We start from the raw sequence: 144,179 nt of genomic DNA on the forward strand, positions 1-144,179 counted from the left end.
GCTCTCCAGTTAAGTTTTTCATCTATTATTACCCCCAGAAATTTATTTTCACTGACTCTTTCAATATCGGCAGAATTTATTTGAATCTTAGCATTTGTATTTAAACTACTATTTCCAAATAACATAAGTTTAGATTTATTCAGATTTATTCAGTCATATCCTCCAATAAATTCTGCAGATCATCACCAGAGCAAAAAATGTTTGTATTGTCAACAAAGAGAACCATTTTTAATACTTTGGACACTTTACAGATGTCGTTAATGTACAGGTTGAAGAATTTTGGACCTAATACTGACCCTTGGGGTACACCACAAGCAATGTCCATACATAAGGAGCAACCACCATTTAATTTCACAAACTGCTTCCTGTCACGCGAATAACTCCAGACCCAATCTAAAGCTACCCATAGCTCTACACGGGTCACCAGAAATTTGGTAACTGTTTTTCAAAATGTTAAATAGAATATTAGAATTAATATTAGACACTATGAATACCTTAAAACAGTCAAACCTTATCTGTAGTCTACTTATTTCTTCTTAATAAATGAAGATGTGTCCGTTTCCTGTTTCTTCAAACTGTCATATACCGGTGTCCTGTCCAAATATATGTTGAAAAGTGTGTGTGTGTGTGTGTGTGTGACAATTAATTAAAGCTGGGGGTTCTTTGCATGTCACAAAACCATGAGCTCTAATTCAAATGTGGTACGTGCCATCTTATCATTTAGTGGTTCCAGGTGCATCCAAGATTACATCATCAAGAGCAATGCAAACTGCGGGATCAAGTGGTGTCTAGTAGATGGCCAGAGGTGTGTTCTCTGGAGTGACAAATTGTGCTTTTCTATCTGGCAATCCAATAGACAAGTCTGGGGGTTTTCAGGAGTTGGGCTCATCCCTTAGCTCCAGTGAAGGGAACTCTTAATACTTGAGCATACAAAAACATGCCCAAATCTTTGTGGGAACAGTTTGGCCCCTTCTTGTTCCACCATGACTGTGGATGAGTGCACAAAACACAAAGCACGGTCCATAAAGACATGGATGAGCAAGTTTGGTGTGGACAAACTTCACTGGCACAGTCCTGACCTCAACCTGTTAGAACGCCTTTGGGATTTGGGCGGAGACTGCAAGCAAGGCAATTGTCCAAATGGCCTGACTCAAAAACGCACTTCTGGAAGAATGGTTAAAAATATATATATTTAATATATATCTTTCACACTTATTGAAATAAATCAAAAACAAGGATGTCACAGGTTTTTTGTTTGCTTTCCTTTAGTTTCCATGTATATATAATACAGTCAGATTCTCTCGACTTAGCTAAACTCTATTTGTGGATTGTTTTGGAGGTTTACGTTTATCCTGATATCGCAAATGGCAACATGTCCATCACAGCCACAATAGTAATAAATGATTATTCAAATCTGCATTTCATTTAAAGAGTGGAGACCACCGTATGGCTACAACCAACATAATAAAATGTCCAGTGCCCTAGTGAATGCATTTTGCAAAGTGTAAAAATTGGAGTGACATAGTCATGAGCATCAATATAATGCACTGATATTTTTTACATTAACAAATACATCAGTGACCTTGGCCAGAGTTATGGACAAGTCACTCATTTGTCCCCAGACTTTTATTCCTCTACAGAATGCATCAAAAATATTTGTGGAAACTCTTATTCCACCACCATACTGTGTCCCAGTTCAGTAGCATTCCATCCTCACTGTATACAGTGTGGTAAAACTGCTTCCTCTTCCCGAATTGCCTGATAGTTTGCCAGAACTCCTTTGAAACTTAGTGAAAAGTTGTTTCATTCCCTCACCCAGGTGCCCTGTTTAATTTTGATGGTGTCTCATCTCATGTGTCAGGGCTCGAGAGTGCGATCAATTTGGTTGCAAATACAACCAAATTTTTCAATAATGCGACTAAAAAAAATCCTAGATCGCACCGGTGTGACCAGGTGTTCCGAGTAAAAACTCTGAAAGTTTCTGTGTGGTCAACAACAGACACACATGTCTATGTCTATATGTCTATATCAACATGATTTCTATCAATAAAATCATTGCAAAGTTTGGAAATTCCTTTGCTACAAACAAAAAAAAAAAAAAAAAAAAAAAAAAAAAAAACAACAGACACACATTATGCCCATATCATGCTCTAGACCAATCAGAGATAGTCAGGGGCGGGACCCCTCTGACTGGCCGTGGTCCAGAGTCCTTCGTGTGTACTAGTGATGGGAATTCCGGCTCTTTTTAGAAAACCAGCTCTTTCGGCTCCCAACGTCAGGTTGTTTTGTCGCTTTAATTAATTTATTATCAACAACAATATAAAAATATGCACAAAGGAATTACTAATGTAAAAAAAAAAACCATGGTTTTATTTATATATGTTTATACATAAATATATACGGTGGCCTCCAGAGACAAGGCACGTACAAACTCCAAAACAAATACAAATTCTAAACCATGTACAAAGCTACCTAGATCACTTAAATTACACAATTATAATAATAATGGATTGCATTTATATAGCACTTTTCGAGACCCTCAAAGCGCTTTACAATTCCACTATTCATTCACTCACTGGTGGAGGCAAGCTACAGTTGTAGCCACTAGTGATGTGCGAATCGATCCTGAAATATCGATTCTTCCAATACCAATCATTTATGTTCTAGAATCGATTCTCACAAATAAAATATCGATATTTTAGTAATTTAGGGTAAATTTGTAGTTTATCATTAACAGGAACAGTGGAAAGAAACTATAACATTCGGATTGTCTACATTCAAAGGAACTACTTCCTCTTCCGCCTTTCATAGTCATGTGCGAAATACGGCTGTATAAATGTCTCATTTTACAGTGTTTATTTATCGGATAAAATACATTAAATATCACCGTTATTATTAGCCAGACTGGAAACAGCGGGGGTGTCCAAATTCAGAGGCTGCTTCCACCTGAGGACCCGCCCTTCGCGGTCTAAAGAAAGCCGGGTAGTACGTCACGAGCTCCCTCGGTGGAGTGAAACTCAGCCGTCTGCTCCTTGCTATCTAAAATATAACAGGGCGCTGGCGTAAACTTTCGACCATCTCACACTTTCTTTAATTAGTTTTCTGTTTGATGTTTATTCAGCTGTGTGAAAACCTCGGAGGAACCCTCCCGAGGTATTAATAAAGTTAAATTTAATTTAATCTAATCTAATAACTTTAATCTCAGCCAAACCGATTTACTCACGAACAAATAAAACACTGAAAAAGACAAACAATAACATTTTTAAGTTATCAAAGTGACTTATATATCATGTTTAACCCGAGTAGTGAAAGCCTGCGGGGGTTTGAAAACGATGTGTCGGCTCAGATATTTGAAGTTTACACAGCTACATTCTCACCTGAAAATCTGTTAAAAGTTGTTTGTTTTTTTGCGACCCAGAAAGAGAAATAAGAGTAATATTAAAACTAAGTAGCTGCCGCCATTGTTGGAAACTGGAATTGGCTGGGCCATGCTAGGAATTCTGCGATATGGTTTTTCAATTTTGTTGTCCAGGTGGAAATTCGGGAGAATGGTGGCTCCGGGATTCTCCCGGAAAAATCGGGAGGGTTGGCATGTATGGTTGTGGCAACATCACTAACCTTGTCAAACACCAAACATCATTTATTTCTATATGATGAACTCTTCATTATTAAGTGATAAGAACAAGTAATCTGATGTCCTGTAATCATTATGACGCTATAATTTGAGATACAATAAATAAAAATACGTTTTTGTATAAAGTATCGGTATCGGATCAGTATCGTCAATACCACCCTGAATATTACTATATCGGAAAGGAAATCATTGGTATCGCACATCACTAGTAGCCACAGCTGCCCTGGGGCAGCCTGACAGAAGCGAGAATTGAAAGCATATGTGTATTGTTTGTGTATTTATTAGAGATGGCACGATACCACTTTTTTATGTCTGATACCGATATCATAAATTTGGATATCTGCTGATACCGATATGAATCCGATATAGTGTATTTTTTAATCAATAAAACTTTTTTTTATATCTTGCTGCATTTTGTATAAGTTCATACTCAAGTTTAAAACAAACACTAAAGCTATTCTGTTATACCTGTATGCAAAAAATATACTGCACCCAAAATATTTCATAGTTCAGCAAAACTGATCAATCTAATAAACTTAAACCTACTCCATCCTCCATATTCTGGTATTTTAAAGAGTACTTAGCTGAAATATTAAGCAACCTAACTAATAGGGTTGCCAACTCCCAGCAAAAAAAAAAAAATAGGGAACCACCCCCCACCCTCTACCTCATGATGCTTAATCGACGTAATCAACTTTAATTTGATGCAGTGTGAAAAAAAAGGCACCGAAATCAATTAGTTTTCAAGAATAATTAAATAGATTCAACATCTTTCTTCAACAAAATTGCAGACTGCACAGATGGTATCTTCCCAAAGGAAAAAGCAGTATAGCTTACTAGGGTATATATTAGACTTAATAGTTACTATATACAGTAATGGACTTCTATACATTTTACATCAGATTAAAACTTTGGGTGTAAGATTCAGATAATTATTTATTAAAAGCTCGACATTTTAAATGAGAATAAGAAAGAAAAGTACAGTGGGGCAAAAAAGTATTTAGTCAGCCACCGATTGTGCAAGTTCCCCCACTTAAAATGATGACAGAGGTCAGTAATTTGCACCAGAGGTACACTTCAACTGTGAGAGACAGAATGTGAAAAAAAAATCCATGAATTCACATGGTAGGATTTGTAAAGAATTTATTCGTAAATCAGGGTGGAAAATAAGTATTTGGTCACCTCAAACAAGGAAAATCTCTGGCTCTCACAGACCTGTAACATCTTCTGTAAGAAGCTTTTCTGTCCCCCACTCGTTACCTGTATGAATGGCACCTGTTTGAACTCATCATCTGTATAAAAGACACCTGTCCACAGCCTCAAACAGTCAGACTCCAAACTCCGCCATGGCCAAGACCAAAGAGCTTTCGAAGGACACCAGGAAAAGTATTGTAGACCTGCACCAGACTGGGAAGAGTGAATCTACAATAGGCAAGCAGCTTGGTGTGAAAAAATCAACTGTGGGAGCAATCATCAGAAAATGGAAGACATACAAGACCACTGATAATATCCCTCGATCTGGGGCTCCACGCAAGATCTCATCCCGTGGGGTCAAAATGATCATGAGAACGGTGAGCAAAGATCCCAGAACCACACGGGGGGACCTGGTGAATGACCTGCAGAGAGCTGGGACCAAAGTAACAAAGGTCACTATCAGTAACACACTACAACGGCAGGGAATCAAATCCCACAGTGCCAGACGTGTACCGATGCTGAAGCCAGTGCATGTCCAGGCCCGTCTGAAGTTTGCCAGAGAGCACATGGATGATACAGCAGAGGATTGGGAGAATGTCATGTGGTCAGATGAAACCAAAGTAGAACTTTTTGGTATAAACTCAACTCGTCGTGTTTGGAGGAAGAAGAATACTGAGTTGCATCCCAAGAACACCATACCTACTGTGAAGCATGGGGGTGGAAACATCATGCTATGGGGCTGTTTTTCTGCCAAGGGGACAGGACGACTGATCCGTGTTAAGGACAGAATGAATGGGGCCATGTATCGTGAGATTTTGAGCCAAAACCTCCTTCCATCAGTGAGAACTCTGAAGATGAAACGAGGCTGGGTCTTCCAACATGACAATGATCCAAAACACACCGCCCGGGCAACGAAGGAGTGGCTCCGTAAGAAGCATTTGAAAGTCCTGGAGTGGCCTAGCCAGTCTCCAGACCTCAACCCCATAGAAAATCTGTGGCGGGAGTTGAAAGTCCGTGTTGCTCGGCGACAGCCCCAAAACATCACTGCTCTCGAGAAGATCTGCATGGAGGAATGGGCCAAAATACCAGCTACTGTGTGTGCAAACCTGGTAAAGACCTATAGTAAACGTTTGACCTCTGTTATTGCCAACAAAGGTTATGTTACAAAGTATTGAGTTGTATTTTTGTTATTGACCAAATACTTATTTTCCACCCTGATTTACAAATAAATTCTTTACAAATCCTACCATGTGGATTCATGGATTTTTTTTTTCACATTCTGTCTCTCACAGTTGAAGTGTACCTCTGGTGCAAATTACTGACTTCTGTCATCATTTTAAGTGGGGGAACTTGCACAATCGGTGGCTGACTAAATACTTTTTTGCCCCACTGTAGTTATTTACAATATCCAGGGAGTAGAGGGCCCATTAGAGCATAGGTGTCAAACTCTGGCCCGCAGGCCAAATTTGGCCCGCAGCAAATACTTTTTTGCCCCACTGTAGGTTGGACACAGCTCACCCGTGCAGATTCTCCCCTAGTTCTATAGGATGATCTTGGTGTGTCACTGAGGACTTGCCCCACAACTCCCCCTTTTTGAAGTTTTGGTGAGACTGAGCATTGACTTTTTTCCTCTGGGTGATCAGCCGTCTTTGGGGTCGTTCCTCAGTGCCCACACTCGTGGAATTTTGTAAATAAAGTCTGCAACACGGAAAGAGCTGTGATCAAACCATTTATTATTGCGCAGGAGAGCCTGCGCACACACATCAAACATCACAGTTCAAATTCATGCCAGCTCTGCCCTTGGGATGTCTCAGCTCCTATTTTATACCTCCTCCCCACACACAACTCTCTGTATCTTTTAGTTACAACAGGTTTCTTTCCCACAGGCTGTGGCAGAGAGCAACTCCCACTATCGTTTCCCAGGAAGCTCCTGGCACCAGTCATCTTGGGAATTTTGTCCTTCCACACCCTAACAGTTAGCAGATAACATAGCAAAACATCATTAGGCCTATCTAAGCAGTTCTTTACGAAGTCATACTGACACACACACACTCCTAAGCATCTCATCTAAGCAAACAAAGGTTATACCAAATCCTACAGTGATATTCTAAACGCATAAATCTAAATTTAAGGATAATCTAGAATTTTCCCAACAATTGAAAACTTCAAATGTTTAAAAGGTAAAAATTAACTGACAAAATTATTGACAGGAAACATTTTAAGATAGAGAGTGGAACTGTTTTACACCCTGTGTTGCTTCACTTCTCATTTATTAACAACCAAAATCTTTACAAAAACATTCAATTTCAATTCAATTTCCAAATGAAAGCAAACGTAACAAATAATGAATATTGTCCAACATCAAAACAGAATATTAAAGTCTAACTTCACTTGAATACATTCAGTCACGTTACAAGCATTAAGGATTACAGCATCTTAAACATCTACAGTAAGGCCAAAAAAGCAGAAAAAACGTTTTTCATTACAGTAGCTGAGCAATAAAATTTTTTTTTAAAAAACCAACATGCTCACAGCCACTCAAATAATCTTAAAGGGTCATAAAAGCAAAAAGTTTACCATTTCAATTTGCTATGATGACAAAGGTACATTTATTGATTCTGTCTTAAGATTATTATAAGAAAGTAAAATTCATAAAAAAAAATAAAAATAGGCATGAAAACAAAAGGTTATCAAGACTTTAGATGTCTAACAGAGTACTCACCACCTATGTAATAGTAATAATAATAATAATAACTGATACTAAAAGCTAAACAGAATTAAAAATAAGAGTTCAAATCAACTCCATTCCCTCCTCAGAATCTGCTGTATTACCCTGAACACACTGCAACAGCTCCTCAGGTCTGTCTTGCTTTGACCCCACAACAGACGCAATAATGTTTTCTAGGTGTGGATTTCCCTTTGCCTCCTCCTCAACTCTTTCGAACAGATTCTTATTCCCCTCTTTCTTCACATTATCCACGAAGTGTTCAAATATAGTGAGCAGTGGAAAGGAAAACTCAATCACACTCTGTTCAGTCTTTGGAAATCCATAGAAAAATCCACCAGTGTGCAAACCAAACACTTGTCCATATGCATCAAATACTGGGGAACCAGAAGAGCCGTGATACATGAAAGAGTTGTAGGTCACATAGATATTTTCACAAGGGTCATTTTTGATCGCCTGATTGATTGCATAAAGAGTGATGAAGTATTCCTTGATGTCCTCTAAATTTTTATTAACAGCCTCCTCTCGTCCCTCTTTCACAATGATACACGTAGGATCCATTTTTTTCACTCCTTCTCCTGGGTGTCCAACAACACAGGCTGCACCATCTAAAGGTACAGGTCCAAATCTCTTGAGGAGCCCTTGTGGAACCTCAAGTTTGTTTGGTTTGAGCTCAAGTATGGCATAATCTAACTTATCGTTGCCAACAAACACCTTGGCATTAATCTTGTTCTTGTCAGAGTCTTGTTTTTCAAAGTTAAAGACAGCAGTAATGTTTACACGTTCATGCCAATTAGGTAATTTTGAATCAACCCAGTATTTGAATAAGTGGGCATTTGTCAAGACAAAGTTGTCAAATAGCACAAAGCCTGTGCCCTGCATTATGAAGGGATCATTTATGGGTACCTCTAAGAGACAAACTGACTCGCTCAGTTCAAGCAGCAACCTGACTTGGTGAATTTCACTAAAAGACTGTTGGATCTTTCCAAAGTTTTCCTTCCTCAGTGTTTTCTGGAAAGAATTTTCAGGGAATCTACTTTCCATCCATTTTTTCAGACGTGGAAACTGCTTACGCAGTAGCTTATAAACCTCCTTAGAGTCAATGCTGCAGCCTGTTTCTTTTGCTGCTGTTGTTATACTGATTTCCTTCTGCTGTGCAAGAGTTAAGACTGATCTTGTTTCTCTTGTGCGTTGTGGATTATTTGATACATGTGGAGGTTTCTGTTGGCCGGGGATGGCTACTTGTTTTACATCCTTTGTTTCCATATTTGCTCCTCGTGGAAGACATATCTTAAACTTCTTTTTATCCAGATTATCAATTTCGTCTGTGCACTCAGTCTTACATTTGTCATTGATGTTGACCAGCTCAAAGTAGCCCAGGTCATCAGTGAAGCGGCCATCTCTTTTTAGAGCCTCCTCCACAGTTATCCCCTTCTCTCCGTAAACACAGAGATACTTGAACTGTTTTAAAGTGCCACTTTTAAAAAGTTTTTTTTTTTGGCATTTAGTCCTCCCTTTGTATCAATGTAAAAGACAGAATAGGCATCTCTTGGATATACTACGTTGGAATCCTGGACCTGAGCCACTTCCACCTTTTCTGATTTACATGAAATGGTCAGAACCTCATGATCCCCAACACAAGAACACGGGAAATGTGTTGGAACAATTGATTCGTCGTCTCCTGTACCCATCTGAATGATAACATTTACATCTGCACCCTTAACCATCTTCTTATACTTATTTGAAGATTTTATGGCCTCCAGCACTGTGCGGGGTACAACACAGCCAATGGTGTATGTGTCATTCGGACTGAATTTCACTCTGAACTGATGTTTATGTGGTTCCTGCAGGAAATCAGAGTGGAGAAATGGACGTTAGAGGCTGCTAATGTACCAAAAACAAAATGTAATGCATTTTGTTCATAAACAACATTTTAAAAGCCATTATTCTTCTTGTTTTTTTGTTTTTTTTTTTTAACTGGACTGGGTATAGGAGTCTATGAAGTTTCACAAAACAACAGAAAAACAGATGGAAAAAAATTATGCTTATTCAAAATAATTTGAATATTAATGAAACTCAATTCACTGTTTATGGCATAATGTCTTGTCTGTTGACAGAAGACATCAACAGATCCCAGTTCTACACATTTAAGATAACAGGGAAGGTACCGTGTCTTCATACGCTGACTCGGCATTTGACCTATCCTAAATATTTATCAGTCACCTTAAAGAGTGACCTTAAAGGTCAGTATTGCTCCAAGACCATCACTGCGGCTACGGTCCATCAAGTGTTTCATAGTATGAAAATAAAATTTTGCATGACTTCATTAAAGAAACTAAAAAAAAACAAACCAAGATGTAAAAAAAAATAGTTCTGCACGTGGGCTCAGGCAGGAACCTTTGTCGGATGTGGTTGTTCTTCACATGAAACGGTCCAGAAGCTCACCTGACAGGCTGTAGCTTCCTCTGGCTCTGTTTTCACGCTTCTGCTCGCAGGGCTGGCCTGATGAAGAAAGATGCACAAAAAAATGAACTGGGTCAATGCAAATGACAAATATCAAGGTAATGAATGACAAAGCATTACAGGACTATTAGCCAGAGTATTTAATGTGTTTTCTCTTACAGAAGAGCGCAAGGTGTTTAAAGTTTTTCATTTGATAGAGAAATGTAATGGCTTCCAATATAGACTCAGTGTAGACTCTTTAATATTACTGGGTGGAGGGGCACATTTTGTTCACCAGACATAAAAACAACTGTCTGTTTTAAAAACAGGAACATGTAAAAGGGACAAATTGAAGCAAGAAATGATGGATAAATCCCAGATTTTGTGTGTGAAACATTTTAATGCACAATTTAAGTACATTCACTCCTGTTCACTCTGCATGACCTGCATAATTAGATGCTCCGATACAAGTACTAACCAGGCTTGACCCTGCTTGGCGTCCGAGATCAAACATGATTGTGTGTGCTCAGGGTGATATGGCCATAAACTGCATTATGACATGCTAAAAAACCCAGCTAGCTATGTAAACCCTTTTATTTTACATTGCTACATCATGAAGAGAGGGCACATAAGTGAGTTGCCGGCCTCACTGTTTGGAATCTTTGCCATCATTACTGCAATTTCTAATTTCACTTTTTCATTTTAGCATTTGCACTGGATTTTCAGAAAGTAAAGAGCTTAAGTGACTACAACTTGTCCCACTGGAAAATGTAACAAAAACAATTAGAAACTACTCTCAGATCAAAAAATTGTGATGCAATTTAGCCGCTGACAACAGAATACATAGGCTACTTACTTCAACTTTGATGTTTTTCTGAGCCATGTTCACAGATTTCAGATTTATTCTGAAAAGAAATCATTGTGTTACAAGGATAGATATGGATAGCTTCAATATGATGCACAATGCAGAATACATGAATGAGAAGTTATGAGTCATGGTAGGAATTCCTCCTCTCTATACTCACACTCAATAAGCCCCTTCCTAACAAACCCTTTACCCCTTTTAGGAACGTATATGGATTTTGTTTTATAGATTGATGCCAAGTTATCATCTCCATACTGTTTGTAAGAGTGTGGCTTTATCCCACTTTTGTTGTTTGTAATCTCATCACTAAATCCAGCATCAGTGCATTCATATGCATAAGATGGAAAACAGTTCATTCTTATAAATGCAGGCCAAGAGTCATCTGCTGATAGTACAGGTAGTTTTATTAACTTCTTACTACCCACTGGGTCCCTGGTGACGTATCTAGCCATTTTAGTCATTTTAAAAATCAAGGATGTAAATTCTGCTAGCTCATTTTGCCTTCCAGACACTATTTTTTAAAGACATGTGAATTCTTCAACTTTCTATTAATCATTAACAAAAACAAAAAGAAATTTTTTTTACTGAAGTAACTTTTCTTTAAGTTTTCTTAAAGTAAAAAACATAACTTTAAGTTGTTGTGGTGAATGGTTTTAACAGAGTTGTTCCTCCCACATTTCCAAATCTCGCTTCCCCAGCAGTGTAACAATGAGATACATTTTGATATTAGAACCAACTTGTTATGCCGAATATTGTAGTGATCTATAACGGTCAGCATGTTCCACAAGTCATAACTTACACTGAATAAATGCTAAAACTTGAATAATAAATGTGCATTAGTCACTCAAAGGAAGAACTGCATATTCTGGCAATAAAGACAATAATAAAAACAATAATTATGGTGGGGTTTTTTGTCTCTGTGTGTGTATGTGTGTGATTTCTGGCTTTAATATTAGGTTGGGTTTTTTTGTCTTTTCTCCTTTTTTTTTAATATGCAGACTTTGTTTAACATATTTTCTAGAATAGGGTCCCGTTTACTTGTGAAGTGTCAAAAAAACTACAGCAAAAACATAATAAATGAGATGAATATCAAACAAAACGGAAAAAAAATCACATATATCCAAATATGCTTTAAGAAATTATAAAATTTTCAGTTTTTATGAAAGAGAGGAAAAAAATCCCATTGTCTTTCCACTACAGTATGTATTAAAACATTGTTTAAGACACTGAGGCAGTGTCTATGAAAATCTGATCATTTTAAACTCAAAACTGCCAGAAGATTAAAATTCTACAAGCACCAGTAAAATTGTTATTTGTAAAAACTTCTAAATAAAATTTAATTTTCAAACCCAAAGACAAGTTCAAAATTCATGTACGATCTTTCTCCCATATGTTGCTTGTTGTGTGATGAAATGGACACTCGGGGGAGCTGGTGGTGTATAATTTACTCAAACAGCCTGTGGAGGCGTTCCTTTCAGCAACAACTTGTGAAGAAAAGAACCAACTTCTCAAAGTATTTTTTATTTCATCCGCTTAATTGGAAAGGGGTCCCTCAGTGTCGACTATATACATTTAATTTTTGTATGTGCTTATAATGACAAAACTAGAATAGATATTTGCTTAAAAGAGATTTGCTAAGCGCTAAGGTATTACTGAGGTCATAGTAGGTGTTGTTGTTATACCAGACCTCAGATAATAAAAACATTAAAAACCTAAAGATTTACGCTGACATAAGGGTTCACCTGAGAGTTAGTATCTCCTCGTGGCTGCGTGCACACTCTGCTGCTTCCAGGAATGTACTATAAAAAGATACACATAAAATGAACTCAACCAGAATGTTAAGATCATAAATTAAGAAGTATAAACCAGCAGAATTATTAACCAAAATGTTACTTGTTACAAGATGTTACATTTTTCTTTATGTATGTAATGCATGTGTTAAGTTGGAGTTTCATTTCACAGACATTTTATTGATTTCCTGGTTGACACTCCAAAGGCACACAGTGAGCAAACAGACTGCTATAGTCCCTCCTCTCAAACCTAAAGGACTGTTTGAAGAGCTCAGGTGTGTCTTACACATAAAAGCAACTCAGATCCAAGTTCACTTGGACTTCATCTGAAACTTGTAAACTTGACAGTTTTTTCTTAGAGGTAATAATCCTTAAAAAACAACAACAACAAAAAACTATAATAACTGGTTATATCAGATGTAATTTATCTGACTTTATAACAGAGGAAATTAGATGACCAACATAGTAACACTAACTCTCTGAGTGAGTTTGTGTCTGGTAGAAAGGCACAACAGCAGCTACACATCTACAGATGATCGTTTTTTACTCACCAAACTACTGCTGCGCTGGAGAGATCCGCTGACTTCTGGAAGGAAGCAGAAAGCAACTGAATGATACTGAGCGGGAGGAACCTGTGACCAAGAGAGACTTGATCTCATGGTAACCTATTAACCAATCACATGTGTAGAGGTCTTTTGGGGGCGTTTTTACTTTGTGTGTTAAAAGCTGGATGGGTGTGGGAATAAACCCACAGTTGAGTTAAATGAATCACAAAATTAATTTCTACTTCTTACTATTGGCACATGTCTGTGGCTCTTACAACGACTGGTCTGTAGCTCTGTGTGCGGACAGGGGTGAAGAAAGAGAGGGAGATATTATATGATTTTATAATGTATAACCCTCTGTAAGAGGAATAAATGAATCAGTATGGTGTTTTCCTTCATGCTGTTTGATTGGCTGCAGTGTCCTGAGAGAGAACCTGGCACTCTGTGGATTACATCTTTCTCTTGGATGCGCTTTAACCCTTTAAAGCCTAGTGTATTAAATTTGGTACAAGTTTTTTGTGACTTTGAATGAATTGCAATACATTTTGAAGAAAATGTTATTTTAAATTCTAGATTTAGCAAATATGATACAAATTAAAAGTACATTAACTAAAATTAACCAATGTATAGTACTTAAAATTTAGAGAGTGCCAAGATGAGTAAGCCTGATGAAACTTTACTCCAAAACAAATAATGTATTAAGAGCAGAAGGAAGCACGTTGCTGGGTTTCGTCACAGTCCCTAGTCACACGCATTCAACAAAAATACAAAAGACTTATTCATCAAGATACTGATCAAACGGCAAGTTTATTGCATCCCTACGGGTTCCTTACTCATACACTGGATTTATCTGATAAGTATGGTGAGCCTGAGAGGTCAAACACAATGCAACTTAAGAAAGCACCCGCAAACAGAAAAATACTCCGGAAGCACACAAAACACAATAGAAGTAAAAAACAAACAAACAAACAAACAAACAAAAGAACCAAAATCAACAGGCAACACAAAATAGGAGTGTTTTTTGGGGAGACATTAAGGTGACAAAACAGCTGTGGGAGTGCCAGAAACCAAAGTATGCAAAGAACTGCACTAAGAGATGTAAGAAGCAAAGGGTTCATCAGTGTTGTGAGGAATAAAATGATGCTGGTAATGTGCTTTTTAATGATATTCATATAATACTGTAGATAAATATTCACCATTAGCTATTTACTGCTAGCCTGTCCCTTCCACAGCTGTTCCATCACGTTATAATGTCCTCAAAATCACTTCAGTTAAATAAAACACACTGCAATTTAACTGAAATTGCAGTGTGTTTGACCTCTCAGGGCCACTGTAGATTAGCATCTGTGGGCAGGCAGACTATGAGAACTGACTCGTTTGTAGAGCCTTAAATGGCCATTAAAGGAACTACAGTCTTTGGCACTTGGTCACTTGATTCATTTTAGTTCTGGAGTTTAATGCACCTTACATCTCATCAAGCTGTCAAAGGAGCTTACAAAGAAAAGCGTCTGGACTTCTTTAAGTTGCTTGAAGACGTTTCACCTCTCATCCGAGAAGCTTCTTCAGTTCTAAGGTCAAATGGTGGGGAGTCCCAGATTTAAACCTAGTGGGAGTGACCCCCCACAAAGGGACAAAAGGACCCCCTGATGATCCTCTAATCGCCTGAGCCAAGGTGTGAAACTGGGTGTGGGTCCCAATCAGCCAGAGTTTCGGGTGTGTTCATTGTGAAACCTGGCCCCACCTTATCATGCGAATTCCTGAGGTCATCAAGCTTTAAATTCACTATATGCACTGGCACCTGTATTTATATACATTTGTGCTGAATAAAAGCAGAATCTATGCCTTTATGCAAATATAAACCAATGGTAATATCTTTGTTTCTACGTTGTGATTACATGTGGAATCGACTGGTTATTCTTAAATAACTCAAATTTGTAACCGTGTCCCTGTTCAGTAAGCATTAATGTTCTGAATTAACCTCCAAACGAATGGAGTGACTGCGGTTATGTGTCAGACTGGAACTGGGCATTTAAATGACCCTGTTCTGCTCGTCCATGGAGGTTTTGCTTCATAAGTCTATTCATTCATAAACACACATGTAACAAGTTGACACCTACTGCTACATTAAATTAACCATTTACCAACTTCAGCTTCATATAAATTACAACAACAGACACTCAAATTATTTTCAAAAACAAAAGAGCACATTAAATGTAAACAGTGTAATGTGTACACAACAACAATTTAGACTGGACTGGGTAACACTTTATAATAAATAGTAGGGAAATTTACTTTAATGTTTATGATAATGTTTACTTATTAAAAACTGATTTGAAACCCAATCTGTGAACATTATCCAACTGAGGGCTGTCGAGGTGCCATGTGCTGAATCTAGTAATAGTTTTTATTCACATGTACTCCTAAACTCAGTTTACAGGCCAAACCAAAGACTATTAAATGCAAGTGAAACACTCAAACCTCCAAGCCCTACCACCAGCATTTACTTACTCCTTTCCATGACAACATAAAAAAAAAAAAAAGTTTTTCTTTCAGTAACCAAAATCTTTCTTTAATATGAAAATCCTGAATCCAAGAAAACAACTCTTAAGTTGGTTTTACAGGTGAACTGGTGGTTGATGGAAACAGTATCACCGTTCCAAGTAAACAAATATATAATATAAAGTAGTTTGTGTGTGGCAAAGATTAACTAGAAAAAAAAATAGGATATTTTGAATGTGCCAGTGCAATGCGTGTTATATAGCTAGACCACATACTAATTTTTCATGATCCTGGAGATATTTATATGGACATGGCTGCAGGAAAGGGATCCTATTCTTCAGATTTTCAGCTGAAATTTGGAAACCGTTTATAATGGGCCTCACTAGAAGAGAACCTGGAGGACACAATAAGCTCTGAGGTGATTTTTATCACAACCTTACATCCTCTCACAACAAGAGTAACATTAGGTGAAAGCATGATAGAAATCCCAACATTTAAGTGTGCACTTTGTGAATATAGAGGCATGAAACAACCAGAAGACCATGTCATAAATCCAGGCTGAGAATTCAGAGTGATCCGACTGTGGCTGCACAGTCAAGGGAAAACTATTTTTCATCAAACCTGAACTGTGACTTTGATAAACATGATTCAGTTATTACAAGTCTAACACCTGATGAGACCTGTTTAAACTTGGAATGACATTCACATGATCAAATATGCCAGAGAGCTAGTGCATAAGAGCAGATTTATTTTCACTTTCATTAACATGGCAGGATAAATTACAACACCTTATGAATTCTATGAAAACTGTGCAACAAATTGCTGCCGAGAGTCACACCGGACCTTTGCATTTTATCAATGCTGTGGGAGACGTATTCTTTCATTTCTACCACAGTTCAGCATAACAAACAGAATCAACATTGCACATAGTACACAGCGTACTTCAGTAATTTGCATTGGCACAGTCAAATACTGTCATGTTACAATTAATCAATGTGTCCAAATGTTACCCAGAGCTGTCCTTATCATAAGCAATGTGCAAAGAGCTACAACAATCCAATACAGATAAAGTCTAATGAGAAAGAGAAATGTTTTATTAAAAAAAAAGAAACAAAAAAAAGGGGAGTGTGCAAATTAAACACGAAAATCTGTGAGACGGAACAAAGTAAAGCATCTTTCAGCTCAACAGAAACAGCATGCATGACAGCAACACTTCCAGACCAAACTAGATTCATCTGTCAAAATACTGGCTCTGTGCTCCAATCACTCTGTTTGGGTTGGCAGCAAGCTTGAGGTCGTGTTGAGACTCTGACGCTTTCCGTTTACTCTGCAGTAAACCATGCGAGAGTTCAGTCCGAGAACACGAAGCAAAAAACTTTGAAAGCAGCTGCAATCGGTTCCTTGTAGCGCCTACTGTGACAGTTTGCTATCACACGTGTCCTGAGTGTAACTTGACTCCAGTCGTACTTACGGTGGTGTTCCTCTGGGCTTTACTCGAGGCCCAGGGAGAAATTAATGCCATGAACGATACCAATGATGATGGGTTGCCAAGCAACCAAGTATCTGAGCCAGTCGAGAAGCTGCCGGTAAAGGACATGCGTCTTCTCCCAGCTGGAAATTGAGGAATTAAGGACAAAAATCATGTTTTCTAGACAAATTTCAGGGGTGCGCTGTACTGATAAAGAACAGTGAAATCAAATAAGTAAAAGCACATTATGTTGAATGTTACAAGGACAATATTAATACTTTATGCTTTTTCAGTTATTTGGAGATGACTTAGAAATCACTGCTGAATGTCACAGTTGCTCCAAAAAAGCTGTCAAAGGCAGATTCCAGTGTAAACGCTGTCTCCACATGGAAAAACTGGACTGATGCACCTCCTGCTGTCAGACCTGCAGGGTTTAGACCTGTGCTGTTCTCTTCTGTCTTATACTGAACACAAACTATTTTTTTGGACTGGCACAAATAATTTGTGTGCCTTCTTATTTGATGCAGCACACCTGATTGTTCTGTAAATAGATTTAAATGGTTATATAAAAAACGCCTGAGGCCTTGGCTGCATTTTTAGGTAAATAGTACCTGATAACTTTGTTGTTTGCAAAACTTGTGCATAATTTTTAGAAATGTACAATTTCTTTTTGCATTTCAAGTTATTAAAATGATGTTTGTGGGTTTTACAGAAAAAAATAGAACTTTTTTCTACTCGGATTTTGAATTTTTTGTCTGAATTTAGATCAATTGTGCTAATATAGTATGTCAAAATGAAAAAATTATTCAAATTTCAAATATTTGAGGTTGTGCTGAAAATAATGATACCAAACAAGGCCAGATTAACAGTTTTTAAAGGTGAAATATAGAAGTAAAATCAAAAGTAGTCAAAAACGGCCAAATATACCCTGGACCCCAGCAGGGCCCTATTTCAGGAAGCCGGTTTAGTGCAAACTCTGAGTAAGTATACCCTGAGTTAACGAAAACTCTGGGTTTTCAGTTTCACAAAGCGAGTTTAGATTAATTCTGAGTGAGTTACTATGACGACACACTCCGTGAAGCTAGCCTGCCCCCTAGCAGGTTTACTTCAACTAACCCTGACTTTCTCCGCCTCTTTGTCAGAAACCTGACTGTAGGAAGTGTCAGACATGGCGTGCCCCTTCCTTGAAGAGCCAGTAGATGTTGAAGCCCAAATTCTCCGCAGAGCTCTCCGCCGGGAGAGAGTGATTAGAGCGCGTTCAGACATTTTATCATTTCCTGATGATTTTCTGTGTGAACGTTACCGTTTTTCAGCACAATCTATAGTTTATTTGAATAACATCCTCAGGCCTAATATTGCTCATGTGACACATCGCGGACATTCTCTCAGTTCTGTACATATTATTTGTATTGCACTTCGGTTTTTTGCAAACGGGAGCTTTCTGTATAATATTGGTGACGCTGAGCACGTTTCCAAGGCTACTGAAGGAAACGGCTTCCAGGGCCTAATCCGTGGATCGGCTTCCTCCGAGGCGTGGGCGTCTATCAGCAGAGATTGTACCTTCACCTATCAGCAGAGATTGTACCTTCACCTATCAGCAGAGATTGTCCCTTAATCTGTAACACAGTCAAATATATTCTCAAGTAACATTCAAGCATGCCATTCAGCGTGTTAGTACGAGCTCGGGAGCAGCTTGGGAGAACAAGAAAACAGAGACTGCTTCAGGTTGTCTTCCCAAATCGACTCAACTTTATTCTCAAGTACAACAGTTTATATAGAGGGAGAAATTCATGAGTCAGCAGATTGTCAGTTTAAACCAGTACAGACCAAGATAAGGGAGCGTCTTCCTGCCCTTGGGTGAAGAAGCATCCTTTGTATAGTTTATCAGTTCAGCTACAATTATGATTATCTCAGCGACATATTTTCAAGGCACCAAATAAAGAGTTCTTTCATTAGTGAATTCTGAAACAAACCATCTGGCCTTCAACAGGCGTCTCCTAAGAGATTTAGAAACTAATGTAGCTGAGGGAGTGATCTCTGTGGTATTTCAACCTTGTACCAGCCTGTGATTCTCACACATCAATTCTTGGGTCAAAGAGAAAAATAACTAAAACAAAGGGGCCTTATTGAATGACAGAGTTTTCCTGTATAATGTCACTATAAAACAATATCCAGTAAATGCTACCATGGTACTAAAATACCTAACAGCTACCGTCTGTCGGGCAGTCAGGAATGTTACAGTTGCACTGAAACGTCTCCTGTACTCGATTGTGGTGTTCCCCGGTCATAGACCCACAAGATTTATCAAAGAGGGATTCCACAAAATTGCAGGTATCAGGATGAACGAAACTTAATTCATGATGTGGTGATACTTGGACTACTACTTATATTTTACATTTATTCTCACGGTTCCCAGGCGTGATTGGCTGTATAGATGGCACTCACATTCCAATCATTGCTCCTTCAGTAAATGAAGGAGACTATGTGAACAGGAAGTCTTTCCACAGCATTAATGTACAGGTACATAGTTCCCTGTAGCATTTCAAACTAACAAATTATTTCATTATTGTAATGGATGCTAATTTGTGTTCTCTGCACTGTGAAGATTATATGTGATGCTGCCAACATTATCACAAATGTGGAAGCCAACTGCTCAGCCTCTGTGAGTGGTGGTGGTGGAGGACCCCCACCTGTTTTTCGGGCCTCCGCTTTTTTTTTCTGTTGGCTATAACGGGTCACATTTGAGCATACAGAGTAAGCAAATATGTACTTGTAATGTGCTCAGATAATTTCAATAAGTGCTTACAGAAAGAAAATTAATGTAGCCTCTAACTGCAATTGATTTACATCGGACAAACAGACCAAGCACTGTGGCTCATAATACAATTACACCTGACCTGTTTGGACTATATTTTTATATTTCATTTTTACTTGCTGCCAGGAACGTTTGGGGCCTGTTGGGTTGCACCTGCGCTCACATCACATCACAAAATAAAATGTATAAAATAAAAAATAAAATATAATAAAATAACGTGTTAAATGGGTGGAAATCCCTAGATCAATGTTTACATTAACACTCACGCATTGACTCTGTCGGCTATGTTTTGCCATGCATGCTCCCTTTCTTTTGCAGCTGAGGCTGTGTTACTTTTTTTCCACGGAATTTGCATGTTATCGGCATATGCTGCCATCAGAATTTCGGCCTCAAGCGCTGTAAAATACATTGACCGCGCCTTCTTTCCCTCCGTCTCCATGGTGACTCGCTTAATCTGTGCTCCACTAATCAGGGCTTTATGTATCCTCGTGCGCGTGCTTAACTTGGGGTTAAAGCAACTCCGCGTTGACTGAACTAATTGTTATCAGCCTTTCTGAAACCGAATATTCCGAGTTGGACAGTTCGGGGTTACTCAACCCTGAGTATCGTTTTTCACTCTGAGTTTTCTAAACCGGCTTCCTGAAATAGGGCCCAGAGGGTTAAACTCTTCCAGGCAGTTGAAATCTCAAATAAAACAGAACTCAGGGAAACTCAACCAGAAGTCAGCGCTTTAGCACCCTCTACAGTTCACTGCTACAGTTGAGTGGCACTGGTAACTTTCTACATGTTTAGTCCGTTCTGGAAATGAAACTTACTGAAGTGAAACTTAATGAAGTGAAACTCAGTGGGAAACAGAAAGCTCAAAAATAAAATTTCATTACAAAGTACACAACTCCAATAACTTAGGTTTCTTTTCGTTTGAATACTTTCAGTGTTTAACAGCCACTATTGTATGAACAGTGGCTCCATTGTGTAACATGGTTTTGTCAGGAAAGGCTCTCAATTCTATTTTATTTATATAGCCCCAAATTACACACAACAGTTGCCTCAAGGCACTTAATATAGTAAAGATCCTACAAGAATACAAAAACCGAGACAAAAGCCCTGCAATTATATGGCCCCCTATTAGCAAGCGTTGGCGACAGTCGGAAGGAAAAACTCCCTCTGTATCTGGTGAAAAAAATCTGCCAATAGAAATATGCAGATCTACTTACTGTGGTAACTGCTTGTGAATAAGGGAACAGCCCAAATTAGCTTTGAATGAACTCTGTGTGATTAAACAAGCTCATTAAGAGCTGAGCTGTCAGCACTGACTCACCTGAAGAAGACGTTGAAGCCGAACATGGTGAACATGATGGCCATGTAGCCCAGAACCCCGACTGCATAACTCAGCTTGTAGATGAGCAGAAACCACTTGTAGACCATCCTGGAAATTCAAAGAGACAAAGACCACATCACTCCCATCCCTGCCCTGGAGTCCTGCTGAATATAAACGCAATCAGATTTTGTTAATTATTAATTACTTTATAAGCTTTACATCGATCACTTTGCTCCTACTTACATTTTGAAACTGCCTCCAACTGTTCATACATTGCGATTAGCTGTAAATGATCTTCTTTCCTTACTTTGTACACATTTAAAAGTTTAGTTAAATACATGTATAATGAAAAATTATTCAGGTAATTACACACTTATTTAAGTACTTTTTGTTGACTTCACACATAATTTTTTTACCTAATTTTAAGAGCTTCTTTATTTATTAATGGGCTCATTTAAATTAATAAATATTGACATACTTATTTAAGGCCCTGTATGTTTATCAATGTTCAACTGTTTGGGAAGTTGTTTAAGCACTTATTTATTCACTTACCTGCTTTTTCCTCACTTTTTTTACATACCTATTTAATTACATATTTAAGCACTATACTTACATACACACTTACTAGTACTGCTTTATTTGCTTCCTTATTTAAAGGCTCATTTATTAATTATTTATTTAAAGTATTCATTTTTCCCTTCACTCATGTACTCATTTAATTACCAGTTTGCTTGTTATCACTATTTTATTGGGATATTTATTTCCATTAGATTGAATTGGTTGTCTCCATTAGCTGAATAACTGACTGTGGGTGTACTTATCTTGAGTGTACAGCATCAAAGCATTTGCATGTCTTGCTCATCTTGGTGTTAGGAAAACCTCTCATATTAGTCCTGTCAGTTATCACTCAACATGATACAATGTCACTGGACACATCTGCTTTGAATGAAAGGGTTTTGAAATTAGGAGCTAAAGTTCAGAAATAAATTGTATCTCGTGCACAAATCATTGAATATCTTAAAAAATTGATTTAAAAGTATTTTGTGGGATTTGGTTTTGCTTTTTTTTTTTATTCTCTTTTGTAGTTTTCTGTTGGTTTTATCACTTTCATCCCATTATATAAACTTTAGGAAGGCCAAAAAAGGCTCACAAGTATACAAACATACAGAAAAACCTTAATCCTAAAGCTTCATTTATACTATTGTTATGCCCGATCAATAAAGCATAATGACACAGATGTCAACAACTGTGATGGGTCGCTCTTTGTAAACTGTATAATGACTATCAAAAGGATAAAACAGGGTGTAATTGTATGTAGGTTGCCATAACTCAGATAATCTATTCTGAAATCTTCAGTCTTTTTATTTCAGTAAAAGAAAGTCAGTCTTTAGTTTGCCTTCATCTCCATCAACACAGTGGTTTTAAGAGCCAGCAGGATCGTTCCCCTTACCTCGGCGTCCTGCAGGACGGCGGCTTGCGGGTGGCTGTGAAGATGACGTAGCTAGTGATGACGGAGAACATCCCCCGAATGGACAGAAAACGCCACCAGTACAGTTTGATGGTGAAGTAAAGAGGAACCACCCACATCTGGACCAGAATCACCAGCTGTTGAGGACAGAGACAGTCCGTATTCAGTATCAGACTCTTAAGCCTGCTACATACTGATGATGGCACGATACCACTTTTTTATGTCCGATACCGATATCAGAAATTTGGATATCTGCCGATACTGATATGAATCCGATATAGTGTGTTTTTTAATCAATAAGACTGTTTATTTAATATCTGTGATGTAAGGTGGAGCTGGAGTGACGGCAGCCTTTCCAAGTAGCTCTGCAACACCGCCCCTTTTCTTAACTTTTAACTTTTTTTTAGACTAGGCTTTCAAACTTTATTTCACCTTCCACTAGTTACTCTACTTCTACCTCTTAGATATAGCGATACGAGATGGATAATGCACTTTTTAAAACTTCTGGAACCAGCTCCTTCATCTATTCGAGAGCGGAGCTGCTGGCACTAAGAACAAAGGCGCAGACCGGTGTTGTGCCAAAAAGCGATTGTCTGCCAAAAACTGATTTCCGGTATTTGCCAAAAAGTGATTGCTCGTATTTAAACTGCTATAAGTAAGTTGTTGGGCTATAATATGTGAAACATATGTCAAATGCATCCCTCATGGATGACATAAAGTCATCTTGAGCCACAAACAACATTCGTGTAACAAGGTAGAAGGCGCAATCAGTTTTTTGCAGCGACTTTTATATAACCTTTATTTATGCCGTTAAAAAATCTCATTAACATTAAAAATGTCTTTTGTAAGAGTAAGTTGGCCAAGAGCACAGCAGAAATGGCAGCAAATATTACAATAATTCTGTAAAAATATGTTAAGTGGGGATAAAGGACCGGATTGGTTATAATGTAAGTACAATAAGACAGAGTTGTAAAGATACTTGAAAAAACAGATAATTTTTTATAACCCCTTTGTAAACCCTGTCCACCAAAGTCTATTTACCAACATACGTAAAGATATTACACATAAAAAATACACGGAAACATTGGAAATCAGTTTTTGGCACAACACTGGCATGCAACACAACATCCTGGCTGAGATAAAGAGGAGCTACAAACTAGTGATGTGCGATACCACTGATTTCCTTTCCAATCCGATACCAAGTAATATTCAGGGTGGCATCGACGATACTGATCCGATACCGATACTTTGTACAAAAACTTATTTTATTTATTGTATCTCAAATTATAGCATCATAATGATTACAGGACATCAGATTACTTGTTCCTATCACTTAATAATGCAGGGTTCATAATATAGAAATAAAAAAAACTGAGGTTGTGCTATTTGAACACCTTGCCTGCCTGCAGCACTAAAGGACTGTGAGAAACGTCTGTCTCGCCCTAGCAGCACCTGTCCCTCTCCTCCTCTTCAGTTCAGCTCAACATACGCTCGTCATATTCTGTGATATGATTTACTCTGAGGTGTTTGACAAGGTTAGTGATGTTGCCACAACCATACATGCCAACCCTCCCGATTTTTCCAGGAGAATCCCGAATTTCAGTGCCCCTCCCGAAAATCTCCCGGAGCCACCATTCTCCCGAATTTCTCCCGATTTTCCAGCCGGACAACAAAATTGACACATGACTCCAATTACGCTCAGCCATTGTTGTGAGTGCGCATGCCAAGCCAAGGGGCTGCGAGACAGACAGCCGTATTTCGCACATGACTATGAAAGGCGGAAGAGGAAGTCATTCCTTTGAATGTAGACAATCCGAATGTTACAGTTTCTTTCCACTGTGTTCCTGTTAATGATAAACTACAAATTTACCCTAAATTACTAAAATATCGATATTTTAATGTGAGAATCGATTCTAGAACATAAATGACTGGTATCGGAGGAATCGAAATTTCAGGATTGATCCGCACATCACTACATATCACTACAGCACCAAGGTCTCTACATGGACTGGGTAATTAGCTTTAGTTGCTGATAATTAGCACCATGTGTAATCTACACAGAGCCAATAAATACACCGAAAACATACAATATGGGGGAATACCTACCAACTTTCCATAAGAGACTTCAGAGGAGTAAAACACTGATTCTGATCCTAATACTTCAGGGATGTTAAAGGAAACTATAAAATTCTGCTCTGAACTTTAATGGGTGTTGTGTGTTTGTGTGCATGCTGAATTTAAATACACACATTCCAGGAAAACTAACTATGTGCACTATGTGTACTGGAATTACACTGCCAACTTGCTGTACATAAAAATAACAAATCTGCAACCCAGTAGCACTTCAATAAATCAATCAGTATTGTAATGATATGATGTTGCATCGTGTGTGTGTGTGTGTGTGTGTGTGTGTGTGTGTGTGTGTGTGTGTGTGTGTATTATAGTCTCTTTCACAGAGGTTCGTTATTGTGTACTATTGTGAATTTAAGTTTTCTTTTATTTACTTACTTGTTACATTTGTTTAATTAATTAAATATAATAAAAATTTACAAATTAAAAAGAGTTGTGTTTTCCTTTCCGAACCACAGTAAAGCTGTTTCTTTTCTTGCATCCAAAATAAACAGGAAATCATCCGGAATGAGCGGAAAAATTGTGACGCGTTTCCCGTCGGACTGTTTTCATAGTTGTACCGGTGCACCTTGAACTTGTCTGGGTGGATTTCTCAGTTTTCTCGCACTTTAGCTCCATAAATAATTTTTTTCACGATGTCCAACTTTCTGCAGTTACTCCGAGCTGCGCCTGCGCCCTTCAGGCGGCTCTCTTGTGGCAGAGGCGCAAAAGGGAGCCTCGGTTTCAGTGTTAGCGGAAACTTTTTGCGCCTGCGCTCCTCAGCTGCGCTGTCATCCAGCCCGAGGCACCGAAACAGACCCAGAACCCGGGGCTACGCGAGCTACGCGAGCTACAGCCGCAGGGAGCCGGTCCGGATCGGCTGTGCCTCCGGGTTCTGGGGGGACACGGCCACCTCAGGTAGGCCATCACGTCACCATCCATCACGATAACGCCGTGTAAATGTAGCTAAAAAAGGGTAAAACGTTATTGTTTTTATTGTTATTATTGTTGCAGTTTTTGGTTTTACGTAGATGGTGATGGATGTCTTTATTTGGCTTTCGTTTGTTGTCAAGTAAGTAAGTAAAATGTAATAATTAAGCACATTTAACATTTTCCCTCACCAAATTGCTGCACAGAGTATGCACGTTTATACTATACTTTATACTAAACCTTTATACTTTTTATTACCCCTCAGTCGTAAAAGGCTCATGGGGTATTGTTGGCATCCTTCCCAGTGCTGTTTTAAATCGTTACTTGACGTAGGAGCAGCACAGGTGCATATTAAGGGGCAGGGAGATGATTTGGGGGGTTTCTTTTACCTAAATAAAGTAATTCCTACATTGAATTGCTGTGTATTAAAAAAAAATCACCACTGCAGGAAATTGAATCTGTGACGTTTGTATTAAAAAACAGAAACGTCAGCTGGTTTCGGAGGGTTTAAGAGGAGCCTCAGAGTGAGCTGTTTCAGTCATTCTGTCATCGAAGTATTCGTGCTTTGCTGCTGAGCCGCTTCTCCTGTGCTTTCAGTGCCTCAGCTGATCTACAGCGGGAAGCTGGACTTTCTGGTGTTTGACTACCTCAGTGAGATCACCATGTCTCTGCTCACCGCTGCCAAAACCAAAATGCCAGTGAGTTCCTGCATTTCCATAACCAAGACTGTTTTTACCACCTGCAGAGATGCAGAAATATAAAAACAAATAACAGAAGAATTTAAATGAACATCTTTACAAACATATACACACAGTGCTAAAATATTCATGCAGCTGCTTGTGTTAAAAACTTCAGGGAAGATTTTATATTTAGTTTTTTGTAGCTTAAAAATTCTACATTTAATTTTTGTAAAAGTTCACATTGAAAATAGCCACTGACGCACAATCGGAAAGTTATCTATGGAGTCCAAACAAAACGTGTGTGATTTTATAGATTTATTGTAAAATGATCAACTTACCGTATTTTTCGGACCATAAGGCGCACTGGATTATAAGATGCACTGTCGATGAGCGGGTCTGTTTTCATACACAAGGCACATTAAGGGAAACAAAACAGTCAGAAAAGTCAAACTTTACTCAACTCATTCTTCTTGCTTCCTCCACTTCTGTACCATTGATTCATTAATGTTGAATTCTCTGGCAGCTGCTTTATTCTCATGTTGTTGCAGAATATTAATGACTTTCCCTCATTTTCTGTGTATCTAAATAAAGATACTGCTGTATTGTGGATGGATTTTCTCAGTTGTTCTCTGGACTAAAGTTTGGTCCGTTTACAGCATCCTGCCATGCGATTGCATTTCTCACTAACCATCGGGAACCCTCACGTTGGCTTTTATTGAGTGGAAAAAAGTTGGCATTCATCCTCCAGCCTCACTGTTTATATTATGCTAACATAGCTGTGTCGCTAGCAATCACGTAGGACATCATTATTTACCAGCCAGTCTAACTTCAGTAACCCTACAAACGTCACTGCTGTTTAGTTTACTGTCTTCATTTAATGTTGGAAGTGATAGCAGAGCTGTAAGTTTTTCAGAAATCTCTAGGTCAGAACATGATATATCATGCTTAGGTGGAAACTAGCGAGCTAACTTCCTGCTAACTTCTAACTCCCTTAAGTTTAATACATTCCGTTTTCATTGATGCCTGGATGTTAAACTTGATAGTTACACCTGGTAGAGCAGCAACACTGATCATTTTATTAAAGATGAAAGAATTTAGACGGTTTTTAACTCTCAGTTAAAAAGTCAAACAGTGTTTGTTTGACTTTGGGATGTGAAGCAGAGTTTATTCTGCAAGGCTTCTGACTACAGTAGCCGTAATCCATCAAGCAGTCTCCAGAGGCCTGGTAATGAACCAGTCAATTGATTCAGGTGTGTTGACCCAGGGTGATATCTAAAACCTGCAGGACACCGGCCCTCGAAGCCTGGAGTCGCACACCCCCAGCTCTAAGAGGAGAAATGGGGTTTGTAGGAGGGTTTTCTGCCTGCTGTTGCAGCTCCGTACCTGCAGGGAGCAGCGCTGCTTCACCTCTCTCCCCACCTCTGCATTAACATCTGACTCTTGCTCCTGCAGAACCTCGGTTACGCTCCAGACTTTGTCCAGGTTGCTCTGGCTCCCTTCATCAATGACATCCACAGGAAAGGTGAGTAAACAGCACAGCGGGAAGTGTGTTTCCATAGCAACAGGTGATCTCGTGATGAACGACAACCTCCTCTCTCATCAGGTATCCGCGTGGTCAGTAATGCGGGTGGCGTGAACCCTCTGGCCTGCGCTGAAGCCATACAGGAAGTAACCAAGAAGGCCGGCCTTGAACTCAAGGTTGCCGTGGTGACCGGTGATGACCTCATGCCTCATGTAATGCGCCTCTGACATCATCACTCCCTATTTAGTGTGATTGATTAGTGTGATTGATTAGACGTTTAATCCTTCTTCTTCTCTTCTCTCAGAGGAGCAGCCTGTCTGACGTAAAGATGCCGGACGGCAGTGGCAGACAGCAGCTGCCTAAAACCCTGCACAGCATGAATGCCTACCTCGGGTACGGACGCCCTGCTTCGTGTTACAGATTTCAGCTGGAGCCCAAACAGCTGCTGAAAACCTCTGCCATGTCTCCATTTCCAGGGCCGTCCCTATCCGCCGCTGCCTTGACCTCGGAGCGGACATCGTGGTGACGGGACGCTGTGTGGACAGCGCCGTGGCCCTGGGGCCGCTCATGCACGCTGTAGGTTTTTCATTTCTAACATTTATTGGAATTCATTCAGCATTTCTCCAAGAAGGGATCACACTTTGTCATCCTGCTGCACATTTTTGTTTTTTCTTTCCCTTTTGGACATCATGAGAGCCACAGCGAGGGTCAGGAACGAGCAGGCGTGCAAACAGCTGCAGTTCCGTTAGTGGCCACTTGAGGCAGACTTGATTCAAACACACTTATTTATTTACCTTCTACCAACAATCTGTTCGTGTGTTTGCTTGAGTCGCCGCCAGAGACGTGATGTCTGTGTGTGTTTCTTATCTGCTGCAGTTTGGATGGGAGAGAAACGACTACGACCTGCTGGCAGCCGGAAGGTACACGCACGCACACACACGCGCACACACACAGACATGCATGGACACACACGCACAGACAGCGGTATTTGTGACACTATGTTAGGTGTGGGTCAAAAACTGTAGTTAAAACCTTGAATTAAGATTAAAGTTAACAAATAAAATACCAAAAAGTTGCAATAAAACAAAAATTTAAATTAAGACTCCAAACTGTTAAAAGCCACAAACAGTGAAGCTGAATAAATTACAATTAAGCTTTTGCAAATAAATACAATTTAAATAATGTTATAATTTTTTTATAATGCAGTTAATACAATTATATTTTATTATTATTAATTAATATAAAATATAACAATAACATTTGAGGAAGTCCAAACTGTATTTTTAAAAAATGAAAATCAAATAATTTTTTAAAAAGTGAGAAAGATAAATGATGTTTTAAAAGGCCGTAAAATATTTAAATATTTAAAAGCAAGAAGAAAGTTACACTTGTTCCAAAAAATACTGAAAAAACTACAAAAATGTAAAATAATGTTTCAAAAACCTATAAATAAATTCAATTACAATTTAATGCATCCATCCATCCATTCGCTTCCGCTTATCCTTTTCAGGGTCGCGGGGGGCGCTGGAGCCTATCCCAGCTGTCATAGGGCGAGAGGCGGGGTACACCCTGGACAGGTCGCCAGTCTGTCGCAGGGCCAACACACAGGGACAGACAACCATTCACACTCACATTCATTCACACCTAGTGACAATTTGGATTATCCAATTAACCTATCCCCACAACAATTTAATGCATTAAAACAAAAATAACTCTGAAATATTTGAATATTTAATAATATAGGTTACAAACACAACACAAATTAGAACAAAGCTAAATAAGGTTGACAACAAAAACAATCACAATTTAATTGAATAAAATTTAAATTTGGTGATTAAAGTTTCTATTCTGAACAAACGTTCGAAGATAAAGAAATTATTCTTGAAATAGTTTTTTATGATATTTGCTTGCGATGAAAATACTGTTTAAACCGTCTCTGAACTTCAGATCATTTTGGTATATAGTCGTTGTTTTCTGTGTTCCAGTCTCGCGGGTCACCTGATCGAGTGCGGCGCTCAGAGCACAGGAGGCATCTTCACAGACTGGCATAAAGTTCCCGATTGGTAAGAATTTTATGGTTTTCAACACACTTCTCAAACCAGATCTGTGAATACAGCTCACGGGGTCAGAGAGTCAATGTTTGAATTATTTTCTTCACTTTAAAAGGTTTAAATGAGTAAACGGTAAGTTTTTACTTTTCAGACTGAGTACAAACTGTGAATGAAAGTTTTGAGAACAGTTTCAGAATAGATCCAGTTTCAGTCGTAGACTCCAACAAAGTTTTTTGGTGGCTTGACTTTGACAACTCTTTGATAACTTTCAGCATGATATTACCTAAACAGCTTGGAAGTAGAGATACACATATACATATACAGCCCACTTTGATCTTAAGTGATCTTAGGTCGTGTGAAACTCTGTCAGAGACATTTAACTACACATTTCATATGTTAATATGAATTTCAGCAGTTTTTCTACATTATAAATTACACCAAATTACACCAATTACCATTTTGGTGTAAAATTACACCAACAAAAATTCTGGTAGCTCACTGCTCACATGGTCTGCAGTTATAAAAAATAAAGGTTTTGTTGATTCATGGGCTTCTATTGTAGACAGTGAAAAGCAGGAATATTTCTTTTGTTTATCCACTGCACTGATGTAGTATGATCAGCAGAATACCCTGTGAAACCTTTAACCCTTTAAGACCTACCATAGAACCAAGTCTGCCAGAGCTTATCTTCATATTTTTACATGCTGTAGTGACATTTTTGGCAGCATTTCAAGTTGCTATACATCAATACAACCATTATAGCCCAAATTTTAATAATATGTCTGCATTAAGTCCATAATAACTACATAAATTGCAAAAAAGTGCAATAAACCACAATAAAGTTGAAAATTGTTTTTTGTTTTTTTTTTACATATATTGCTAGTTAGAGAAATTTAAGAGGCTTATCCCTCAAAAGTGTAAATACAAAAAAGTTGCACAAAAAAGTTTCCAACAACAGAAAATTTATTTTGAGTGTCTTTATAGTTTTATTTTTGAGATTCACCAATTTTATATAATGCAGAAAAAACAAAAAGAAATATTATAATGCAAATTTGCAACAAAAAAAGCCAGGGTTAAAAATACAGTTAAAACCCCCAAAAAGTATGCCCTCCTTCATATATTTTATAGTCGTGTGGTGGACCAGATCTGAGTCTTTGCGGGGCCGATTCTGGTCCCGGGGCCCTATGTTTGACACCCCTGAGTTAAGCCTTTCTGCTTCTCAGTTTGTAATGAACCTTATTCACTGGTCACTGGTCCACTCTCTCACTTAATGTGAACAATTGGAAATGGGTAGATATTCAAAAGCTATGAAGTTAAAGATCAAATATTTTTCTGACATTTAAATTAAGTTTAGTTTGTTGTTTTCAGCTTACAGTTAAAAAAAAGCAGCTTAATTTTTTATTAGCTTGTCAGGGCTGCAGGTTGTTAATCTTAACAGTTAGTAGCCTTGAGCTCCTTTTAGACTCCAACATTGATCACAGACTAAATTTGTGCAATGTCAGCGGAAGAGCTTAAGGGTAAAATGACTCTTAACTGTTCTGTCTGTATAAATCATTAAAGTCAAATTATCCTCACTATGGAAGGGAGTTTTTCCTTCCTGCTGTCTCCAAGTGTTTGCTCGTAGGGGGTCATTGGATTGTTGGGTTTTTCTCTGCATTATTGTGGGGTCTTTACCCTAACATATAAAGCTCCTGTGGGAACTGTTATTCTATATAAATAGAATTAAACTGATTGAAGGTAAAACAGAACTTTTAAGCCACAATTAGCAGTGATGTGCACATAGTTTCATGAAGAGAAAATCCTCTTCAACCGTTTAAACCCATCATGCTTTGGGCTTGTGTCGCAGCCAGCGGCAAAAGAAATATTTCACCATCAGAGGCAAGAATGCATTGAATTAAAGGTCAGCAGATCCTTGAAGCAGACATCAGTGTGTCATAAATCAGAAGCTGGAAAACCCTCCAAATCCACAGCGGACTACCTCAGGAGGTTTTTCCATGGTTTATTTCCATGGTTGCTAATGTTCAAGGACACGGAAATCAGATCTCTCAAATAAGCACAGTGAGATAGACCCCAAAAATCTCAAGGAGGTAGGAACATACTGGATGAATAACACATGAAAATTCAACAACATTAAGGCCGTGATGTCTGCCAAAGAGGCTGTTAGTAAGTACTAAAGCAGGTTGCCAAACCTTCTTTCAACCTTTGCCTTAGGAATTTAAGTTATTGTTGTTTAGAAACTGTAAAGAATCTAAACTTAAAAAAAAACCCAGTTGCTTTATAGTATTAAACAAATGTGTTGTCTTTAAAGTTCTTCCAGGCTTATGGACTATAAATGCTTAAAAACCTTCACATCAAGACGAGGCGTGAAACCTTAAGGAGTTCCTAAAATGTCTTTTCTACACTGAAGACCTTCCATACTGTTGTCATTCAGAGCAACAACAAAGTGAAAATCTAAAAACGGAAACAATTTCAGTAGAAAGTCAAAGCCTGGCCTTTGATTTGGGTCTCAGGGACAACATGGGTTTCCCGGTGGTCGAATGTTCCAGCGACGGCTCCTTCATTCTCTCCAAACCGCCCAAAACCGGTGGCCTCGTTTCCTTTGGCACTGTCGCCGAGCAACTGGTATACGAGATCGGAGACCCACGGCGATACCTGCTGCCAGACGTCATCTGCGACTTCAGCCAGGTGGTGATCCAGGAGGTACCAGGTACTGCACACAAACACAACCTCACACATACTGTTGAGGACATGACCGGCAGCTGAACTTTTGACTGTTTTCATAACCCTCAAGAACTCCTCAAACAAACCCATCTGGAGCTTTGACTCGACCCTTGATTGAACCCAACACCCTCCGCTGAACCTCCAATAAACTGTTCGTCAGCTCATCATTAGCAAATTATTCTCCTTAATATCAATCAACCCAGAGTGAACCCATCTCGAGCTATGCTACAGTGTCTAACCTTCGGGTGAACTCCAGAACCATTGCCTGAACTCCCACTGAACTCTGCTTCTCTGATAAAAACCTCCGCTTTGCCCGATTTGAGTAATTAAATTTTTTCCATTTTGATTTTATTTGAGAGAAAACACTGATGTGCCCAAATTTGGGGGATTTCTTTTACACTCCTACTCCTCTGCTTGAAAAACTAACTAGAATCATGTACACTGTATACGTTTGAAGAAAATCTTGAATATTTCAAAAACATAACTCAACATAACTCAGTTTTGGGATGTAGGAGACAGGGAAAGTTTAGGTGTGAACAAATAACTTATATTTTTATTGTTTTTATGCATAAAAACACCCAAAACATGGACTGTTTGACATACTACTTTTTTCTCCTAGTCATAACTGATCTCATAGACACATTCTGTGGATACCAGCACAGATAAACATCCATAAATCCAACTGAGATTAAGGGGGAAAAAAATACAGTTCAGAATTTGCCTGGAAATTTCCATGTTTTTACATCTTCTTCAGTATTAAAGCAATTCAGTGAGAGTTTTCTTTCCTTGTATGCTTTTACGTCAGTGTTTGTGAGCAGTAGTTCTCCATCCAACTTGCTGAGACTGAACCTGGTCCTTATAGATGTGGTTATATAAAGAAAAAGAAAAAATGATTTTTCAATCTTTTTTATTTTTTTTACCTAGTCTAATCTTGGCACATCTCAGCTTGGTGTGTATTTTGTCCTTAAACACTGAGGAAGCTGGAGAAGTGGAAGACAAAACAGATAAACTGTATCTAAAAATAATGAGTTTAAAAAAAGACAGGCCTGAGAGATGGGTCTGGCCCTTTAGTATCTTAAGTTTCCCGTATTAGAGCACTATCAGTCATAGGTTGGCCTCCAGAGAGCCCGGACATCACCATTATTAAAGTGGTGTGGGATCATCTTGACAGAGAACTGAAGAAAAGGCAGCCAACAGAAAAAGAGCTCTGAATGGTCTTCAACAAGCCTGGAGACTATTCCAATCTTATAATTAAGGAATTTACAAGAAAGCTTGTCTAAGACATTTCAGGTTGTGCTGACGAATCAAGTCATTCTAAATATTGACTTTCAAGTTTGTTATAATTGTGCACATATTCCAGGTGTATTTGCACGTCGTGATAAATTGCTGCATCTTTTTCCCATTTCCCTAGCAAAATACAAAAAGTGAGGGATGTTATTTGAAAAAATATTGACCTATCGCCAACAAACTGCTTGTTTCCCCATTTCTTCAATATCTGACGCTTTAAAATGACTAGAAAAATGTAGGTGCTCACAGCCAAGCTGGAGACCATAGTTAATGAGAGGTGTATAACATTTTGACCATGATTAAGAAACTTAATTAAGAAACTCTTTTTGCTTTTAAACGAATTAACAAGGAGAGCTTGAGCTGAGGTTGTGAGTACTCCATCTGGTTACTCTGGTTGTAGTTTTCCGTGTCAATGCACATTTCGCTAAAAGTAAAGTTTAAGTACAGAAAACCTGTTGTTGTCTATTTTTTTTTTTTTGTTTTTCTGTTTTATCACTTGGAGGAAGTGGTGACATGCCAAGTGTCAGATGAGGTCAGTAAGGTTAACTAGCTGGATGCAATGTTGTGCTTACTATTTGCATCATGGAAACTTTATTTACAGTCGCTGGAACAAATAAATGGTAAAGGGAGCACTAAAATCTATAAATATGAACTCATTCAATATTTTTTTCTTCATTTATTGGAAATCAAATTTATAGTTTCCAATTTTATCAAACTGCTTTCTTTTTCCCTGTAATTATTCTATATATGTCTGTAAAATCCAATGAATGGGATTCCTGAACTGAGAGAAAAGTCTGCTGTAATGCATACTTGGTTCAGATGTGTGGTAGCAGTAAGTGGATCGGCTCCTGTACAGTGTCCCACTTCAGAGGGGGAAATGAACTTTTGGCTCTCACTGTTGCTAAAAATGTAAATATTTCAGTCTAATTGAGCTCCGGCTGAACTCCCGAGAGCCGTTTGACCACTCGAAGACCCGCTGCCCTCATCGGCTGTTTATTTTCTAACATGAAGGAGTCAGGAGAGTGGACCGGTGGTAAGTCTGCAGTCCGGTTCAAACAGGGGTGAACAAAGTGCTGCGTGATGTTTTCAGTGTACAGAGGGAGATATGAGGAGGTGAAAGATGGCGTTGAAAGATGGGGGATGAGAGGCAGAAGCGTCTCCCTCCTGTCTGTATATTTAAGTTCAGCGAGGTCAATGAACTATTTATTAAAACACAAAGCAGCTTAAAGGTCAAGCATGAAAAAACTACGAAGTAACTGGAAAACATTAAAGGAAACCCTTGAAAACACATCAACTCTCACCGAGAGTCTATACAACATCTATACTGGGAAATGTGTCAGGAAAGAAGAGATGCCACATCAACAATTTGATGAAAATGATCAAACTACAGGGGGCTGAATTTAAGGGCACCTTGGAAATCAAAGTAAGATAATGTGGCAGCTTAGCCCATTTTGCCAGAGTTGTTTTTCATTGCAACAACTCAAAATGGTATTCAGTAGTTTGATGGCCCCCCTGTGCAGGCAGTTCCTTCGTCCTTCAGGAACTGCCTGCACACCCTCACCACATGAGACTGGGCATTGTCATGCACCTGGAGGAACCCAAGGCTCAGTGCACCAGTGTGCCAGTGTAGGGTCTGACAGTGGGTCCGGGGATTTAAGCCTGATAGCTAATGGCACTCAGGGTGCCGTTGCCTAGCCTGTAGGTGTCTGTGTGTCTCCATGCAGGCCATCAATGACCCACCACCAAACCTGTCATCCTGAATGATGTTACAGGCAGCATAGCGGCCTCCATGATTTCTCCAGAGCCTCTCTCTTCTGTCACATGTGCTCAGGGTGAACCTGCTCTCTGTGGAAAGCACAGGAGGCCATTGATGGACCTGACAATTCTGGTATTCTATGGCAAATGCCAACCTTGTTGGACACTGAGTATCAGGCAAACTAAAGGATGTCAGGTTCTCAGGCAACACTCATGAAGTTTGTTTCTGGTTGTTTGGTCAGAGACATTCACACCAGTGTCCTTCTGGAAGTCCTTTTGTTGCTCTGTTCCTCAAAGCAGAAAGCAGCAGATACCAGTTCTCTGAAAGGGTTAAGGGCCTCCTATGGCACTCTCCAGCTCTCCTAGAGTAAATGCTTTTCTCCTGAATTCTCCTCCGTGATCTTAAGACTATGCTGAGAGAAATTCTAAAATGTTTTTTAAAAATATGGGAAATAATAGTAAGAAACTAGAATAGAAAGAATGTACAAATTTAAAATTAAACTACGTTTAATTTAATAATCTACAAAGTTTTTTATAAACAATTATAGATTTTTAAATGAGATTAATAAAAAATAAATAAAAATTAAACAAACTAAAATTAAATGACATGAAATTAAAAGATTGATAAAATTTCAATATAATGCAATAAAATAAAAAATATGCAATAAATATTTTAGACAAAAATACAATAAATTAAAATGATAAAAGCAAGAAACAAAACAAAACAAAAAGAATTTTTAATTAAGAAATGTTTGTAAATGTATGTTTTTCTTAGAAATGTAAAAATTAAATAATTCTTCAATTTTTCCAATTTTCCAATCAACCATTCCAATACCATTAAAGTAATTACATTACATTGTTTTATTAACACATGACATTTTGATGTTGTGAAGTTGTTTTTGTTTGTGTTTTCAGGTGATGAGGGGGGAGCTGTCAGAGTAACTGGGGCGCAGGGCTTCGCCCCGTCACATGACTACAAGGTAAAACAAACAAACTGTATTTGATTCTTATTTTGATATAATATGTCGATAATGTGGAATATCGAGTGCCACACAGGTCAACTTTTTAAATAATATTTTACTGTAATTTAGAGTTTGGGTCCTGTCACCTTCACCATCCTCCTTACAGGTTTGTGCGACTTACATGGACGGGTTCAGGGCGACCGCCGTGTGTCCGGTCACCGGGCCGAGAGCAGCGAAGAAGGCCAGAAGAACGGCAGAGAGCATCATCAAACGGTGGGAACAAGAATCACAGCTCCGTGTACTCTGAACTGTGTGGATTTAAACATTAACTGCTGTGTGTGTGTGTGTGTGTGTGTGTGTGTGTGTGTGTGTGTGGGGGGGGTTAGGACAAAGAAGATGTTTAAACAGTTGGGACTGGAAGATTTCAGCTCGGTTAACATCCAGGTCCTCGGAGCTGAAGACACATACGGTGCCAATGCTCGCTATAAGGTAACAGACTAAAAAAGCTGCAGTTCCTCTAATGTCCACTTGAGGCTCCAACAGCAGGTCAGTCTCCATCACTCTCATGTTAACTTGACACATTTTTTAAAAAATATTTAAAAAATGAAATGATAATATCTTAGATCAGCCGTCCCAAACCTTTTATGCGCCCCGGACCAGTATACCTTCTACAATATTTTCACGACCCAGCCTTTAAGATGTCGCCAATAAATACAACAAAATAAAACCAGTACTGGTACCAAAAAAAGAAGATTAATTCATAAAATACAGGAAAAGACTCAGGGAAACTGAGTTAACGATAGAAACGATAAAAAATAACAATAAAAACCCGGAAAACCATAAATTTCACACCCGAGCCTGAACTCTCGCGGCCTGGTACCAAACGACTCACAGACCGGGCGCGGGCGTTGGGGACCACTGTTTTAGATAAATAAAACATAGACTTAATAAGACATAACAGGAAAAAAATTACATAGAATATAAAAACACTTAGTGTGGCTGTGTCCTTGCTTTATATTCAAAGCTCTGCCCTGTCAGCTGACTTTTATTTTTTCATAAAATTGAATAATAAGATGAAGATTCTCTGCAGGAAACAGGAACCTTGTATTTTATACAAAGCAGTAGAAACTGGAGTTGCTGGAGGAAAAAACGTCATGGCAGACATGAGAACAGAAACCCCTCAGAGTTGTAGTGTACATGGCTCAGAGTGGGCTCAGATCCAGGAGCCTCGGCAGACCTGCGTGCCTCCGTTAAGATCTCACATAAGAACAGAAGCTGAACAAGCTGCTGGACGTCTTCTCTGTTTCTTTTGGTACAACCCCCTCTTTTTTTTTTTTTTTTAGTGTTTACTGATCAATGGATTTCCTTCATCTTAGTTTTCCTTCTTTTGTTTCTCTGCATCCTTTCCCTTCCTAAGGGTTAAGGGTTGCAGTTAAGCTTGTTTCAAGTCTCTAAATGCCCCCTTCTATCACCCGCTTCAACTTGACACAATCCCGCTGTTCTACATCCAACCTTCACATCTCCTTTACCACAAGTAGGTGAAGGGTCGCAGTAAAGCCTGTTTCATGCCTCTTATTTTGACTCCTTTCACCACTTTCACCTCTTAGACTATCTCCATTGATCATTAAATTTACGTTTCTTGTCTTTTTCCAGGACTCCCGGGAGGCTGTGATCTGGTTGGCCGTCCACCACAAACAGAAGAAAGCTCTGGAGCTTTTCTCCAGAGAAGTGGCTCCTGCGGGGACCGGCATGGGTACGACTAACCCCGTTATCTCCTCTTTAAACTCTCTAAACTTGTTCATAGTACGCAAAGACCTTTACGATGAGATCTGAGGACATCTGGATGTGGTAGCAGCTGCTTATATAAGTGTCTTTTCATGGTTATTAGAAGGAGAACAGAGTTGTCTATACAGTAGTGAATAATGCATCCACACTGGAGGCTTGTTTAATGGATAAGATTACCACTGTTAGTAAAATATTTAATTACAAATTCAAACACAGTCCGTATTCTTTCTTGCTGTTAGTGCGGCCTGAGAAAACTGGGATACACTTCTTTGCTTGTCTTACTGACCTTATTACGTCTTACCATAGAAAATATAGAGATCGTATCGTTAGAAACTTATGTTAATTGATCTGAGCATGTAGCAGCAGCTGCTTACATAAGGACAACATGATTATCTTTCATCAAAGTTCTCCCATATGCATCCTACCCCTCAGCTGTAAAGGCCTGATGCGATAACTCGAGAACCATGTGATGTAGGAGCTTAAAATTGATGCCACTGGTGCAGCTATTGAAAATCTCAGAAGTGTTTTCAATATAACATTTTTAAATATGCTGTTTTTCTTTAGAAAGCATAAACAGTTTCTATGTTTTAAGGCTCTGAAAAAACAAACTTTTTGTTGCCACTGCTGTGCAAGACTTTGCCAGACTCAGAGCTTTTTAAATAAAGTTAAAACTAGAGATGGACCAATCCGATATTACGTATCGGTATCGGTCCGATACTGAACTAAATTACTGGCTCGGATATCGGAGCGAAATAAAATTTTTAATCCGATCCATTAAGTATCACAAAAGCACCTCACAAAACTTGCACCATGGCATAACTCAGCTCATAACCGTAGCACGTCGGAGCAGTGTGCATCACGTGATAGAGCGGCTGTGTGTATTTGGAGCATCGCTACCAAACCAGCATTTCATCTCCGAGGAAGTTATCCCAGAGAGAAGTAAAGCAAGTGCGTAAGTTCATCTCTGAATGTTTGTAAAGCATTCCTGCGTTAAGCTTAACAACCAATATATGGAGCGACTGCCTCTTCTTGCTGCTACTTCAGTCATGAAACTGCTTAATGATCAGCTGATCGGCTTTTCTGTCGCGACTCCGTCTCTCTTCTTTGTTTTTGGCCCACTTTGTGCCAGAAAGAGGAAACCAGCGGCTGAACAACAGCAGCACGTTTAAGCTTGATAAGCTGTTGTTAGAATTTATTTAATATTACTTTCTACACCAGGATCTTTTTCTGCGTAGCTGACGCTGTAACTGTGCAGGGGCGGATCTAGCAAAGTTTAGCCAGGGGGGCCGATAGGGCATGAACAGGGAAAAGGGGGCACAAAGACATACTTTTCTTTCTTATTCTCATTTAAAATGTCGAGCTTTTAATAAATAATTATCTGAATCTTACACCCAAAGTTCTTATCTGATGTAAAATGTATAGAAGTCCATTACTGTATATAGTAACTGTTAAGTCTAATATACCCTAGTAAGCTATAGTACTTTTTCCTTTGGGAAGGTACCATCTGTGCAGTCTGCAATTCTGTTGAAGAAAGATGTTGAATCTATTTAATATTTCTTGAAAAATAATTGATTTCTGTGCTTTTTTTTTTTACACTGCATTAAATTAAGGTTGATTACGTCGATTAAGCATCATGAGGTGGAGCGTGAGGGGTGGTTCCCTATTATTTTTGCTGGAGTTGGGCACCCTGTTAGTTAGGTTGTTTAATATTTCCACTAAGTACTTTTTAAAATACCAGAATAGGGAGGATGGTGTAGGTTTAGGTTTATTACATAGATCAGTGTTGCTGAACTATGAAATATTTTGGGTGCAGTGTATTTTTTGCATATAGGTATAACAAAATAGCTTTAGTGTTTTGTTTTGTTTTTTAAACTTGAGTATGAACTTATACAAAATGCAGAAAGATATAAAAGAAAACAGTTTTGTTGATTACAAGATGAACTATCGGATTCATATCGATATCAGCAGATATCCAAATTTATGATATCGGTATCGGACATAAAAAAGTGGTATCGTGCCATCTCTAGTTAAAACTGAGGGTTGAAAACATTAGTAAAACCTAAAATAAAAGAAATGAATCCAGACTTGACCAAAAGAATTGTTGATGCTCATAAAGCAGGAGATGGATGTACAACGTGTTCAAGAACTGGCGTGAGAGCTACACCGCTCATAACAAGCTTAGCAGAGGTTGGAAGCAAAAGATTTGAAAGACTCTTAAAAGAAAACTGAAAACTGTCTAAAGACCCCAGAACACAGAACCACGTCTGCAACTGTAGTAAAGATGACAGTCACTTGAACTCAGCACAGGAATGGCCAGTGAGAAGAAAAAAAGACAACCTGGAGAAACATTAGGCTTGCTGGAAGAGCATAAACTGGTCATATGAGACTAACCTGGTGCTCCTTATGTTTTGAGAAAGAAGGAAGAGGCGTGCAACCCAAAGTACAGTGAAGCGCAGTGACACAAGTATTATGTCGTAAGGATGCTTCATTGTGTCAAGCTGGAAGGAACCACGAAGATAAAAGTATATGTGAAGATTTTGAAAGTGTGGGTTGTTGATCTGTCTTCTAACACGCCAGTGACCCAAAACATTTGCTTCTCCTGGTAAATGGCTTAACTCCAGAAGACCAAACTGGACGTTTCTGACTGACCTCCACAGAGCCCTGTCTTCAATCTCACTGAAAATCTGTCGGTCAGAAGGCCATCAAGCTTGAGAGGTTTGCTGAAGAATAGTGGAGTGTGATCGCTCATGAGACGTGTATGTGTGTGAGACTTGTTGAAAACTATGACAACCAACAGACTGTTGTCCAGTAAAACTGATACACAGACCAGTTGGTTAATGGAGTTTGCTGGCAGGTGCAAAGAAGGTGCTTCACTTGTGATTGCTTTGCTCTGCAGGAAATTGCTGCGGTTGTTCATATTTTCATTTGAGCAAACACTCACCACCTACTCGCTAAGCAGGAACAGTACTTGGGAAGGTGTGACATAAACTGGAAATGGTAACTATGCAGCTTTGAAATAAAACCTTTTAAATAATGTTGGTTACTTCAGCAAAGCACTTTATTTTGAAGGCGAGGGTTCATATGACATTACATATGACATATGACAAATTAGTCACAATGAGTAGGAAATACACCAGGTATTGAATTCTCATTTTATGAAAAGAAAGTTAAAAACAGTCCAAAACGGAGTCAAAGAAAAGCATAAATCCACCCATAAATCAGAGGAAAGTCCAGGATTTCACGTTGGCACGGTCAGAAGGGTTTATCTGAAAAATATTTGAAATGATAAATGATCCTAAGAGAACACATGGAGCAAAAACCTGAGGTGAGAAACAGGCTGTTAAACAGAAATAAGTTGAACAAATGAATTATGTAGGTATGTCAGAGTACATCCACTTATCAATAATAACAACCAACCACTGAACAGCAGTCTCAGCACAGTTTTCAGCTTTCAGGGAAAATTATGTAAGTGTGCTGAATCTGAATCGTTAATATTCTGAGCATGTGAACCACATTCCCTTAAACCGTCATGCTTCATGTGCTTGTTTAATGTTGTAATGCGTGTGTTATTACATTAGCTGGACTCACACAGCTGAGCTCTGTGCTGTGATGGAAGGCACATATACGGATGTGCCTTCCACTGTGAAGCGGGAGTCTCCCGCCTGCAGATAAGGAGGTCGTGACCTCATGAAGCAGAAGATGTTTTTGTTTATGGTGGCAGGTCCAGTTCAGTGTGAACTCTGTGTGACTCCCGGGAAGCTGATGATTCACACTGTCAGTGTTGCTGAACTCGAATTAGGACAGGAAGGAGGCGCTGCACCTGCTACAACTTTCCTTAAAACTGTCAGCTTTTCATTTCTTTTTCTCTCATTTTTTCACATTCATAGCTCCCGGACTCACTGGCATTGTGGGCGGACGACCCAGAGTGTGAGTTTAAAAAATGTTTTTCCAATTTCTGCTTTTTATTTTCTTTTTTCTTTTTCTTTTTTACCTACATGTGGAGAAAATACACCGTCCCCATACACCATCTCTTGTCACGTGAGGTTTCCTGTTGTTTATTCCATTTTTGTGGCTTCCAGGTCTCCTGTCCTAAAGCCATTTTTCTTCTTGCATCCCAAATCTCAGCTGAAGGTGAGTGTGATCATAAAAATAAAAGGATGATGTTATTTTAAGGAGTAACTTGATGACTCAAAGCTAAAAGAGAAGCCTCATTATCTGGAAATAATGTTCAGGTTTAGTCTGTCGAATATAAAAAATGAAGAATGTAAAGACTTTATATAAAAGATGCATATCCTAGGGCTGTTCGATATAACGATATATATCGGATGACGATATAAAAACATCTATCGTTTCATTTTACGCTATCGTTTCTTTCGTGGTGTCGCAAAATAAACTGTTTACAGCAATATTTTTTCATCGTTTTGATGGTGACTGTAGTGGCTATATTAATTTCGTAAAGTTCTCTCTTTCTCTTATATTTAATATAACCACACTACAGACAGACAAGCACCTGTTTTTATGCGTTGTTGTTAGCAACAACGATGGTAAAACCACCGCGTGTCCGCTTGTTCCACATAAACCTTTCACAATAAAGCTCAAGATCCTGTTGAGACTTTTCAAAATAAACTGAATCACGTGAAAGATGCAGAGTGTTTACGGATGAGAATTAAAAAAGAGCCGCCAGGTGCTAAAAAATAAACCTTAGACTCAAACGTTAGAACAGGCTTTTCCCCGCAGCACGCCGTGTAATAAATACTCACAAAGAAAACGGTGGCCTTTACAACTTATGTCTAAAAATGTATCGTTTCATGCATCGGTTAAAACACTCGACTCCAGCTACATGACGCGCAGCTGGAAACACTTAATGCAGGTCGAGCTGCCCGAGATTCACAGAATTTACAGAAAGTGTTACATTTTTGTTATTTATATCGTTATCGGACGATAGATATCTTATATCGGGATATGAGACTTTGGTCCTATCGCACAGCCCTAACACATACTAAAGTTAATGTATATGAAGCTGTTTCACAAAAGCTGTAAACTGGATGTGTTATAAAGCTTTAACATTACAAACCTTTATATAAAGTGACTATAAAGATAAATACCTTTAAAACTGTATATATTGATATTATGTCAAGTACAGTTATATAAAGATAAAAGGTAATACTGTAACTGGTTTTACTAATATTTAAATACATAATAAATGTTTTTTAATAAAGTCACAATATATTAAAAAAGATTGGGTCTATAGAGTCGTTACATCTGTAAGTTTTGATGTCCTGGTAGGTGGACATTCACATCGGTGGAGAGCTGGTGGAGTCTCTGTCAGAGGAGGAACCAGACACACCTGTGCAGGATGAAGCCCCTCCTACTTCAGTAGAGGATGTACCTGATGCAGGTAAACAAACATGCACTTTAATTACAGCACCAGAGAGATTAATACCAGTTTTTGGTTACTTATACCGGTTACTGAAGCAGCATTTGTTATAATTACCTGATAACCACACGTTGTGATCACACATTGTGAGCTCTGGTGTACACAAACAAGTGAATCAGGTATTGTAAAAACTACAATATCTGATTCACTTGTCAGCCAATCAGAGAGCAGGCTTTCCTGTTGTTTTTAGTGGTTAATTTACTTTATTATTAAAGTATGGTTGAATGTTTAGAGTTCTTGGTTATCTTTAAGAGGTTGTAGTGATAGTTTGAGAACTTTTACATGTAAAAGTTCAAGAAGAAAGAACTTAGAGGTCCTTCAGGGTACTTTTTGAGGTCATCTTATGTCGAATTTGAGTAAGATTTTTACTGCCTTGATCGGCCAGTTTACCAGTGAGTGTGTTTAGACTTTTTCCACATTTGTTTCTGTTTCTGAGAAAATTCAGCCTTAAGACTCCCAAGGCTCATTTATGCTCACCTTTCTCACCCTCACGAACGGTTTCCAACCTGGCATGTTTGCCACCTTCGTCACAGCTTTTTCAAATTAGACCAGCCTGAAGCCAGACTATGTGAGCAAGTCCACCTGTACAGGCCTTCTCAGTTAGCACAAAACTCACAGAGGGAGATTTCCACATAAGTTCTGCAAAAGATTACAAATGGACAAAAGAAAGTGGCTGTGTGATGCTGTCACATTGACGCATGAAGCAACCAATGCGGCGAGGATGAATGGGCTATTGAGGTTAGTGGGATCCTTGAGGGCTCAACCAGTCCTTGAGGAGGATCCATGGTTTGTTTAGAAGTGTAACTCCAAGCATCATGACTAGAATATTCTGGACCTTGAACGAGTCCAAACAACTTCCAGATGTTTATATGCCAATCACCAAGTTAGAATTGGCATATATCTCTGTTAACAACACCCTGCATTATATTTTCTGTATATGTAAATAATGGCTAAGATTTTTTGGGGGGGCATCCAAATAACAACAAAATAGCAACAAAACATAACAGATCTTTTGAATAAGGATTATTTTGGTACGAAATTAGCCAGGTGAGCCACTTGGTTGTCTAAGCCACAACTTCTATTTAGTCAATATTTCAAGATACAGTTCAAACTAAATCATCAGCCTAACCTGCCATCAACAATGAATGGCTACCACTGAAATGCCACCTTGATTAATCAGAGCTTCATAATGTTTTGTCTCCATATGCACACCATTCTAGTGATGAGGACTTAGAAGATTGATCTTCTTTGTTATTCACTTAACCAGACTTAAATAATGAGATCCGGATCTGCCAAAGGAAGTGCTGAGTTGCTCAGGTCTCCTAACACTTCCTACGTTGGAATAGACGTCAGCGCGAACAGTCGCATGTCCGCCATTACCTGCCTGAAACTGGAAGTGACGTCATTTCATGGAAATGCAGGGGGGTTTTTTGCGCCACGGACCGGTTTGTGCCCGACAATATTTTCACGGACCAGCCTTTAAGGTGTCGCGGATAAATACAACAAAATAAAACTAGTACCGGTACCGAAAAAAAGAAGATTTATTCATAACACACGTGAAAAAAGCCAGGAAAACCAAGTTAACGATAAAAACGATAACAAAATAACGCTGAAAACCGATAAAAACCCTGAAAACCATACATTTCACGCCTGAGCCTCAACTCTCGTGGCCCGTTACCAAACGACTCACGGACCGGTACCGGTCCGAGGCCCGGAGGTTGGGGACCGCTGCCTTAAAGTCATTAGGTGCTCACAGAGGTCACAGATCAGGTGAGTACAGTATTTCCCTCATAGATTTCTGTACCATTGCACTTCTGTTTGGAACCAGAGGAGTCACCCTGTGTTGGCCAAAGCAATGAACATTCAAAATGCTTTAACATTGGATTCACAAACCACTCCACACCAACAAACCAAAGCCCACTTAACACAATCAAGATTTAAGTATTTAAAAAAATCTCGTTAAAAAACCTCAACAAACTGCAAAAGTTAATAGACTTTCAGATCAGTCATGAGGTTGTGAGAAACAGTTCAGCTATGCAGGATTGCTGCTCTGTGTTTGTGAGGCTGTCTGAATCTGGGATTCCTAAGAAGTACAAGCTGTGCCACTTTTTATCCTTTCACCCTTTCAACCAGAGCTTCCTTCACATGGCCCTGGACAGCAATCACAGCAGAATTTAGGACACTCGTGCGAAGCTGTGACAAGATACAAACTGAAGCCGAGAAACGTTATTTACAAAAACACACTCTTATAAATTCCTGACTGAGAAGAGTCTCCAGTTACAAAGACCAAAACAAGTGAAGAGCCAGAAGACAGTTTCTGGTTTTAATATTTATTCATATGGTTCCATTTAGAAATCAGTCACTGACTGAGTTTAGTTGCAATTTATCTGCCTATTATTAATTACTGATTAGAACATGTGGGCAGAAAGAAATACTTCAAAGTCACTTTAGCAAACACAAATTAAAGATTGGACAAAATCATATTTCATGGGTTTAATGTGATTTTAGGTACGTGGTCATAATTAACAGAGTGAGTGTTTTGAGTGTTACAGGTACAGTTTGTCTGGCTGAACATCAGATCTTTAAAACAGCAGACATAATTCTTTCCAGTGTCCTGCAGACTATCCACAAGTTCCCGACACTCATCTTTGAGAGTCCTTTTTTTTTTTTTTTAATCATTGGTGGCAACATGGACAGCTAAAGCAGAGTCAGAGTTGTTGGTTTCTGTCAGTTACAGAGTGGTTGTAGTAATATTGTAGATGTAGGCACTAGGATGATTAATGAGAGTTTAGAGGTTTAAAGCTGTCCTTAAGACGGACTTACAAGTTCTTCAATAGTGTGGGAGCTGTTCATAGCAAGGTTCAAGAACTGAGTTTGTACAATTCTAATGAGCTTGAAAGTCAATATTTGGTATGACCAAATTTATTCTTCAACACAGCCTGAGCTCTCTTAGCCAAGCTTTCTTGTCATTTCTTTAAGTTGTCTTCAGGAATAATCCTCCAACCTTCTTGAAGAAGGTTCAAAACTCTTGGATGTTGGCCACCTTTCATTCATTAGACTGGGTCACACTGTTTCAATAATGTTGTGGTCTTGACAATCCATGACTGATTATGTTTTACTGTGTGTTTTTCTATCCAGGGTGTGCTTTTACTCCATTGACAGTGTGTTTGGGATCATTGTTACACTGAAAAATGAAGTTGTAACCAATTAGACGCTTTCCAGCTTGTACTGCACGGTGAATCAGAATCTGGTGGCACATTTCTGCGTTCATAGTTCCATCAATTTTAACAAGATCTCCAACTGAACTGCAGCCCTAAACCATTACAATCTGTTACCTGCACAGTGTTTTCCACTTGTACAAAGGTACAACAGACTGTTGAACCTCTCTCTTGATCTCATCTGTACATACTGACAGTGATTTGAATCAGACATTTCAAATTTGGATTCATCACGTCATAGGACCTGTTGCAACTGATTTTCAGTCCAGTTCTAGCGTAATCTAGCACACCTCAGACTTTTTTCATTAAAAATGGCTGCCACACTTCCACTGAGACCATTTGGGCAATCTACTGTTAACTGGGCCTTCAGTTAACAGTAGATTGATCAACTGATGGTCCAGATGACTGTCAGGTCCTGTGTCAGATCTTTAATGGACTGTTTTCAAAGGATATGACTCTCTGATACTGTTTATCTGCGGTATTTAGTTTTTTAGGTCTGTCACTTCTTCTTTTGTCCATACTGGACAATTTTCTTTGTCCAGCTTCCTTGACTTTTTTTTTACAAATGCAAAGCAAAAGCAAGAAATGCTAGGTTTTCAGTGAATAGCACTTGGAAGTCACCTTGCTGGTGCAAGAATACTATTTCATGTCTATAACCCGTGTTATTGTTGGTGTTTTTCATAGAATCAACGAAATAAACTGGAACGAATTAGGTTTGTTTTGTTTTTTGCAACAGGCTGATAAACATACAAAGACCGTACTGAAAATGAATAAAAAAGCAGCCAAAGCAAACCAAAGTCCAAAACTTTGAAAAACCTTGGGAAAACCTGGAGAACTGCTGTTCCAGTTTAAACAATTACAAAAACTACATATAACAATACCATTCAACATAAATATATGCAACAATGGATTTAAGGTCATTAAAACATATCAAAGGTCTTTGCAGGTATTTGAAAGGTCCATAAAAAGGTTAGCTCTTTTAACAGGTCCAAGGGTTTGTCGAGGAGCCCTTGAGGCTCTTTAATTGTCACTTGAAGGCTTAGTCCTCAGTTGAAATGCTGACGTTGAGCTGGTTTCTGCGTTTTATCAGAAGCCAAGGAAAGAAATTTGAAGGCATTTTTGGTTTTTTTGTTCTTTGCCCAGACCTGCCCAGTGGACCACACAGCTACAGACTGGATGAGCTGGCGTACGCGAGGAGCGGCGACAAAGGAGACTCTGCTAACATTGGTGAGAACAAATAAACCTCAGGAATGATATTCAGAAATATACAACACTGATTCAAACTAAATTAAATCCTGTCTAACCTCCAGTTCACCACACAAATCTGACTGTCTCAAAATTACAGCCAATGAGAGGCCAGGAATCTCTGTGTGTGTCAGTTTGGAGTCTGATTGAGAAGTCCTTGAAGGTTCAGCAGGTTATTGTTGGAGATGTTATTCGTGCTTCATTAAAATCTTCCAAGTGAGCCCATTTGTTGTTTAGAGAGTTCTTTAGAAAATCCTTAACAAGACTCAAATGTCTTCAAAGGGTCAGTGACGTCGTTCAGTGTTCAAAGGAAAGACGAAAAGGAGGCCAATTATAAAGACGAAGGTTTACAGTAACCGTTTACAGTTTACTGCTCTAAGCACTCTTTGTTTGGAAAAATATTCAGGCATAGTATAGTAAAGCCCTGTTTTTGATTTTGTATTTTAATGAGCAAAACACGAGTGATTGTTTTAATCCCAGAGAAATTAAAATCGCCACATCTGTGCATCTCTGTCTCTGTAGGAGTCGTAGCTCGCCATCCACTCTACTTCCCCTATCTGAAGAAACACCTGACTTCTTCTGTGGTGGAGGAATACTTCTCCCACCTCATCAAGCCAGGAGTGAAGAATGCCGTCACACGGTGAGCAGGAGGGGAAAAGGCTGTTTGTTGTGAGAGTCACAGAGGAATAAAGATACACTCAGGTCCTTATTTTACTTTTGCCTCTGTGCACCACTATTTTAAATCAGTCAGTAGACTAGAATACAGTTTCCAACATGTAAATATAACTAAAATATCAAGATGCAGATGTTCAGCTTTTGTTCAAGAGGTAATAATGATAAAATATACATCATAGTATATGGTCTACAGTTAATTCAATTTATATTTGGATACTGACACAAGTTTTGTGGGTTTTTTACCTGTTTACTGAAACATATTCCAATTCATTTGAGGGTGTCCACATTTACAGATGATGAAGAGTTTAGAAGTTTCAGCTCCTTAACCACCCTCTTTTTAAAGGGATCAAAAGTCAGTGGACAGTTGGCTCGAAGGCTATTTCATGGGTAGCTGTGGGTAATTCCTTCGTTATGTCATTATCCATTAAGAAGATTAAAGGCCTGGAGTTGATTTGAGGTGTGATGCTTTCATTTGGAAGATTTTGCTGTGAACAGACAACAAATGTTTAAAGGAGCTGCCCATGCAGGTGAAACAAGTCATAATTAATTTGCAAAAACAGGAAAAAAAACATCAGAGAAGTTGCTACAATATTAGGAGTGGCAAATCTACAGTTTGGTCAATCCTGAGAAAGAAAGAAAGCACCGGTGAACTCAGCAACGCAAAAAGACCCTGGACGTCAGTAAAAGACTACAGTGGTGGATGATCTCTTGAATGATCAGGTCCCATCTTATCTTAATGACCTTGTAGTACCATATCACCCTATTAGAGCACTTCGCTCTCGCTCTGCAGGCCTACTTGTTGTTCCTAGAGTATTTAAAAGTAGAATGCGAGGGAGAGCCTTCAGTTTTCAGGGCCCTCTTCTGTGGAACCAGCTTCCAGTTTGGATTCGGGAGACAGACACTATCTCTACTTTTAAGATTAAGCTTAAAACTTTCCTTTTTGCTAAAGCATATAGTTAGGGCTGGGCCAGGTGACCCTGAATCCTCCCTTAGTTATGTTGCAATAGACGTAGGCTGCCGGGGGATTCCCATGATGCATTGAGTTTTTCCTTTCCAGTCACCTTTCTCACTCACTATGTGTATATACACCTCTCTGCTTTTAATTATTAGTTATTATTAATCTCTGACTCTCTTCCACAATATTTTGCGACAGATGGCCCTGAGCCTGATTCATCCTGTTAAAAGGGAGTTTTTCCCTTTCCATTTTAAGGGAAGTCAGTCTTTTAAATGTGTAGGATTTAAAATAACAAAACAAAAGGAGATTTAACAATGTACTGATTTGTTGAAAATGAAAACAGTTGCTAGGTAAATGAGCTAAAGTGCTTTGTGCCTTTCCGATCAGTTGCTTTTTGATTTGGTAATGCTCCACAGCTGTTCATTGTGTTGTGTCTGCCGGGATAACAAGAGGAAACCTAAAATCCTACTTAAAACATCATCACCAGGCCTTCGGCTCAGTTTTCAAACCCCACAAATACCACACTGACAAAGATTTAACAGAGTGCTGAAGACACTGAAGGATGGCTGTGGCCGAAACCCTCATGCTGTAGTCATGAAAAAAAGCCCACAACATACTGATGGAAACCAGGAGCATGACTTCCACTAAAACTGAGATACAACACCATGAACACAGCTCACTGTCAGAGCCCTCCTCCTCGAGGTAATCACCCTGTAATGACACAGCAGAGGAGACGTAATAGAAACCAGGGCTTTGGTGTTTGATAGCCGGAGGCGGTGGATGACCAGGTTGTCTCCAAACAGAAGAATCTCAAGGTTCAGTGTTTTTATTTACTCCTCACAAAGAGACGAGTTTTCTGCAAGATTATAAACAGTTTATCCGCTGCCTGTTAGATTAGTAGCAGACACAATTTGTGTAAGATAAGATACACTCTGTTTACCCCAAAGCTGAGAAATTCCTTTGTTAAAGCAGATAAAAGTCAAGTTAAACGCAAGCAGCTCAAATAAGCAGGAAGACATGTATCTATTTACCAGGGTAAAAACCTGAAATCATGAATTCAAATATAGATTTTGTAGTATATCGATATACGTTGTATATATTCAACTTTCTAAACAGTAGGTAATGAATGACAGCTGTTTTTGGGGTCAACTTGAAAAAAAGGCAGATGTGAAATGTAAAAATGAGGTCAGAGGTCAAATGTGATGTCATATTTGGATGCAAACTGTGATGTGAAATTTACAATGCCCAATACCAGCATCATTTCCTAAAGGTTGTCAATTTTGGAAAAAAAACAACGTAGATATTTAGCATAGTTTTAAAGATAAAAGATGTAAAAGTTTGAACTTATTTGACCTTGAAAAAGAGGTCGGAGGTCAAAAGTGACATGATATTTAGAATCCACATGTTTATTCTTTATTACACATTCTTTATATGCCTACAATGACAGTAAGGAACATAGATCTAAATAGCTTTATATAACATTATTATCACTCTAACCTTCAGATCAACCTATTGACCTTCAAAGAGAGGTTAGAGGTCAAATGTGATGAGATATAGACAATCTTTTTTTTGTCACTTTTCCTCCAATAAATCATGAAGTTGACCTTGAAGACCTTGGAGGAAAAGCTCTGTACAGTAGTTTAGTGTTAAAGGTGCCGTATGGCTGAAAAAAAGAGCTGTTATATTAATAAAGTTTATGCAATTTGAAGGCACTGATGGTCACTGTAGTGGCTCTATTAATTTCTTGAAGTTCTCTCTTTCTCTTATATTTAATATAACCACACTACAGACAGACAAGCGCCTGTTTTTTATGCGTTGTCGTTAGCAACAACGACGGTAAAACCATCGCACGTCCACTTGTTTATTTTCCACATAAACCTTTCACAATAAAGCTCAAGATCCTGTTGAGACTTTCCAAACTAAACTGAATCACGTGAAAGAGCAGATTATTTACGGATGAGAAGTAAAAAAGAGCCGCCAGGTGCTAAAAAATAAACCTTAGACTCAAACGTTAGAACAGGCTTTTCCCCGCAGCACGCCGTGTAATAAATACTGACAATGAAAACGGCGGCCGTTACAACTTATGTCTAAAAATGTATAGTTTCATGCATCGGTTAAAACACTCGACTCCAGGTACACTATGCGCAGCTGGAAACACTTCACGCAGGTCGAGCTGCCCGAGATTCACAGAATTTTCAGAAAATGTAAAATTTTTGTGATTTATATCGTTATCGGACGATAGAATTCTTATATCGGGATATAAGATTTTGGTCATATTGCACAGCCCTAATTCTAATGTATGCTCAGTCTACCTGCAACCTCCACAAGCACAAATAGGTGTCCCAATTTATATAATAATACTTACAGAACAGCAAAGTTATTGTAAAATTGTTTGTTAGCCCATTCAATTAGCAGCATAAGTTGCCATGGTGATGTAATCCAGTAAGAAGCAACACCACCTTTGTAGAAAAAAAAACCTGGGGTTAACCTCAAACCTCAAATAAAACAAAATCCTGCCTCAAATAAACATCTGCCAGCTCAAACATGTGGATACGCCTACTCTGGCTCTTCTATTAAGTCGTTAATAAAGGAACAGCTGAAAGTAGCTATTCTGATCTACTGTCATTACCACTTGTGGCCAGAGAGGGTGCTATTCACCAGAAGTTAAACTAAGGTATCAAGCTAACGCTGCGGTTGCCACCATTTGACCTCTGATGTTATGAACCTGATTCACTACTCCCGTGTTAAAATCTGGACATTTTTAATATGGCTCTATGGATTGACTCAATTTAGGAGCGAGCCCAGAGTGACAGTTAGAGGAACTGCAGGTTTTTGGTATTTATTATATTTATTGTATATTTTGTAATTATTATCATTGGATTGGCTGGAGGTTGTTGAATTTCCTTGACGAGACGAGCAGCACTAGCTTAGTGGGCGTGGCTGTACCTGAGCATGTATAGGGCCACGGCGGACATGTTTGAGCGGTGACTCAGCGCGCGGTGTGTTAGCGATTAGCGTAATGAAGAGATGGAGGCCATAAAGCTCGCTGACCTGCGTCTCCTCTCGCACCCTGAAACGCCTCCCTGCCGCTGCAGACGCTTCATTAGTGCACCTCCGGCACTCGTCAACCCAGTGGGAGGCCATGCACACACACACACTCACACACACATGCACACACACAGTTAACTGCTTACAGACAGAGGCACGCACACACACACACTTTACTAGTAAACCACACGTTTAACTGCTCACACATCAAAAGCCCGCTTGGTACATTAACGTGTGCAATAAACTGCCAAACCAGCACATGGTGTGTGTGTGTGTGTGTGTGTGTGTGTGTGTGTGTGTGTGTGTGTGTTTTTAAGACATATGGTTGACCGTGTGTGTGGTTTTAAAGTGTTGGTTACCATGGTTATGAGTGTGGTTTTTTTTTAGTTTTTTCTTCCTTGTCATTCACAGATACACTCTGCCAGGAATCCACGGCCTTAACTTTGTCCTGCAGAGCTCACTGGGAGGTGGAGGAGTGGCCTCTCTGCGCAGTGACCCCCAGGTATCACATGGCCACACACACACACACACATCTATACATACAGACCCTTCCTGGATCTGTGAGGGCACTTAATGACATTAAACCTTCTACTTTAACCTGAATCAGATCCTCGGCCGAACCCCTGAAGCAGTTGGTTTAAAGAAAGAAATATCCCCACCTTCCACCACCTCTCCTCTCCCTCTTCAGCCATTCACTGCCTGTAAAAGTTTAATGAGAAAGTTCAGTCTCTCCAGATCTCATGTAATGGGCGAGGAAGGGGGCAGCTGGTTCAAAGTGGGTCTACAGCTTAATTTCAGTCTGTATGCACCTGAAAACCATTGCGGTTCTCACGTTTCTTCACCAGAACAACATGAAATCTCTTTTCTTCTGCATCGTCATTCAGTTGGCTGTGAAGGAACCTGTATTGTTTTTTTATTACTAACAAAATAAAAATAAAAACACACTCATGAGATTTACACCAATTATTAAAAAGCTCAATCTCAGGGTATGTTTGTATGACTCACATGTCCAGGGTGAGAGACAAGGATTGTTTTGAACCCTTCAGTTCATCCTCTGTCTGAATCCATTTTATGCTCCTCCCTCTTTAGGCCAACTCAGTTTGGATTGGCTGCCCCTCATTCATATAAGAACATCTCCAAACTATGGTGTAATGTAAATATACAAGAGCAAATCCATGGCCTGAGGTGTTCCTTTAGTCTGCTGTTTGTGTTTCAACTGCAGTATCAAACTTTAAAAACAAATGCTTTTCCTTCTTCATCCTGCTTTAGCTCTCTCTTTGTCTCTGCACTTCATCAGAGATGTAATATTCCCCTCAAAATATCTGCACCACCCCACTGATCCATTTCTAGCTCCTATTTTTGATCCAGTGTTTTAAATATCATTCATATTATATTGTTTCGCAGCAGCAGTCCACAAGATTCATTGATTAGAGAGAACCTCGTCAATCAGGAGATCCTCTTTGAGCAACACTTGATAGCAGTGGGGAGAAGGAACCCCCTTTTAAAAGGAAATGACCACCAACAGAACCAAGCTCGGGGAAGGGTAGCCTCCTCTGAATTTAACCAATCAGCACCCAGAGGATTTTAGGGCCGATCAGGCGCACATATCCCGAGTCAGTACAGGGACGTTCTCATGGTGGGTACATGAAATTGTGATCAAAAACCAATATTTAAGTTCCTGCAACATCCTCCCCTCTGCCCTTCAATTCTCTCTGGTCACTATGGTAACGCATAAATATTTCTTTCAAAATAAGACACACAACTACAACACGGGAAAAGACCCAGGGAAACCGAGTTAATGATTAAAAACCCTGAAAACCATACATTTCAGCCCGAGCTTCACCTCTCACGGCCTGGCACCAAACGACTCATGGACCAGTGCCAGTTCGTGGCCCGGGGGTTGGGGACCATTTGCAAGTATATAATATGAGCATTCACAATTATAAGAGTATGTCTATGGCAAAAGAGAAGGTTGAGTCTGTGTAAAATGTAAATTCAAAACAGAATGCAATGATTTACTAATGTCATAAACTCGTGTTTATTCAGAATAGAAGATGGAAAACAGATCCAGTGTTTGAAATGACTGTGTATGACAACATATTTCTGCTGCTATCATGACACAGACCCAGTAAATTTACTGCAATATCTTCTGACTTTATATCAAATTAACAACAACACTCTGTGTGACTTCGTGTCTCCACCAAGCTCTGATCACTGTGTTCAAAGACCTCCGTCGCCCACTGATGTAAACCCAATCAATTAAAAACCAAACCTTGCACTTTTAACACTTTAATGTCTTCTAGAACACAGATTTCTTTTCTACAGCAGTGTTTCTTCATCATATAGAAATCGGTTGATGCATGCGGTTGAAATTCCGGCTCTTTTTTAATATTGGGATATCTCAGGGATTAAATATGCAGTTATGACAGAAAGCGTATTTTCACTGGTCCGGCTCACTTAAAATCAAAATGTACGTGTAAACGATGGCTTAAGATGAGTCTGACAACCCTGGTGTAAGGTAGAGACAGCAGAGCAGCTCCAGGCCCTCTAAAAGGTGGGAAAACCTCTCGTCATACTTAAGGTCGTGTCCTTTATCATCAAAGCTTTTCTCCTCCCTTGTTTCTGCTTTTTCTTTCCCCCTCATTGTTTATCAGAGGCATTGGTAAAGTTTCTTTTTCTCTCTGCTGCACATCAAAGAAACTCTTTTAACACCTCGCACAGCCGTAAAGCTCAACGACTCCAAGGTGGAAGCATGCACACTTTCACATTTCCTGTCTCTCCTCAGGGCAAAGCCTACGGTCAGATGCTGCTGGACTTGAAGCTGAGAGGACTGCCTGACCTCAAGTCTCTGGTGGACTGAGAGTCGAACAGAGGGAGAGAAAAAGAGCTGAAGGCAAACGGAGATGTAAAAGAGAGTTCGCGAAAAGTGAGACTTTTTACCTCAAGAGAAACACAAAGGGAGCATTTATAGATCCAGATCACGTCCACATCTGAAACCTGAAGAGCACAAGATCATTTTATACATAAATTAGATTAGAGCTTCACGATGTTTACAACATGTGGGTCACCACAACTCAAATCATCATGGGCCGTCTGCTCAGCCGTCTCCAATTGGCCTAAAAATGTTACAGTTCCAAGTCTGGGGATATAAAATGATTGCTGTGAGAGTTGTAGTTTCATATACCAAGTACTCTTCAAGACCTCTATATTTTTTTTTAAATAGTCCACTGATCAACTTCCAGCATGTTTTTCTCACACTTTGAAATCTGAGGCAATGTGTGAATGTGAATGACTCAAAAACCATGAAATGTAAAAGTCTTTTCTTATCATAAAAAACAATCAGGATCTGTATTTTATATACATGCGCAAACTTTAAACCACAAAATATTCAGGTACCTCCGATATGGCTGAGCGGGGCATGTAGACTAAGACTCTAAGACTCGGCAACCCAAGATCTGCCACAGATTTAGATCATCTAAAGGAGCATCCACATAAAAACAGCTGGACTCAGCTGGATACACCTCGATAAAATTTAAGACAAACAAGTTTACACGGGGGCCTTAATCCTCTGAAATCCAAGTTATCATTGCTGATGAGTGTAACCCTTTGCAGTCAGAATGAATAATGCTGAAATTCAAATTCAAGGACATGGACATTTTTCCCTCGTGTCTTGAAAAAGTGTTTACGCCTCACGCAGATTAACTGGTAGCTAACAGTTACTAAATGCTAACATTTAAAGACTGCCATGTTGTTTTTTTGGTGTTCCATATTTGTAGTGAAGCGTTATCACAAGCAAGTTTACCGAGCACTCTTCATCCGTAGGCTGTACAGAGAACACAACCTGCTAATTAATGCTAAAAGGCTAATGAAATATTCAAATTTTACTCACCACAACTAGACCACAGACTTGTTAGCCGATATGGACATTTAACTGCACAGCAGCCATATACAGTCAACACAGTCCGGAGTCAACACAGCTCATTTAAATATTTATTTAATTTAATAAAAAAAAGTCACCCCTGCTCAGTTGCTATTAACTAAACCAGGGTTTCAGTTACTGACTTATTTTTGGAGCCAGTCTCTAGTGGACATTAGAGGAACTACATTTTTGAGTCGTAATGACTGATAATACTGACCTGTTAAATCGAGAGCATTAGATCTACAATTTGCTAACGCGTTAATGAGCTAACCGCGCTAATGCGTTGCCGCTGTGCAGCCCCATGCACGGGGTGATCCGCGCTAACTCGCTAACGGAGATTTGCTGCGATTAACGCTGACAGCACTAATTTTGAATCTCAAGTTCAAAGAGGAAACCTAACAAAACAGAGTGGAATCACCTGAAAGGCAGCCAAACTGCCAACAACTCTCCAAACTACTTTTTTTTTCTTGCATTTTACTTTCATGCAATTGGGTCAAAAGTTGTGAAAGCGTCATCACGCTGTATTGGACTTGATTTGAACTCAGTGACTGATTGAATGAATCAATAGAGTTTCCTCACCCCAGAGCCACAGATGTTGGCAATACAGGAAAATGTTTGGAGGCCGATTGTTCGCATCAGCCTCATAATCTTGACTTGCCCTGACCTCTGACCTCCCAGGGAACAAGGAGAGCTGGTTTGGGTTTCCCTCACGGGGTAAACAAAGTGTTTTCTGTGAGCTATCAGAGGAGACACTCGACGGGCACGACGCCTGGTTCTCCCCGTCTCGTTCACCTTGGCGTGACCCGGCTCCTCCGATGTTCGCCGCCCCGCAGGAATGCACGTCTCCTTCAACCAAACTGACTCTCTGCCTTCCAGCCGGTTTAGTCATAATTGCAAACAGACTGAATTTGGAGTCGGAGTCACTCAGCAGCTTCCGTCGAGGCTCGAATCTCATAAAATCCTCCACCTCTGAATCATATCCCCCTTTCCACAAAATCTTCATACTCAAATTTCTTTGTTAAGTGACTTCTGTTTTTTCCCTAAACTTTGACTCAAACTTTGAGAGTTTGAGTTTACAGTCAGAAATGTAAAACAGATCAAAGTATGTTCATGACCGAATGATCGCAAACACAGAGAAGGAGCCACATTAGAGAGCCTGCCTAAAACAATAAATAAACAGTTGTCCTGTAAATGGGCATTCAAAGAGCTTGGTGCACAATAAAACCATAAGAAATGACAGCAAGACAAATCCTTCCAGACATGAATTGAGAGCAGAGCAGCACGAGGATAAATTGTGCCAAAGTCACACGGGAAAAGTTCAAATCAATCGGCTGGTCTTTCGAATTTAAGGGACGACTGAGCATCGTGTCAAAGTCAGAGCTTGAAATGGCGCTTCCCATAAAACCCCCAAACCAAAAGAAGTTACAAGCCGCAAGTGTCGCCACTTTGCATGTAAATCTGGAAATGTGCTCACATCTCAATGATGAAGGGAGCAAAACTCTAGATTCACATCTGCCCTCCACATTGCTTCCCATGAAACATTTGTCGTAATCGTGTGGAGAAACCCTTCATCATTGTAGAACAACACCACCTCCCCAAAACACATGGACTCTAAGATTTATGAGCGTGTACAGAAAAGATTTCCAAACAATCGATGCTCATTTTCTGGCATGTGTACTCAATTTGCACGCTTTTATGTCAATATAGACTTCCTCAGCTAGTTTTGAGTCATACCTGGAGCGACTGATGCAAAGCCTGTTCAACCTCCTGACTTCACCTGGTCGTTTTCAGTAGTGGTACGGGCCATCCTAACCAAGACTGTTTTGAGTCGAGATTATTTTAATAATTTAACTATATCACTGCTTGTTCATTTATCAAAAAGGAAGGTTCTGTGATGTGTCCTGTAAAATAAGTGCTACATTTTTGCTTCAAGGTTTAATTTGGTTATCTACAGAAACATCTTTAAGTTTAATTATGAAGTCTTTTCCCCCACATATTTGACATTTCTTTGCTAATCAAGGGATTGTAGCATGACTTAAGAAAGCCAAAATGTAATAAATAACAATATTAAATAACAACGGTCTCTGGACAGAAAAGCTCCCTGCTGTTATCTGTGCCATATTTCATATTTAGCTATCCAGTCGTTTTAGAGTGCCAGTCCAAACACATACATCCAATAATTGAGCCTTGTGGAACACCAGAGGCCTTTTTTTTTTATTTCAGCAGGTTTACATCAACCAAAAGAAACAGAAGCAGCCGCCGACTTTTTAAAGTCTGGAAAAAAATCAGTTTGAAGTTAGTGGGTGATCTTTGTGATTTGATGTTTTTGTTTAATGCATTAGCTTTTTAACATAAACTCTGATGGTAGCTTTTTTCTTATTAACAGCTTTTCTCTGTGTTATTATATTTGAACCACTGCCTCTCACCACTGATTTTTTTTTCTTGCTTTCTCTCTTACTGGTACGAATTGCCAGCATTGCCTTATTCGTAATCAATGCACTTTAGTCAAACTGGTATCATGAAGCCTTACTGAGGAACTATGTGTGTTGTTGTACAACTACATAGATTTTATCAAAATCACGTAACTTTTTCATTAAATATCCAACTTAAAGGGCACATTGTTGTTTTTTGTCCATTTTAGAAATATTTACTTGAAACTTACCAGTACTTTGAAATGACGAAACTCTTGTAATTAAAGGTCTGAAATAGGCTGAAAATTAAGATTATAAGCAATATGTTAAGACTTATTTACTATTTTTTGATGAAGACGTTTAACTCTTTGGCTTTCTGCTTTCTATTTAAAATATTCTGTATAGAAAGTGATTTTTGTAGATACTAAAGAGATTAAAGATATTTTTATTATCAAACCTTCTGCTTACAGTTTGCGCTGTTTGTGTGTGTGCCCTTTTTGTTAACAAGCTTGTCTTTGTGACAGGAAGCTGAGCAGCAAAAGGTGTCAACAGCAACAAGACAGAAATCTCTAACATGTGTTTCTTTGTTCCTAAAAGCAGGCGTTCTAGGACTCCAGAGCAGATTCCAGTCATTTTGCATGTAGAGTATATTATGCATATGTCATACAGTTTAAGATGCAGGCAAAAAACAAACGACCCCCAAATTTGGTTTAATTTAAGCTATTGGGTACCGTATGTTTCTGAGACTTTACTGTTCTGCTGTGGCGATGAATGAAAATAAAACCAGACCAGCAGGGAGTGAAACCGCCAAAGAACGTGTGCCGATAAAGTAGCAGCACAATAACAACAGAATACTTTACCACACTATAAAAGAGAGCACAATAAAAATGCAATTAAATGCTCCAAGTAAATAGCCAATTAAATTTTTCAGCCTCAGATAGTTTAACAAAGCATTTTTTTTAAAGTGACAAAAGATTATAAGCAAATAAACATGTTTCAGTAAAAGTGGATAGGATTATAAGAATTTATATGAAAGCTACATTAACTGTTCCCTTCATTTATACTCAGTTACTAATAAAAGTAAAAAAAAAAGAAGCTTTTTTTAAGTTAATTTTACTTAATTTTTCTGTTTTGCTGTTTATTTTTCCTGTAATTTGAGTTTTACGTTTTGTTAAAGAACAGCAGATTTCTTCTCTACAATTAAAGTGCGCCCCAGGGTGGCTGTGGCTACAATGTAGCTTGCCATCACCAGTGTGTGAATGTGTGCGTGAATGGGTGGATGACTGGATATGTAAAGCGCTTTGGGGTCCTTAGGGACTAGTAAAGCGCTATATAAATACAGGCCATTTACCATTTAAAGAACACACACATACATATATGCATGTATGTATGTATATAAACATACATATGTGTAATAATAACAGTTAGCATAACAAAGAGAATAGACCATAAGTAAAGACTTGCAATCAAAAATAAACATTAAAATTTTAATGATAAGCAAGGGAACATTGGTAAATAGTTTTTGATAAATACAATTCATATTTGGTGATATGTACCCATACAGTGCCTAACTACTTCAGTCTAGAAAAAAATACTTGTATTCCTTTGAAAGAAGAAGCAGAGGTCCAGAAATGGAGCCTTGTGGAACATCAGAGAACAATTTTGTTGGATTTTGGAAGTCTTTTAAATTCCTTTCCAGTTCTACAGAGTACGGTGAACATCAGACTGACAAACAGAGGATGAAGGATGGTGATTAACATTCAGAACATGCAGACAGCATGGGAACAAGTGTGTGTGTGCATTAATCAATGTGAAAGCAGCAGGTCACCAGTTTGTTGAATCGTTTGTCACGGCGCCAATGCTTTTGTCCTGCTCAGACTGATGCACAGCGAGGTATAGCAACACATTGAGGGCCTCCAAATCTGTCTGGGAGGATGGGAGATGTTTCTCACAAACAAGTTCTTGTTGAAATCTGCTCACCAGACCACCAGGTAGCTACTGGAGCATAAAAGAAGTTTGGTGGTGCTGCAAAAACTATGTGTGTTTATCCCAACACGTTTTATAATGCAGCTTCATCAAATTTCTCCTGTGTCTCCCAGTTATGTGTGCGATGTCCTTTAGCATCATGCTCTGACACGCTAGCTTGGGACTGTGGTGGCTGGTGAGAACCGGGAGAAAAAGAAATGCATTATGAGACCTTTGTGTTTTCAAGTTAGTTAATTTCCACCTCGCTTTTACTTTCATTTCAGTCTGTGGTTATGTGAGCATAAACTGAGGTCCTAGTATGGTAACATAAAAACACTAATGTTATTAGTGTTTTTATTTTTATTTTTTAAAAACCTGTTTAAGCCTTGATTATACTTTGAATCTACAAGTCCACTAGTGTCTGCTTGGGCCCAAGAAGGACACAAGCAGGACTGCCAATTTTCTGTGACCATGCAGACTTCATATTACAATGTGTCAGCTGCCCATGTGCCCCAGGAGGCATACTTGAGGCAAACCTGCCCTTAAGTCAAGTCAAGTTGGCTTTATTGTCACTTCAACTATATACAGTTAGTACACAGTGAAGCGAAACAACGTTCCTCCAGGACCAAGGTGCTACATGCAACATAAATTTACAACATAAATTGACAAGAAGGGCTACTGCGTCTCTAACTGTCCATGTCCTGTACAGTATAATCAAGGCCTCATGTTTATATTATAAAAACTACTTGGTTAGGTTAAGGCACTTCAAAAAAACGTAGTAAATTTGTGAATTATTTTAGCTAAAAAGATTATTCTGAGCCACCTGAATACACTATAACAGTTAAATAAGCTACATAAACATTTAAAGTAATCAAAATGTAGCTAACTGGTAAACATCGTAATGCTACATAACAGTGAAGATGATTCCTAACTTTAGTTGGTGAATCTGCTCGATTTCTATCTGTATGTGGTGAATATGTATAAAATATGTCTGTTATTATACGTGATACTTAATTTATGTGGGATAAAGAAGGAGAAATAAAGACAAATTTTTATTAAAGTAGGAAGCTAGGTTAGCAAATCTTTTTTTCTGAGACCAATATTTGTGTGATACTCTAAGCACAGCTCAAGCTTTTTATTTTGCTTATACTCTTTAAATATGAACTTAAACTTTATTCATGATACATATCCTATTTGGTTATCACTGGCTTTGAGGCTTGATTATTTTATAGTTGTATAAGTTTTAGCTTAGCTTTAGTTTTTAAGCTAACACTAAAAAGGTACTAGACTGCACTGTCATTTTTTGATGGTTTTTATATCGCAAGGCTTCTCACATACGAATGCTAATAATACTTTGCCTCCACAATTTCTTAATTTATCAATTCTGAGCTAGTCTAAAACTCAAACTAGATGAATAACCTTTCATTTATAAAGCGTATTGACGTTATAGTTGGATAGCTTTCTCTTCTTTTAATTAATGGCATGTCCTGCAGTGCTCTAACTAGTCGTATTGTTTCAGTAGGGTAAAAGTCGCTCTGTTGTGCTGTCAAGATTGATAAAAGGAGATGAATTACTCCCCATCGGTCATTTTTCTTCCCTCTTTGTGTCTATTGGGCTTTTCTCACTTTGCTTTCCCACTTTTCTCACGTCTTATTTTGGAGCTGTGACCTCCCAGAGTACGACTCCACAAAAGGATTGCCCCATAATTAGATTAGTATGCAAAAATCTAGTCCATCCCTACAGACACATTAAATTACATTCAAATTAGCCTCAAAAAACAGTTTTCTTCAAAAACATTTGACGTTGGGTCCATATTTGACGTTAACCCACTTTTTCAAGAACCAATTCTTCCTTTGGTCTTTGTCAGTGGTCTCTATTGGTGCACTGGGTATATAATAACCTAGATACTTGTAGCCTATTTTTATAGTTTCCCCTGAAATAATTGACATTGTTTTGAGGATGCCAGAAGTACCTTGATCTGAGTCGTTAATGACAAAATAATAATAGCTAAAATAAAATGGCTATTACTCCTTATAAGGACTCATTCAATGTCCGTTGACTTAATAGGACTCACTCTGGTTCAGAAAAGTCAAGGTATGCTTCTTGTGTTTAAAATGATAAATATTGGATTTCATAAAAAAGTATGATTTGTTTTCACACACATGGGAGAGGCTGTAAAAGTTCTGGTGCCATTTCTGATTGTGTTTTTAGGATCTCCGCCCAGTGTGAGTACTTTCACCTGTAATAAGATGCTAATGTAGGTTTTGTTTGACATGAGCTGCTGTGTTTATCCCATATCTCCTCCTCAAAGCAGCTGGAGAGCATTAACACATGTGTGTATGTGTGCATGTTGTTGTGGTAAGAATCCTTTTTGACAGAGAGGTTTGAATTTATAACTGGGGACCAGATTTTGATCCATATTTCTACGAGTTACCGTCTTTCATATTTGAATTTATTTCTTATTTATCCGTATCACTGTCACCTACTCCATAGGCCTGTTGTTAGGTGGTGGAAGTAACAAAAAGGGCGCTGGATTGGGGGGGAAAAGGGACAAATATATCAAAATATCAAACTTTTATTATCCCTTCTTCTCCATGAAGCAAGAGTCAAAACGCATAGCTCACAAGCTACAAAGTAAAGGGTTTCTGATACTGGAGCTCTCCTGTACCTGGCCTCCAAAATGTTAAAAGTAGCAGCTAAGAAGACAAAAGAGCAGCCAGGACACATCCAGACAGGCCAATTCACAGCAGGCCCTGCGCTGGCTGTAACACTATCAGGCAATAAAGGATAAATGCACTCCAACAGACTGCTTCAAAGTAACACAGAATGCTCTGGAAAAACAACAAATATAAAGAAAATGATCCAGAACTACTTGTGCTGACAGAAACAGGAAGATGCATGCAACTGTAGAAACAATAAAATGACTGAAAACAAAATAATCAACCACAAACAGACGAAAACTAACTTCACAGAAAACAGACACGCAACAAATGCAAACTGATGTAAACCAAGGCCTTACTTCAAAATGAGACAAAAAACACAAAAGATGAAAGCAACAAAGAAGAGACACAAAACATAATTAGCTAAATGAATTAAATAAAACGTAAGTAGACACAGAAACACTTATGTAACTTTTTCATGTATTAAAATCATTTTCTTTTCTTTTTTAACTGTGAAGGGCTTAGCATGAAGTTTTCCGTGAAAATCCAAACAATGTGATGTTCATCGCACACTATCACAGATTCTTCATCCTGACAGCAGTCAAACTAGACTGTACTGTACACAAATGCAAACACAAAGGACTACATATTGCCACCCCAATGTACTTTATGTACATACAAAGATGTTTCTATTTGTGTATTTACTCTATATAGCAATCATTCGTAAATAGTAAGAGTTACTTGTAGAATTGTTATAGCTTCTAGTTGACTTTTTCTTACTAACCCTTGTGCTGTCATAATGTGTAAATTTGTCTAGTATAAGATTAACAAAGTCTATGACAGTCGACAGTTAGCAACACTAACTAACGCTAGCTTAGAAATTTGTTGTGGGCCTGATCTCCGACAACATCGAGACGGCCTACCTGGAGGAGATTAGGAACCTGGAGACCTGGTGCCAGGAGAATAACCTCCTCCTAAACATCAGCAAGACTAAGGAGCTGATCGTGGACTTCACTACAAAGCAGGCGAGGAATTACAAACCCCTCAACATCAGTGGCACGCCAGTGGAGAGAGTGGACAGTTTCCGATACCTGGGTGTCCACATCACTCAGGACCTGTCATGGTCCTGTCACATCAACACCCTGGTTAAGAAAGCCCGTCAGCGTCTCTTCTTCCTCAGAAGACTTAGAGACTTCCATCTGCCACTGAAGGTGCTCAAGAACTTCTACTCCTGCACCATCGAGAGCGTCCTGACGGCAAACATCTGCACCTGGTTTGGGAACAGCACCAAGCAGGACAGACGAGATCTGCAAAGGGTGGTGCGCTCAGCCGAACGCATCATTCAATCAGAGCTCCCTGACCTGCTGTCCATCTACACCAAGCGGTGCAAGTCCAAAGCTAGGAAGATTATGATGGACCTCTCCCATCCCAACAATGGACTCTTCTCACTGTTGAGGTCTGGGAAGCGCTTCCGCTCCCTTAAGGCCAAAACAGAGAGAATGAGGAGGAGCTTCTTCCCCCAGGCTATTCGGGGCCTGAACCAGGTGTAGGACTGGACTCTCCCAAACACGTCACTATAAGACTGGACTCTCACACACGTCACCACACGCACCACCACACATTTCCTATAATCCTATAATTCCTATAATTTATAATCCTTATCTTTATAATCTCTTCTGCTATTTGCACATTCTTTACTGTAAATTCCTAAGTTAATTTGTAAATTTTTGTAGTAAATTGTAAATATTGTAAAACTTTTCTTCTGTCATTTAATGGTCGGGCATTGTACAGCTACAAGCATTTCACCCCCATGTCATACTGTGTATGGTTGTGTGTGTGTGACAAATAAAATTTGAATTTGAATTTGAATTTGAATTTAGTCCACTAACGTTACCAAACAACTAGCTTCAAGCACAATACAGACTTAAACTTCTAAGGCCTGTTTTAGACTTCTGCTGAGAATCCTTGTGGAGCTTGAGGGGTAATTTAGGTAAGCTACGTACATAAGTTAGAGATGGGGATTGTTCCTCTTCTGGGTCCCTGTCTTTGTTGTGGTCAGTTTTCTTTGGGGATAAACACATTTGTCTCTCAAGTTTTTCCAATTCTTTGTACATCCTCTTACATCCATAGTTTCGTCAATCGCTGAATTTGCTGACTTTTCTGAGTCCTTTTGGGGCTGTTATGGTTCAACTGTAGGGAAAAAGTAACGATCAATGCACATGAGGAATACTGAACAATCACAGTAGTTCCAGGCTGCGTAGACCTGATGTGAAGTTATATTTCTAGGGAGGTACGCTGCAGGTTATAGCACAGCTTTAACCTACATAAGTTTCAGAGGGGTTTGCGGTTATGATATAGCTTCAGATTTGTCGCTGAAGCATAGATCCCCAGTAAGCTGTGTTTCTTCTGCTAAGGTTAGCTAACACTAGTGACCCTGCTAACACAAAAAAGCTATTTACCAGCGCCTGTACAAATGTTATTACTGACACAATCAGGTCTGATTAGAAATGCTAGCTTAGCCTGTCAAATCACTTCTGCAGCTAACCCGTGTACAGTGATAATATCATGTTCAACACGTGATTCATTGATTTCATGTAATTGCACAAATTAATAATGTTACCGCTAACATATGCCGTTAGCTAGCATGTATCTGACATTGGCAACTTAATAACAGTTAACTTTTTATTCCAATATTCAGTACACATGCTAGTCTCTGATGTGTTGTACAACACATGTTGTACAGCATATATGTCATCACTGTTTAGCTCATCTTCACTGTCATGGCTGAAGACGTCGTTAATAACAATGGTTTGGAAAGGTCACGTAGAGTTTTCTGAAAGAGAGAAAAAGATGCAAATATTTGCAAAGAAGTGCTAAACAACTATCACACTCACAACGACCAAAAAGAGGCAGGGACAATGACCAGTATCAGAGATGCAAACTAACTCATAACAACCACAAACAGACACAAAATAACGACAGAAAGAAGAAGATCAAAGTGAAACTAAAGATTAAAAAAATCCATCGAGTTAAAAAAATGAGAACAAAATAACAACTTAACCCAGACATAATGCCTTCATGCACAAAGTCCTCACAAGGTCTGAAATAGTTCCTGGTCCCCACGTGAACAGATTCATAGGTACACCCACACACCCGCTGAGCAGCCTGTCACTCAACTCCATTCACCTTTTAGCAGCGTCTCAGCAGGGATCACATCAACACTCATTCAGCAGGCACATCTCATCCCTCCTCAATCTTTCAGCACCAGTTAGGCTGTCTCAGCAGGGGGATGGCGGCTCAGTGTGTCCGTGTGTGTGTGTTTCTATAATCGACCCTTAATCCCCTCCCAATCCCCTTCTTCTCTGAAGGAAGAAAGGCAGGAGAAGAATGAATAACAGAAATGAGAGGTGGATGAAAACAGCTTCTGTCCTCCTGACTACAACTGCTGCTCTCAGCATTGGTAATTAAATCTGTTTTCACACATGCAAAGCAGCCACAGTGTTCGATTCAGTTACATCGGACATGGCGTAGACTTTAACCTTAAACTCGTGTGAGGACAGTGCAGGTAAAACAGCTTTTGTCAGACACTTTTTAGGGAATGGTTCTGCACTTTTAACAGGCAGATCTACAGTGTTGTGCAGGGCGTCGCCAAATTAAAGCCATTGTTATCTCTTAGAAACAGTTATTAATGCTTTTGTCACATCTTTATGAGTTGGACAAATTCCGCCGCGATTGTAAAGGCTTTAAAAACCTCAGCTGCTAGAGAAAAGCTAATTTTCTCAACTGTGAAATGCAAACCTCATTTGATTTGAAGCCATTCATGGATCAGTGACACAAAATGAACTCCATAGTTTGACTCACTGAGGTCCTTTCGTCTAATAACCAAAGGTGACCCAGCTTTAAAGGCTGCTGCTCTGGAGCGCCATGTAACTATTTTTTTCCCCTCCAGTGACTTCCTGTGGCTGTGAGCAAAAACAAAAGTTAGTATATGACTCTGCCTGAACTATATAGAGACTAATCAGGCTTAGGTGTGTAATCACTCCCAGAAAATCTACGTTGAGCCAAAAGAAAGTCCTGAAATTGTTCCAGAACTTTAATACAGTGTTGAGTACACCGTCATTGTTTCCTCACTGCTCATCTAATGAATCCTCTATTTTAATTATGTTTCAGTTTGCAGACGTTTATATTTATTGGTTGTATTTTTTTATATTTTATATTTTCTTTGCACCAATTAGAAATCTGGCACCTATCTATACAGCATGTTAGCTTAATGCAGCTGGGGGTGATAACTTTTACGATGCCTCTCAGCAAGTTTAATTGGTGTAGGTGTCCAGAGTTGTAGCCGTATGGCCATGCAAAGAGTGGGGGGATTGTGGGAATTCAACTCATGCCAAGTCTTTTTTTTTGTTTGTTTGTTTATTTGTTTGTTTGTTTGTTTTGGGGGGGGGGGGGGGGGTTGCCAGTGTCTCACAGGAGGATTTTTTAAAGTATAATGAATTTGGGTCATAATTAGTTATTTTAAAAATGCTAAATATGTCAGTTATGGCTCAAAATATATTAGCAAGATATGCTAATATATGGATGCATCTAAGCTGAAACCCCAAATCTGTTACCAGGCAGAAGAACAGCTGAAATATCAGCAGGGGGAAAAGGGAAGAATAGAATCATCCATCCATAGAATAGAATAATAGAAATAAAAAGAAGAAGAGAGAAAGGAGTACCTGGTACCAGGCTACGGTAAATGCCTACAAAAACAATGCCATGGACCATCAAGTCTGATGAAAAGCCACAGCAGGTATAAATGACGTCACAGGACTATTGGCTGTGATGCTATAATGACACACGCACATTAGGTGGTCCTCAATTGTTATGGAAAATGACTAAAACCGAGTTGAGCTAAATTACCAGTTCAGCTGGTAAAGGGCTAGTCCACAGGTCCAGTTCAGTGAGTCCAATTAGTGAAGTTGAACTAGCTGCTACAACCACCTAGTCGCCATTCACCTGTCAGTCAATCAAAAGGCCACACCCCTAACAGTTGTTATGATGGGTTAAGTTAGCAACAGAGATCAAAACTGTTTCTGCAGGAGTCTGTCAACATGTTCATTTAAAGTTCAACACTTTAACACAGGAGTCTGTGGGAGTCCCAGCCTCCAGTGGTCGTTAGAGGAACTGCAGTTTATGTCCTTTTTTTGGCATTTCCAGCTCCAGAGGCCCCACAGGGATTTTTGGTGGAAGCTCGGAAGTAAACAAGGAGTTTAAAGTGACACCAAGAATAATGACTTTATTTACTAATCAGTTTTCTGAGTTTAACAAACAGGAGCTGAGCCTGCAGCTCACACACACACACAAACACACACAGCTCTGCAGACACACTGCCAGCTCACTCTGCCTCCCTGTGTGTGTGTGTGTGTGTGTGTGTGTGTGTGTGTGTGTGTGTGTGTGTGTGTGTGTGTGTGTGTGTGTGTGTGTGTGTTAGGCCATTTGGTGACTTTGGAAAAGCTGCGACCTCAGCACAGTTCCCAGGAAGGTGGTTGTGATGAATATGTGAGAGCCACATTTTGCTGTGCTAGGAAGTTGTGACCTCTCTGCATTTTGGCTGGTGTGGAGGTGGTGAACGCGGTGGAGGACGACGCTCTGTGGTTTGAGCTCTGTTCTGTTTTTGTTTTTCTGCCGTGGCCTCATACCTGACTCACAAACCTATTGCAGATCCCTGAGAGCTCCCCCCTCTCTGCCCCCCTCTCCCAGTCCCACACCCGCTTTTCTCTTGCAGCCTCTCTTTGCGGCCATGACGTCACGCCCCCTCCCATCCACAGTGAGGAGGAAAACTCGTGGCTGTGCGCAGAGGAGGCCACAGAGAAGCAGATCAGTGATCACAGACCGGTTTACTTCAGCTTCACCATGCTGGACACGCTCACCTTCCTCCTGGAGAAGCTCTTCCTCCTCGCGCACATCAAGCTCTCCAGCCTGCTGCCTCCTCTGGGCGTAGAGTGCGCAGAACCGCCGCCCACCAGCAAGCGCTGTGACCGGGAAGACTCACCGCCGCTGCCCGCCTCAGCCTCTCACCGGTTCCAGCGGGGAGACCTGCTGGAGGTTCCCCGGACTCTCTTCACTCACTTTGGCATCTACCTGGGCGACGACCGGGTGGCGCATCTCATCCCGGACATCCTCCCGGCGCTGACCGCCGACATCCGCCAGATCGAGGAGATGGTGACCAACACACGGCTGCTGGTAGGAGTCATCGCGAAGCGCGCCAGCGTGCGCGTGGACTCTGTGGAGGACTTCGCGTACGGCGCCGGGATCCTGCTGAACGCCATGGACCGCTCGGTGCGCAAGAGCCCTCTGGCCGGGGAGGAGGTGGCGCTGCGGGCGGAGCGGCTGGTGGGCACCGTCGCCTACAGCCTGCTATGGAACAACTGCGAGCACTTCGTCACCTACTGCCGCTACGGCACCGCGCAGAGCCTGCAGACGGACAAGGTGAGCCCGAGCCCAAGACCGACCCGGCGTGTTTGCTGGGTGTTTTATGTCTAATATCTCTCCTGATGGTAAACACATCGCAGTGAACAGGATCGATGAAGGAGAACCTGCTCTGTTTATGTGTCGTTGTATTTCCATTATAAAAAAAAACTGGCCTTTTTGGCACTTTAAAGTTCTGTGAACAAACTTTAAGTTATATTTGCCACAAGGTTTATTGCCCTCTTTGCCAGATCGATCTTGAAAAACACATTTTTGGTGTCACTGACACTCAGAGTGACTCCGTATCATTTATGACAGATGTGTGACACATTTTAACAAATTATAGGCCAACAAGTCATTTATGACAGTTTAAGTGTAATTTTTGGCGCAACATCAGAGCGACAGTGACAGGGCTGCACTGATGCTTCACAGTGATACACTTTATTCACGGTAAGCAGAAACAGTTTGTTCTGCTGTAAATCTTTATTTATTCTCAACCTTTTGAATGTGGAGTCGAGGTGCATCCAAGCGTGTTTAAAAGGCTGTAAACAAAGCCCTGTTTTCCTTTTCTTTTACAGCAGTCATTCGATTTTGAATGTGTAGATGGTTTGTGAACTTGAGGCTGGATTTTTAAATGTGGGGCCACAAAAAATCTGAATCTGAACTCTTTATCTGTTACCTAGTTTGGTGCAGATGGCTGTGGGTGCTGGCAGAAAACGTGACACTGACTCAGACCTCAGGTGACATTCACAGCTCAAACTCTGGTGTCATTACACATTTTTAACGAGGAAATAGAACAAGATTCATGCCCTCATCCTTTTCGGTTTTTACATCTTTTCAAAGCCATCCACTTTGCCAGATCGGACCCTTTGCCGGGCTGATTCTAGACCACGAACCGCATGTTTGACATCTGTTTAGACTGATGAAGTAATATTACAACAGTTTTCACAGTGAAACACACTAAAAGTAAATAGTCACCTACATGACATTATTATTATTGATTGAATGCAATGACGTTACTTTAACATAGTAGCTTTTATCACTTAAGTGGCCTAAAAATAAAAAGAATCACAGCAAACAGGATCACAGCATCGTTTGCAGCTTAGGTTCACAAACAGTCAGTAGTTAGTTATTATTATTGCTGTAGAACCAGCTCACTGTGTTCTGCCATGCTCTAGTCTGGCTGCAACTTATTTCCTGTCCACAGATCTTTAAAAGTCCTACAGAGAGTAGAAGAGAGGAGTGGAAAGAAGCCATAATAGCAATAATCACGGCTAAAAACACATCCAAAATGAATGTGTGTGTGTGGGGGGGGTCTCTTTGTGCAGCTAACTCTGTTCACCGCAGTGATTTATTCAAGAGCTTTAAGTCTTCATTTTCAGACATTAAAAACAACATTTACAGCTCTCTGCCTTTGTTTCCAAGTGAATGTGAAGCTGCTTCTGAGCAGAAAAGGAAAATCTGGGTCACTCCTTGGAAAAGTCCTGAGAACAAGAGCTGCATTCAGACCAGAGTCGCCTGCCAGAAACCAAAAGGCAGCAGCAGAATCTGGGCTGGTACGCTCTGATGATGATAATGATGATGATGCAGCAGAGGCTCCTGCACATCAGAAAGCTGACCTCTCTGTGGTTAATTCAGATTGTGGTTAGGCATCACAGAAGCAACTCTGTTTGAGGCTGTTTGAGTTCAGATGGGTGCAGTCCTTTTGGGTTTGTCCAAATATCTGAAAAACTAGAGACACTCCAGTCAGCCTCAGCTTTACTTTATGCCCCGTGCTAATACAAAATGCTAATGAGAAAACAGATTATTAGCATGTTACACCATTTTCACCAGTTCCTCTGAACATCTAAGTTCAAAGTAAAAAGTTCGAAGTGAAATGTTCATTACATTTGACATAAAAGCACCAAAAAGTAAAAACAAACAAAAAAACTGACAGGTAATTAATATATTGAGTATTTAACACTCAGGAATATCATTTATTATTATTTGAGCACCAAAGCTATTTTTAGCTAACAGTTTACTTGCTAGCTAGGATAACTCAGCAAACATTGTATTTTTCTGTTGTTTTTCTTTGTTCGTGTTTAAGCAGTGCCTCAGTCACACATAGAGACCGGTCAGCGACCGCCTGGGAACCTCCAGTCTATTCAGTTTGATTCATTTTATTCATTTCATTTTATTTTATTTTCATTTATTCATTTTATCTATATAGTCTCCTAAAGGGGCTTTATATTCTAAGGTAAAGACCCCACAATGAAACGGTCCCTAGGTTGCTGAAGGGCGCTGCACCAACAACTTCCTTGTGATTGCATTGGTCATTAGAGGAAGGTTGCCATGGTTGCCAATAGTTTGCGTTAAATACAGATTTTACACTCTAAGCTTTAGTGAATCTTTAAAAAAGTGTGACTCAAAAAACTGAACACAGTAAAAGTTGTGGCTTACTGCAAAAACCCACACACATGTAAAAAAGAAAAAAAAGAAGGCAGCTCTTACTTTGAAGGTCAATGATTCCTGATTTACAGTTTGCGTTATCAGTGTCACTACTGCTTGGCGAGTCATAACAACTCAGCATCTTTCACACAAACTGCAGGTGACCGCAGCTATCAGTTAGCGACCAAGTCAATCGCGAGGATGTTTTTAGTGCACCACCAAATACATCTTTACGACCACTTTCACGCCACCAACCCCGTTAAAGTATATACACAGTTTTGGGACACAGCTACAGTTTCCCTAGCGACCAGTGGTTGGCAAGCAGTCTGTAGGCCTGTGGAACTGGGGCTTAATGCACTTGACCTACACGTAAAAAAAACAAAAGGCAAACCAGTTAACGTCACAGGGGGTGCTGTCTTGCACAATGTGCAGAAGAGAGACCTCTAGTGGTAGAAAGCTGTACATGCTCCTCAGCTAAAAAAAAACAAAGGAAAAATACATTTAAAAGTTTATTTTCTTGTACATTAAAAATATATATGTATATATCCATTTCTGAACACACATACAAAATGAAAATTCTTGCTGTATATAAAATATTATCCTATCTTATAATGAAACTGAAGCTAAACGCAGCAGGAATAAAGAACAGACTGTGGTTTCTCTCTTGCAGCAGAGAAACTTTCCCCTGATCAAGTTTCACTTCCTGCAATCTCTAACCTAAACATCAGACCTGTCTGCAGCCTCAGAGTCTGCCTCTGCAGGTTCATTTCAAGGGAGGCTAGGGGCCAACAGAAGCTCTTAAAAGGACCTCTGAGGGCCCCTCACAAAAATAAACATCAGGTCAATTATGGTCGTTATTCTGCTACAAGAGGTCGGCTTAGAGAAAGTCTTAAGACTGGTGCTTTGCTTCATTTGTATCAACCACAAAAAGCTCTTTGATTTGAGCTTTTTGGGTAGTCTTTGGGGGGAGGGAATAGAGTGAACTTATCCTGTGTCTAATAGTTTTATCTGTGTATTGAGCGAATCACTGGGTGTAAATTGAAAAAAAAAAGGCCTATAGACCAACCAACCTACCTGCTTTACACCTTGGAAAACTGCTGAGTGTTTTGGGGAGTTGCCCTGGTTTTAAAAACTGTGTCACGTTGATTTGATTAGGGTTTTTTCCTCTCTGTTCACTGAGAAATAAAATTAATCCTGAGTTTATATTTGTCTTGTCACATTTAAAGCTCTTCAGCTGCTCTATTAATATGATCATAATTAATTTTGTGCCCGTTTTCGTCCTCTCTCTCCAGTTTTGCGAGTGGCTGAAGTTGCTGATCCGGGACCAGCGAAACGCCATGCTGACAGCACTGCTAGGGCTCCTTTCCATGGCTTATATGGGAATATCCGTCAGCACCGCCCTGCCAGCCTTCCTCATCCCCTTCACCTTGTGGATGGCGAGCTAAAAGCCGCCTGGAGCTGCACTTACTGTCAGCGTTCAAGCCTTACCGCTGGTTCAGAGCTCACTGAGCCGCCATATTGGAAGACCAACAGTGTGAACGCAGTCTTCTGCAAACATTTTAACTTTTCAAAAAACTTTTTAAAATTGTACTTCACCATCTGGTAGCTTTTTTCTGCTGCACAGAAAGTGATTTGCTTTTTATTTTTTCAGTTCTTTGTTTGTCTTTTTTAAAAAGAGGAAAAACTGGAGATGGGTAGTTAACAGAATTAGCAACAGGCTCAAAATTCACCAAAACTCAAAAATGTTGTGTCTCCAACGCAATTTGGTTGACTAATGATGTCTCAAGGTGAAAGGTTGTGCTGGTAAAGGAACCAAAGATGACTTATTTATTTTTCTATTGAGACCATACATACGGTTCTGAAGGGTTTATTGACTTGAAAAAAAAATTAACTCTTTCCATCTTGACCGTCTTAAAAGTCAATAATAAATGTAATTTCCCTCCGTTTGAATGTTCCTTTTAGTACTGTAACCAGGTGAAGCTCGTGTGTAAATGTCTGCAGATAGTCTACATGACCTGATTGTTTCCTAACAGTCACAAGCTTTTGTACAGAATTATTTTTTACCTTTGTAACAATGTGCTGTGTTTTATATGTAAATAAAGGAAATGGAAGCAAACATATCTTGTATTCCTTATCAGCCACATAACCACATCGTCAATTCCACCCTTGTTGGAGTCTCCGAGGTTCTTCTGTCAGTCAAGGATGTGAAAGTTAGAAAAACTACTTTCCTTTTGTTAGAATTTTTAAGTCTTGTAAATGATTTTTACCAATGAAATTCAAAGACCTGACAAAGTGAAGAGATTCAACACTGAAACATTTGGGGCTGCATTTCAGTGCCATTGGAGATTTTGATGAAATGATGAAAAGTAGCGTCCAACATAAAAATGTATGATCCACCGTGCAGAGTCCAGACTTCAACATTACTGAAGCAGTGTGGGATCATTTTGACAGAACAGAACGAAAGGCAGGCAGCATCCAAAGAAGAGCTTTGAATGTCCTTCAGGAAGTCTGGAGAACTATTCCTCAAGACTACTTATAAAAATTACAATAGAACATTCAGGCTGTTTTAAGAATAAAGGTGGTCACACCAAATATCCACTTTCAAGCTTCGTCCCAAGTGTTTTGCTTCATACAACGCTTCTCATGTTTCTCATTATAAACGTAGTCTTCTGTGGATTGGTACACTGTTACCTCCATCTGTTGGTGACATGTGGGAACTACAACTACATGGAAACAATGGCTGCAGCTTATATTATCTGACAGATGGTAAGATTATGTTTCAAATCAAGTTTGAGATTCTGCATCAAGATTTTAAAGTTTATTTGTGACCAAGGCACGGATCTTTGATCACATTTAAGACTCTAAAATGTTGTTAGAGATCAACGTCAACAATGTAAAATGTGACTGTAGAGTGTGCTGCTCAAAAAAGGCTCTTAAAGGTTCCCAGCAGTTTCTAATCCCCTCTCTGCCCCACCCACCAGCAGAACAAAACCACACCGCAGACAGCTCCACTTTCCCCTTGGTCTCCTCTCGACATGTTTCCCCTGCCGCTCCTCGGTCTGCTTTTTATCTCAGCCTCGGGATTCGAGCCACCGGCGGAGAAGAAGAAAGAGAAGGAGAGTGAAGAGGAGCCGGAGTGTCATGGAGGGGAGAAGAGGAAGAGTAAATATGACACAATATTCACCAGAGGAGACCTGCTGGAGGTTCCCAGGACTCTCTTCATACACTTTGGGATTTACCTGGGTGGAGACAGGTAAGGGTGACAGACAGCTAGAATATCAGTGAAACAGTTCAAAGGTTTAAATTCTGTTTCAAAAAAGTGAAAATGTTTTTCCTTCCTTTCTCACCAATGACTCACACTTTCCATTTATTTTTCATGACTCCTTTCCTTTCCACAGAGTAGCTCATTTCATCCCAGACATCATGCCCGTCATCTCCAGTGACCAGTATCGGATCAGTCAGATGGTCTCCAACACCAGACTCCTACTTGGAGTACTGGCTAAGGTACACGAAGTGGTGCAGCAGCTGAGCATCCGGTTTAATGTGCAACAGCTTATTCTCTCATATCACATGACAGCAGGTAAAGAATCAGTCGTAAATGAGATCTAACCCGTGTCTTGTGTCTTCAGTGTGGCAGTGTGAGGGTGGACTCAGTAGAGGACTTTGCCTATGGAGCAGACATACGGGTCAACCCTATGGATAAGGTGACATCAGGACAAAACAAACATTTTAACTTCTTTAACATCTTATAATTAAAGTACTTAACACATTATTCTATTATTGATAAATCCTTAGTCTAAATAGTAATACACCCAAAGGCACTTTATTGGTATGAGATGTCATAAAGTTACATTTAAGGATTCTTTATACTATTTTTATGCTAGACTGTGGGCTTAATATACATGAACCCACTGTTGGGTTAATCCAAATTAGTGAGTAAAAAGAGAAACACTTGCCTGTGAAGCAACACCTTTTATAGCTTTAAACTGAGAAAAAGAGAGAACACGATGTTGTTTTTCAAATGTTTCTGGCCAACAAACTGGGAACTAACCTTCTAAATAAATGTTAATCTGAAGGGATTATAGATGTGGCAACAGCTGCAGGCAACGTAGGGTTATGGTAAATACTCGTGTACTTATATAGCGCTTTTCACCAATATTAAGTGCCTTTTTACTACAATTTGAGTGCTCTTTTTTTTTTTTACTACAATTGTGAATATAAAGCACTTTCCTACTGTAATCGGGCACTTAATCACTGTTCTGCTACTACTGAGACCTCAAAGTGCTTTTCTACTACAAGTCCTATTCACACAGTCATACAAACACTTTTTTCCTGTGCTTGAGCATTTTATCAAACATTCAAACACACACCCACACAGAGGAATCCTGGGGTTTGGGATCTTGCCCAAACATACTTCAACATGCGGGCTGCTCTCTTCTGTGTGCAGGTATTAAGCCACGCAGTGCTGAAAGGGGAGGATGTGGCCAGAAGGGCAGAGAAGCTAGAGGGAGAAGTGCCCTACAGCCTGCTGTGGTACAACTGTGAACACTTTGTCATGTACTGCAGATACGGCACTGTCATGAGCTTCCAGACATTTCAGGTGATCTTAGAGATGATAATGTGTTTTTTTCTTATTAATAGATGCATCTTAAAGTCACGTTTGGAAAATCAATCACACAACTGCACGACTGTTGTCAGTTTGTCTTTTATAGCTGATAGAAAGCTCAACTTATTATTGTAGTTCTCCTCAGTTTATGTGGAAGCACTGAAAGCAGCTGTAATGGCACCACTTGTTCGTCTCTGGGTGGGTAAATGCCACAAAATTCAACATTCAAGGTCCAACTCCTCAGTGGGCGGCATGGATTCAAATCCTGCTCCTGACTTTGGAAATGAAAAATGGAATTAAGAAGTTAAGCTGCTGAAATAGCAGTTGAAGCGCTTGTGATGTTTAAACTATGAAGGTAACTGACTGTCACAGTAAAGCAAGAACAGGACAGGAACCTCCTTGCGATCAGGGGAAATTAGCAATTTCATTGAATTTCTTCATATTTAGCAACCAATCTGGTCAACCAGCTGTTCACCAACATCTTTAATCTCTTGGGGGTCTTTTTTTAATGGCAAGGCAATTGCACAGGAGACCTGTAATCCACAATTTGGATTACCTGCATCCTCCTGGTTGGCAAATAATTGCACTTTATAAAAGCAGACAGATTGCTAACCTGCTGCTTTCAATCGGTTTCAGTCTGCAATACCAGTGTGTGACATTCTTCACTAGGGGGCGCCACTCGACAGCATATCAGTGAATGCATTTAAACAACCATCGGACAATCTATCCTCATGTAAAAACTTCTCACCCAAACTCTGACCTTAATCTCTGAAAGAACAGCAAACAGCTCCTCCAACAGTGAACACACATCAGATCATGCTTCTTTCCTACACTTCAGCTGCGAAGCAGTTGTTTCCTGCTGCAGATTAACACTGACCACAGATCAGACCAGCCTGCCTCTTTAATAGGGTTAAGCCTCCCTGTTGCAGCAACAGGCCCTGAGTGAAAGCTCTTTTGTTGTTGCTGCATTGTTCCGAGGCCGTCTGATTGCAGCATGCGATTAAAAGCATGTACCATAATCGTGAAAGAAGGCAGTGCATGAACTGGAGGAAGACGAGTGTGGCAATTAAAGTGAAATTTAAAAAGAGCAAAGCGGCTTAAAGAACGTCATTTGGATAGAAGACTTGTAAAAAAGCGAAAGTTGTAATTAAAGACAGCTGTGTGGTAGCATGGCAGTACCTTTAAGATTAGACAATTTATCGGTCAGCTGATAAACAAGCACAAAAGCATGTGTTGTGGATGGTTTTCACTTGTTTCAGAAGTGACTGTCTACAAATGTAAAGCTATGAAAACCAGATTACTGTGCAACTACTCCATCTAGTGGAAACACAGTGCTGATTTTAAACTCTGCACTGCAGTCCAAAAGAACACACACTCACTGGCCAATTTATTAGGTATACCTTGCTAGTACTGGGTTGGGCCTCCTTTTTGCCTTCTGAGCCATCTTAATTCTTAGTGGTCCAGATTAAATAAGGTGCTGGAAACATTCCTCTGAGGTTGGGGTCCATATTGACATGATGTCGTCACACAGTTGCTGCACATTTGTCAGCTGAGCATCCATGATGAGCAGTTCTACTACTTCCCAAAGGTCCCAAATAGATCCGGTGACTTTTGATGCCATTTCAACTCAGCGAACTCATCGTCACGTTTGAGAAACCAGTTTGAGATGATTTGAGCTTTGTGGCATGTTAGGGGCAACTATTCATCAGGAAGATGGGTACAAGAAGGGACGGACATGGTCAGCAGCAATACTCAGATGGGCTGTAGGTTTAAAAAAATCCTCAGCACCATTACACCACTGGCAGCAGCCTGAACTGTTGTTACAAGACAGGATGGATTCATGCTGTTTACAGCAAATTCTGACTCTACTATCTGAATGCTGCAGCAGAAATGGAGACTCATCAGACCAAGAAGCATTTTTCAAATCTTCTGTTGTCCAATGTTCTGTTTTTGGTGATCCCGTGCAAACTGTATGTTTAGTTTTCTGTTCTTAGCTGACAGGAGTGACACCCCTGGTGCAGTTATCTGCTGCTGTTGGTCTTTTACATATCTTGGTTGCATCGAGTGGTTATTTGAGTTACTGTTGCTTTGCTATCAGTCAAACCAGACACTCTCTGACCTCTGACATCTGACATCAACCAGGCATTTTCACACGGAGTGAAAAAAAAAAAGTCTCTGCAAACCTCAGAAATGGTTGTGTGAGAAAATCCCAGCAGATCACCCGTTTCTGAAACACCCAACAAATCATCTTAAATCATCTTTCTTCCCCATTCGGATGCTCAGCAGGTTGATCATGGCCCTAAATGCACTCAACTGCTGCCATGTGATTGGCCGATTAGATATTTTTGTCAAAGTGCAGTTAAACAGGTGTGTCTAAAGTTAGGCTTGTGACTGTGACACTGGGAAAATTTCAGGTACCACTCTAATAAAATAAAAACTTTTCCTTTCAATTCATTTCAACACAAAACTGAATATTTGCCCCCTATACACGTCAGTGTATTTCTTTCCTCACACTATAAGACGAGCAGATTAAGGGTTTTAAATTACCATCACTATAATAGATGGTTTTACATTATTGCCTTTCTTCTTCTTCTCCTCATCAGTTCTGTAAGACGATGAGGAAGCTGCTACTGAGTCAGCGTGTTGCCAAGTCAGCGGCAGTGCTGGCACTGTGTTTGGTGCTTTACCTGCAGGCTGTGAGTCTGTGCTCTGTGCTACTGGCTGTTATACTGCCTTTCCTCATCTGGATGGCCTCATGAAGAAAAACCAGCCATTCAAACTTGCAGAAATTTGCCCCCTGAACAACAAAACATTCAAAAAGGAAAATTCAATAAAATATTTAAAGTTCAATAAGTGTTGAGTCCTGGCATTTTACAGACTTTTAGTCTGAGTCATCACCAAGAGAAAAAATGTTTGGAGTCGAGGAGAACAAGAAAAATAAGCTTGCCTTATTTCTTGTATGTTCAAGTCATATATTAAATAAATTTTTATTTTAATTCAGCAGACTTGAGTCTCTGTCTTTTCCAGGTTACTTCAAGTGTAGATCTGCTTTAATCACAATTTTAGTTCAAGAAGCAAATTTATTAACATAACATGATTAGTATATGGTTTTGTGTCATTTTATTATTTTTTGTTTTTATTAGATAATTATTCCAAAATTATTTTACACATGCTTCGTTTACATTTTGTAATTTTGTTATTTTTTTATTGCTCCTATTTCGTTTCATTGGTGTTATAGTTTATTTGTTTTTTTAATGTAAATAAAATCACATTTAGATTTTTGGAGGGGTATATTAATTAATTTATTATTATTATTATTATTATTATTATTATTATTATTATTATTATTATTATTATTATTATTATTATTATAAAACAATTTCCAAAGTTCAGGGTCATACTTTAAGATTTTATTTTGTTTTATTAGATTTTTTTTTTTATCTTTTTTCTGTTGCCCCGCCTATACAGAGGAACGTTGTGATTGGCTGACGGGAGGCCAGCTTCCTGTCACTCACAGGTGTCAGGTTGGCCCGGCCTCTTTTCTCGGTGAGTCGTTGATGAAGAGCGCAGCATCGTCCGGGAACGGGAGGGTTTTATTTCATTGTGACAGGAAATGGAGCTGGAAAGAAGCGGTAAGATTTTATCCGACCCAAAATAAAGTTTCATTATCATGGTTTAATGGTTTACAAACGGTCGGACGAAGAGAAAGTTTAAGCTATATCACGGAACTGCTAGCATGCTGAGTTAGCAGCGGATCGTTGGCTGCTTTTAAGCTTTAAACGAATAAAGCTAGCTACACGAGCAGTTTAGAAAGAAACTATTAGTGTTAAATGTAGCTGTTTGGCGTTAAGATGTGAAGTGAACGCTTGAAAGTGTGAAAAATAAACTACAAAAGCAAATGAAAGCTAGTTTAGCTTTTATAGCGGCTTTAGTATATACAAAACGGTGACTTAGAAAACAGGCAAAAAGCACAGATAATATTTTCAAGAGAGTAAAATAAATTATAAGACACTAAAAGTTCACATCACCCTCGGGTTCAATTTCTGAGTGTTGCAGTCTCACCTGAGCTGGCAGGTAACCTAGCTGTTTGTCGGACAGAGGATCCCATGGAGGGAGACGTGGACACGGACTCGGGTGAAGAGGCGAGGCCGCTGGTGATGGAGGAGGACTTAAAGGTGATCTGTGCTAAAGAGATGGCTCTGCTGTCCCTGATCGATAAGACGGGCTACAACATGGTGCAGGAGAACGGGCAGAGGAAGTACGGAGGTCCACCTCCAGGTATGTCAACCTGCGACACAAGTAAAAGAGACAAACAACAGCCCCGGGGTAGCTGTGGAGTCCCGTTTGTGTCAAAACAGATGTGTATGAGAGAGGCAGGTACCAAGGTGGCTCCCTGGTTAGATGTGAAGCAGAGATCGGAGGGGAAACTGTGGGCTTTGTTTTCATTAAAACCATTTTATTTTTATTAAGGCATACATTTGAATTCACTAATTTTAATTATTTGCACTTTTTTAAATAACTGATGATATTCTTCTTTATTGCAGTTCATTGTATTTGTGTAAAACTGAAATATTTTGCATCCTGTTCTTTTGATTTGGTGATTTTATTTTTAGTATACAGTACTCGTTTAACTAACAGATAAACACGTCTTTTATATATTCATTTTGCTTTAATGAGTTTCAAATAATTTATTTTTGCACATTTAATTTTCTTTACTTTTACAAATGTGAATTATTGTTTTAATTAAAAAGTCAATTCAATAATAAATTATTATTTATATATTCTAAATTTTATTTTGACACTTTAGTTTACTGATTTTAATATAAATTATTTAAGTTTTAATTTTAGTATTTAAATTTATTTCAATTATTAAATTAATTTGTTACATAAACTTTTTTTTTTGTAAGTCATGCATTCATTTTTTACATTTATGCTGCTTTCAGTTTATCAGATTTGCTGTAATCTGCACAGCTGTCAAAAATACCTGCAGCAGCATCTGCTCCACTCCACATATTTTAATAATAATAATAATTTTTTTTACTTAAGCTCCTAATTAAAAAGTCGAAAATCCCAGTAGAAATCCCAGAAATACCTTCTAATCTGATCAAATAAGTGATAGAAGTGTTTATGAATATGAAGGCTTTGATCAGCTGACTCTGTGTCTGTGGTACAGGCTGGGAGGGTCCCGCCCCCCCGCGGGGTTGTGAGGTGTTCGTTGGAAAGATTCCCAGAGACATGTACGAGGATGACCTGGTGCCGCTGTTCGAGAAAGCCGGGAGGATCTATGAGTTCAGACTGATGATGGAGTTCAGCGGAGAGAACCGCGGCTACGCCTTCGTCATGTACACCGACAGGTCGCTCGTCTTCCTCAGTTTTCTTTGACTCTTGCGTTTGTTTTTCAGGTGTTTATATGTGTAGGACACAGGCATTTTGAGTCACGTCACACTGAGTATATGTTCATTTATTTTTTCTTATTGGTAAAAGTAGTTAAGCAGTCCAGTGAAGTGAAACCTGTGCAAAGAGCTTAAAAACGAGTGTTTCTGTGCTCCAGAGAAGCAGCGCAGAGAGCCATCCAGATGCTGGACAACTACGAGGTGCGCCCTGGGAAGTTCATCGGCGTGTGCGTGAGTCTGGACAACTGCCGCCTCTTCATCGGCTCCATCCCCAAAGACAAGAGGAAGGACGAGATCATCGAGGAGATGAGGAAGGTAAAGCAGACTCACTCACTGACCCACAGTTCCTGGTTTCCATATGTGATACCAGCATCTTTGTGTCCAAGCTTATTCCTCATCACTGCTAATGGAAATGGAGGAGGGTCAGACCGCTGTAAGAGGAAGAAGATGCTCTAAGTTAAAGTCTTACAGGTAGCAGATGGATCATTTCAGATTCAGTCTGGCCTGCTCTGCAGCTTTAATGCGTCCTCACTGTGGAAGCTTTGCTTCTTTGCAGAGTTTCGCGGCCACCTCTCAGTTTGAGCCTCAGCTGTCCGCTCTCTGCACAGCTGCTGTTTAATTCAGCAGTGATTGATCTGCTGCTTGGCAGCTTCCTCCACCTCCTCCTCCTCTCCGTCTTTGATGAAAAACCTGAAAAAATAGCTGAAAATATTCAGTAGAAAGATGGTTCCCCTACAGATATTTGTTTATAAACGTCATGTTAAAGATGGTAAAAATGGCCTCAGCGGGAAAGAGAGCAGAGCAGCCCACTGGCCGTCTGTTAGTTTGACACTGGGTTTTTGATGGGAGTCACATCTGTGCAGGACGCCTCCTGTTCTACTTTTATGGAGCTGGTTTGTGAATTTTATGATGATAAAACATAATATATATATTGTTATTTCAAAGGGCTTTCTAACAGGACAAGTTAAGGCACTTTAAAATCAGATGATTCCTTTCACTCTCCCTGTCGTACTGTTTGCTCTCTTTTCTGAAGCAGTGTGTGTCTCTCAGATCTCAGTTTCTGCTACTCCCCCTCTGCGTCTATGTGTCCAGGTGACGGACGGCGTGGTGGATGCGATCGTGTACCCGAGCACCACAGACAAGAACAGAAATCGAGGTTTCGCCTTTGTGGAGTACGAGTCCCACAAAGCTGCAGCGATGGCTCGCAGGAAGCTCATTCCAGGTAGCCTTCCTCCTCGTCCTCCTCCTCCACGTGTTTCCTTCCTAACCTTTGAAGACATCTGTGTGTCCACTGTTTGTTTTCACTGTGCCGAGTCACACGTGTGCACCTGCAGCCTTTAAGCTGACTCAGTTCCTCTCAGCGTCCAGCAGAGGGCAGCACAGACTGACTTCTGGGTCCGAGGGTTTATAGAGGAAAGACAGCAGCTTCCAAAGCTCTGATCGTTTAAGCAGCAGAAGATGAGTTCACTGATGTAGAATCCACAGGAGTGCTCGAGTCTTTTAAAGCGATGATGTAAGAGAGAAAACAACCCAACCCGGCATGTTTGCTTTTTGTAACGGCAGAAGAAACATTCAGAACTCCACATGGGTTTGAACCCACAACCTTTTTGCTGTGATACAAGAGTACTGCAGAAACAAACTGCTGTAATGAATCTGAAGCAGGACAGATGGTGTGTCTTGCATTGATGAGTTCGGTCTGCAAAGACAAGGGGAGTGGCCAAGATTATTTATCTGTCACATACAAGTGCAACACGCAGTGGAATGTATCCTGACACACGATACATTAAGTGGATATATACAGAAGGACACTATGTGCAGTAAGTAGCATTACATGCAGAAAGTAAGTGAATTATGTACGTTAAGTGGATTAAATAAGACAGTCTGGAAATTTGAAACTGAAAATCTGAGAAAATACACATTGTGCAGACAATAGCACGTGTGCAGTTTCTGCATCCCACTGACCATTGAACCAAACACTGTAGGTGCCCAGAGGTGTAACCCAGCTGTGTGCAGAGGGGATGAGGTGTTATTGAAGGCTCCATGTGGCTGCTTTGAGGCACTGTGTTCACCTCCGCCTCTTTTTTTTTTTCTTTTGTCTTTATTTTTCACTTTTACTCATATTTAAAGCTCAAACTTTGGAAAAAATCACGTTCAGTGGCTCTAATAGTGCTAATCATGTTGGATAACTGAGCCGTGAGTATGAGAACACCCCTGCAGTGTTCCCCCCTTTGCCTCCTTTCCCCTCCCGATGAGTTTGCGCTGCTGTCCGGAGGTTCAGCTAGCTGTTTCCATTAAGCTATCGGTTCCCTCCTGTCTCAGCCCCTGGGCTGCATTGGACATTGATCCTTCAGTCAATCGATTCACCGGATTAACCACAAACATGTTCCCCAGCTGCTTATTTTATCTTCAGACTGCTGCTCCTGCAGATTTCCTGCACGGTGGAGTCGGACACCTGTCAAGCAGGTGTTGATTCAGGGCAGCTACAGGAAACTGAAGGTATAAAGCCGAGGTTATTACTCTAACCACCAGCAGCAACTTTAGAAGGGAAACAAAGATGAAAAGGTTTTTGTTCCCTTTAAAAAAATTTTTTTAATGAAAGTGAGATTTAAAATGAGAATCACAATGGTGTGAAACAGGAAGTTAATCAGGAGGAAGAGGAGCCTCATCTGCTGAGAGCAACGTGAAAACTTCCTCTTTTTAACAGCCACCCTTATTATGTGTGTGTCCTGCCAGCGGAGAGCCAGCTGTGTGCGTGTTGTTCATTCATTGACGGGTTTAAACCGTCAGCACCCTCACGTTACAGTCACGTGATGCTGCTGTGTCCCGCAGGAACTTTCCAGCTGTGGGGTCACTCCATCCAGGTCGACTGGGCGGAGCCTGAGAAAGATGTGGATGAGGAGGTCATGCAGCGTGTTAGGGTCCTTTATGTACGTACACACACACACAAACACACACGTGTTTAGTTTGTTTGTTAGCAGTGTAGTGTCCACAAGTTTAAAGGTTAAAGTTAACCTTGAAAAAACAGTTTCAAGGAACCATGTTCAGTAATATATCATATGAAAACACAGAGCTGTCCAATGTACGCCCTACTACATCACAACGATGGCAACGTGTTATGATAAAAAACATAAAGTGTTGCGCTCTGCAAGTGCTCTTGTTGTCATAGATTTAACACCGTCTGTGACGCTGGATGTAAGAAGTGTTTACATTTTCTAAAGCTTGTTTAGCGCCATCTTTTTGCCGGTACAGAACGTGACACCACCTCGCTGGTTTGTTGGTTGCTACATTAGTTAATGTTAGCTAGCGACAGAACCAGTAATTGATTGGAAAACAAACTGAACTAATATTTGTCACTGTAGATTTAATGTAGGGTGATAAGTAGCTGAACTCTGATTGGTGGAAACAGGCCTGGATCTGGCTGCATCGTTTGTGACAATCCATCCTTTCCTAAACCTGACTTCAACCCTCGGTTTAGCGAGTCGGGCCTCAGCGAGTGTAACGAAAGCTGTGCTGTGCAGCAGAGGTCGGCGTGTGTTCAGGCAGAAACCCATGAAACACTCATCTGCCTCACCCATATCAAAGGTGAGCAGCAGCAGGAGCCGTTCACCCTCCAGGGGATCAATTACTGAGGAGGCTGAAACACTGAGGTGTGATCCGAGGCCAGCATGTACAGTGCGAGGGGTATTTTTAGCAAACCAAGCCCTCGACTCGAGAAAACCTGCTCGCAGCTGCTCCGTTCACTCGGCCTCTCATCAGCCACAGCGATGAAGTTTAGAGAGAAGTCGAGCAGAATCTGTTCGTCTGCACAAAATGTGACTGCTTGAGTTTGTTAAGACTTTTTCACTAACATTGGTGTTAGATGGAGTTTCAAAGACACTAATCAGGATGCTTTTTAATGTGCTCGGGTGGCTCTTGTTATACCTCTTCAGTCACCAGCTCCACTGTCTTCTGCTTCGGTTTGGCTGTAACAAAGACAGTAAATCTTTAAAACTCTAAAGGTGTTTGTAAGGAGTTCGATGAAGCTCACGTGTCCAAAACAGAAAGCTTGTTCCTGGATAAATCTGCAGCTCCACGGTAGTTGAGGCTTATCCTGCTGGTTTGCTGCATGCATCGCGAATGAGCTGGTTTTCAGTTCAGGTCTTCCATCTAGGGAATCTCAACCAAAACGTTCCCGATCATTTTACCATTAAGTTTAATGCACATCTCTGCATTAAACTGGGCTGAGTTTGCTGAGCATGTCATGGAAAAGTTGTGTGGCAGGACTTGGTAGATGGGCTTAACTAAATATACAAGTTTATCGCTGGCAAGAAGGCTAATTGAACAAAATAAAAAAGCAGAGCAAAGTAACTGAAACAACTGTTTATGGCCATAAGTTGTTTTTAGGTCTTAACAGGGAGGGTGTGTGTGCCTGTTTCATGCTTGTGCAGTTGTCTGACAACAAAAACAGGGAACAGCTTTATTCTGAATTCAGCTGCTCTAAAACACCATCGAGCTGCTAGAAAATAGCAGAGCCACAAAAGCTGCTGACACTAAACATACAGGAGCCTTTCTCTGTAATATTGTTGGGTCCCTACCGTACAATATAAAGCACCTTGAGGTGACTGCGGTTGTGATTTGTTTGAATTGAATAGAAAAATGCACAAAAAAAACCATTTAAATTCATCTGTACTCAACACACGAGACCAAAAGGAAGCAAACAGAAGCAACGCGGCGAGCAGAGATGATGGGAAATCAATTAAATGATTTCTCAGCTTCGAGGCAAGCCATTGGGTACCGCTGATTGGCAGGGCAATAAATACTTTACAGGGTTACCTAGGCAACCTAGTGTCCTGTATTGATAAACGGTTAGTGACAGAGCAAATCTACTTCCTGTCTGGCTCTTCACTTAAACTCCCAGCACTTTCTGCCTGTCTGGATTTATTTTGTTATTCTGGTGATTTAATTGACACCATTTCCATCCAGAGTTGAGTTCCTCCTGGAAGTTTCCGAGGAATTTCCAGGCCAGACGAGAGAAATAATCTTTCCAGCTAATTCTGGGTCTAAGCCCAGAATTAGCTTGGTCTGGTCACAGTTAGTTTCCTGAAAAACCTGAAAAAACTAGGTGCATATCTCAGCCAGCTTCTCCTAACACTGCCCAACACTGGCTCCTTAAGAGCTTGTAAAAATAATAGAAGGCAGCTGCACTTGTTTAAGTTCGTGAAGACATTTCTGCTCCCACCCAAGAGGCGCTTTCAGTTCTGAAACCAAAAGATGGAGTTTAAACTGTAGTTGAGTTTCTCCTCTTAGGTGGCTGTTAACCCTCTATTGATCACATGACCCACAATGTGTGAAAAAAGGCTTTAGCCATTATCATCACCGGGGGTTGAGACCACACTGTCATGTGACCTTTTGAGGTCACCTGAGGTAAGGTGTGAGTGGGGAAGCCTGTTTTCACTTCATCAGGTGAAATCATGACAAATAAAATGGTTCTGGGTCAAAACGTGGTGAGATCAACGAGGACATGTAATGCCACACGCCTTTTGTTTGATCATTTTTGAAAAGGTTTGACTAAAAATGTGAAGTCAAACATTTTTTTTGGTGCCAGAGGGTTGTTCCTGCTGCTGTTCGGACATGGTTACCAGGAATAAAAGTGATCTGCATCGTCTGTCTGCTGTGTGTTTTATTTCATTCTCTGCTTTCAAAGCCTGAGCAGCCACTTATCTCGTTTGTACTTCAGGTGCGAAACCTCATGCTGGAGACGTCGGAGGAAACTCTTCGTCAGGAGTTCTCCCGTTTCAAGCCGGGCTGCGTGGAGAGAGTCAAGAAGCTCACCGACTACGCCTTCGTCCACTACCGCTCTCGCAGCGACACCCTCACCGCGCTCAGCCTCATGAACGGAGCCCAGATCGACGGAGCCGCTGTGGAGGTGACGCTGGCCAAACCAGCGGGTGTCAAAGACGGAGGTGCAGCTGGCCGGAAGTGCGGCACCAGAGGTAGTCAGGGAGGAGGAGGAGGGAACGGAGGAAACGGGACATTTGGGCTGCACAAGAATGATGGAGGGATGATGGGAAGAGACCCAATGAGACTGGTGTCCCTGCCACTGACAAACCCCTTCTACAGTGGGAGTCGAGGTAAGTGGGGGAAAAAATAGAAATCTTTTATATGTTTGGGGGGGTTTTTGCCTCTTATGTAGAAGTGAAAGGTCGCTGGTACGATTCCAACCAGAGGCACAAAGTCTCCGGCAGGAAAAATAAGAAAATAATATTTAATTTGATAGTCTCAGGTTACCTTTTCTTTCAATTTCCAGCCTTTTTAATGAAGCCACTGGTGGGCTTTGCTTCTATAACCTGCATTTAATGTTGTAGTGACGTGAAAAAGACGGTCTTCTGCAGAGATCCACAGATTGGCATTATTAAAGGGTCTTGTGTCAATGACGTTTTCTCTCAAAGTGAAGTCCAAGGGTTAGGAGACAGAGGCAAGAGGCCAGGAGTTTTGAAATGCCCGGGGAAGATGAAGAAGCAGCTGTCAAAGTTTTGGCTCCCTTCAGTTATTTTTACTGAGTCGTCCAGTATTTGGAGCTGAGCCCCTCATGTACTCTTGTATTACTCGTGTGTAGGTCAAACACATGAGAGGCTAACTGAGCTAAAGTGAACATGGAGGGTGACTGCTGATTTCTTCTTTCCAATTTTTTTCACCAGTCAGTGATAAATTTGAACTTTTTAAGGACTTTAAGTCCCAAATAAACACAGTGAAAACTCTACAGAAAGCTCTGCTTTAAACAAAATCAGATGTAAACTTTGGCAAATGGACTGTTTTTTTTAAAGAGTGTTTTTTTTACTCTATGCAACATGCCTCATTCACACCAGCTTTCTATCTAACACTGTGAAATGACCGGACCCACACAGTGTACAGTTGTCATGGTTTCGGCTTTATTTTTGACCACAAGCGTCTTTTTATGTTTGGCACTGTCTTGTAGCCCGGAGCCAGCTCTCTCTGTGGCTCTCTCCGCTACACACAGCGCTCCACCAGTCTCTTTCATCACTTTAAAAGGGCAGCGAGTCATCAGTGCCATCATTATCACCTGTCCCCTCTGACATCCCGGCACCACCCCATGAGCTCACTGCACCACCTCTCCACTGCAGCAGGCCAGAGACCACATCCCTCCTACACACTCACATTCTTATAAACGCACCAGAGAGCAACTCGGGCTTCAGTTACTTTGGCATGGAGGCTGGATTAGTCTATGACCGGCTGTACCTCAACAGCCACTTTACCGTAGAAGTAGCATTATGCAGAAAATAGCAGATTTCACTGACAAAAATATGAAGTAATGTAAGGGAGAAGATTCGGCACATCTAAAAATGACAGCTTTTTATTCAGGTCACAGTCTGCTTCTCCTTTCTTTCAACTGCTGCCTTCAGTGGTCACAGCAGCGGACCGTCTACCTCCACCTCACCCTGTCTCTGTGGCCTTCCTCTTTTCCTCTTGCCTGGCAGCTCTGTCTCCACTATCTGCTCTTCACGTGTCCAAAACCATCTCAGCCTTGCCTTTTTAGCTTTTTAATTTCTTCAAACTGCTGCCCTGTCCCTCTGATGTACTCATTGATTATCTCGTCCATGTTGGACACGCCCTATGACAATCCACTGTCTTTTTGTCAGTGCTACCTTCTGCAAACCACACATCACAGCAGCTCTCTCTAATATCTCGTAAACCACCCCTGACTGCAGTCTCGTCTTCCCCTCTCCTTCTTTGGACGGTTGTCTCCGGGGATTTAAACTAATCCACCTTCACGTTCTCTGCTCGTTGCAGCTTCACTATTACGTGTCTCTCCCTCACATTAACAAACACATATTGTATTTGGACTTGGTTTCAGGACTAACTGGACTATTTTAATTTTACTGGAAAACCAGTAGGTTTTCTCTAAAGTCAAAATAACATTTACCTAAAAGTATTTTCTTTATATTTTTATTTAGTTTTAATTTTCACTAAAATTGAGTTTTTATTGTTATTTAAGTGAATTCTAATGTTTTATCACAACAACTTGTAATTGTTAGTTTAGTTTTACTTGGTATACTGTCGACTGATGATGATAAACCTGGGCCAGACTTTGTGATAGGAGCAGCAGAGTGGAGGATGAAGGAGAGGTTGCAGGTGGGGTGGGAGTGGAGACCACAACTGCATAATGAATCCAAAACATGCTAGAAAGTTCAACTTTAATCGAAAGCATTCATTAGCTGCAGCAGTTGTAGGGAGGAAAAAAAGAAGAATATTTGTTAAAACTTTTTAACGAGCAAAAACTAAAAACATATAAAGTCATCAGTTTAATGTATAATGGATTTTTTTTTTCCTCTGTGAGGAGTCAAATCAGTCCCCCCTTTTCAAAGTTTAACCGGCTGCATAAAACTGTGAAGCTGGTTGTCAGACAGTTTTAAATATTTTCTGTGAAACATTGAACAACGTGGATGAATTTTCTGTCATTCTCAGTTCAATTTTAGATAGAACTGTGCAGCATAGATCTTCTCCTCATCTGTAGTTGATGTTTTATTTGTGAAATTGTTCATTTTCTGTATAATAACCACATCTCTCATCAGTTCTGATCGAATATCTCTCATAATAATCCAGCTGTAGATTAAAGTTTGGCTGAGTTTGTCACCAGTTTTAAACAGTTTTATGTTTCTCTTGTAGTCATTTGCTTCCTTGAGAATTAACCAAAGTACAGTGGAGCGAAAAAGTATTTATTCAGCCACCAACTTTGCAAGTTTTCCCACTTAAAAAGATGAGAGTGGCCTGTAATTTTCATCATAGGTATACCTCATCTATGAGAGACAAAATGAGGGGGAAAAAGTCCAGAAAATCACATTGTCTGATTTTTAAAGAATTTATTTGCAAATTATGGTGGAAAATGAGTCAACAACAAATACTGGCTGATGTTGATTTTGAGTACCATAGAACTAAGGTGCCAGTGTCTATATTAGTGGGTCACTGCTTGCTACAAACATACAGAATCCAGTTTGGGGATGGCAGTAGAGTAGTTTTATAAAATAGGAGCTTGTGCTCCAACTACAGAGCCTCCTCAGGAAATAGGTGAGTCTTACCCTCAGATTTAGGGGGTAACATCAAATCTCTGCTGGCAGTGGAGGAGTGGACCTACTCTGAAGCTCGAGCATGTTTTCACTGCGTGTTGTCAGTAGGGATGGGTATCGTTTAGGTTTTATCCGATACCGGTGCCAAACCGGTACTTTTGAAATGGTGCCGGTGCTCAAACGGTGCTCAAACCGGTGCTTAAAGAATGGAGAACACAAAATTGGTCCAAAAACCTCTCATGTTCAGCAGTTTTTACAAAAAAAAAAAAAAAAGATAACAATGTTAGCCTTTTCTGCAGCTATAGGGGATTTATGGTATCACTCTAGACTGGAAGCAGTGCTTAAACAATGGAAAAAACACAAACTTTGTCCAAAAACCTCTCATGTTCAGCTGTTTCCCTCTTTTTCTTTGGTCATTTTAGCCTTTTTGGCCAGGGTGAAGGGAGTATCTGTCATCAAACAAGAAGACAGCCGCATGTAGCTACGACGGTGTTTGCTAGTTCACCTTACATGCATTAATGTAACAACGTGGTTAGCCTACTCAACGTAAATTACACACGAACAACATTAAGCTACTCATGCAGAGAAGAACAGCTGCTGCTGCCATCATCATCCGTCATCATTTCTGCTACACTGGCAGGGCTAGGGGCCAGGACTCTCCTCTTCGGGTTTTTGGGGGATGTTGCTAACTCCGGGTCCGATAACAGGCAACCCACCCGCAGTAGATGTGCACGGTGTGAGGTCTCGCAACAAGCTATCAAATACGGTGCATTTTTTGGCTTTTAAAAAAAACGCTATGCGTCGCCAGGTGTTTCATCAGATTTGAGGTGTTACCTCCTTTGCACAGTATCACAGTATCAGCTTAAAGCACTTGTTGCAGGCTGCTGAGTTTGCATCTTTTGCTGTGAAGTACAGCCAGACTTTTGACCACTTAGCCTTGGGCATTTTTAATATGTAGCTCTGCTCTAAAAGAACGTACGTACCTGGACCCGCCTACTATCCTCGGAAACGTAAAGTGATTGGCTAGAATTCAAAGTGTATGACATCTCAGGAAAAAAAAGCACTGAAATGTGCGCTGCTTTTCGGTCTGGTTACTACCGTTTATGTCAGATACCGGTACCCATCCCTAGTGTTGACTCCACCAGAGTTGGCCCAACCTCAGTAGTACACCACAAAACCTTTAATTAATGGGTTGTCCAGCCACCACCTGTTCACATGAGATCATCATGGTAATGACCAAAACAATAACATCGCAGATACAAGCATCCTCCACACTGTCTGGTCTCAGCCTCAGGGTGAGAAGCTGGAGTTCCAGGTGAGGTGGGGAAGGCCTCTGGTCAGAATCCTTCAGGAGGTTTTACCACAACTGAGAGTAAAACCTGGATTAGACCCAGAACTCTGTGTCTCACCTGACCTGGGAGCACATCAGGATCTCCCAGGATGAACTGGGAGTGGTGGTGGGGAAAGGGGTCTAAAATGGTCAGTTTACCCTCTTGTCAATGCGACCTCACTTCAGATAAGGAGAAGGAAATGGATGGATGTCCAGGACTGCTTGTTCATACACAGCATGCGTTTTGACTTGCAGATAAATTCTCAAAATATGGCATTAACTATTTATTTCTAAAATAATTCCCATTTCTAACAGGAAATCATGTGTAGTGCCAAACAATCAATATCCCCTCCCCGGGAGAGTAGAAAGTGCTTTCTGCTGTCAGAATAAACTCTTCTGGACCGCTTGCGGCTTTCTAATGAGCTGCACTTTGTTTTTATTTTTCCCTTTTTTGTAACACAGGGTCATTCTGTTTCTTCACTCTGCCAGGAAAATAAGCCTAGATTGTTCTTCCTGTACATATGAGCAGGTTTTGACTGTGTCTCATCCATTACAAACCACATGTATCAAGCCTCTCACATATATTGAGAAAGCCGCAATAATAATCTGGTGTCAGAGTACGAGCTGATGTTCCCTCATGCTCGTGGCGATTTTCTGAAAATGAGAAAAGTTTGTGAGTTAACTCTGCTATAAATGGGCTGTGAAATATTTATGATGGGAAGATGTCAGAAAGAGACGAGGATATGGAGAGATGAAGTGGTTGTGAGAGAGAGAGAGAGAGAGAGAGAGGTTTCATTTGGGGAGGGTTCAGATCTTGTCCACTGTCCACATTCAGCCACACACAGTCTTTTCTCTCCATTTCAGGAAGGCGTCAAGTTGGTTTATTTCTGTAGAAGATTCAGATCAGATGAAGGCTCTAGATTAGACAAAAATAAAAATCTCCATCTTGTTATTGGGAAACTGGCAAAATGGTAGCTGTAGAGTGCATTAAGTCTGATGTAGAAGAAGAAGAAACACAACATCTACAGCGCTTTGCTGACTCAGAAGACTCGATGACATCATCATGTTAACTCATCGTCCAACCCAGCAGGAAGATGCTGCTGAAAAGGATTCAGAGTGATATAGAATGGGTCTATGCTTGCTGTCCCTCACAGCGACCTTCATGTTTCTGTAAAAGTAAAGTTTTTGTAAAAGTAAAGGGGAGGTTGTCATATGTCCTCTTTATTGGGGAAAGAGTCGAAACTCCTCCGAACTCATCTCTCCAACAAAGCCTTCAACCTTTAGGGTTTGTTCATTTTTTATTTTCCATAAAGGGTCCTTATGCATATTTGACTTTGTGTCGCTTAGAGCCATGGGCTTTGATTCAGGTATTTACTGACCGATACTGACCTAAATGACTGGATCGGATATCGGAGAAAAATAAAAAATGTAATCCGATCCATTAAATATCACGAAAGCACCTCACAAAACTTGCAACACGCCGTAACTCACCTCAGAACGTTAGCATGTCGGAGCAGTATGCATCACGTGATAGAGCGGCTGTGGCATGCCGGACCTGTCGGTGGTCTGGATAGCATTTGGAGCTTCGCTAGCAACCTGGCATTTCATCTCCGACAAAGTTATCCCCGAGAGAAGTAAAGCAAGTGTGTAAGTCCATCTCTGAATGTTTGTAAAGCATTCCTGCGTTAAGCTTAACGAGCGACTGCCTCTCGCTCTCCGGCTGCTACTTCAATCGTGAAACTGCTTAAATGATCAGCTGATTGGCTTTTCTGTCGCGAGTCCGTCTTTGTTTTTGGCCCACTTTGCACCAGAAAGAGGAAACCAGCGGCTGAACAACAGCAGCACGTTTAAGCTTGATAAGCTGTTGTTAGAATTTATTTAATATTACTTTCTACACCAGGATCTTTTTCTACGTAGCTGACGCTGGTAACTGTGCAGGGGCGGATCTAGCAAAGTTTAGCCAGGGGGGCCGATAGGGCATTAACTGGGAAAAGGGGGCACAAAGACATACTTTTCTTTCTTATTCTCATTTAAAATGTCTAGCTTTTAATAAATAATTATCTGACACACAAAGTTTTAATTTGATGTAAAATGAATAGAAGTCAATTACTGTATATAGTGACTATTAAGTCTAATATATATACCCTAGTAAGCTATAGTACTTTTTCCTTTGGGAAGGTACCATCTGTGCAGTCTGCAATTTTGTTGAAGAAAGATGTTGAATCTATTTAATATTTCTTGAAAAATAATTGATTTCTGTGCATTTTTTTTCACACTGCATCAAATTAAGGTTGATTACGTCGATTAAGCATCATGAGGTGGCGCGTGAGGGGTGGTTCCCTATTTTTTATTTATTTATTTTTGTTGTTGCTGGGAGTTGGAACCCTATTAGTTAGGTTGCTTAATATTTACGCTAAGTACTCTTTAAAATACCAGAATAGGGAGGATGGTGTAGGTCTAAGTTTATTAGATTGATCAGTATTGCTGAACTATGAAATATTTTTTTTGTATACAGGTATAACAGAATAGCTTTAGTGTAGTTGTTGTTTTAAACTTGAGTATGAACTTGCAGACTTGCAAAATGCAGCAAGATATTTTAAAAAACAGTTTTGTTGATTAAAAAACACTATATCGGATTCATATCGGTATCGGCAGATATCCAAATTTATGATATCGGTATCGGTATCGGACATAAAAAAGTGGTATCGTGCCATCTCTAGTCTGGAGGTCGGGCTGACCCGTGTCACCCATACTTACGATGATGGCTGCTGTGGCAGAAACTATGCTGTTTAATTTCCATTAATCGCAGCGCCTCGCTTCAGTTTCATTCAGATAATGATCCAAACGAGCTTCTCTTAAATCTGTCTCACCGCTTATCCCCATCCATCATTTTCTCCACTCGGCCTCCGGCTCACAATAAAATCTGCCGTCTCTCTGTACAGCCGTCCTCAATTTTACACCATCAGCCATCAAAGAGACATCTGAAATGTAACTATAACTTCTGCCATCACGACCCCCCCATCATCGCTGGGATTGATTTGCCCGAGGAGACATGTCTCACAGAATTCCCTCACATCGCCTCTAAAAAAAAAAAAAAAAATCACATTGGTGTTTTTATAGACCTATGTGATTTTTTTTCTTTTTTTTTAAACATTGTTTTTTATTGTCCTCAGCCTTTATTATTGTTTGTGATCATTTATGCATCATTTATCTTCTACTTTTTTTTAATTAACTTGTTTTTAATTTTATCATTTTATGTTTTCTTGTTACTCCTCAGCCTTTCTAAGGCGACAATTAAGTGCTGAAAGTGCCACAATATAGTGACTCTCGCCGTTTGTTGTGTCGAGTAGAGAGTTGTAAACATGTATGAGTGTCCGGTGTCATGGAGACCTGGCATTGTATGGTTCATTAAGAGGCTGCACAATGATCCTCATCTGATTGCTTCTGCTAGGCCATTCTGTCTGGCTTCAAACTGGTGATTTTTGCATAAAGCAGGTGTGCTGAATAAATCTGAATGAATAAAACTCCATGACTCATGGCAGCTGGTAAATTTAGAAATGTCTTAGTGTTATCCACTTAAGCCATCTTTTATTTCAAGGCTAAATGCCCCTTAAATTGCCTAAAACAAATGCTGAGGCGCTGCTAAGAGTTAAAAACAATCCAAATTCTGTTAGCGCCATGAAACGGGCACTAACAGATATCTATGAAATGTAAGTCAGCTAGTTAGTTTCCATCTAAAGATAATATAATATATTAGGGCTGCTCAATTAATCGAATTTTAATCACGATTACGATCTGGGCTTTCAACGATCATTAAAAATGACTGAGCCGATTATTAGACCCTCCCTCATGCTTTACTCTCGCGCTGCTCCGTGTGGTAAGTCAAGCGCACCGCTCTCCATTTCGAACACGCGTCACAACAATTAAGAGGACCCGAGGGAAGCTCGGAAAGCTAAGCAGAAGTTATTTGGAGAGGAGAGTGACTGCCGTTGGTTGAAAAGAGGTAAAAAAAAAAACTTCAGTGGTGTGGAAACATTATGGGTTGGCGGAGTTAGACGTGGATCAAGTAGACAGTGTGTAAACTTTGCTACGATGTAGTAGCTGCACCACAGAGCAACACTGCAAAGTTGACTAAACATAGATGTTTACATTTTTCATTTATTTCTTATATTGCAAACATTTGCACTGTTATCAGTATTTGCACACTATTTTATATTATTTTTTAAAGTCATTATTCAATACATTGTTATTGTTAACCCTTTAAAGCCGGTCAGAGCAGCACACTCCGTTTTGCGTAACTATTTTTAAATCCCTGTAGAACCTGAACCGCTAAGCTAGCGCAATAATTTGTTTTGCATATGAAACCGGAGGAGTTGTACTTACATCTTATGCCATCAGCTTGTCCTCGGTCACGGTTTCCTTCCACATAAAGCTTTGCAAAAATTGCATAAAAAGCGCTTGCAGGAACAAAAACATAATATTCCAGAAACACGCTTTGCCGATCCATCAGCTGTTCCTAACACTTCCCACTTTGAAAAAGACGTCAACTCGAACTATCGCATTTCCTGCCCGAAACCGGAAGTGATGTCATTTTTGCGGAAAATGTAGTTTTTTTACTTGTAGGCCTTAAGTAAAAAACTATACTATACTATACTTATACTAGTGTTTTTATAAGTCATGTTTGACTCTATACTTTTCTGAATAGTTGCTGGGATGCTTAGAACTCGAATTGCACAGCTGGAAATAGTTTATTTTGATGCACATGCTGTTTTCTTTGCAAATTTGCATCATAGGATTGTTTTTTTTGTTTTTCCTGCAGTATATAAAAATTGCTGTATCTCCAAAATAAAACTATGAAGACACTCAAAATAAATTTCCTGTTGTTGTAAACTATTTTTTGCAACTTTTTTGTATTTAAAGTTTTGAGGGATAAACCTCTTAAATTTCTCCAAGTAGAAATATATGTAAACAAAACAAAAACGATTTTCAATTTTTTTGTAGTTTATTGCACTTGTTTGCAATTAATGTAGTTACTATGGACTTAATGCATACATATTATTAAAATATGGGCTATAACAGTTGTATTGATGTATAGCAACTTGAAATGCTCCCACAAATGGCACTACAGCATGTACAAAAAAATTAATATAAGCTCTGGCGGACTTGGTTCTATGGTAGGTCTTAAAGGGTTAAATAAATATCGTCAAATAATCGTGATCTCAATTTCAGTGAAAATAATCGTGATTATCATTTTTGCCATAATCGAGCAGCCCTATAATATATTATGATTGAAGGATTTCTATTAAAAAACAGGCAAGTACACAGTAGAGCGCTACTACAACTTTTATCAGTTGGGCTAGTTAACATGCAGTATAATGAAGTGCTACTAGGTGGCTAGCTACAGAGCTATGGTCAATGTTGGGGAGTAACAGAATACATGTACGGGCATTATGTATTTACAAAATATGAGTAACTGTATTCCATTACAGTTTAAAAGGGTGATACTCAGAATACAGTGACTTTGTTGAAATAAATGGATTACACGGCGGTATTTTCCTGTTTTATATGTTAGGCTGTGCCCTCTCTATTTTTGGTAATTCCACGCTGGTGGAAACGCAAACAAAACACACATTAAGGGACTCTAATGTCTGTGTCTCAATCTCACGGCCAATGTCACCTCTACTTGCAGCCCACATAATGACGTGAAGTAATATTTTTAAAAAATGATTATTTAATTAATAATTTAATATGAAGGCAATAGCAGACTGCTACAGGCATAGCCCTAAAGAATGTAGCCTCATGGGCAGTGTAGTCCGTGCTGCAGGGAGAATGGACTGCCATACCCATTATGTGTCTGTGAGCGAGGGAGGGAGAAAAAGGAGAGTGGAAAAGTACGAGCTGTCACCGAGCAGAAACGGGAGCTGGAAGCATGTAAATATAATAATAACCACTGCAGCCTTACCTAATGTCAACCTACTGTTACTCATTTATAATAAGATTTAAAAATCTAGTTGGTATTGGTATGGAGAGTAACCTTCAGTAATAGTAATAAGTCACACAGCAATAGTACATTCATGTAGTTGTAAAAAGCATGATAATATATTAAGTAATCCAAAGTATTCAGAATACATTACTCTTATTGAGTCAACCAAGAGAACGTCCACAACACGAGGTTGATCATGAATATGTTGCTGCTGGGCGATATGACCCAAAACTCATATCTCGATATTCTTCAGCTGGATGGCGATATAAGATATATATCTCTATATTTTTGTTAAAGCCACAAGTTAAGAAGTTAAGGCATTAACGTCATTTTAACGAGATTAACGCTGACAGCACTAAAATAGTCATCTCCAAATGTTTTCAGCTCCTCTTTGATAGCTCCATGTCCATCTTGTCGTTACCTGCAGGTGAAGCGATGGGGGAGGGGGAGTTGTTCAGTGAAGGTGCGAGGTGAGGCAGAGTAACGCAGCGTAGAGTCAAAAGCGGACGAAAGAGAGATGCTATATCGATATAAACGATATTGTCACATCTCATATAAAAATATATTGATATGTTTAAAAACTCCATATATCGCCCAGTCCTAGCTGCGTAGTTTGGATTACTCGCTATGGAAATGTCCCGATAGAAGTTTAATGTTCACACTCAAACCTGAGTGTGACCCGAGAGTGATTCTTTTCTGAAATGCTAACTGTGTTCAGTGTTTTTAAAACCTTTAAGACGTGCTGCACACAAACAGAGCTAATGGAAAACTTCAGAGGGCAAGAAGGATGGTCAGATGATTTCTGGGGACTCATCAAAGCACTGCTGCACATTAAAAAGACTAAAGCCTTGGCACTTAACAGGGGGATTACGCAACAACTTGAAAATAATTAGTTTCATAAATTAAACCAAAACAATACGATGTACATGAGCTCAGTTTGTTGGAGCCTCTTTAAGTGAGGCTGCAAGATGAGGTGCACCGACACAGACGTGCAGATGAAAACCCAAAGGACTGCTGAGCAACCTCTTTTCATTTATTGCCACATTTCCCTCTCAGACCAGTTTCAAACGTTGCATAATTGAAAAAAACCTGCTGATAGAAACCAATTAAAGTTATTTCTGGGTTTTGATTTGTCGCCCGATAAACTGAGAGTCAGTGAGGGAGTAATTGAGTGAAAAGTTGGGGAAGATGGATCAGAGCTGAGTCAGTCACACTTTATGATCGCTGCTTTAGTGATGAGATGAGCCTGGTTGTTACTGTGCTGCAGTCAAAAGTATTAAACTCAGTGAACCGCGAGAAGAACTGGGGGGCAGGAATGATGCTCATCCAGCGCCATCACACCACCCTTTATTCACCAAGAATGCTCTCCAGTGGTGACTCCTACCTAAAATAGGCTTTTTCTGATGGTTGCCATGGGTTCCCAACTATTCTATATCCCAGTGAGTAAATCCTAAACAAAGAAGAAATTCACCATAAGTACGTTTCCTCACTTGACCTCACTGCCAGTGGTTCAGAGTTGACTCGCCCATAACAAACACTTTGTCGTGAATATATAAGTAACAAATGTTACGCACGAAAAACAAACCAGTAAACATTAAATTTATGAAATTCATCTTATTCACATTCACAAAAACATTTCCTGCTCAAAAACCGAAAAAGAAGCAAAGGTTTTTTTTTATTCCACCCCTATTTAACTGATCAAATATATCTGTTTTGGTTATACACTATAAATAAATAATAATAATTATACACATTCCCTTGTTATATTAGTCTATACATCTTTTTGTTTACGTCCATAATTATTAATTATCCATAATTATTAACTCAAAAACTATTGCAACAATACTCCCCCTGCCAGGAGGGGAAGTGAACACCATAACTTGAGACTAAGTGACGCAGGATTCTGAAAATCACAGACAAGTTCAAGTCTCAATGACCTTGACTTTGACTTCAAGCTCACTGAGACTGGAAATCAACTAGGATTTTCAAATTCATGCCATAAGTGCACGGGCTGCCTCCAGTATTTTAAATGTCATCATATCGAGTTATCCATATTTAATGTGCAGTACAACCATTGTATCCCCTATGGTTTTGATATATGGACGAGACAGGGTATTAAATATTTAAAATAAATTTTGACAATCAGAACCTGAAGTGGATAAGTGGAAGAGAAGAGACGGCCCGATGTATTACCCCGTTTCATTCATGTGGTGCTTTATAAACTAAAGGTTTTTTAATCTAATTTTTAAAACTGATATATATTTGTAAATCTTTTCAAATTGTCCTCGTGACTATTCCACAAATAAATTACTATAGTACACCTATGCCCACCTTTAGACACACCCCTGCATGTCGGTATCACTCGTCTTTTTAGCACTAAAGGGTACACAGGGCTGCCGTTGTGGAGACTTCAGAGACATTTTATTTGTCTCCACCTGACTTCACTGCCTCTTTGAGAGGCTTTTGAGAGGCTGTGAAATCAGCAGGATCATCTTTTCTGCTGTGGTGTTTTCAGTGGGCTTTTTGAGAAAAGTAGGATCCATTTAAGCTGAATCTTTTAAGGCCTTTTATTCACACATGCTCCTACATGGGTTTATACTCCGTTAAATTGATTTTCAAGTCACAAATGTGAGTGAAACACTTACGCTGTCCAGCATAAACGGCACAATTTTTCCGCTGTGTTGTCCGCTCCACAAGAGTGTTTATATAACATGAAACTTTTTCCTGCTGCTGGTAGTTTCATGTAAAGGTCAATGTAGTATTTTGGGTTCACAGGTTAAGTTACAACTGGCTTTACTGGTGTATATAAATTAAAGAGACGAATTGCAAATTCTTATTCATTGTGATGTTGTTCTTATACTCTGTGAGGTCTTAAAGAAGTCGTATGTACCTTGAGCTGAAGGAAGCACCCGTCTAACTTAATGCTGCTCCCCTGTATATGTGTTTGTACCGTCAGATGACCTGGAGCGCTGCATGTACCCCCTGCTGCCCGGCACCCCCCTCACTGGCACCAGCCTGCTGTCGCTCAAGCAGAGTCAGATCACCTCGGCCGTCAGCCTGCTCGACTTTTACTGCTGCAAAAACTGCTGGTTGCCCCCAGAATACTACCTGTACTCCACACCAGGGCAGGATGGAAAGCTTCTGTTACTGTACAAGGTTTCAGACTGACTAGATGTTAACACATAAACATGCATGCAGTTAAACATATCTGAGAGGTGTCGGAATTTATGCACATCCATTGTCCTTATATATGTGCAGGATCCAGTTAATGACATTTAGAGTTGCTGCACTGACATTTTTACAGTGTATTGGATCATTAGCACCTCTTCATGTGCTGTGTAACTAAGTGTTAGCTAGCTCTCTATCCACGCTAATTGTAGCTGTCTTTAAAGAAAGTAGTGTTAGTCATACTTCTTAACTTGTGCGATTACACAATAGACTTATGGCTAAAATCAATACTGTTTGCTATTATCTATGAAATATTGTTGTGGCTCATGTTATCCGCATTTTCATTTGGATGCCATTTTGCTAGGTTAGGAAGCTAACTCCTAGCTGTAACTTGACTATACTCAATGAATCAAGTGACTCCTGATTTGTGACATTATCTGAAAAAGGTCAGCTAAATTACGAGATCAGCCTTGGAAGTTTGGAGGAAATGGCAAATCACAGACTAGATTTTTGAATAATGTTAGCTTGCTTAAGGTTAGCTCAGGATTGACCCTAAAAGCTAAACGTTTCACTCCATAAATCAGTTTTCCTGTTGTTGTTGACACTAGTTTTCCGTCATAGCTCAAATGGGCTTGATTACATAGGTGACTGATTTTTTTCTGGCTAATATTAGCTAACGTTAACATACCTGTTAACATGAACAAAATACCACCTGTACCACATGTAGCACCTAGGGGGCTAAGCTTGTGGATTGGGTGCAGATGAGTGTGAGGGTTGATTTGTGGCAGAAGGACAACAGCAAGAGTAAAAGGAAAGGTTTGAGGATGTCAGCTCGGACAAAAAGACAGGAAGTCGAGCTGAAGATGCTAAGGACACGATGAAAAGATTACAAAATGAGGACATCAGAGGAACAGCTCATGCTGAGTGGTTTGGAGGCAAAGTTAGAGAGGCAAGGCTGAGATGGTTTTTAAATTAAAGTGCAAAATTTTTATATACAACAGTAATAAAAATAAAAAGGAGATTGTGCACGAGAGCACTGCAGACTGCATTAATGCATAAACATGTACTCCATAAATCTCCATAAACAGCTGCGAGAAGGTGTAATACAGAAATATGTGTGTGTCTGTAACCATGCATAACATTAATGACGCAACCACAAATATAAACACAGCTTGACCGTACTGAATTATTTATAGCTTCTATATATTCCATACATGTGATTCTGCTGCAGGCACAAGGACAGATTATTTTACAGCCTGGTGGGACAGGGTTGTGCTGCGGGCTGCAAAGTCCACAGCAGTAAATTATGTACGTCACAAAGCTGAAATGCAACACAATTATGTACATAGATGAGAAATATTTCTATGTTACTCAGTTTAAACATTTAAAAACATAACTTTAAAAGTACAAATAAATTGATATTCAGTGAATTTTTGCTTATTACGTGTTCTTGTTTCAGTGAAGTCTTACATATCATGACCATCTCTAACATTATCCCGTTATAACATCCAGATTCTTCCTGTGTTATCAGCATATGAACATAAAAAAATAACGTTTATATTCTGTAGTGTGTGTAAAATTCAGCAGTTCCATTTAAAGCTGTTTTTTAAATTTTTTTTATTTAAACTGTTTCACAAGATGTTAAAGTTACAGAAACAGTCATAAAACCAGCCAGCAGCTCGCCTGTTTTTCTTTTGTTTCCCAGCAATGCAGTTTTGACTGTGACTTACCCCATTAATTACCTCCCCGGTCTTTGTGTGTCTTCATTTCAGTGAAACGATTGTTTGTTTCTACATTAACCAAACACTATGTGTGTGTGCGTGTGTGTACGTACATGTAGGTGGTGATACAATCCACACGAAGGACGTACATCCCTGACAAGCTGTGTGCTCTGCTGGATGATGCCAAGGAGCTTGCTGCTCAGACCACCCTGTGGAACCTGGGTACTCCTCAGCACACACACACACACACACACACACACACACACACACACACACACACACACACACACACACACACTGTAAACAGTTTTCATGTGAATAAATGAGTAGCTTGTGCCACACCCACACACTGCCCAGCCTCCCTGGTGTATGCCAGGGTGCTGGAGAGCAGAGTGTGTTGAGTTGAACCTCAGACCAGGACTTGGACACGGATTAGGACCGTGTCGTAACTGAGGGATGTTCTGAGAGTATTGGGTCTGTTATTTGGGGCTCTTCAGCCCCACTCTTGGTTTGCATTTCTTCCAGTAAGTCAGACTCATTTGGAGAGTGCGGTGGACGTCACCAGGGTTCGTCTTTGGTAACAGTTCACAACTTTAATTGGACAGTAACAAATTGTAGGAGAATATTTCAAAGAAATTGTTAATAACGATGTTTCTGATGATATAGATAAAAGAACTGAACGGTCTTTTAATCGATGCTTGCAGCTTGGCATGCAGCAAATAGAAGTTAAGAAGTATCGTAGGTAGTGTTTTCTCTGGAAACTAAATAAAAGTGTAAAAAAGCCTGTTAGCTAGGATGAAGTTAGGTCAATCTTTTTAACCAGCTGCTGAAAGTCCCACCATGTAACAACATCAGTGGTTTCCGTCCCTACTCTTCCTATCATGTGGAGCGCAGTTAGCCAGTCGTTTGTTTACATTTAGGTCGCACATGACCAGCTGCTAGCATCTTCTCCTTCGTAGCCTGGATGTACTCAACAGTGAAACTGCTTGTTTTCTTGCATAATTTGGAAACTGTTCTTTGTTGGAAGTAACTCGCCTTTTAGCTACAAAATCGACATCAGCTGACGTGCATCGCTTGCAGATCTCTGACATGATATCATCTCGATATTATCTCGTTTAGAATGTAACTGCATAGCAGACGATATAACACAGCCCCAATGTAGAGATTTTCTAGGTGCAGCCAAACAAGCAGACACTCTGCTTTGGTTTTGTCGGGGTTACATCTCCTCTTGGTCTTCAACGACCTCCAGCATTGGAGCGGCGTGTAAATGACAGAAAACAAGGAAAGAAAGTTGAGGTTTCCGGTAAAACTTTCCAAGGTCCACACACAGGAGGACACCGTCACGCCTTTCTGTGATGAGTTTGGATCTGTGTGGGTTTTGTCCAGGTACTTTGGCTTCCTCCCACATGGCTTCCACCGGAGACATGTAGTTAGTGGGGTTAAGTTAACTTGTGATCAACTTAAGTGGTAGCTGGGATAGACTTCAGCCACCCCCCTGCCAACTTCCTCTAACCTCTTTAGAAAATAAGAAAAGTAAAGACAGGAAAGGTCTAAAATACTTAGCCTGGGTCAGTGGACAGGCTGCTGTAAAGTCAGAACATGTGTAGTTTAAAAAAAGAGCAACAGTTTCAGATTTGCACTTCTGTCTTTAAAAAGAAAACAAAGTCTTCACTCAAGCAGACAAGTCACCAACTATCAAATTAAAGGCAGATTGTGTGTCTTCCAACAGCATCTCAGACGGGAGGATTCATGAGTCACACTGATGTAAAGGATCTCAAAAGGAGGCTCTCTCACTTTAATGGCTGTTTTAATGAGGTTATAATAATAAGAGTTCTCTCCATCATCAGTATTCATACAGCAGGACTCCTTTCAGCAGCAGTCTGCTTTTTGCAGTCTCTCATTTGTTTCCATTCATGTTGTTGTCCAGGGTTCCTGCAGGGAATTAAAGTCTGACATTAAAATAAAGGAAAACACATTTCCTGTAAATGTGCTTTAGGAAAACGCATTTGAAGATGGAGTGTTTAAAAATAAAAAAAGATGCTTCATTGTTGTCGCCTTTTTCATCCTGCACCCTTCATTTTAGGGTGTAGTAACGTGGATCAGCACAGCAGGGGGTGTAACACTCACACTGAGCAAAAAGAGAAAGTCAAGTGTGCTCCAACCTTTTTAGCTTACAACAATAATGGATGTAGTCTTTATTGATAAATAAATATTAAATTGATGAGAAATTCCAACATTGTTCCTGCACTGTTTAAACAACTCTCAGTCACTTTAAGGCTTTTCTAACGTGTTAAATAAAAAAGAAAACCCCAAAATGCATTCTAGCATCTCGATCCATATTTCACTGCGTATGTTCTGTAATTATGCTTATTAAAAACAAGTCCTTAAAGATTTCATTGTCTTTATCAAAGTGGAAGCTAACAAATCGCACCATTAAAACATTAAAAATGAAAAACGGACATGGGCCTAAATAAAAATGACAAAACAAAAACCACCAAATTCAGCTTTTAAAATGAAGTAATAGCAGTTTTTGAGTCATGTTCTTATTTAATTGGTGTTTTTTCAGTTGTGTTTATATCCAGAGTATTTAAACTGTTAGTACTAATGTACCTACAGTGAAACAAGCATTTTGAGCATAGCCACTGATTGGCTCACGGTTCAGGACCCTGCAGGGGCCACTCTGGCGGGCAGTGATTTTTAGGTCACCTAAAAGCTGAAGGAAGGCAAGAAGAAACGTGGTTGTTTCCCCTGAGAGGAAAAAGCTGCTTGGCAGTCGTGCTGCGTCGCTGCAGCTGTCGGAGGCTGAACTCTCTCCACCTGCATCTCCCTGGGAGCCAATCGCAGCGCTGCCTGTCTGAGCCAGCGTCTCCTGAACCCTGAACACTGCAGCTTTGAGAGGATCTGTTCAAAGTGAGATATTTCAAATCAACACCACCTGCAGGCTGCGGGGAATAAAACTTATCAGCTCTGTTAGTGAAGAACTTTTTCTAGGTGTTTTTAACAGCTAAAAAAACCAAGTCTACAAGTATTTTATAGATATATTTGAACAGAAGTGAAGAAAAATCATGTGAATGGCAAAACTTGAAGGGCCCGTGAAAACCGTTTGTAGTTTTGCATGATTTTCAGTTCAAAATACGCCTTCTTTGTGTAATACTGGGCCTCTTCTCACTTTAATGCCACCTCGGTTGACATTAAACCTGGAAACCTGTTAGGGGGACACCACCCCTCTGTATTTTATTCAGCCAGAGGCACCCATCCATCCTTGGTGATTAGCTAGATAACAGAAGCAGTGGTCTAAGCAAGTTAAACCCAGACCTCCCTCTCACTAGCTACCTTTTCTCAGCAACTGACTTGGGAACCTGATGCATTCTTAAGCCAGCTGAGAGACATGATTCCTTTGTCTTGGGTCTCCTCCTGGGAGGACATGCCTGGAACGTCTCATCAAATGCCCAAAATAACCTCAGCTGGCTCCTTTTTGTAAGCTAAAGAGTAGCAGCTCTACTCTGAGCTCGAACCTGCCTCAAAGTCTGAGCCTTGCCACCCTTTGAATGAAGCTCGTGTCTGCTGCTTGTCTCTACCTTCACGTTGTTTTTAGTCTCCACCAGAGCTCGTGGGCTTAGGTGAGGGTAGGAATGTGGATCGACCGGTAAATCGACACCTCTCCCTTCATACTCAGCTCAGGCACAGACTAGATACCTCAAACTCCTGAGGCACCACAGGACATCCAGAGGAACGCAGCCTACTCCCATGGCCAAGCTCCCACACACCCTGAAATACCTTTGAGAGGACAAGGAGCTCACCTGATGACCACGAACAGGACAAAAACCACAGTCTTCCTCCTGAATTCAAGGCCGGAAACACCCATGACCTCATTTTCTTTTCATACCGCTGCTCTCAGGTGAAGTGATTACTAGTTGAGGATAGTACGAAAATATAATAGAGCTCGAGTTTCTCTCTGAATGTGTCTCTTGTGGTTGGAGCTTAAAAGCAGCTTTAACTCGAAGACGTCTGGACATGAGTGTGAGGATGAGGAGAAGAAGAAGTGATTTTTAAAGCACCAAGAGGCTGAAATACGATTCAGGTGTTTTTCTTAATTGACTTCAGGAAGCAGGTTTGTGTCCCGGTGGTTTGACGCTCGGACCAGCACAGAACCCTGACATAATTAAGTGTTTTCTTTTTGCCTTTTGAAAACAAGATGTTGTTTTTAAAAAGCGTAGAGCAAAGCTGGGAGCGCCCCGGCGACTGGACGCTTTTAATCAGCCTTATTTGCACCAAATCCATTTTTTAACAGTTTCGCTGCTCCACGGGGAGCCTGAGATCTCTGCACATCCTCAGTCTCTTCCCCTTTCTCTCTGGCTTCCTTCATCTCTCTTCAGGCACTCCAGGTCACAGTATATAAATATATACACTGCTTAGACGCTTAAATCTTGCATACATTGGTGCTACTTGAAGATGAGAAGAAAAACCAAAGTCAGACCATTACTGACTCACTGCTAAACTGGTCGTGCTGCATGATGTTGGAGGCAGGATGCCATGGCTCACATCTGTCACATGCGCCCAGTATAAACCTGCTCTCCTCTGTGAAGATAACGGGGCACCAATAGTCCTGGTGATCTCTGGGTAGAGTCAGATAAACAGTGAGGTCCCACTAAGAGCAGGAGTGGCAGACATCAGGCTGAAAGAAAAGGGAATTTCACTGATCTGGTCCATCTTATGTCAACGTGGGCTGGATGTGGCACATGATGTTTAAATGAGGATATTGGACCCTCATGGAGCCAGATTAAATCGGAGACATGCGTGAGTAGCCCACTGTTGTAGAGTTCTGGCCCTGTTCCATCCAGCTCCAGTAACAGACACAGTAACACAAAGTAATGAAAAATCAGTCAAGAGGGATAAAGACAGAGCAGTGATCTGTGGCCATCACATCCTAAACCATTCTCTCGTTTGCAGTGCATTCTTACTTTTATTTACACCAAAGCAGGTTTAATATTCATTCACAAAAGTGTCTGCTTCCTGACTGAACAAACTGAAGTTTAACTGCTTGTGTTTTTCTGTTTGTCTTATTATTATATATAATAATGGATGCAGCAATAAAAACACAACTATCCATGTTACATCGATATCTCAAAGTCTCAGTATGTACACACAAAATGTAGTTTAATTTCATTGTAATAACCTTTCTTTTGTTATGTGTGACAAGGTAAAAAAAAAACTGCTGCTGTAACATTCATTGACTCTGTGCTATGCATGTGAGACCAAACTAAACTCCCCAACATCAACAAATACAACTGACTATTCTAAAACACCATAAAGCAGCGAGAATATGAAAGTTCGTTGTGTAAAAAAAGAGTGGTTTTCAAACTTTTTTTGCCCTAAGCCTGTCTGTATTCATACCTGAAGAAAATAGCAGCTCTTTGTCTGGGCTCTAAAGTTAATTTGAATTCCTTTTTTCCCTGCCAACAATTATTAAAACAAGATAATTGAGAAAAAATAATATTCTGCTTTTGCCTTTCAGCACATACCTTTTCTTTACCTTTGCCCCTTCATAAAAGTCCACATTGATTCCCCTCTGGGCTTCGGCGTGTTTAATTCATTTCTCTTTCATTTACTTCTGCAGTTAAAATAACATTGAAGTTCAAAAATATAAACTTAATTGAAAAAAAGATTTTTTTCCTTTTCCTGTTCTTTTTTAAAGTTTGAACAAACAGTGTATTTATTATCTCTCTGCTCTTGCTCTTGACGAAGGCGGTCACACTTTTCTCCTCTCCTCCTCTCCCGTAGCTTCCCTGCTTAGCCTCTTATGTCCTTGTCTAGTCTTGTGTTTTTTGTATTACTTTTCCCTGGAACACTCTCTCACAGTCTGTTCTCTAAAACCTAAAAGAGGAATTATGGATTGGATCAACTGGTCCCTAAATGCAATTGACACCCCTTTCTCAACGAGAAGTCTGGGCTCGGGTGAGCCTGACTGCTGAAGATATCTACCTATTCGGAACCATGGTAACAGGGTTCTGGCTGATCGGAGCTGGCTTGGCCCTGACTTATCGAAGAATTAAGAAAGCGGAACCGGCTGTTCAAACCCTCACAAGGCTGCCCGCTGGGATTGAAACGATGGGAGAGGCGTGAGTTTCTCAAAATGGGCTCATTGAGTGCAGCACGAATAAGATCTTGGAGAGGCTACGGCTGCTGTGAATAAATGGATTGGATTTATATAGCGCTTTTCAAGGCACCCAAAGCGCTTTACAATACCACTATTCATTCACTCTCACATTCATACTCAGAATACTCAGAATAAGATCTCTGACTGCAGACTGGATACATCTCGGAAGGGCTAGCCCGGAATAACATCTCTGTGCGTAAATTGGATCACACCTCGGGGAGGCACACTGCTGTGAGTTCTCAGAATCGGCTCCTTGAGCACAAGAAATGACAACATCACAGAACGCAAGTATGGCGAAGCTCACGGCTCTCCAACGGGAGATTGAGAGACCAGTGTTGGACTGTAGAACTGCTTTGAAATTCATATGAGCTGTTCGCACTAAAGTAAAAACCACCATCACTTCATGCGGAGACCCCCTTTGCCGCCAGCTGCGGTGTCAAGGCTGGAGCTGAACAACACCCTGATAACGACTGTTTAGTCTGTCCCCCCCATTCCATGCAAGGCCACCTGGGTTGGCTGGAAGACTGTTTACTTAGCCTGGCAGGGCGAAAGACACTGTCTCAGCTGAACTCTGGACACGCACACACATACATATACACTGATATGCACACACTCATTCCCCCTCCCTTTCCAAACGCCTTCGACGCTTATTTCCTTCCGATGCTGACAGCGGATCAAGGAGACCAGCGCACGCAGGCCCGGATGTACTGTCTACACTGGCTGTCTCTCACCCTTTACCCACCCCTGTTGCTTGTCATGTGTTTCTTTGGTGTATTAAGTTTTTTCATGTGCTTTGTGCAGAGGTGTTTTTTTCTGTTCTCAAACTGATCTCCATGTTGGAGCTCAGTCTGGGGGGAGTTATTTTCTTCTCCTTCTCTTGCCTCATGTGGTGCATTTTCCATTGTTATACCTCTCTGACCTGTCTTCCCCATGTGATGTTTTGTGTAATGTATGTATGGTCGGAGGGTAAGATGGCGCCGCCATTGCGTGCAATAGGTCGGCAGCCTTATGAAATTTCCCTTGTGGGACTAATAAAGGTATATCAAATCAAAATCAAATCAAACTATGATGAGTCACGTCAAATATTTGTAATCTCACTGTTGACCAAAATAATGCCGACTATCATTCATACCAGACTTGAGCAGCAGGTGGAGGCACTCCTGAGCGTCACACCTACAATTCTCTTGCTTTGCAATGAACACTACCGGCATGCAGCTTTCTTCCATTGTATGACGCTGTCTCACACTAAACTGTTCAGTTCAGTTCAATTTTATACAGTAAGACAAAGAAAATGGAAAAAAAACAAAAACAACAATCATATAACCCCCTATAAGCAAGCACCATGGCGACAGTGTGAAGGAAAAACTCCATCAAGAGACAGATATTAATAACAGATATGATTCAATGCAGAGAGGTCTATTAACACATAGTGAGTGAGAAAGGTGACTGGAAAGGAAAAACTCAATGCATCATGGGAATCCCCGGCAGCCTACGTCTATTGCAGCATAACTAAGGGAAGATTCAGGGTCACCTGGTCCAGCCCTAACTATATGCTTTAGCAAAAAGGAAAGTTTTAAGCCTAATCTTAAAAGTAGAGATAGTGTCTGTCTCCTGAATCCAAACTGGAAGCTGGTTCCACAGAAGAGGGGCCTGAAAACTGAATGCTCTGCCTCCCATTCTACTTTTAAATACTCCAGGAACAACAAGTAGGCCTGCAGAGCGAGAGCGAAGTGCTCTAACAGGGTGATATGGTACTACAAGGTCATTAAGATAAGATGGGGCCTGATTATTTAAGACCTTGTATGTGAGGAGCAGGATTTTGAATTCAATTCTGGATTTAACAGGAAGCCAATGAAGGGAAGCCAAAGCAGGAGAAATATGCTCTCTCTTTCTAGTCCCTGTCAGGACTCTTGTTGCAGCATTTTGGATCAGCTGAAGGCTCTACAGGGAGTTTTTGGGAGGACTTACCTGTCACCAGCTGCCAGTGCTTAACTAACCTTAATTGATTGTGTAATGTGATCTCAGTGTTTCCTGCCGGCCTGTGATATGTGCTGGCTTCAGACTGGAAATGGCTCAGCTCATACCCTTTAATGACAGCTAATCATTTGATGAGAGTGGGCGAGGAGAGCAGATAATCTCCTTGCATTGCTTTCAATGCACTCACTTAGAACAAGACTAGAGTGCATGAAGGCCTGCAACAGGTAGGATGGGCTTCAAACCCACCCACCCCCCTGTGGGGCTGTACGGAAGGACCTAATAACCGTAGGTTATAAGATGCACGTAGATGCATCTTTGCACCTTTCACTTTTTTATCTTTTTGCCTCATTGGGTGCAAAGCAGGTACCAGGCAAATGCAGTGACCAACCTTTGAGAACTACAGATACAGTAATAAAAACTAGAGTGAAACAACATACAAGTATGGAAGTATGTATCTTGTGATGACTTTAAGACCTTTATCGTTAATTATGTGTCTTATTGCTGGAGCATATATATCTTCAATTGGTGGCTTTTATTCAACCTGAGTGTTTTGAGAAGTGCTTTACAAATAATGTTTTCCCCCCGTCTTGTCTTTGCTCCTCCAGACTTGTCTTTTCTGAGCGGAGCATCTTGCGACTCTCCCAGCAGCAACTCTCCTCCTCTCGCCATTTCCCCACCTGCTGCCACTGTCACCACTCCAGGTGTCCTGACCTGCGCCAGCCGGGCCTTCGCCTCCTGCCTCCCTCCACCACCTCAGTCCCCATACCCCCTCTCCACCCTGTCTTCTCTCTCATCGCTCAGCCCTGCCGCCTCTCACACTCAGAGACTCTACATCAGCCCGCAGTCGCCGTTCTACTGATGGTGAGACTCTGCAGTGAGGAGGGATTTAAACTGTGTTTAATCAAATGTTCTTCAAAGTCTGCCTCGTCGAGGAGATACATACTGTCTCTGAAGACTTTTTGTGTCCTACTAATATAAGAAAGGTTTCCAAGGAGACAGAGTAAAGGCGATTTGATTTTATGCCCTAATTCAGTATAACTAGTTTTATGTGACATTATTTGGGGTTTATTTATTTATTTTTGCGCTTCAGAGCATGTTATCTTATGTTTTTTGTCTTTTTTCTTTATGCCCTCCAGTCATTTTCTGCCAGAGGCGCTGCCTCGCCTGAAGGTCAGAAGTTAGAGGAAGATCTACTGAAGGAAAAGTGCGAGGAAGAAAAGGCAGGCTGTGTTTCTTACAATTACGCTGCACACGGTGTAATTGTATTGTTAATGTGCTTTTTTAAATTAGAGCCTCTGTTATGTTAACTTTTGTCCTCCTGTTATGTGGCGAAGGAGGGGGCAGAGTCACTGTTTTATCATCCTCTTCTTCTTCTAGAGGAATTTTTGTAGCTGCTGACTTCCTTCACAATCCGACTCTAAATATGAAGCTCCAAAACAAAAGACCATTTTTGTCTTTTCTTATTTTGTGTGAGCTGCTTTGCATCCAGGCTGATTTTAAGCACGAGGAAGAAGGAGGCTCTGCAACAACTTTTGTTGTTGGGCTTTTAGTCTCATTTAAACTGCATTCAGCACAAACAGAGGCACAGTTAGTTTCTCATGGTTTTGTTTCACATTCTAGTTGTTTAGTGTTCATAAAGAAAAGTTCATTTATCAGTAATTTCAAAAAAACAACAATGGGGCGGGGGGTCCTTTTAAAGCGTTGATCTATCCAAAAGCAGCCGCCTGAGTAAATATCCCCTAATATTTATTATATTGGCTTTACAATTGGAGCTTGCATTTAATTATTATTTTTTTTAAATTTACAACTAAAAAAGCAGAAGAAATCATAAAATCAGCATTTTTATTTATATTCACAAAACAATTAGTAGTTGCATGCCTTAGTGATAATATTGATGGTACTTCTTTATTTTTGGAGACTTTCATTGTCATAACATTTTAGACCTTTAATTAATGGGGGTCCTTAGTTAATGGCGAAAAAGTAGAATGTTTAATAAAAATCAATAACTCAGTATTTCTTTTTTAGTATTTTATGTTTTAGAGTTTCTCTTTATGGGACCCAAAATTCACTTGTTATTGGTAATTACTTCATTTTTAGGCAAGTTTTCAATTAAAACTAGTAGTAGTAGTAGTAGTTACTGCCAAAATAATCAGCAGATTGATCAGTTTAAAAGTACAATTATTAATGGTAGGACTACAGATAAATGCTGTTTATTTTGTTTTGTTCTTTCTTTTGGAGACACTTTGAAATTCCAAATAAAATTTTCTAGAAATTTTATAAATGTTTAAAGGTGATCCGTTTTACAGAAAGTTGTTACAAAATTACAGATTTTGCATAAATATTTGGGAGATGAGGGCGTGCTATATGTTTTTTCTTCTTGCAGTTTTACACTTTTAAAGCAAGCAGAATTTATAAATACTTTTCTGCTGTGCAATGGGGGAGTTTGAAGTTGAGAGGAGAGAGTTGTACACGGTTCCTTAATAAATGAATTCAAACGCACTGAAAGTTGTGCTTGAAGGTTTGAAATCGATCGTTTTTAAGATCAAAGTAACAGCGGAGTGTTTTAAGTTCATGTTTTTTCTCTCTTTCTTGATTAGTTTGACTGATGCATGTTGCTTGGACTTTAAATGTTTTATATGTATTTACAGGGACTGTGTTTGCATAGTTTTACTTCATGTTCATTCCCTTGTTTCATACAAAGTTCCTGCAACATATTGCTCTGCTCGACTTTGTTGATTTTTAGGAGAAAAGGTTTAATTTGTGTTTAAAACCAGACAGAAGATTTTGTTTGTGACAGAGAATCTGAATATTTTTAATGCATGTCAGAATATTCGTCCCAGTTTTTGTTTTAGTGAAATCCAAACCAGACAGCAGACTGAAATCTCTTCAGTCGTGAATAAGAAAAGCAGAAACAATAGTGATAGTAAGTCCAATCAAAAATCACGATAGTGTGTAAAAGAATAAATCTTAGTTGCTCCCAATGTGACCGTATTTATTAAAAACAGATATGAAGTATTTCACAGCACTCAAAAACAAAAAGTAATGAAGGGTTTGCTTATAAACTTGCCACACAGTTAAATTTCAAGAACATGAAGATAAAGAGTTTTGTGTATTCATGTGAATCTCTGTGTTGTAGTTTAGTCTCAGGAATCTTGTTTCCAAAAATTAAACAGTGGGAGTATTTTGGAATAAAACCCTGCCAAAGTTGATTCACGTACACCTCTACTGTTTTTTGTCCCAAGAAATGGTTGAATAGTATAAAATACAGTACTATACAAAAGTCTCGAGTCCCCATTCATTTCTTTTCATTTTGATCCCAAGAAGCCAGACTTTCTTGAATTTGAAAGTGGTTTTGAGCAGTGGTTTGGGTTTTGTAGGACTTTCTGTAGGCTTGACTCATTTCAGTCCAGTCTGTGTACCTGAATTGTTTTGTTTGTTTGCTTGGCCACTTAACACTGATCTATGTGTCATTCAAACATTAAAAGCCGCACCTAACTCGAGGGATTACCCAGTGTTGTGTCTACACATAACAGAAGGCTAAATCAAAAAACTAATTTTAAATTACACACATTTTCTACTAGCAGCTTATCACAAAAACACATCGTTTGTTCCAATTTCTGTAGTTGAATCTTGAGAAATTCCAAAGATAACCCAGTTTGGCAGACATAAAATTTAATTTTTGCACCAACAAGGCGATTCCCAAAGAGCTATTAGCCAAAAACCTGGCATATCTCAGCATGATGTGCAGTGTATCCTTAAAAAAATGTTTGGGTGCTCATATTTGGCACCCTGAGGCTTAAAAGGATGTAAAAGATCTTTGCTGAGCTGGTATGACTCAGCATCTGAGTGTTCTGTGTTTTTTCAAGGAATAGTCGCACTAGTCTGACAAACTAATGTATACCGACTTCCATCAAGATGGTTGTTTTTACCCCTTGAAAGCCCATGAGGAGTAACCCACGAACCTCTTTTTCTGAAGTGAGCGGTTTCTGTCATATTTTGAGCTTCTTATAGAACAAAATGACTTGAGTTTGCGTCAGACGTTAGTGACGCTGGTGTGACCGTGCTGTTCAAACCTCCTTTTCTGTCTGGTAGCCATTGCCTGAGCTGTTAACTAAAACATCAGCAGACCACAGGAAAAAGTTTTGAAATTGGATTTTGGCAAATCCCACACATCTTTTGCTTCCTGAAAGGAATATTTACCTGCATATTCATGGTACTGGTCAATGATATCTGAAGCACAAATGTCAGAAATAAGACTCTTACAGATGTTTTTTTATGTTTTTGGCATGCCTACTTGGTTTTAGATCATGTAGAAGAAATGCCAGTGCTGCTTGAACCGTGACAAAAAACAGATGAACAGTAGTTTCTGTCTTTTCAGTTTCACTGCCTTTGGATCCTTGTTTTCCTCTAAAGGCTTGCTGATTTGCTCTTCTGCAGCTCCTATTTCTCTTCAGCACTTTTCTGAACCCTGAACCTTCATCGCTCGAGAAACTTTGTACTTGATTCAGTCTTTGTAGCATGGAAACTTAAAAGGGGAACCCATTAAAAGCACTATATTTCCTTTTTTTCACTTATGTGAAAGGTTTTTATTTCCAATTCAGTATTGATTCTCACCTGTAATCCAGCCATATGGTTGATTTAATAGTTGTGTTGGAGCTTTCCGAGTTCTCAGGCCCCCCTATGCAATGTCAGAACTTCAACTTTTTAGGAAATGAGGACAAAAGGTCATAGAAATGCTTAAAGAAGCAGGAAGAATATGATTCTATAATCAGCTGTTCAGTGCAACCTGTATTGAAATCTTTTTTCTTTGTTACCTTGTTTGAATGGTTTTGCTGTTCAAAATGTTCCTTCGTTGTTGTTTTTAGTGATACAGAGTCACAGTGTATTCAGTGAGTTTGTGCTTTACAGGGTAAAAACACAATACAGTCATAAATACATCCTAAAAACCCTTGTCTAATGAAAAGCTTTTTGAAATAAAACTGTCTTTAGCTGCTTTTTGAAGGTCTCCACCGAGTCCAGACACCGTAGAAAGAGAAGAAGAGCATTTCACAGTCTGGGTGCAACAGCTTGGAAAGATCGGCCCCCTCAAGTTCTGAAACGAGTGTGGGGGACCGCTAAAAGGTTTTGGTTTGATGACCTCAGGTTACGAGAAGAGGTATGTGTACGAATCAAATCGGCAATATAAGGGGGGCCTGTCCCTGTAATGCTCTAAAAGTTCAAACTAACTAAACTAACATTTTAAAATGGAACCTAAATCTGATTGGTAGCCAGTGCAGCGACTTTAAAACAGGGGTCATATGGGCTCCCTTGTTCAAGCGGGTCAGTAGCCTCGCTGCAGAGTTTTGAACAACCTGCAGACAAGCTAGCCCTTTCTTGTTTAGACAAGTAAACAGGCTGTTACAGTAGTTGAGTCTTGTAGAGACAAAACCGTGTATTATCATCTGGAGTTCCTTTGTTGACACGATGGATTTAAGTTTTTCTTACTATCTGATTTAAATGTCCCTCCAAAGAAAAAGCTTCATCAAAAATAACACCCAGGTTTCTAAGGTTATGTTTTTGTGAGGAACCTAAATCGCCCAGTCACCGTTTAATATCGGGTATTGCACTGCCTGGTGCAATAATCAAAGTTTCTGTTTTGGCCGGGTTTAGCTGTAAGCAATTATTGTTCAACCATTTAATATAGCTGAATATCGTCAGCAAAAAAGATGATAAGATACTTCAGGTAACTGCTGTATTAGCTGGCTTAAAGGAAGAATGTATATTAAAAACAGAATAGGTCCCAGCACTGAGCCCTGAGGAACTCCACACAGCAACTCTGTAAATTCTGACATGATCTGGTTTGCAGACACACTAAAACTCCTTTCAGATATATAAGATGAAAACTAGTCTAGAACAGAGCCAGACATCCCAACCAGGTCTCTCCGTCTGTTTATCAGGATGGTATGATTGACTGTAACAAAGGCTGAGGTAAGGTCTAACAAGACTATGACTGTGCATTCTCTGGAGTCTGCTGACATCATAATATCATTAGTGACTTTCAGTAGTGATGTCTCAGTGGAATGCAGTGGAATTTACGGAACCCAGATTAAAAACGGTCATAGATGTTGTGTTTCTCCAAGTATGCCGTAAGGTGGACAGCAACTGCCTTCTCAAATAGTTTTGACATAAATGGGAGTTTGGAGATCTAAAGGTCTAAAATGTTCAAGTAGTGTTGGATCCAGGTTGGGTTTTCTGAGCCTTGGTTCCACAATGGCATGTTTAAAAAAAGCTGGGGAACACCTCAGGCTGAAGAGAAACATTAAAAAGGTTCACAACTAGAGCTAAAATTGAGTTAAAAAAAAGACACAATTATGATCACTCAAATGTACATCCTCAACAAACACATTGCCAATGTTGAGGCCCAAGGAAAAGACAAGGTCCAAGGTATGGCCTTTTAAATGGATTGGACCAGAGACGTGTTGGACAAAGTTAAAAGAATCAGATATAGATAAAAGTTCAGCTGCAGAGTTAGATGAGGTATCATCAATATGAATGTTAAAAAAACTTTCTCCAGCTTGATAATAGAAGATAAGAAGTCCATAAAATCCTTTAAGAACTCAGTAGCAGGGCCAGCCTGCGGGACGCAGTTTGTTTAGGTTAATGAACTCGCCATCCCTCTGCTATGTTTCAGTGAAAAACAGAAAATCCAGGTTTTTTTTCCTGTGAAGAGCTCATTCAGAGAGAAGGATTTGTTTGCGCTGGAGCCGGCGTTCAAGAGTGCAATCTGACTAAAAGCTGGCATCGCCGGTTTCACACCAGCTTGTCGGAGTGGAACTGACAGCAAACACCGTGTCTGAACGCGTGGTCTCCAGCAGCGCCATGGAACCGGTGGGACCAACCACCGGTTGTGCGATGCAGGCTGCGAGGACACAGCGGTAGAGAGGTAATCGACAAAATCCAGAGCATCAGACAAGCAGGATCCAGGCTGTAGTGGCTGTGAGTACGTGTTTCCAACCAAATCTGGAAGTGTAACTGGCAGCAGAAATCGAGGACGCCTCCAGACGAGTCGGGAAATCTCCGATCTGTAGGCTCGTCTAATATGTACCTGGATGCCGGCTCTACAGCCTCTTTTCCTTGATTTCTTCTTGGAATTGCCAAGGGCACGTTTCGTAGGTAGCAAGAAGTAATCCGGTGAGGTGGAAGAGCACACAAATGGTGGGGGGAAAGATCTCCTATAACTGTCCCAATCATCATAAAGACGTTCCATAGATTCTTCGATGTGGAGCAAGGAAGAACGGTCATAAATCACAGCAGCATAGCTCCATATATTAAACGTCAGGACTGATACAATAGCATAAAATACAATACAACGCAGGCAGGTGGAAGTCAAGCCGAGCAAAGGCGCCATCTTTCTGTCACAGTCAGCTGTTTTCCCACACTAACAATTTTCTGTATTGTATTGAACTGAATTGAAACAAAGCTACTTCAAATTGTCCACGTGTACAGATATCATCCCAACCTAGTTTTTAAAGGATTTTTTGTTGAACATATTGTTTCAGTTATTTCTTTGCTTTCAGCATGCTATCATTTAATTCAAACTTAAAAAGTCTAATCTGAATTTCTAAGGTTCTGAACAAAATTATTTCAACTAATTTGTGAACAGTAATGCTGTTTTTATACTTTTCAATATTAAAAATACCAAAAAGCCTCTCTGCACTCTGGAGGCTTTCATATGTAGTTGTCTCTGTTTGCCCTTCACTCACTTCTGTCTATATAACAAAAGCAACCAAAAGCACGATGCTGCCTTCACCATGCTTCACTGTATTTAACACTATTTAAAGCCCATAGATCAGTTTTTCCTCAACGCATCAAAGGATCTTTTTCTTTCTTGCACAGTCAGAACGAGTCCATATAAAACCAGCCAAATCGGAAATAAGTTCCATGGCACTCCCTCATGGAGGCTGGCAGTGACAGACTGGTCAGAAACATGCACATGAGTAGCTTTGGCTGTGCTCCTCTGGTTCCTCCTCACAAAAAGGAGCAGATTCTGGCCCAACTGCTGGGTTGATGCCCTTTTAAGGCTCTGCCCACCCTGTCTCCTGGTACAGCAAACGCTGCAACAGCAGGTATAGTTGGACCACCCTACCTGTGCATAGGCTGCATGCACTGTCTCATGTTACCAGGACACTGAGAAAAAGGACCTATGCCTGTTGCTCTTTTTTAAAAAGAAAAACAAAGGGAAAAAAGAACAACAGTGCACCCGTTGTTGCTTTCATTTGAAATACGTTCACAAGAGTTTATGCTTCCTATGTGTATAGACCACTATCCCTGAATTTTAGCTGGCTTTATGTATCGTCTTCACCTGCTGATGTGTAAGGTGGACTTTTTTGTTAAAAAACATCTGTAGATAATCATGCATGGCAGCCTTATGTACAAACCTTGTAGGTGTTAGGAGTACTAACACAAAATATGTCCAAGAAAACTGCTGTACGTGATGAACAGGATGACTAAATGTTTTGGTGTCTCTCAGGAGATTTGTCTCAGAGCATGAAGCAGCAGTTTTTGACTCTGCTTCACTCAGGCGCCTCCTCTCTCCCTGTTGTTATTCAACCTGCCCGAGTTTCATTAAGCAAACCTGCTGATTCAGGTGTCTTTGTGTTTGTTTCACATCCTCAGGTAGAAACTTTTATTGTGACTGGGTCAGAATATTTCTGTCTTTTTCCTTCAGTTTCTCCTCTTGTATTCTTTGTGCATCAGAAGTTAAACAAAGGGGATTATGAAGGCAGAGAGTGGAAGGGGAAAAAAGAGGAGGGGGAAGGAAAGTGTAATTTGTATCTGGCTATAGTGAGTGAGTAAGGAAGAAATTAATCAGTTAATGTTTAATGAAGAAAAACTGCACACTCCTCCTCCTCCTCCTATAGTCTTTATTGTTGACACTCTTTGTTGCTCAATCAGCACAGAAACAATCCTCCCCAAGTCTGAGCTTCATCTTCACTTTTTCACCCGTCTTCTCCCTCTCAGCCTTCCACAGCCCTGGGAGTTCATTTTTCAGTCAGGCGTCTCCCCGAGCACCTCGCTCCAAATGTCTGCTTTACAATTAGCAGGCAGAATCAAAGATAGGGTCTCAGGAGGGTCTCGTCTAAGTACTCCAATCACAGATTATTAACAGCAAATGGAATTTAGAGCTACTTTTGGCTGCTCCCTTGTTGCAAGGGGTCACCACAGACAGAGAAGCAGAAGAATTTGAGCTTAAGGATGGAAAAAAACTCTGCTAATAAGGAAATAATATTCTTGTCCCCCTCAGTGACTCAACTCAGTTTGTGAGATCACTGCTTCTGTGGCTCATCTAACTCGACCTCTAAGGACACGCAAAACTGCTCACAAATGGACTCTTCTTTATTAAGCAAATGCATTTGCATAACATGAGCTCCAGACTCTTGAAGCATGTCACAACCACATGTTAAATTCATGACGTGCTATCTTGTTAGAGTCAGAGGGGCTGCTGTGTTTAATTTAATTGCTGCGAGTTCTGCAGCCACTGATAACTGTGAAGCTTTACCTGTTTACCTGGATAGTCGCCAACATAGTGTTCTTCACGCCATCCGTCCGATTGTGACGAAGCACTTCTCCACAGACTGCCGGAATACAAGACATTCCGGCAGTCTGTGTTTTCATGATTATGTAACAGGGGGGTGCTGTTACACATCAGGTGACAAATTGCTGGTTTAGATTTGTGCAGTGAATCCTGGCTGCTCATCTGTTTGTTGCCTGTTGAAGTTCAGAACTCTGGGTTCTCGGCTAGCTTAGCATTAGCTTCCTGTCTGTGCAGGTGTGCTAGCAGCATAATGCTGTTGTTTCTTTCCTCGATGGAGTTTCCACTTTGCCATCGAGCTCTCATTCTTTTGTGCAATACAAATAAAAATAATGTCACGTAATGTAACTGAATATTCCTAATACGTTACACCCAACACTGGACGTAATCTGTGTAAACGGCCGACGTCATGTCCATGCTGCGGCGTCACCCTCAGGTCCCCTCAAGTTCACTCTGAGTCCTTATATGTATGCTATGATTTTGCATCCTCGTGCTGAGACAATGATTGTTATTCCCAAAATAGGCAAAAGAAAGTAGCCGGAAAAGCACAAGAATACACTGCTAAACTGGAAAACGAGCGCAGAAAAAGGTGCGGTGTGAGCTCAAAGCGCTTTATTACGTATACTAGAGCTAATGAAGCTATGAATTATACAAAGAAGAAAAAGGCAAGAGATAGGGCGAAGGTCCAGCTTTCTCCCACAGTCCAAAGTGCTAAACCGATTGTGGGTAAAAGAAGATCTGTGAATGACGGTGAACTTTCACAATGAGGATCTAAGATTCAGGTCTGTCTTTCATTCAGGTAAGACACCATGTTTGTTTTACTTTAAGATCACTTTAGAATGCTCACAATTATGAGCAAGGGTAAAAAAGAAAAAATATGTTATTTTGCATATATAACAGATTTTTATGATATTTCACTGTAATATTATTTGAAACAATGAGCTGAAGGTTTTAAGCCACAGGTTTCGTTCCATTCTTGCAGCAGCGAATCCTCTGACATGTGAGCATGAACGTCATGTCAGCGCTATCCTCAGTAACTTGTCTCCGATTTAGCCCAGATGATTTCGTGTGAATCGATCCTCGGTAATACTACTTGGCCAGTAACCTAAAAACTACCCGGTTCTCATTTTTAAGTTACATTACAAACTGTTCACACATGGGCAATGAAAAGCATTTAATATGACAAAACTGCATAAAATACGTTCAATGTTAATTTTTAAAACTTTTTATAAACGTATATCTGACATAACTGTACAGATTAAGTATTTATGATACAGAGAAAATCAGTTTGTGCTTTATTATAACAAAAATGTTGAAATTATTCTTTACTTCTGGATTCATTAAAGTTATTAGAAAGATAAACAAATGAATGTGACCAAGTTGTAAATGAAAATGGAAAGTTTTAAACCCTGTATCTTGCAGAGTGCACACTCCCATAGGAGATCTAATGAGGCACACTGGCACACTGGTCCAATTTTATGTTTCTTGTTTCTAATTTCTAGTTTTTGCCCCTGGAAAAAGAAAAGTAAATCTTCCTAAACAACCCTCTGTAGACTCCAGCTTACTCCAAAGAATATGAAATAGAAGGAGAAATGGCCATTATGTCACATGGGATGAGTCGGCACTGTGAGAATTAGATGTGGCTGATTTACACGGGATTAAATTCCTTCAGTTATTCCAAAACCCGGGACGTCCTCATGAGAGGTAAGTCTTGAGGGAGACACTCTGGTGTTCTGACAAATATGAACTGAAATGGAGGCTTTGAAGTGGAGCCCTGCAGGCCTCATTTACTACTGACTGTGCATTTCCAGAAACAGAAAAGTGAGCTTGAAGACTGCCAGAAAGTCCTCCGAGACTTAAAGATGGACACGTGTCTTCTTGTGTTTGAAGTGTACCTCCTGCTTGCCCCGAGGACAGCTTCCTCTGCCTCATGTAAGTGTGCAGAAAATATTTCTACTCCACTCCTCTCCAGTGTGGGGCTATTATTAGCATTTTGAAATGAAAGAAATTAATTTTTGTCTTTGTTGCAGTTCAAGAAATAAATGTGGTCATTAAAAGATCCTTTTCCATTTCACAGTTTCGATTAGGTTGCCTGCCGAGGAAAACACAAGGTAATGTGCCCCCAATGTTTCTGCTCATACATCTAAGGGAAGGTTGGAGTTTTAAAAACAAACCTGGAGGCAAAACTTAATGGTGAAACTTCAGTGACCTCATTCCTGCCCCTTGTCCTTGAAGACAAACTGTTGTAATTTTTTGCCTCGATTTTTGTCTTCGGCCAGCAGCAGGTCAACTCCCCCCCCAACTTCATGGCAGATAGCCTCTAAAATTAATAACTTGGCCTTGGCTGTAGCACGTTTACAAGGTGCGACTGAAGAGTTAAGAGGATACAACATATCTGATTCCACTGGCCATTAGATAGTATTTGAACACACTTGAGCATTAACCTTGTATTTGTTTCTAAGTCAGTTCTGGCTGTGTTGAAGAATAAAGGTGGTTATACCAAATATTCATTTCCAAGCCGTATTTGCTGTATATACTGTACACAAGTCAGTCCAGAACTTAACTTTGTGTTCTCAACCTTGTCTTTAGAAATGTGTCTACAGGAGGGATGGTTGTTAAGGCAGGAAGACTAAACCAAAGTCTTCAATTTCTGAAATGAGATTTTTTTCAGATCAGTTTGATGTGCAATGATTAAAATGTGCTTTTCCTCCATCTTGTTGTTATGTGGTTTGGCTGGTTGTGGACGCTTTTGGAGATAAGTTTGTTCTGACTTGGTAAATAACATTTAGAGTCTGAGTCGGGATATTTTGGAAACTCTTTTGTGCTCTGAAATACGACACGTTTGAAGTGACCTAATCCGAAGTCCAAGTCTACTTTTGTTGACTTCAGATGTCTGGAACCTGGGAATCAGGTTATGCACAGTGTGTTTGTAAATTTCTAGTCGTGGTGGTAATGTGCAGTCTGTGACTGTTGGAAACTTGACTTCAGGGTATTTGCAGCTCATAGTTCTTGCTGTGGCAGGTCTGGAACATTTCTATGTGTATAAATAAGTTTAAAAATACAACTGTCTCCACAGGCAAACACACAGTGGAGCAATATTTCATGTTTTGGAGGCAGATTGTTCAGGGAGATCGAAGAGAGGAGTGTGACCTCAGCTGGGATAAATGGAGGTTGACCGAAACCTTCTGTCTGCGTTGCTGATGCTTATCGGTGTGTGCAAGAAACAATTTATAATAACAAAATAGACCTGATTGTTTCCTGCCCTTGTTCGGAAAGTAAGAGGATTTTCCAAATTTAAAGGAGCAGCGTGAGTCAGAAGGTGAAGAGTGGAGGCGAGAGGAAGAAGGAAATGAAAGGACTCTAACATGAGATAACAATCATAATGAGCTGTGAGACTTTTGGGAGAAAGATAAAGACATGGTCTAACTATTACAAACCAGGATAATGTGATGCTCCGCTCTGTACGGATGGAAGAAAACGGATGTCAGGAAAGATGACATTATTTGCTGGATTGAAGCGATGCCTCTTTAATGATGAGTTCAGATTAGATTAAACTGACTGGCAGCTGGTATTATTGTCCTTTTATTAAAACTCATTCATCAGCTGATGGTGTCACTGAACTGATACCACACCATAGAATGTGTACAGCGGGGAAATAATTATTTGTCAGTTTGCTCACTTAGAAAGAAAGAACGGTCTCTAATTTGTTTTTACTTTAGGTTCATGTCAATGTAGAGAAACAGAATATAAACAAAAAATACAGAAGAAATCGATATAATCGCAAATAGAAAGTGACCGTCAATTGCCCTCTGTCTTGGAACTCTGCCTCACGAGGTGAGCACGATGATGAGAAAATCCCAAACTAGAACACAGGAGAAGCTTATTAATGATGTGAAGGCCGACTACAGTCACCAAGAACACTTGGTAACAAATTACGCAGAAATTGGTTGAAATCTTGGACGCCTACATGGATAGGCCTGTCTTATGTTTGCCAATGAACATGGTTAAGAGAAGGCTTGAGAAAAAGTGCTGTGGTCAGAGACCAAAATCAAGCTCCTTGACATCCGCTCGATCCATCATGTTTGGAGGAAGACAAACGCGTTTGCCAGCAAGGGTTTCTCAAAGTACTAAGTCATGTTTTGCTTGGAGATCAAGTACTTATTTTACTCAGTGACATTATATATCAACAACAATATATTAATAACTAATGTGATTTTTATCATATTTTGGTTAATATTCTGTCTCCTTTAAAACGAATCTACCATAAAAATTAAAGATGGTTCTTTTGTTTGTAAGTTAAATAAGATTTCATTTCCTGTAACACCTTTCAAGATGAACATCACAAAATCCTTCACAACAAAGTTTTTTATATATATCATAAGTCCTGTGAGAGTGGTAGTTGAAGCTGGGGAAGGTCTTTGGTTAAAGAGACTCAGAGCATTGAGTGCCACATTTTTAATGGTCTTTAGCAGCTTTTTTTTTTTTTTTTTTTTTTGGCTCTTTTGCCATCAGAATTGTTGTCTAAAGGCAAAGAAAGATGCCCAACGGATTTACTTTACCAAATTGACCATCCCAGCCTTGCCGTAATGGTCCATTTGATTCACCTTTTATTGTTTATTTTATTTTCACTTATTGGAACATTCCAATTAAATCACTGACGGAGAGTGACGGTGTTAATTCTGCTATGAAAGCACACTTTAAGATGCGATTTGATACTGGTAAGTTAAACAGATGTTAATGCAAGTTAGTGTGAGTGGATAGGGAAAGGGTGTAGCTGATTCTTATCTGGTGTGAGGTTAATACAGCCACGGAGTGAAGTTGGGGTCGCGGTGGAGCTGTCCGTCCACGTACAGCTGGTCCACAGCGATGACAGCGCGGGAGCCCTTCTGGATGAAGCCGCGTCGGATTGGGAAGAGGACCCTGCGTCGTTCCAAGATCTCTTTGGGGAACTGGTTGTTCACGCTGAAGTCCGTTCCTTTTAATTCCCTGCCGCGGCTTTTCACATGTTGCTTTTGTTTGAAGTGGCCGAATTTGGCCACGATAGGACGTGGTCTCCCGGCCGTAGCCCGAATGGGGCCGAGGCGATGTACCCGATCGAAGACGATGTTCTTCACAGTGTCCTCCGGCAGCTTCAGGTGGGTTTTGATGAAGCTTTTTACCATGGTCTCCGCGTCCTCTCCAGCGGCTTCTGGAATACCAGAAAATACCAGATTATCACGCATGCTACGAGCTTGTAGATCGATAACTGTTTCTTTTTTTTTTTTTTCTCTATTGAGCTGGGTAACATTTTCTGTGAGACATTTCACCGACTCCCTTAGCGTGGCATTTTCAGCAGCAAGCGTTTCCACCTGCTGCTGGCTGTACTCCAGGGATTCTCGCAAGCATTTAAATTCTCGGTGAAGAATCTCCACCAAGGACAGCCTTGCGTCGAAACTGGACAATCGCTTGTCGATTGACTCCAGTATGTCAGCAATATCTTTGCCGGCTGGCGATGTTGAGCCGGGGGAATCTGCCGGGCGTTGTCTTTTCGACGACGGCGTCTCAGGTTTGGCCGGGGAAGCTGCACACTGGGTCTTCTTCATCACGAGATCCTGAAAGCACTGATCAATATAATCTTGGAGAGCCTCTAAACTCTCCTCGTTGTTCTCCAGGGTGTTAGAGATTATTTAGACAAATAGTGTTAGTTATAAGACAATTGATAAGTGTATTTGGTAATACTGAAGCTTAAATGAATTTGTTCAAATCTAAACTACCATTTGCTTTAATTTTCCGCCAAAATCTCCGGCGTCTGACGTCAGTTACAACATGAGTCGCTTACCTTGTCCGTCACTTCCGTCACTTACCTCTCCTTCCTCCCTCTTTAGCAGCTTTTAAAATGAAGATTTAATGAGTAGAGTTCAGGGTAGCTAAAGCCACAAATCAAAGGGGTGAGATCAAAAGAAACTTCAACTTCGAGCTTTTCTCTGAACTGATCGTCAGAGCTCAAGTTTTAACTGGAATTTAGTGTGAATTTAACCAATCAGTTTGAAAAATCAGAAAAAAGCAAATGAATGTGTTTCCATGCACCACTGTTGATCATGTTAATGTCAGTCCACATTAATGGTGGTAAACAGTTCGCGCAAACAAGAAGGTAAGCCTGCAGAGCAGTTTGTAAAAGAAAACGTCAATGAAAAATATTCCCTGATTATCTGTTCTTCATGAAATAGGTGAAAGAAAAGGATCATTTCAAAGCATGGACTGGAGTTTTTTTTTCATTGTATATACAAAAAATAGTTTTTTGACAATTTGTTGCCATTTTTAAGCCTTTAGTGAGTAGACAGTTTAGACAGAAAAGGAAAATGTGGGAGGAGTAATTGTCTTTTTGTTCATTTATATATTTTTTGCCATTTTTAATTGCCTAAGTTGAGAATATACTCTTTCCTCCTTAGTGCCCTAAATGACTGAGAATATGTTTAACAGAACTCAATAGCGATGTTACATTTTTTTCAAAGTCCTTTGCCACACCGGTACTTTGAAACAGCCGGTACCCGTAAAAAGTGCTCTGTCTCTATGAAACTCAGTTTAACTCAACAAAAAACTTTCAACTTTTTTAGTCCCAAGATATTTCATGTTCACATTGTTAGTCAGTGGGCTAGAGGCATGATTGTCCTTGTGTGGGGTAAAAGTCAGTTATTACAATTTATCTTTAAGGATGCCATAAACATCTGACCCTTGTTTTATGCACCTGTGAAAAATGTTAGATGGATGGCCAGAACTCCATCCCTGTAAATAAAAACATTCTCAGAGCTACCTCATCCTTTCTACCACTCAGCCGCCAGTTCATACTTTGACAGGCCGAGACCTGCTGAAGCTTTTTATTTGACAGCAATCATCAGCAGAACAGGGGCCCCTCAGCGGTTGGGGGCAGTTTGGAGGTCTGACAGTTATCTCCATCAAAATGAGACCCTTGGGCGAGTTGCTGTAGAAACGTGAAGCTGCTGTGCCATCCCGCCATGCTGCGGTGAGGCCATTATCTGCTGCTAAGGTGGACTCTGCAGACGGCGGGCATATGCTCACAGGCAGTCTGTTTATTTCTGTTTCTCACTCTGTGCCAGTTTATCTCCTAAAGTTCACTTTATATTTTTCTCCTTCGAAACACTTTTTTAGGCTTCCTTAGGCTCTGTTTCTTATTTCAGAAGCTGACTGAACATCATCATAGCTCTGACCTGTTTCCGTCTTCGTACCCTTCTTTTGTTAATCACCACATTGATTCTGACTTTTAAAATCACTGACTGAACTTCTTAAACAAAACAGACAGATCCTTTATTTTCACAGTCGCTGACAGTTTAGGACCAATTCTTGCAATTTGTGCCTGTAATTGAGGAAAAAAACTCTCCTAAATATACCAACATGATGGCTATATTTTGAAATTCCTCTTGGTCTTCAGTTCTTAAAGGTATCATGTAACACGATTATGCTGGTTAAAATCCCATCTTTATAATTCAAATGTCCTTGAAAACAGACTGTAGAAAAGTTGGATGTACTTTATGGAGCAGAAAAGTGAAGTATACTTTAAAGTACCTACAGCTGTACTCAAGCTGCCACTTGAGTTTCTAAAGTTAGTCTGTCCTCATAGACTTCGATGTTAGCGTTCAAATTCACAGCAGAAGTAAACTTTTTTATAGGCTGCTACAAAAACTATTTTGGTCTAATTCCCCCCTTCATAACAAGCACTCAAGGGTTGATTGTTTTATAGCAATTATATCAAGTAATATAAAATCTTGATTAGGATCATGGCCTCTTTGATTGACAGGTGGATGGGTCACACAGGTGGTTATAGCTGTTAGCTGTAGCTGCTAGGCTTCACCTCAGCTAATTTGAGTCACTGAAATGGACTGTTGGTTTATTTTAGAGCAAATTTTAATGCGATATTCTGTCAAATAAAATGGCTTGCTGTACACCATGAATGTTTTAAGATCGGGTGTAACGATCTAATTAAATATAAATTGTTTGCTCCCCTTGATATTAACCTAATATGAACACTACAGCCAGCTCTGTACCAGTATAGTTGTGAGACTTACTGTATACTGTACTGAGTTGTTTTTTTGCATAGGCTCTTTTCGGCTACTGCAACAACAACAACAACAACACCCCCCCCCCTCCCCCCCCCCCCCCAAAAAAAAAACAAAAAAAAAACAAAAAAAAAAAACAACCTCTTATTTGGGTCTCTGGTTACCTGGAAGATATATAATCAGACATTTTGAAAATGCATGTTAGCAATCAAGACTACACTAGGTGAATTTAAGATAAGATAAGATAAGATAAGATAAAACTTTATTAATCCCTCAGGTGGGTTCCTCTGGGAAATTCGGTTTCCAAAAAAGCACAGCACCGACAGAAGTTACAGAGTTACAGAATATTATGTATATATACACACATATATAGATACAAATATACAAAGGGGATAAATAGAATAAATAGGAATAAAATAAAAATACAAGTGAATTGCACATTTCAAGTATTGAGTCTATTGCACCATTGACTATTAACGAAAAGTATTGCACAAAAGGTAATTGCACGGTGAAGTGAAGAGGCACTACAGCTTAGTTGTTCCCCCCTCCTTTGTCCTCCTGTTTCCCCTAACTCTCCCCTCCAGAGAGGAGTTAAACAGTCTGATGGCGTGTGGGACAAAGGAGTTTTTAAGTCTGTTAGTTCTTGTCTTTGGGAGAAGCAACCTGTCACTGAACAGACTCTTCTGGTTGTTTATGGCCGTGTGCAGAGGATGCCCAGCATTGTCCATAATGTCCAGCAGTTTCTTTAGTGTCCTTTTCTCTGCCACTGTCACCAGAGTGTTCAGCTTCATGCCGACCACAGAGCTAGCCTTCCTGATCAGTTTCTCCAGCCTGGATGAGTCCTTCTTTGCTGTGCTGCTCCCCCAGCACACCACAGCATAGAAAAGTACTCCAGCAACCACTGACTGGTAAAACATCCTCAGGAGCTTCCTGCAAATGTTAAAAGACCTCAGCCTCCTGAGGAAGTACAGTCGGCTTTGGGCTTTTTTATACAGGTGCTCTGTGTTGCATGACCAGTCCAGTTTGTTGTCCACCCACAGCCTGAGGTACAGTGGACCTGCTCTGGACCTCCCAAAATCCACAACCAGTTCCTTAGTCTTTGAGGTGTTGAGTTGCAGGTGGTTTGTGTGACTCCATGCAACAAAGTTCCTCACCAGACTTCTGTACTCCTCTTCCTGATCATCCCAGATACACCCCATGATGGCCGTGTCATCTGCAAACTTCTGAATATGGCATAATTCAGAGTTGTAGCAGAAGTCAGAGGTGTACAGGGTGAAGAGAAGAGGGGACAGCACAGTTCCCTGTGGTGCTCCTGTGCTGTTGACCACAGTGTCAGACGTGATGTCCTTCAGCCTGACGTACTGTGGTCTGTCGGTGAGGTAGTCGGAGATCCAAGCCACCAGGCAGGGGTCCACCTCCATCCTGTTCAGTTTCTCCTGAAGCAGCCAGGGCCGGATGGTATTAAAGGCACTGGAAAAGTCAAGAAACAGGATCCTGACCGTGCCTTTTCCCCCATCCAGGTGTGAGTGGGCTCTATGGAGGAGGTACAGGATGGCATCCTCCACTCCGACACCCACCTTGTAGGCGAACTGTAGTGGGTCCTGGGCATGTTGTACCTGTGGTCGGAGGAGGTTGAGGAAGAGCCGCTCTAGAGTCTTCATAAGATGTGACGTCAGTGCCACCGATCGGAAGTCATTCAGCTCATTGGGCCGGTTCCTTTTGGGGACCGGGACGATGCAGGATGTCTTCCATAGAAGACTCCCCTTTTCAATTTATCAAAATATTTCAAGAGCACATCGACTCCAAAGGGGTCAAAGTTCATGGTTCGGACAAATCATTGCTGACCAAAAAGAGCACGATAATGACTTCCAGTATTTGTAGGAACCACAAACTGCTCTCTATGAATGGCTCAAAAAACTAAATGAAGAGTGGTCTAGTCAAAGTCCAATCTTAAATTCATCACTGACCTTAATTATGCTTGAAAACCCTCCAATGTTTCTGAGTTAAAATAATTCTATATCCACGGTGATGTCAAAGACTTATAGCCAGTTTTTACAAATGATTGCTTCTAAGGGTGACACCACTAGTTATTAGGTTTAGGTTTACTTTATCCACTAGGCCCAGGTATGTTTGGATAGTGTTTTTCCTTTGATAAACACACCAGAAGGGGACTTTCATGGCACTGTGCGTCAAGGAAAGAATTTCCTTATTGCTTACTTGATTTATGACTTGAGTAAACTGTCTCTCTAATGAGTCTGTGGTCTTTAACACAGGTCGAGTCTTGTGGAATATAACACGCTAATTTCGCAAATTATGGTCCCAGTTGGCATCTGCAGTGGTGATAGTGCAGGGTATGCTTTTGAAGAGATGTAACTTCTGATTGATAATCATACAAGTGGCAGTTCTGGATCACCACAACTGCCTTTTTAAGCTTTCTCAAGTGTTCATGTTTTCCCTCCAAATACATAGGTTTGGATGCAGGTTTTGTCCGCACATGTCAACATAAGAAGCACGGAAACAATGTATCACAGGCTTAAAAATAATTTAATATACCAGACACTTGCCCAGATAAACCTGTTGAAATATTATATTTCCAACATGGGAGCAGCCCTGATATTGTTGAGTTGAAGCACTGTCATTTCCTCTATGTGTTAATGCAGCAGTCCTCAGGCTGAGGAGCCATTTTACAAATACATTTATCATACACCACTCAGCACCGCCTGTTCTTTAGCACACAATTCTCTCTGACAGCAGCAAGAAGCAGTGACCACGCTGCATACCAACGTTTCATAAAAAAAATTCCCCATTGGAGGTTCAACAATTTGACATCATGGGATCAATTCTGCTGAGACCTGACCTCAAAACTCTCCGTCTCCTCTCCAAGCAGCGGCTCTATGAAATGAATCTTTGAGAAGGCGTTGGCCCTCCTGATAGCTCGACTAATGAAGTGAACTGACCCGTGCCTCCCTCTGCTCTGTGTCGCCTGTTTATTGCCTCGCTCCGCTCTGCTCCTGTGTGGCTGTTTATCATCGAGCGTGAAGTGTGGACTGTAGGGCATGAGGATGACTCACGGTACTCCTCAGCTTAAAGGAACCTTTCACAGATATTCACTGGAGGAGTGGAGCTTTTCAAGTTAGGCCAATAACTATTATTCATTTAACAAAATATTCACCTATACAAGAGACATGACTACCCGTGTATGTACCTTTATATGAACATAAATGTGCCTTTTAAAAGAGCCACATGATGGTGATCCATAAAAAACACTTAGAAGTTATATAAATAGGTTAAAACATGAAATAGGGTTTAAGCTAACTCCTGATCAAAAACGTACTTCAAAATAGTATTCAAATCTCCCTCTTTGTAGCCAGTCTGGTTATCTTTGGTTGTTGCTGAATTATTCCGTGTAACAACAGAATTACACCTCTGTAATCTGGCTTTGTAAAATGTTTTTAGACACCAGCTGTAATTGTTAAGCCAGCTAATTAATGTAAAAAGCCTGAAAAGTAGATTTGATGCTGGGACTGTGTAATGTCCTGTTGCATGACCCAGTTTCAGCCAGGTTTTAGCTGTCACATCAACAGGCTTATTTGACTCTAGAATACTTTGATACACACTGGAGGTCATAGTTGACACAAAGGTCTTATGGCTGCAAAACAAGCCTAAAGCATCACCCCTCCAACTCTGTGCTTGACAATTGGTATGAGGTGTTTGTGCCTATGTGCTGTGTTTGGGTTTCAACAAACTTTGTACTGTGGCCTAACATTTCCACTGTGGTCTTGATGTAACTTTGCCTAAAGTACGCCATTCTGCCATATCCTTTTTTTTTTTTCAAAAGAAAAGACTCCAGGCAATCCTTGAAAATGAAGTTTACTTGTACAGTCTTTTTCAAATTGTGGTTTCATGAACATTAACATTTAACATGCTAGTTGAGGCCGGGAGCTATTTTTTTTCTCCTTTTTTTCTATGAGCATTGGATGGTCTGACATTGGGGTGAAGTTCATGTGAATGTTTCAGACAGTCAAAAAGCCAAAACCTCAGCTTTTATAGAGGTTCTCATAGATATTGAGGATTTTTTTTAATGACTTTTTAACATTTTCACAAATTGAAAAAATGTGCTAACATACTGAGGTGTTTGGTAGTACTTCTCTGGTAAGGAACAAACAAACAAACAAACAAAATCCCTTCATATTCTCATAAAAAGCAGATAGACTGCAGATAAACTTGAATAAATTCATAACTGTTTGGCCACAGATTGAAAATAAAGTGAAAACAGCAGAGAGCAGCTGGTAAACACAATGTTCTTCTGTTGTTTGGCTGTCATTCTCACTTTAACAATCAAATCCACAGCAACCCGAGAGAAAACTCACAGCACAAATACATCTGCAACAGAAGACAGTTTTCTTTCATTTCTACTTCTTTATGGGTTTTATTTTTTCAATACACAAAACTGATAATTTCTTTTCAAAAGCACTGAAATGATGACATTTCACAGGATGATTCAAAATGAAACCTCTGCACATTTCTCACTTTGAGTTTATTTTTTAAAAACTTTGTGCATCTGATCTGAAACTCAAATCCAAGATAAAAAAAATTGTCAGGATGTAAATTCAGGCTGTAATTGGATGTGCAGTCAGCAAATCTACAGCAAATGTGTGATGTTACGTTTACTTTCTCCTGAAGGGCAGTAGCTGGTGAATGTAAATTACAATGAGGAATTATAAGAGTAACCGGACAAATGGTTCATGGCATTTTATAAATAATATTGAATTGAATTGAATGTACCAGTTGCATCAATATAAAACATCTCCATGATGTAAAGCTATCATGGCAAAAACAGTAAGTAAATGAGAATATTGGGATAGAAACTGCATCAGATAATTATTTGTGTTGACTGGTCTCACAACTTATTTGAATTCCTAATATGATGAAGTAAAATCATTACCTGGATGTTTAATTAATGATGCTAAGCTGAAGGGTAAAACCAATTCTTTAACTAAAACAAAACCTAATAAAACAACTGCCAGTGTGACATTACAATTACATTAACTGCCGGCTGTAATCGGTGACTCATTTTAATTAAAGATGAAACAGCAGCCAACGGCAGGACACTCATGGCTGTGTTAGTTTCTGAGTGTTTGTGGTGCTAAAATGTGGAAATACAAAGAGACAAATAGGAAAATACCAAAGACAGAGCTGAGGGCAAGGTGACCGCTGACACGAAGGGAGTGTTGTGGTGACGTTACCTGAGGGGGAGCACGAGGAGACAGAAACACGGGTTAAAAATGAACAAATGGAAGTACAAAACACTGATTTTGGCCTTTAGAAGTGATGGATGTAAAGGGCAAGTACACCTTTAAACAGAGCAGGAAATGTCCTTCCCTTCATGTTACATTACAGATGCTACAGGACTACATTATATACATTATGAAAAGGCTTTTGGCTGCTTGATGGAGAACCGGAGGTTCATGTTCTCGTCCACATGATCTGAAATGACCTTTCCTTTAGCATTTACTTGTCACCACCTCCTTTGTCTTCTTTGCTTTACCAACGGACAACGTAACTCAACCCTGCCTCTCAGGCCGCTAGTTACCCCACAACTCTTATGTCTAATAATGTTCACTCTTTCACCCTCTCCACCATCAGCTTTCTTTGGCCACCTTGGGTTCTTTAGATCCTATAAAATATTCTCAGTAGTTTTGGCAATCAGTGGATAGATAAACCAAAGACCAAAAATAAACCTTAAAACTGTTTACCCAAAAAGTAACATTCTAGTTCAAGAGAAATCTGAACTGAGAAAATAGAGATAATACAAACTAGCAAAAAACAAAAATGGAGTTTCTTAACGCCGTTCAGACCAGACGTGTTGTATGAAAGACTCTGGCTTATCTCCAGTGACTCACAAACTATTTGCTGTGTGGTTGTGAAACTGCTGCTAGCCGTCAGAGAGATCACAAGGAGGAGTTTAGGCTCACCCTCTTCATGACTGATTTCATCCAGCAACTTCAAACCAGTACTTTTCTTGCTGTGACATTTATATTAGTTATTTTCAGGTTAGTTTTATTGCTATTACATTTCCAGTTATATTTCTGTTATTTTGGTGAGTCCTTATCGCTTGTGCATAGTTTCACATTGTTGTCTCATCACTTAGATTTAGTTCAGCTGTGCTTAGTTTCCCAGGTGTCTCCACTGACCTTGATTATCTTTCTACATAATTCTTGCGCGCACACACACACACAAACATATGTGTGTGAGTGTGCGCGCGCGTGTGTGTGTGTTGTCGTCGTCGTCGTCGTCTTTTCATTCAATAGTAAAGTTTTCAGCACAAGGCCAATTCAGTATACCCTAATGATTCATTTTTTCATATCTATTTTTTTGCTAGTTTGTATTTCCTCTAAGGAGCTTGGAAAGAAAAGTATCTGGACTTCTTCTAATGCCCAGCTGACCCATGTGATAAAAAGCCCACTGCTCAATACATAAATGAACCCATACAAGATGCATTTACAGTCTTAGTTGCTCATTTCAGGTGTTATTTTTTAGTGATAACGATAAAATTGTGGCTTAAGAATGAAAAGAAGAAAGGGGGGATGACTTATGGTGACTCGCTACCTTGTGACTATTTTAAAACACCTTATTTTAAAATATCTTAAATATTAGTACGCAACAGTGGAGGTTTTTTATGTATTACCTCATTTGTCAATATGGGAAAACATGCAAGTCTTTTTTATTATCTGAAATAAAAATGTATTTCAAACAATTTTTCCACACATTTCCAGACTGAATCGAATGATTTTATGATCTTGCCCTCATCCCTTTTATGTTTCTACTGTTTCTTTCTGTATTTCATTTTACCTAGCTCAGATATAGACACACACTATATTACTCTGGTGCATAGCATTATAAATCACCCACTGACACTTGGTCCATAAAACTCAACATGTTAACGTCTGCTACCATTGGTCAGAGCCAACATAAAACACTTTGAAGGATGTGCATGACACCTACACATGACTGCAGACTGCATTATGTCCTGTTAGCATGAGTGATGCTTATTCTTTGTCACTGACAGAACACCCTCTCATTTTGCCTGGGTTTCTAAAAAGTTTAAACACCAGCCAAACTGACCAAAACAATAGATAAAAACATTCCCTGTGTGTTGTCTTCAAGGAGTCACCTCACCGCTTGAGTGGATGGAATTTCCACTCCATTTGCCAGAAATCCCAAAATACACCTCTAGCTGTCCCTGAGAGTCAACTGAGCAGCCTCCAGATGTCCTGAATATCAGCCTGAGTGTCCTTGACGTACCTCATTGTTAAGACCCTGTGCTCTCTTGCAGATTACAGTTGAATGAGGGGATTTGAAGTGTTATTCTCTCTCGGTGCCGACAGCTTTTTGTACCTGACTCAGGACGGTCGGAGTGGCGTACACTGGCAGAGAGAGTAAAACAGGTAAAACTCCCTTTCTTCCAGCCTGGGAAATTTCACTTCAGGTTCAATTCAATTGGTTACTTTTTAGAGACTTGTCAGACTTAACATTTATCACTATACTGGATATTATTTAGGTTTGATTGATAGCAAAACTTGAAACTGTATAGAAGCTGTATAAAAGCCTTTATAGAAAGTTGTGCCTTCCTGCTGAAAACAAACCCATTTCAAAGAGTTCATCATTTCCTTTTAAAGGGAAACGCTCTCTGATTCCAGTTTGCATGTTGCACTTTTCATGTTTCATTACCACTTGGCATGTAGTTTCAGAGTGTTTGCAGACAATTTAGCTTATTCCATGCAAACTTATAGTAACCAACTTACTACACTATGTTGCCAAGCAGTAGTTATTTACCTATCCAATTAATTGAATTCAATCACTTTCATAAAACATGCATGAGCGAGTTTATTGTGGAAGAACTAGACAGGCCTGCACTGAAGATACCCTTTGGAGTGTCTGACCTCACAATTGCACTTCTGCTCAAAAATTCCCATAAAGATGCTCCTCAACCTTGTGGAAAGACTTCCAATCAGATGTAAATCAATTTAATTCAATTCAATTTTATTTATACAGCACCAAATCCCAACAACAGTTGTCTCAAGGTGCTTCATATTGTAAAGATCCTACAGTAATACAAGACAAACAAAAGCCCAGCAAATATATGACCTGCTGTGCGAAAGCGCTTTAGCGACAATTGGAAGGAAAAACACCCTTTTAACAGGAAGAAACCTAAAGCAGAACCAGGCTCAGGGAGGTGCAGCCATCCACCGCAACCAGTTGGGGACAAGTAGATGAAGAGAGGACAAAACGATATGTTTTGGTTTTGTAGGACCCACATTTGTTCATAAAACAGCTCATGCTTTAGCCATTCAACTGTATTTCTTTTCCAAATTTAAGCAAACTTTGGAATAAAAACTGTCAAGCACTGAAACGTAGAAATGCTTCAAAATCCAACAACGACCTCATGCAACCTAATGTGTGGATGTTTTTTTGGCTCTACTCCTGTGTTTAAGGCACATTTTGTATCTAGTATTTCACCACATCATACTTCATCGACTTTTGCCCTGAGATGTTTGTCCATACTTTCCTGACATTGTCTGATCGAGCAACTTTTTTCTGCTCTGTTTGTTAGTCAACTCTCCCAACATGGCTCCATTTGAGAAATAAACTCTGAAAACCACAGAGAATCACTCCACTTAATCGAAAAGCCACAGCAGCTGCTTGACCGCCTTGATAATCTCTCCAGCGCTGCGAGCAACCAAACCCCAGAATCTCCTCTGTTGCTGCCAAACTCCCGCTGACTCTCAGCTCAGAAATGTGTCGCTTTTTTGCTTGGGGACAGCTGCTTACAGAGGATTTATTGTCAGTCCATACAATCATTCAGATGGGAGCATAAACCCGAAGCCCACAATAAAATATCCATATCCCAGTTGTTCATAATCTGTTTTTTCAATCTTTTTTTATGCTTTTTAAAATAGATTTTCTTTTTCATTCAAATGCATTTTTTCACCTTCTGTAAAACAATGTTTTTGAAAGACACTCTACAGTAGTGGCTAAAATACACTGGGATTTTTCTGGAGGTACCCATAAACCCATCTGTCCATTTTCTTATCCAGTTCAGACTTTGAGGCTGGATACACCCCGGACAGGCTTCCAGTCCAACACAGGTACCCATATGTTATTCTTGCAATATCTAACAGCATAAAAATAATGAACTTGTGAAATTATGAGCTAATATTTTAACATCCTTTGTCAGCCACTTAGATGTAGGGTGAAGGTTTTAGCCATGTGTTAAACAAGCATAGCTTCATAAAATAGAAGATGTTACCCTTTAGCTGAACTCTTACAAGTATTTTGGTCTAACAGCTCTTTGGTTACAAGAGAGTATCATGTAAAGAAACAGAGAAGCTACTGTTCGTCATTACTTCTTTCTTAAGTGCATGTGTTTGGATTACTTGCTTGACCAACTTCTCCAAACATCCCTGAGGGAGTAAATCTTGACTTTCTTCAGAAGAGTATTCAATGAGAAACAGATGCACCAAGGCCATTTGTTTGGAAGTGTTAAAATGATCGAACCCTTAGTCCTTCTGACTTTTTTTTTTTACCCTAAGGGGAAAAAAAGGCCACCTTCCTAAAGCTGCTGTAAAAATATTTTTTAGTAATATTTTTTTCCACTTTAAATGACTTGATCTTTTAAAACTATTTAAGCCTGAAAATACATATCAAAAATTATTCATAATAATTTTTTATTTTAACCCCGTGAAGGCCATTATGTTTAGATAGAACTACCAACAACTACTTTTCAAGGAGTGTTTGATTTTAATTTTTATTATGCCTTTAAACGAGTCAATGAGTGGTACACAATCTGATTTTCTTTCAATTTTACTTTTTCAACAGTATCAGATTTTATTTTATTTTATTTTACATAAACTCAAAAATAATGCAACTTTTATGATGTAGTAATATTTTTTCCCATTTTAAATGACACAGTCTGGTAAAACTTCCTAATCCCAAAATATACATGTCTAATTTTAATTATAGTTTCTGGATTTTAACCCTTTAAAGAAGAGGGACTCCAGCTGAGAGAGGCAGAGCAGAGGCTGCAAATGGACAGTTTGTGGTCTTTGTATGTAAATTCCACTTCATGGTGCTGCCAGCTGTTCTCTTTCTGTCCATACAAAAGTCCCGCTGCTCTTACATTTGCTGATGAGAGGGGCTTGCAGCAGATATAAATTGATTCATTTTTTGACTGTAAACACCGTCCAAAATGAGCATCCCTACATAAGCCTGCAGTTCTTCCGTGTCCACATAAACCACTGAATGTTTTCATGCAGGTTTGTCATGGCCACAGTTTGCTGTAGGGTTTCATCCATCATCAGCAGTGCATAGCTGTTGGCATGGTGTGTAGGTCTGGGGATCAAACCTATGGCTCCTGGGACGTAGCAGAGAGCTTGGCAATCTTTGTGGGAGACCAAGTTAGATTAAAATTTGTGGGGAAAAGGGTGCCAGTAACACTCGCTGGGTGAACAGGTGACTGCAGGGCCGCAGATTCTTTTCCATCCCATGTCATGTCCTGTGTGCTCTCTATCCTCTCCAGTCTACTCTACCGTCCTGTCAAAAATATTTGCAAATTGCACAGAAAATAATCGTTAAATAAATGGTGAATACTTGTTTTTGTTTTAATTAAGTGTTCAAATAAAAACCCTAAATTTGACACAAAGCTGGGTTTAATCAGACAGTGGCTGTGTTAGGACACCGCTGTATAAAGTGTTTAGCTCTACCTATGATTCATATATATCCATACAGCTACCATCCTTCATCTCATCTATCATGAACAGAACAATCAATGCAAAGATCAATACATATGAGAGTCCATGACTGATAGATGGAAATATAGTTTTTGTCTGTGGTTCTGTATATCATGGATGGATGAATCCATCCTTCCACCGTGGGCTGTATAGTTATGGATGTACATAGGTGAAGAAAGGTTATTGTATAAAAATATATGCATGTATATTAAAAAAACACAAAGAACCATGTTGTTTTATATCACTGTTGTTGTAGACTACAGCCAGCTTATTGCTATAACTAAGGTGCTATGCTCTAGGCAGCAAGAGGGTCATTAAAATAACTGTGTTTAGGACAATACAAAACAAAGAAACTTTCATTCTTTAATTTTGGTCTTACCAAAAAAGTAGAGTGTTTCAACATTTGAACATACAGATAGATTAGATACATTACATGAAATTGACGACATTACGACTTACATCTTGAATTACAGGAGCAACATTAAACCCCTTAAAACACTCGGTGACTCATTCTGAACTAAAGATAAACATTTTAAATGGTCTCACTTATAAAGACACCACAATGACAACTGTTTCCACTATAAGAGTCCAACAACAAAATGCTTTTAGTCTTTATTAATAACATGGATTGGGATGAGTGTTGAGAGGTTATAATGAGGCATTACATTCTGCAATTTAAGGGGACATTATGTTCATTAAAACCTACCATTTAGTTGGATTGGACTAGTAAAAAAAAAAAAAAAAAAAGGTAAAATAATGTCTTTAATATCTGCAAGTGCACATAATAGAAGTTCCATGAGCATTCATTCTATTTAAGAAACTCTTCACCAGAACATCAGTTTTCTGTTTTCATTCAAATAAGTGATGGAAAAATAATAACAACAATAATAATATGATATATGATGTATACATTAACAGAAAAACAATTGCAGTCTCAGAATGAATTTCTATGTTAACAGGTAAGACTCCACATCTGGTTAATAAAATTTCCTTTAAAATTCAGCCAAGCTGTTAATTTCCATGAATATCTTAATGCAGCAAGAAAACATAAATTTAGAAAATGTGGAGATGTGAATTGTTGTGGAAATACTTTGGGAACAGGTGTGCTTCTAAGGAAATCAAGGGAATCTTTGATTCAAAACACTGCAACAGCAAAATGAGGCATCTAAAAATTCACTGAGCCTTCAAAAGCACTTTGAAACCTTTGTGTTCAGATTGTACCTCAGGCTTTTGTTTTTCATATCACCTACTTTTCTCTCTTTAACCCAACAGTTCAACCTAAATCATTCATTTTCTGCCATGAGCTTTCAAACATCCATCAAGAGCTGATTGTCTTCCTTCAGAGCAGACTTTTTGCTTTGCTGAATTGTTAAAACTAGGGACAAGCCTGATTTTACAAACGTTCAGGCCTCCTCTCAGTGTTTTGAGTGTTTAAAAAAATCCATTTGATCTTACCTGTTTTCTCAGGATCAGAGTTGTCTTACTCAGTCATGCCTTTCTGAATAACCATGGAGAGAATTCTGATTTTCTCCTTCTCAGTCCAATAAAACTTTGGCAGAATGAAATTTTGTCATGTAAGTGTGAAGATTTATTGCTTAATATTCTCTTTGAAAACAGATTGGGTCTATACCTAGCAGTGAACCTCAGGGCTGAATGTGAGGCAGTGCAGAAATGGCAAAGTTTTAATTTTGCTCCTCCATATCAGCTGTACATGGGTGAATTTCATCCATCGTGATTCTAAAGCCAGGATTACACTTTCCATGCCCATTAGCGTCCAAGAGACGTAGAAATGTATGTTTTGCAGTGGCATGCGGGACAACTGATTAGTGCCATCAAACCTCTTGGTGGGTATTCTTGTTTCCTCTCACAGCCCAAGGACATGCTTGGTAGGTCCATTGAGCCATTAACTCTAAACTGACTATAGATGTGATGTAGATGGTGCTTAAATCACAGAATGTGATTGTATATTAATGTTTGGGTAAATATGGCTTGTAGTCTAAACATCTGAGTGCTTAGTAAGACTGCAAATGCACTAGAAAAATACCTGTCCATACCAAAAGCTATTATTTAGTTTTATACATTTTTTACTTTTCCCATATTCATAAATTATGACCATCCCTACCCCAAAGCTCCTTCAAAGTACTTTTCAGATCATCTAACAGCATCCTTTTGGCAAAGAGAAGGTTATGGGGAGCACTGTGAAACTGTCAATGTGCCAGTCATCCCTGCTTCATGCACTAATTGGCTGCCATCAATTTTTGTGAACGCAACACTATTTACATGGTGGAGGAGAGAAATCATACACTGTTATGATCAGGCTTTTTTGCCCCTCCAGGTTTCACCATTTGGCTGACTAAGTCTTTTGACACCATCTAACAAATTGCTGTTCTTGCAAGTCCAGTGCAGGTTTACCTTGGCTTAAATCACAACCCAACCATTGATGACAGGGGGGCAATAAAACCTGAAGCAGGACTTCATTAGAAACCCAGGGTTGTGAAGATATTCCTGTCGTCCATCTTATGAGACAGTAGTGCTGAAGTGCTCAAATTCAAGAGAGGTGTTTGTGATTGATGCAGTGATAAACAGGTTGAAAAAAAAGATGAATCCTTACCCTTACCAAACACAAAGAAGACAGAAAATGTGCGAGAGAGAGAGATGTTGACTTGGGTGGCCGAGGTTTTACAGCTGCTACTGCTGGCAAAAAAACCAGATTCTTCGTGACTGCTCTTTATGTCCCGAGAACATAGCTGCCGCCGCAAATATATAACAAGCTGCCACTCCTCAGGGTGACTTTGACTCACTCTACCAAGATAACAGACAGCAACAGCAATAAACAGTGGTTCCTGGACACAATATCACCACTTCAGGTGTTTTCTGAGGCTCTGCAGTGCAGTTTTATCAGCCTGGAAAGACAGGAAGGGAAACTGTTTAGCTTCTAACGTCCATTCAGTGACCGGAATAGTTGATATTACTTCATCTGCTGTTTAAACATGTACTTATAAGTGCAACTTCCCTAAATCACTATCAAATGTTTCCAAACTGAACTCGGCTGAACTAAACTTAATTCAGCTTCTGGTATCAATACGTAAAGCAGGAATAACACTGCATACCTGCTGTCTCAGTGTTGTGAAATAGATTGGTGTGTGTTCAATTTAATCCCTGTCCATGTATTATCTCTGGTGTAATGTAAACATGTGTTCAACAGACATAAAAGTAAGACTCTGGTACATTTACAAGACATAAGTGCCACAGGACAGGACAGTTTTTACATTCAGGAGTGCTGCTGCACTTAATTGTAATTCAGAGTGAGTGATATCGGGTCAGTTATAATCTCTTTCTAAATGAGTTCTGCTTAGTCCCAAGCACGGGCTCTACATAAAAGAAACCACTGC

General features: G+C 39.9%; 5 protein-coding genes and 1 pseudogene across 8 annotated transcripts; 4 read left to right on the forward strand and 2 right to left on the reverse strand.

Moving 5' to 3' along the window:
• Positions 1-7,608: 7,608 nt before the first annotated feature.
• LOC146635429 (serine protease FAM111A-like) lies at positions 7,609-13,223 on the reverse strand (annotated as a pseudogene). Its single transcript, XR_014905473.1, has 5 exons — positions 13,202-13,223; positions 12,603-12,659; positions 10,852-10,900; positions 9,999-10,055; positions 7,609-9,397 (listed from the first exon to the last, which is right to left on the reverse strand). The product of XR_014905473.1 is annotated as a serine protease FAM111A-like (transcript).
• A 3,961-nt stretch (positions 13,224-17,184) lies between these two features.
• On the reverse strand, positions 17,185-22,882 carry rnf175 (ring finger protein 175). Its single transcript, XM_085350114.1, has 3 exons — positions 22,746-22,882; positions 21,296-21,403; positions 17,185-17,305 (listed from the first exon to the last, which is right to left on the reverse strand). The coding sequence occupies exons 1-3, from the start codon at positions 22,880-22,882 to the stop codon at positions 17,185-17,187; spliced, it is 366 nt and encodes a 121-aa protein (XP_085206240.1).
• A 2,579-nt stretch (positions 22,883-25,461) lies between these two features.
• Positions 25,462-59,736, forward strand: LOC146635431 (uncharacterized). Of its 2 annotated transcripts, none has more exons than XM_085347091.1 (20): positions 25,462-25,790; positions 26,400-26,500; positions 27,935-28,004; positions 28,086-28,216; positions 28,309-28,397; positions 28,481-28,580; positions 28,881-28,924; positions 29,990-30,067; positions 32,566-32,762; positions 36,734-36,798; positions 36,947-37,053; positions 37,167-37,269; positions 38,434-38,533; positions 42,453-42,492; positions 42,645-42,696; positions 43,852-43,963; positions 48,364-48,447; positions 48,988-49,105; positions 53,555-53,645; positions 55,929-59,736. In XM_085347091.1, the coding sequence occupies exons 1-20, from the start codon at positions 25,529-25,531 to the stop codon at positions 56,001-56,003; spliced, it is 2,019 nt and encodes a 672-aa protein (XP_085203217.1). In that variant the 5' UTR covers positions 25,462-25,528; the 3' UTR covers positions 56,004-59,736. The 2 variants fall into 2 exon arrangements, with proteins under 2 accessions (XP_085203217.1, XP_085203225.1); XM_085347099.1 differs by lacking the exon at positions 55,929-59,736 and adding an exon at positions 53,751-54,074.
• A 10,224-nt stretch (positions 59,737-69,960) lies between these two features.
• LOC146635432 (lecithin retinol acyltransferase-like) lies at positions 69,961-74,958 on the forward strand. Its single transcript, XM_085350549.1, has 2 exons — positions 69,961-70,572; positions 74,271-74,958. The coding sequence occupies exons 1-2, from the start codon at positions 69,997-69,999 to the stop codon at positions 74,421-74,423; spliced, it is 729 nt and encodes a 242-aa protein (XP_085206675.1). The 5' UTR covers positions 69,961-69,996; the 3' UTR covers positions 74,424-74,958.
• A 1,055-nt stretch (positions 74,959-76,013) lies between these two features.
• Positions 76,014-80,343, forward strand: lratb.2 (lecithin retinol acyltransferase b, tandem duplicate 2). Its single transcript, XM_085350550.1, has 5 exons — positions 76,014-76,231; positions 76,377-76,482; positions 76,608-76,682; positions 77,426-77,578; positions 80,188-80,343. The coding sequence occupies exons 1-5, from the start codon at positions 76,014-76,016 to the stop codon at positions 80,341-80,343; spliced, it is 708 nt and encodes a 235-aa protein (XP_085206676.1).
• Positions 80,344-81,197: 854 nt separating this feature from the next.
• Positions 81,198-113,234, forward strand: rbm46 (RNA binding motif protein 46). Of its 2 annotated transcripts, XM_085350552.1 has the most exons (11): positions 81,766-81,862; positions 82,758-82,938; positions 83,136-83,292; positions 84,070-84,199; positions 85,807-85,904; positions 88,694-89,044; positions 92,025-92,044; positions 94,569-94,576; positions 102,309-102,508; positions 104,361-104,463; positions 112,981-113,234. In XM_085350552.1, the coding sequence occupies exons 1-11, from the start codon at positions 81,778-81,780 to the stop codon at positions 113,232-113,234; spliced, it is 1,587 nt and encodes a 528-aa protein (XP_085206678.1). In that variant the 5' UTR covers positions 81,766-81,777. The 2 variants fall into 2 exon arrangements, with proteins under 2 accessions (XP_085206677.1, XP_085206678.1); XM_085350551.1 differs by lacking the exons at positions 92,025-92,044; positions 94,569-94,576 and adding an exon at positions 81,198-81,216 and having other exon boundaries at positions 81,641-81,862; positions 88,694-89,087.
• Positions 113,235-144,179: the final 30,945 nt, after the last annotated feature.

This window comes from Diplotaxodon limnothrissa, linkage group LG3 (genome assembly GCF_057381915.1).
Source record: "Diplotaxodon limnothrissa isolate DT_005_m linkage group LG3, D_limnothrissa_male_GT1.1, whole genome shotgun sequence".
Lineage (NCBI taxonomy): Eukaryota > Metazoa > Chordata > Actinopteri > Cichliformes > Cichlidae > Diplotaxodon > Diplotaxodon limnothrissa.

What these genes read in the sequence shown, in the direction of transcription:
- lratb.2 (XM_085350550.1), top strand. Translation starts at nt 76,014, where the DNA reads ATGTTTCCCCTGCCGCTCCTCGGTCTGCTTTTTATCTCAGCCTCGGGA. An exon ending in GGGTCAACCCTATGGATAAG is followed by an intron (nt 76,683 to 77,425) that starts GTGACATCAGGA and finishes TTCTGTGTGCAG; the next exon opens with GTATTAAGCCACGCAGTGCT. An exon ending in TGAGCTTCCAGACATTTCAG is followed by an intron (nt 77,579 to 80,187) that starts GTGATCTTAGAG and finishes TCTCCTCATCAG; the next exon opens with TTCTGTAAGACGATGAGGAA.
- rnf175 (XM_085350114.1), bottom strand. Translation starts at nt 22,882, where the DNA reads ATGTGGGTGGTTCCTCTTTACTTCACCATCAAACTGTACTGGTGGCGT. An exon ending in CCGTCCTGCAGGACGCCGAG is followed by an intron (nt 21,404 to 22,745) that starts GTAAGGGGAACG and finishes TTGAATTTCCAG; the next exon opens with GATGGTCTACAAGTGGTTTC. An exon ending in GGCTTCAACGTCTTCTTCAG is followed by an intron (nt 17,306 to 21,295) that starts GTGAGTCAGTGC and finishes CTCAATTTCCAG; the next exon opens with CTGGGAGAAGACGCATGTCC.
- rbm46 (XM_085350551.1), top strand. An exon ending in TCGCAGGAAGCTCATTCCAG is followed by an intron (nt 84,200 to 85,806) that starts GTAGCCTTCCTC and finishes TGTGTCCCGCAG; the next exon opens with GAACTTTCCAGCTGTGGGGT. An exon ending in AGCTTCTGTTACTGTACAAG is followed by an intron (nt 102,509 to 104,360) that starts GTTTCAGACTGA and finishes ACGTACATGTAG; the next exon opens with GTGGTGATACAATCCACACG.
- LOC146635431 (XM_085347099.1), top strand. Translation starts at nt 25,529, where the DNA reads ATGTCCAACTTTCTGCAGTTACTCCGAGCTGCGCCTGCGCCCTTCAGG. An exon ending in GGGGGACACGGCCACCTCAG is followed by an intron (nt 25,791 to 26,399) that starts GTAGGCCATCAC and finishes CTGTGCTTTCAG; the next exon opens with TGCCTCAGCTGATCTACAGC. An exon ending in GTGCCAATGCTCGCTATAAG is followed by an intron (nt 37,270 to 38,433) that starts GTAACAGACTAA and finishes GTCTTTTTCCAG; the next exon opens with GACTCCCGGGAGGCTGTGAT.
- LOC146635432 (XM_085350549.1), top strand. Translation starts at nt 69,997, where the DNA reads ATGCTGGACACGCTCACCTTCCTCCTGGAGAAGCTCTTCCTCCTCGCG. An exon ending in AGAGCCTGCAGACGGACAAG is followed by an intron (nt 70,573 to 74,270) that starts GTGAGCCCGAGC and finishes CTCTCTCTCCAG; the next exon opens with TTTTGCGAGTGGCTGAAGTT.